Source organism: Rhinoderma darwinii, chromosome 1, assembly GCF_050947455.1.
Source record: "Rhinoderma darwinii isolate aRhiDar2 chromosome 1, aRhiDar2.hap1, whole genome shotgun sequence".
In the NCBI taxonomy this organism is placed as follows: Eukaryota; Metazoa; Chordata; class Amphibia; order Anura; family Rhinodermatidae; genus Rhinoderma; species Rhinoderma darwinii.
Genome location: NC_134687.1, coordinates 617,340,579 through 617,484,757, shown reverse-complemented (window position 1 = coordinate 617,484,757; position 144,179 = coordinate 617,340,579). Strand labels below are relative to the sequence as shown.

General features: G+C 45.1%; 1 protein-coding gene and 1 pseudogene across 1 annotated transcript; one reads left to right on the top strand and one right to left on the bottom strand.

Moving 5' to 3' along the window:
- Positions 1–30,603: 30,603 nt before the first annotated feature.
- On the top strand, positions 30,604–141,050 carry SLC45A2 (solute carrier family 45 member 2). The gene is made up of 7 exons (XM_075854993.1): positions 30,604–31,211; positions 40,874–41,056; positions 49,267–49,586; positions 88,399–88,542; positions 92,371–92,494; positions 99,906–100,111; positions 140,826–141,050. Exons 1-7 carry the CDS (start codon positions 30,767–30,769, stop codon positions 141,048–141,050), a joined length of 1,647 nt encoding a protein of 548 aa, XP_075711108.1. The 5' UTR covers positions 30,604–30,766.
- Positions 56,564–56,739, bottom strand: LOC142722322 (U2 spliceosomal RNA; annotated as a pseudogene).
- Positions 141,051–144,179: the final 3,129 nt, after the last annotated feature.

Genomic DNA, 144,179 nt, shown 5'->3' with positions numbered 1-144,179 from the left:
AAATGCGACATGGCACCGAAAACCATTATAGCAAAATTTAAGCTCCAAAAGCCAAATGGTGCTCCTTCCCTTCTGAGGGCTGTCATAAGTTTATGACCACATATGGGGTATTGCCGTAATCAGGATAAATTTCTTTACAAATATTGGCGTGCTTTTTCTCCTTTATTCCTTGCAAAAATTAAAAATGTCTATGTTTCTTCAGAAGAAATGTAGATTTTCATTTTCACAGACTAATTCCAATAAATTCAGCAAAAAACCTGTGGGGTTAAAATGCTAACTATACAACTAGAAAATTTCCTTGAGGGGTGTAGTTTCCAAAATGGGGTCACTTTTTTGGGGTTTCCACTGTTTAGGCACCACAAGACCTCTACAAACCTGACATGGTGCCTAAAATATATTGTAATAAAAAGGAGGCTTCAAAATCCACTAGGTGCTCCTTTGCTTCTGAGGCCGATGTTTCAGTCCATTAGCACACTTGGGCCACATGTGGGATATTTCTAAAAACTGCAGAATCTGGGCAATAAATATTGAGTTGCATTTCTCTGGTAAAACCTTCTGTGTTACAGAAATTTTTGTATTACAAATGAATTTCTGCAAAAAAAATTACATTTGTAAATTACACCTCTACTTTGCTTTAATTCCTGTGAAACGCCTAAAGGGTTAAGAAACTTTCTGAATGCTGTTTTGAATACTTTGAGGGGTAAAGTTTTTAAAATGGGGTGATTTATGGGGAGTTTCTAATATATAAGGCCCTCAAAGCCACTTCAGAACTGAACTGGTCCATGAAAAAATAGGTTTTGGAAATTTCTTGAAAATATGAGAAATTTCTGCTAAAGTTCTAAGCCTCGTAACGTCCTAGAAAAATAAAAGGATGTTCAAAAAAATGATGCAAATATAAAGTAGACATATGGGGGATGTTAACTAGTAACTATTTTGTGTGGTATTACTATCTGTTTTGCAAGCAGATACATTCAAATTTAGAAAAATTCAATTTCTAAATTTTGGTGTTTTTCACAAATAAATATTGAATTTATCGATCAAATTTTTTCACAGACGTAAAGTACAATATGTCACGAGAAAACAATCTCAGAATCGCTTGGATAGGCAAAAGCATTCCGGAGTTATTACCACATAAAGTGACACATGTCAGATTTGAAAAAATCACCTGCATCCACAAGGCCAAAACAGGCTGTGTCCTGAAGGGGTTAGAGGGGTTATCCCATCATATGCATGATTAGGGACCCCATTCTATAAGCCAGAGCGGAGAGCTACAAACAAGCTGTGGATGGCAGACCCTAGCCATCCATGTATTACATGAACAAACAGCCATCTGAATGGCTGCCATGTAATACTACATTGTACTTTATGTAATAAGAAATGATCAGCCAACAGGAACCTCCCTCTAAGAACCTAAGATTAACGAAATTTTCACACAGCAGTAATTTGGTCAGTATTTTGCATGGAAGTCAAAACCGGGAAAGGTATAAATTTCCATTATAGTTTTTCTCGGTAAAGACTCTTCTTCTGGTTTTGGTTTACAAATACTGATGCAAAATACTGACCTAAATACTGCTGTGTGAATGAGGCCTAAAGGGATTGTTTGAAGGATTAGAAAAAAGTATTTTTTTCTCTCCAGCAACAGCGCCACTCTTATCCATTGGCTGTGTCTGGTATTGTAGGATATTCTCATTCGCGTGAGAGTCTGTGTGGCTGTATTATGGATGACAAACTTGCCTAACAGACGAAGAAGGTGGAGAGAGCTTGAAGGTGTCTGCATACTGGTATGCAACTCCTGTGACTGAGTGACAAAACACAGTTCTCCATCATTTCCAAAATGGCAGACTATAGTTCCAACTTAGGTAGGAATGAAGTCCTGGAACACAAACTGCTTCTCTTACAAGTGAAATACTGCACAGATTAACCAGGACAAAACTTCCCGCATTTCGGAAGTGGAGTGACCACATCAACATATGCCGGTATATTGGAAATGCAAAGTAAAACTCCCGTAGAATGGTTGTGCCATCAAAGAACTCCAATTTCCCTTACGTCCTGCAGCAGCACAATAATGGGGGGTATCTCGGCCCCTGTGAACTAGTAGGACAGATGGAATTTTTAATTTAATAAAACTAATCAACTAGAATCTCCTCCCTACATAAGGACGTCCAGCTCCTCCTACCAGGTGTGTTTTTCTGTCCTTTGGACTTGGACATGATGGGTTTGCACTGATTGTTTGCATTGTGTAAGGGTATGTTCACACGGCTTATTTTCGGACGTTTTTCGGGCCGTAAACGGCCGAAAAATCAGAAGCAGAACGCCTCCAAACATCTGCCCACTGATTGCAATGAGAAAACGGTGTTCCAATGAGCCATATTTTTACGAGGGTGTTTTGAAAAATGGGCGCGTAAAACAACGGCTGCGAAAAAGTGCATGTCATTTCTTGAGCTGTTTTTGGCGCCGTTCTCATTGGCTCTATTAAAAAACAGCCCCAAAAACGTCCGTAAAAAAAGGCAGCGAATAACGTGAGTTGCTAAAAAACCGGCTGAATATCAGGGGTGTTTTAACCCTATGCAATCTGGACACTGCTGCTGCAACCTGCTATTAGGGTTTAGCTGTTGTTACAAAAAATGCACCTTAAACTTTTTCCTCCCACTAGGAAGCTGAGGGCGGAAGTGTCCGGAGAGTTCAGCGTTTCTCAGATAAGAGTCTATGAGAAAGTTTAGTATGAAGAGCGATCCTCTTCCGTTTGTTCATGAATGCATTTAGTCTGAACATATTGCTGCACTTTGGTATAAAGAGCTAACTAATCTATTTTCTTAGATGTCTTCAGCAGGTTCTGGCGACAGAGATTGGAGCAAGCTCCTCAGCAGAAGCAGTTGCCTGATAGAGAAGTAGCAATGTACAAAGACATATTGGCACATGTCAGCTGTGTAACAAGGGTCTGGGTGCAGCCCCAGCTGTGGGGTTTAATGGAAAAACAACCTCCAATTGAGAGCACAGTAGCTGCAGGGACTGTGATATTCCCCTGCCTGTAGCTAGGAACTTTTAGGTGCCAAGATTGTCACCCTTGCATCCTTGCTGGTGAACTATCTCTGCAAGATGATGTCCATGGCTATGTTAGACTAAAGTGCAGAAGCTATGCAGCTTAAGGCCTGGCAAGCACCTATATGGGAGATCAAGTGATTTAAGGACCATTCAAAGGTCCATATGTGATGGAAGATTTGGGATTCCTTCTTTGGGAAGTTCTAAGCATTGCCAGGGGCAACACCTCAAGTCAATTATCATTCTAATGGAAATTGCGGAAGTCCACCTGGTCAAGGGGCCAGGATGTTGACCAGGGGGAATCTCTTGTCTCCACCTCTAGGAGGCCTAGGGCCTTCTAAGTGGATGAAGCTTTGGAATAAAACTATGATGGCAGAACAGGAAACATCTAGAATATGGTCCATGTTTCCTTTGGATGAGCTACACTTAAGCAGTGAGGACCTCCTCCAAGATTATATCGATAGAAACTATGCTGGCTATTGTACCTGCTGAGTCAGGTCAAATCTCCAAGTGTGCGCCTGAAGGTCCTACTCTGTTGTGCAAGGCCAATGGCGCAATTCATTACAGATTGTGGAAGTGCACAGCAACCTGCTGCACTCCAGCTATTCTGGAACTACAACTCCCAGCATTTCTGGTCAGCCATTTAATAAAGTAAAAAAGACCTATCCTACAGCTAAGCTAAATATGGCGGGCTAGGCTGTAGGTGCCTGCTCTTGTCAGATCACTGAAGTTGCTCAGCTTGAATCCCCACAAGTACCAGCATGGGAGAGTTGGCTGGGAATCTGTGCCTAGTTGCATTGACTTCTTGATGTCTCCACGGCTCCCCAAAAATGGATTCTAACAGACCCAATATGATATAAATGCCGGAGTTACATGTGATGATATCATCAATTTGACCCGTGACTACCTGGGTGATACTATCCCAACAGGTAAGGTTGTCATACAGGACTATGGCCCTATCCTCCACTGGCAGAAACTCTCTCTAGCTTAAATTCTGAGTCGCAGCTAATGCTTCCAAGTACAGCATCTGTAAGTTAAAGTATGAGTCAATAGACTCTTAGGGTCCAAGCTGACTAAAGGTTTAGAGAGCTTCTCTAAGAAGAATGTAGAATCATTACCACAGTCAGTTCAGGTAGTGCAACGTGAAACTCCCTCTGACATCACAGAAGTCAATACCGAGGCAGACCTAGGAGGGAATTAAGATACTTCATAGCCCTTAACAAAGTCAATCAGGATCACCGAGCAGTCTAGGGCTCTGCGTTAAGTTGCATTTCCCCCTCGAGGTGGTGATTCTGATTCTACTTCTGACACCAGAAGGACTTAACGCTGATCCTGAATCCCTTCCTGTAGGGGGCGCCTCCAACTCTCTTCTGAAGCTGGCAAGGTATAACCCTTCCTACGGTTGAAGATCAGGCAGTCCGACAATTCAATACACTTCCTCTGGAAGCATTTCCCGTACTGCTCCTTTACATAAGGTCATCCTAGATGTCTCCTTTCTACAATTCCTAGAAGGAAAGTTATCAACCTCCTATTCTTCAGAAAGAAGAAAAGTCAAATAGGAGTGTAATGATGGGGGTAGGGAAACAGACAAGTGAGCCCTAATCTACCCGCCACTCAGTCCCTGCCTACTTGCAACGACCCGCCCTAGGCGACGGGGTACAACTGGGCGACGGACCCTACGCTCAGTAGGTGCACGACAGACAAACAGACAAGGGTACACAAAGCTAAGGGAAATGGGGCAGTTGCCCACGGCAACACCGTGAGCAACAAGAGTGGTGAACGAGCCGAGTCAAAAGAGGAGTGTACGAGGTACCAAACGCAGAGAAGGAGAGTAGTCAGTAAGCCAGGGTCAGTATGAAGCAGGGTCAAATAGTCAGAAGCTGCAGCAGGGCCAGGAAACCACACGAGAAGAATCACAAGCAAGGAGGAACAGGAAAGGCAGGTATAAATAGACAGAGGGCGGGAGCTAGCTCCGTCTGGCCAGGCTGCGATAGGCTCTCCCACTCCTAAGCCTGCCATCCTGAGTGGTGGAAGATGAAGTCAGTCTCACAGACATAAAATCAGGTGCAGACTGATTACCTATGGGCGTATACACAGAAGTTGTGCCTGGCAGATCCTTTACAGTACCCCCCCTTTTATGAGGGGCCACCGGACCCTTTCTAAGTGGACCTGGTTTATTGGGGAAACGAAGGTGGAACTTCCTGACCAATACCCCAGCGTGAACATCCCGGGCGGGTACCCAAGTCCTCTCCTCAGGCCCGTATCCTCTCCAATGGACCAGGTACTGGAGGGAGCCTTGGACCATCTTGCTGTCCACAATCTTGGCCACCTCGAATTCCACCCACTCAGGGGTGAGAACGGGAACAGGAGGTTTCCTCGAGGGAGCCAAGGACGGGGAGCAGCGTTTAAGGAGGGAGGCATAAAAAAAGTCGTGTATTCGAAAAGATGGGGGCAACTCCAGTCGGAAGGAGACAGGATTGAGGACTTTAATGACCTTATACGGCCCTATAAACCGGGGAGAAAACTTCTTGGACGGGACCTTAAGGCGCAAGTTCTTAGACGATAACCACACCAGATCCCCGACCATAAACAAGGGGTTAGCAGAACGTCTACTATCAGCCTGAGTTTTTTGTATGCTCTGGGACGCCTCTAGGTTCTACTGAACCTGGGCCCAGACTGTGCACAGTTCCCGATGAACGCCCTGTACCTCGGGATTGTTGGAACTACCAGGTGAAACGGAGGAGAACCGTGGATTAAACCCAAAATTACAGAAAAAGGGGGAGACCCCTGATGAGTTACTGACCCGGTTATTAAGGGAAAATTTGGCGAGGGGAATGAATGAGACCCAATCATATTGACAGTCAGAGATAAAACACCTTAAATATTGTTCTAGAGATTGATTAGTCCTCTCGGTTTGGCCATTAGTTTCAGGATGGAAGGCAGAGGAGAAGGACAGATCAATCTCCAACTTTTTACAGAAGGCTCTCCAAAACAATGAAACAAATTGTACCCCTCTGTCCGAAACAATATTGACAGGGACCCCATGGAGAAGCAGGATGTGTTTGACAAACAAGGTAGCTAACGTCTTAGCATTGGGTAGTTTCTTGAGGGGCACAAAGTGGCACATCTTACTGAAGCGGTCTACTACAACCCACACCACCCGACTTGCCTTGAGATGGAGGCAAATCGGTGATAAAATCCATGGAGATATGGGTCCAAGGTCTCTGGGGAATGGGCAAAGAACGTAGTAAGCCCGCTGGTCGGGACCTGGGAGTCTTGGACCTAGCACAAACCTCACAAGCGACGACGTAGGCCTTAACGTCTTTAGGCAACCCAGGCCACAAATAGTTTCTGGCAATGAGGTGTTTGGTACCCAGGATGCCTGGATGACCAGATAGTGCGGAGTCATGATTTTCCCTAAGTACCCTTAGCCGGAATTGCAGGGGAACAAACAGCTTGTTCTCAGGAAGGTTCCCGGGAGCTGAACCTTGATCAGCCGCAATTTCAGAGACTAAATCAGAATCAATAGAAGAAATGATTATACCAGGAGGCAAAATAGAAGCAGGATCTTCCTCCGAAGGAGGGCTGGCCATGAAGCTACGCGACAGTGCATCGGCCTTAATATTTTTAGACCCAGCCCTATAGGTAACCAAAAAGTTAAATCTGGTAAAAAAAAGGCGCCCATCGAGCTTGTCTCGGGTTTAGCCTCCGGGCAGATTCTAGGAAAACCAGATTCTTGTGGTCGGTAAGGACCGTTACCTGGTGCCTAGCCCCCTCCAGGAAGTGGCGCCACGCTACAAATGCCCATTTAATGTCTAAGAGTTCGCGGTTGCCAATATCATAGTTACTCTCAGTGGGCGAAAACTTCCTGGAGAAGTAGGCACAGGGACGGAGATGGGTGAGGGACCTGGTACCCTGGGACAAGACAGCCCCCACTCCCACCTCGGATGCGTCAACCTCCACGATAAATGGCTCCATTTGGTTGGGCTGAACCAGCACCGGGGCCGAGATAAAGCACTTCTTAAGGACCTCAAAAACCTGGACAGCCTCAGGAGGCCAGTGGAGGAGATCAGCACCTTTGCGAGTGAGGTCCGTAAGAGGCTTAGCGATGACCGAGAAGTTAGCAATAAATCTCCTGTTATAATTAGCGAACCCCAAGAAACACTGTAACGCCTTCAGGGAGGCAGGTTGGACCCATTCTGCCACAGCCTGGACCTTGGCGGGGTCCATGCGGAATTCATGAGGAGTGAGGATTTGACCCAAAAATGGTATCTCCTGCACCCCAAACACACATTTTTCGGTTTTAGCAAGCAGTTTGTTTTCCCGAAGGACCTGGAGCACCTTCCTGACATGCTCAATGTGGGAGGACAAGTTCTTGGAAAACACAAGTATGTCATCAAGGTACACTACAAGAAATACCCCCAGGTAATCTCTTAAAATCTCGTTTATGAAATTCTGGAAGACCGCGGGAGCATTACACAACCCAAAGGGCATGACGAGGTATTCGAAATGACCTTCGGGCGTGTTAAACGCAGTCTTCCACTCATCCCCCTCTTTGATGCGGATAAGGTTATAAGCCCCCCGTAGATCAAACTTAGAGAACCATTGGGCCCCCTGAACCTGATTAAAGAGATCAGGAATTAAAGGAAGGGGATACTGGTTCCTTACAGTGACCTTATTCAAGTTACGGTAGTCAATGCATGGCCTAAGACCACCATCCTTCTTCCCTACGAAGAAGAAGCCAGCACCTACCGGAGAAGTAGAGGGGCGAATGTAACCCTTGGCCAGGCATTCCTGGATATACTCTCTCATGGCTTCCCGTTCGGGACAAGAGAGATTAAATATCCTACCCTTAGGGAGCTTAGCTCCTGGTACCAAATCGATAGCGCAATCATATTCTCTATGAGGAGGTAACACTTCGGAGGCCTCCTTAGAGAAAACATCAGCGAAGTCCTGAACAAACTCAGGTAGCGTGTTCACCTCCTCAGGGGGAGAAATAGAATTAACAGAAAAACATGACGTCAAGCATTCATTACCCCATTTGGTAAGCTCCCCAGTATTCCAGTCAAATGTGGGATTATGCAACTGCAACCAGGGAAGGCCTAAAACCAAATCGATAATCCCTGCATCAACAGTACAGAGCACTGCTCCAAATGCATGGAGCCAACAAGGAGTTCAAAAACAGGGGTATGCTGTGTAAAATAACCATTAGCAAGAGGAGTGGTCGATACCCACTACCGGGACAGGTTTAGGCAAATCAATCAAAGGCATAGCTAGAGACATAGCAAATTCCACAGACATGATATTAGCAGAAGACCCTGAATCCACGAAGGCACTGCCGGTAGCAGACCTAACACCAAAAGAGACCTGAAAGGGAAGCAAGATTTTATTACGTTTCATATTTACGGGAAATACCTGTGCGCCCAAGTGACCTCCCCGATGATCACTTAGGCGCGGAAGTTTTCCGACTGCTTATTCTTACGCCTAGGACAGGTGTTCACTTGATGCTTGTCATCCCCACAATAGAAGCAGAGACCATTCTTCCTGCAGAACTCTCTACGTTGTCGGGGGGACACGGAGGCCCCAAGTTGCATAGGTACCTCCGAGTCTTCCGTGGAAGAGCGAAGCAACGGGACCTCGGGAGGCATCATGGGGGAGTCAGAGGGGAAAACACAAAAACGTTCAAGTTGTCGTTCCCTGAGACGTCGGTCAAGTCGTACCGCTAAAGCCATAACCTGGTCTAGGGAGTCAGAAGAGGGATAGCTAACAAGCAGGTCTTTCAGGGCGTTCGACAGACCCAACCTAAACTGACACCTTAAGGCAGGGTCATTCCACGAGAAGCTACGCACCACTTCCTAAAGTCAGAACAATACTCCTCAACAGGTCTCTTACCCTGATGTAAGTTCACCAGCTGACTCTCGGCAAAGGCAGTCCTGTCAGTCTCGTCATAAATGAGTCCGAGAGCAGAAAAGAAAAGATCAACGGAGGAAAGTTCAGGGGCATCAGGAGCCAAGAAGAAGGCCCATTCTTGGTGCCCTTCCTGGAGCCGGGACATAATTATACCCACCCGCTGGCTCTCAGAACCTGAGGAGTGAGGCTTTAAGCTAAAGTAGAGCCTACAACTCTCCCGAAAGGAGAGAAAATTCTTCCGGTCCCCTGAGAACCGGTCAGGCAACTTGAGGTGGGGTTCAAGAGGTGAGGTGAGGGGCACTACCATGGTAGCGTCAGGCTGGTTGACCCTCTGAGCCAGGGCCTGGACCTGTAGGGAGAGACCCTGCATTTGCTGAGCCAGGGTCTCAAGGGGGTCCATAGTAGTGTGAGGGACCAGGGTAGCCTAGGTATATAGGCTTGTGATTATGTAATGATGGGGGTAGGGAAGCAGACAAGTGAGCCCTAATCTACCCGCCACTCAGTCCCTGCCTACTTGCAACGACCCGCCCTAGGCGACGGGGTACAACTGGGCGACGGTCCCTACGCTCAGTAAGTGCACGACAGACAAACAGACAAGGGTACACAAAGCTAAGGGAAATGGGGCAGTTGCCCACGGCAACACCGTGAGCAACAAGAGTGGTGAACGAGCCGAGTCAAACCAGGAGTGTACGAGGCACCAAACGCAGAGCAGGAGAGTAGTCAGTAAGCCAGGGTCAGTATGAAGCAGGGTCAAATAGTCAGAAGCTGCAGCAGGGCCAGGAAACCACACGAGAAGAATCACAAGCAAAGGAGGAACAGGAAAGGCAGGTATAAGTAGACAGAGGGCGGGAGCTAGCTCCGTCTGGCCAGGCTGCGATAGGCTCTCCCACTCCTAAGCCTGCCATCCTGAGTGGTGGAAGATGGAGTCAGTCTCAGAGACATAGAATCAGGTGCAGACTGATTACCTATGGGCGTATACACAGAAGTTGTGCCTGGCAGATCCTTTACACTGTTATTCAACTTATTTATTAATGATATAGAGGATGGGATTAATAGCACTATTTCTATTTTTGCAGATGACACCAAGCCATGTAATATAGTTCAGACTATGGAAGATGTTCGTGTTTGGGCGTCCACTTGGCAAATTAAGTTTATTGTAGATAATTGTAAAGTTATGCATCTGGGTACGAACAACCTGCATGCATCCTATGTCCTAGGGGGAGCTACATAGGGGGAGTCACGTGTTGAGAAGGATCTGGGTGTACTTGTAAATCTTAAACTAAATAACAGCATGCAATGTCAATCAGCTGTTTCAAAGGCCAGGAAGATATTGTCGTGTATTAAAAGAGGCATGGACTCGCGGGACAGGGATGTAATATTACCACTTTACAACACATGAGTTATGCCACATCTAGAATATGCAGTTCAGTTCTGGGCTCCAGTTCATGGAAAGGATGCCCTGGAGTTAGAAAAACGAAGCTAATAAGGGGCATGGAGAATCTAAGTTATGAGGAAATGTAAGTGAGTGCTGTAGTAGTGAACAGTAGATACGACACCGATGTTGGGTTAACTTTAATTTTACTGTAGAAAATCAGAATTGGATCTCTTTCTTGGGGTGGAACCTTGACTTTAGCTCACACAGGTCTTCATAAATGGGTGACGGTGCCCGGGCATGCGATAGCCATGGGCGGGAGGTTGGGACGTGGAAGTGTGCAGCTCAATGTCTGTTTCGTCTTTTCCGTGGGGGCAAGTCTCTGGTGAACGACTATGGGAATTGGGCTTCCTTGTCCTCGCCAGGGGAAACAAATCCAGTACCTGTGCTCCTCAGCGTCGTCTCTCTCGTCCTTGGGGCTGATTCCAATGTCTGGCTGCTGCACCTCTGCACGGCTGGACCTCTGCGCGGCTGGACCGCTGGACACTGCACGGCTGGACCTCTGGCACAGCTGGACACCTGGCACGGCTGGACATCTGGCACGGCTGAACCTCTGCACGCCTCTGCACGGCTGGACCTTTGCACGCCTCTGCACGGCTGGACCTCTGGCACAGCTGGATACCTGGCACGGCTGGACCTCTGCACGCCTCTGCACGGCTGGACCTCTGGCACAGCTGGATACCTGGCATGGCTGGACTTCTGGCACGGCTGGTGCAGGCGGCTGCTGGGCGACTTTTGCTGGTGGCTGCAGGGTTGGGGGCTGGGTACTCACTGCAGCCTCTTCCTGGACAAACTCGTCCTGGCCGGGTCTCCTCCACTTTCTTTTTCCTGGCGCCACTTCTCTCCACTGCCGCTCCTCTCCGCTGACGCCCCACTCTTTCGCCGCTACTCTCCGTCGTCGCAGCTTCTCTCCGTCGCTGCCGCTGCGCTCTCCAATCTCTTCTTCCCCTTTTTCCTCTCCTTCCGCTTGCGCGTCCCTCTCCCTGTCTCTCTCCTCGCGCCCTTCTGACCACTTCCAGTCGCCCGTCCCTGCAGTCCCGGCGCATGCGCAAGCGCCTGACATCTGCCGACGCCATCCCGCTGGGCTCCGGACAGGTAAGTCTACGGTGGTGCTGACCACCCTTACAGAAAGATTAAAAGAACTAAACCTATTTAGCCTTGAAAAAAGATGACTTGGGGGACATGATTAACGTATATAAATATATGAATGGCACATACAAATATGGTGAAATCCTGTTCCATGTAAAACCCCCTCAAAAAACAAGGGGGCACTCCCTCCATCTGGAGAGAAAAAAGTTCAACCTGCAGAGGCGACAAGCCTTCTTTACTGTGAGAACTGTGAATCTATAGAATAGTCACCGCAGGAGCCGTCACAGCAGGGACAGTAGATGGCTTTAAAAAAAGGCTTAGATAATTTCCTAGAACAAAAAAATATTAGCTCCTATGTGTAGAAATTTTTTACTTCCCCTTTCCAATCCCTTGGTTGAACTTGATGGACATGTGTCTTTTTTCAACCGTACAAACTATGTAACTATGTCACTATGTACCTATGTAACTTATCTGAATATGCTAGTTTATAAGCTATGTTTGGTCTCTAACCACAGCACAAAAATCTATTTCATATGTTGCAATCTCACCTTGAGTGAAATTAATATATTTAACTCTCCAAGCTAAGTCTAATGGGAAGCCTTTCCCCTGACCCTGTTTCCCTTGTATCTAAGCCTATCATGTGTTCATGACATTTTTAAATCAAAGGACAGCATGGTGTTACCCCAAAAATATTCAACTAGTTTCTTGCTGGGCGTTCTGGTGCCTGGTTTCCCGTACTGTTGGTCCCCATAGTCTAGTGGAGTAGTTGGGCTCAAGACGGCCCTGACTAAACTGGCATCAATCTGAACTCATGTATGTATGTCTCCTCAATATGTGAATGGACCAAGCCATCATAAATTCCATTATAAATATTACAAGGCAGATCGCTGCATGGAAGAGGATTAAACCGGAGATATCCAAATCAACATACAAAATGCATGAGAAAATCCTTACACTTAGGCTGCTTACGGTGTGTATGGAGAAGTCTCCACAGGAAGCTTTATTAAAGAGAAAAGGTCATTTGACATGTGACCAGGGAGTGATGGGCAGGAACCTCATGTCACAGCTCCTCAAAAAACTTTTCTCTTTTTAGTTTTTTTTCCTTTAACAATGCTTTTTTTTTTTTTTTCAAATAAAACATTATAAAGCCATTTTTTTTTCTCCCATTTTTTTTTCTTTTTGAGGCAAGTATACTTGCTTTCATTTTTTGGCATGGGGGCACTTTATTTTTTTAATACATATTTTTAACAACAGCTCTTTTTTAATCCGCTTTACGATTGATATCTAAACCATTAAAAGAAAAATAATAGATAGATAGATATTTAAGAGAGATATAAGATACAAAATAGTGTATCCGATTTGTAAGACATATTTATCTTGATCCGTGGTATAAAAGGTCATCAGGGTTTTAGAATTCTTATTTCAGGTGTACGGGCACTCAAACTATAGTCAACTGGTACATCAAATAGCTATTAAAAAGATATTATATTAGTACAAGACACATAAACAATAAAAAAGGGTTGAAATAACATGCTGGTAATAAGGTGAAACGTTGCACATGGGGCAATAAAGTACCCTTGATTTTTGCATTTTTTGGATAGATAGATAGACAGACAGACAGACAGACAGTCAGACAGACAAGACAGACAGACAGACAGACAGACAGACAGACAGACAGACAGACAGACAGACAGACAGATAGATAGATAGATAGATAGATAGATAGATAGATAGATAGATAGATAGATAGATAGATAGATAGATATTTAAGAGAGATATATGATGATAGATAGATAGATAGATATTTAAGAGAGATATATGATGATAGATAGATAGATAGATAGATAGATAGATAGATAGATAGATAGATAGATAGATAGATAGATAGATATTTAAGAGAGATATATTGAAGACGGATGGACGGACGGACAGACAGACAGACAGATAAATATATAGATATGTGATAGATAGATAGATAGATAGATAGATAGATAGATAGATAGATAGATACAGGGGCGTAACTAGGAAAGACTGGGTCCCATAGCAAACTTTTGTCTGGGGCCCCCCCTCCCCTGGGTATCACACAACCCCCCCTTGTAGATAGTGCCTCCCTGTAGATTCCGCCACACAGCCCCCTGTAGATAACGCTATACAGCCCCCCTGTAGATAAAGCCATACAGCCCCCCTGTAGATAACGCCATACAGAGTCCCCCTGTAGATAACGCCATACAGCCCCCCTGTAGATAACGCCATACAGACCCCTGTAGATTACCCATACAGCCTCCCCTATAGATAACGCCATATAGCCCCCTGTAGATAACGCCATACAGCCCCCTGTAAATAACGCCATACAGCCCCCCCTTTAGATAACGCCATACAGCCCCCAACCTCCCCCCAAAAAACGGCCTATAGTTTGACCGACAAAAGAGATGTATCCCCTATCCACAGGGACCGAAAATCCCCCGAAGCTCTCCATGACAAACCTCGGACTTCCGTGGTCTGCGCAGTTCAATAAAAATGAAAGGAGCGCTGGTCACGCATGCGCAGAAGCGCGAACGGTGCACAATTCATTTCTATGGAGCTGCCGACAGCCCCTGGAAGTCCGAGGTTTGTCTTGGAGAACTTCGGGGGACTTTCGGTCCCCCATTCTCCTTATCGCTGGGCGTCCCAGCGATCACACATGTATCCCCTATCCTGTGGATAGGGGATCCATGTCTTTTGTAGTAACAACCCCTTCAGTGGCGTCGCGCTGTAGCATCCGTAGCGGCTGCTAGCGGAACCTCGGGCCATGCTGCGGGACCCGTAGCAGCCGCTACGGCTGCTACAGCGGTAGTTACGTCACTAGATAGATAGATAGATAGATAGATAGATAGATAGATAGATAGATAGATAGATAGATAGATAGATAGATAGATAGATAGATAGATAGATAGATATGGCAAAAAATAGGCAGCACTCCGTAGATCAAGTGAAAAAAGTGTGGGTACTTTTTACCCTCGGTGCAACGTTTCAGCTCCTAACACCGGATCCTTTCTCAAGCAATGACACAGTGAACACACAGGGTTTTTAACACAGTGCAAAGCAATCAGTAAAGATCACATCATTAAGTCTTTCAAAGTGAAATTCAAATGGTATGTAGTGAAAATGTACTATTCAGATATATACAGTAGGATACACAAACTTATTGACAGTGTAAAATCGTTTCAAACATTGTGTACAATCAATACAGTTACACAAAACTTGTAAAAGTATCGTTAAATACTTAGGGGAGGGGGTTGACACATTGGTGATGTGGATAGCAGTCAGGTGTGTGCATGATTGATCTAAAATTAAATTAAAGTCATCACCTCCAGGGATCCAGTAATCAGTTTGGCGTCTCAGCCATTCTACGGCCCCGTTCCCCCGACGAAGTGAGCTGCTTCATGATGGGATCCTTGCGTAGGCCGGCGTGGTATCTTCTGCCTCCTATTAATTTCAGTTGGAGCTCAGGGGTGGAAAACACCTGAAGACTATCAGCCCCCCACTCACAGAACAATGACCATCAGTCCCCTCACTCACAGAACAATGACCATCAGCCCGCCACTCACAGTAAAATAACCATCAGCCCCCAATCACAGTAAAATGACCTTCAGCCCCCCACTCACAGTAAAATGACCATCAGCCCACCAGTCACAGTAAAATGACCATCAGCCCCCACTCACAGTAAAATAACCATCAACCCGCCACTCACAGTAAAATGACCATCAGCCCCCCACTCACAGATTCTCCCTGTAGGTAGCGCCACACAGCCCCCTGTAGGTAGTGCCACACAGCCCCATTGTAGGTTGTGCTACACAGCCCACAGCCCCCTTGTAGATAGCAACCCCCCCCTTCCCTGTAGATAGCGCCACTGTAGCTCCCTGGAGGAGCGGAATCCCCGTGTGAGCCCCCCACTCACAGTAAAATACCCATCAGCCCGCCACTCACTCTGAGACATCCTGCAACTAGTAGAATATAGCAGATTAGACACTACCTGACGTGCAATAGCAACCATGTGATTTATATTTTACAGTGCCCCTGTGGACTTCTATATGTAGGTGAAACCACATTAGACCTAAAAATGAGGCTTAACCAGCACAGGTACACCATCGGGAAGAAGCGTTTGGACTTACCTGTTTCCAAACACTTTTCCAACATGAGACATGAGGTACATCAACTGAGGTTCTGGATTCTCGACCATAACCCCACGCAGCGTAGGGGTGGCAACAGGACTAAACTATTAATATTACGAGAGCTATAGTGGATTGATAGATTAAATACACTCAGACCCAATGGCTTCAATGTTGAGTTTGTGGTGAGTGACTTGGTATAGGATCTACTTGCCTTGCGGTCCATCGGGTGTTATACTCTCATCATTGCCGATATTATGATATAGATACGTTACGTTATTGCTTATTCGACTACAAATACTTTTATCATTATATTAATTCTCATCTATTCTCATTTCTTTTAAATCACTACATCTCAAGCGTATATCACCACAGGGGGTCCAGGAAGAGCCTCTAATGTTATTTTCATATATGCTATTGAATGTTATCCTTTGAATGTCATTTCTATGCACATACCCCAGTAACTATGTCCTGTTGGTAGGGATCTATGGCTGTTTTCACTTTATTTGCTTAATATTGCTGTGCGTACAGCTTATGTGACTTATACATGTTTTATAGGGATCTCATATTTGCGCATGAGGGGCATATTAACCGTAGTCCCTGTTCGGCCCCTGCCATTTAAAATTGCTACGGCGCATGCGCGGACATGTGCCGTTGGTACCGTGATACTTGCTATTGACAATGTTATACGCATGCGCCACATGCAGGTGCAGTAGAATGGCTGAGACGCCAAACTGATTACTGGATCCCTGGAGGTGATGACTTTTAGTTTTATTTTAGATGTAACAATCATGCACACACCAAACTGCTATCCACATCACCAATGTGTCCACCCCCTCCACTAAGAATTTAACGATACTTTTACAAGTTTTGTGTAACTGTATTGATTGTACACAATGTTTGAAACGATTTTACACTGTCAATATGTTTGTGTATCCTACTGTATATTTCTTAATAGTACATTTTCACTACATACCATTTGAATTTCACTTTGAAAGACTTAATGATGTGATCTTTACCAGGGGCGTAGCTAAAGGCTCATTTGCCCCGATGCAAAGGTTCTTCTTGGGCCCCACCCCCAAACTTCTCAGGGCCGATGGTCCGCAGCTTTCAGCTGCATCGCTGGGTCTCCTAAGTGATCCAACAATGCAGCACTAGCAGCCGGGGGCGTCACTAAGGACTTAAAATGTCAGGGGGAATAGCCCCAATACATATACCCCCCCCCCCCCCCAAAAAAAAGTGTATTCGTGTATTAATATGTGCATATATATATATATATATGAGACAGCATATCTATAGCACTACGACCCTAGAGCTATGGATACGATTAGATACAGTGGCTTAGCAGACAGTAGCACACATTATAGGATTAGATGCAGTGGCTCAACAAACAGTATCACACATGATAGGATTAGATATAGGGCCCAGCAGACAGTATCACACATGATAGGATTAGATATGGGGCCCAACAGACAGTATCACACATGATAGGATTAGATACAGTGGCTCAGCAGACAGTATCACACATGATAGGATTAGATATAGGGTCCAGATCGCTGACATTGCAGCTCCAGCGCTGGACCCAGGAAAGGTAAGAATAATAATTATTTTCCTTTTTGACGTGATACTAAGTTTGGTTGTTGGACTACTTCAGATTTGAGGACTACTTCAATAAGGCCTCATTTACACGAACGTGATATACGTCCGTGCGACTCGCGTGCTTTTCACGCGGGTCGCACGGACCTATACAAGTCTATGGGGGCATGCAGACAGTCCGTGAGCTTTGCTCGGCGTGAGTGCGCTGAAAAAACTAACGACATGTTCTAAATTTCTGCGTTTTTCGCGCATCACGCACCCATTGAAGTCAATGGGTGCGTGAAAACCACGCAGGTCGCACGGAAGCACTTCCGTGCGAACTGCGTGATTCGCGCAAGAGCTGTCAAACTCTGAATGTAAACAGAAAAGCACCACGTGCTTTTCTGTTTACAAACATCCAAACAGAGTAATGAGCGAACCGAACTACACCGGGTTCGGCCGAACTCGTTTTGACAGAACCCGGCAAAAAATTTTGCGGTACGCGACGTCAGGAGACAGTCACTGTCCAGGGTGCTGAAAGAGTTAAACTGGTTCAGCACCCTGGACAGTGACTTACGATCACAATATACATGAACGTGTAAAAGAAACAAGAAGTTCTGACTTACCGATAACTCCCGGCTTCTTCCTCCAGTCTGACCTCCAGGGATGACAATTCAGTCCAAGTGACAGCTCCAGCCAATCACAGGCCAAGCACAGGCTGCAGCGGTCACATGGACTGCCGCGTCATCCAGGGAGGTGGGGCCGGATGACAAGAGAGGCGCGTCTCCAAGGACGCGTCACCAAGGCAACGGCCGGGAGGGAAGTTCTCGGTAAGTACGAACGTTTTGTTTTTTTGTAACAGGTTGCTCGATATGGTGATCGTAATTCAATGTCGAGCAGCTGAAAGAGTTACTGCCGATCAGTTAACTCTTTCAGCACCCTGGACAGTGACTGACGTCGACTAGCCTCATCTCAATGATGGGGGCTGAGCGAAAATCACGCAGCCGCGCATCATACACTGATGACACACGGAGCTGTCAAGTGCCTTTAGCGCACGCAAAATGCTGCGTTTTTGTGCGTGCGCAAAACTCACACGCTCGTGTAAATGAGGCCTAACTGCGTTTTTTTTTTATTCTCAATAAAATGGATAACGAGTGTTGTGTGGAATTTTTATTTCAATAAAATATTTTATCTATGTCTTTGTATTTGTTTAAACTTTATAAATACCGCCCTAATATTTGTCGCTGACTGATTCACAACGCCCATTACTAAGGGGGGGACTTAATGTTAGACATGAAGAGGTTAACACTAATCCCCATTATTACCCTGGTACCCAGCGCCACCAGGAAGAGCCGGGTATGATCTAGTACCCGACCATCTGTAGTCACAGAGGGGCACTGGGGCGGCTGCAGTCTGGTATTATTAGGCTGGGAAAGGCCAAAAACTGTGACCCTTTCCACCCTGGTAATGCTAGGCGGCTGCTGCTATGTTGTATTTGGCTGGTTAGAAAAATGGGGGAACCCCACATCGTGCTGTTGGATTATTTATTTAAAAAAATGACGTGGGGTCCCCCCCATTTTTCATAACCAGCCTGATACAACACAGCAGCAGCAGGCTAGCATTACCAGGGTGGCAAGGGCCACTGTTTTTGGCCTTTCCCAGCCTAATAATACCAGCCTGCGGTCACACCAGTGCCCGACCCACACTACAGATGGTCGGGTACTGGATCGTACCCGGCTCTTCCTGGCACGCCTGGTGGCGGTGGGTATCAAGCTAATAATGGGGGTGTTAGCCTTTTCACCGGCTAACACTAAGCCCCGCCTTAGTAATGGACGCTGTCAATCTGTCAGCGGCCATTAGTAAGTTGTCAGCAATAAAGTTAAAAAAAATACAAAGACATAGAAAAAATAGATTTATTGAAATAAAACACCCCCACACAACCCTCATTAACCATTTTATTAAGAATAAAAAAAGCTGTCATCGAAGTAGTCCTCGAATCCGACGTAGTCCAACGACCGAACCTGTAAAAAAACACAAAAAAAAACTATTAGTAAGGGCCTGTACACATCACCGCTGCCTTTCCGTTGATGGGTTCCGTCGGGTTAACCCCTCAACAGAAAGACAAACTGAAACCTCTGCTTCAGTTTCCCTCACCATTGATCTCAATGGTGACAGAAACGTTGCTAAAGATTTCCGTTTGTCACCGTTGTGACAGGGTTCCGTTGTTTTGCATTGTCTACTGCGCTATTGATTCCGCCAAAACAACGGAACCCGTTCACAACGGTGACAAACGGAAACCATTAGCAAAGTTTCCATCACAATTGAGACCAATGGTGATGCAAACGGAAGCTAAGGTTTCCGTTTGCCTTTACGTTGAGGGGTTAACCAGACGGAACCCCTCAACGGAAGGGCAGCGGTGATGTGAACAGGGCCCATGTGCATGTGTGATACTGTTTGTTGGACCCTGTATCAAAGCCTAATGTAGGCTTAGATACAGGGTGTAGCAGACAGTATTCTTATGCAGTATAAACTGGGGCCCTGTATCTAAGCCTAACACACGGTAGGCTTTAAAGGTTGTCCAGTCCCTAAACATTGATGGCCTATCTTCAATATAGGCCATCAATAGCTGATGGATTGGGGTCAGACACCCGGGACCCCGCCAATCAGCTGTTTTGAAGGGGTTGCAGCCGCTCGTACGAGTGCTGCTTCCCCTTCGTTTCCCTCACTTGCGCACACTGTGAATCGCTGACACGTCTGTGTCAGCGATTCAGTATGAGAAAGGGGAAGTAGGCTGCAACCCCTTCAAAACAGCTGATTGGCGGGGGTTCCAGGTGTCTGACCCCCAACCCATCAGCAAGACACTAAAATGAAACTTACCTCCTCTTCGGCCGCAGGTCCTCACTCCATCAAGTGTCGTAATGCTGTGCTCAGCGCATAGCATTGTGACGTTATGCGCTGCGCATAGCGCTGTGACGTCAGAATCTCTGATGCGCTCCAGGAAGTGGAGGGGTAAGTACTGTCAGTTACTATAGTAACAGGGGCCCGTGTAGTTTATTACATAGGCCCCAGTTACTATAGTAACTTTTTATTGATGTGGTGCGGGGGGCTACGAGCCCCCCTGGCTTCTGGGCCTGGTCCCAATTGCGACCGCTGCGACCCCTATAGCTATGCCACTGATCTTTACTGATTGCTTTGCACTGTGTTAAAAACCCTGTGTGTTCCCTGTGTCATTGCTTGGGAAAGGCTCCGGTGTTAGGAGCTGAAACGTTGCACCGAGGGTAATAAAGTACCCACACTTTTTTCACTTGATCTACGGAGTGCAGCCTATTTTTTGCTGTGTGTATGTATGGGATGAGGGTCTGTTCCCCAGGGCTTGCACCCATAAGCCGCCAGTGCTGTTGGATTTTCTGTCTAGATAGATCGATAGATAGATAGATAGATAGATGCAGTGGGCCCGCGGCTTGAGGGGGCCCGTGTCGCCAGCCAACACGTCCCCCCCATAAGCCTGGTGGCGCCGCTAGCAGCCGTTATGGCTGCTACAGCGGCACCGCCGCTACTATGGGGCCCGCGCCGCCGAGCCTCCAACAAGTATGGGCCGGGTGACACAGGTCCTCTCATGCCCATAGGCGTTGCTAGCACCGGAGGGGGCCCCGGTGCTAGCGACAGCCAAATACATGCATTAGCGGTGAATGGCCGGGCGGTCAAGATTTTGCTTTGGGGCACAGTCTTTCCTAGTTACGCCCCTGGATAGATGATGATAGATAGATAGATAGATAGATAGATAGATAGATAGATAGATAGAGAGAGAGAGAGAGAGAGAGAGAGAGAGAGAGAGAGAGAGAGAGAGAGAGAGAGAGAGAGAGAGATAGAGATAGATAGATAGATAGATAGATAGATAGATAGATAGATAGATAGATAGATAGATAGATAGATAGATAGATAGATAGATAGATAGATGATAGATAGAGATGGATAGATAGATAGATAGATAGATAGATAGATAGATAGATAGATAGATAGATAGATAGATAGATAGATAGATAGATAGATAGATAGAGATGGATAGATAGATAGATAGATAGATAGATAGATAGATAGATAGATAGATAGATAGATAGATAGATAGATAGATAGATAGATAGATAGATAGATAGATAGATAGATAGATAGATAGAGATGGATAGATAGATAGATAGATAGATAGATAGATAGATAGATAGATAGATAGATAGATAGATAGATAGATAGATAGATAGATAGATAGATAGATAGATAGATAGATAGATAGATATGACATAGTTCAGGAGCTGCCGTTGATAGGCTCACATGCAGCTTCCTGGCTACCAACGGTTGAAATGTGAGCAGCATGTGAGCACGTAACAGGTACGAATGCTGTGTCTAAGGCTGGCATTGTGGGTGCCACAGCCAGGACAAGGGATAGGCGGAAAAGATAAGGAATGGAGCTGAGAAAGCCACTCCAGTAGCGAATTGACCCCAGATAAGTTTTAGGGTGAAAGCCGGGCCCTGCATTGAGAACTGCGCGTGTGGAGGGTACAGAAGGAAATGGAGAGTATGTATTATGCTCGGCAGTTGGTAATGAAATTAATGATTATGACTGAGAATGGGGCACATTAAACCTCTGTCTTCGGCACCCAGACAGCTTTTCCCACCCCTGGTGGGGGCTACATTAGGCTGGCACAATGGGTTCTACTAAAGCCTGAAAGTGAATTAGAAGGCCAGAGGATTTAATGGGGCTTACCTTAAAAAAAAAAAAAGACTGGTCATTATTTGCTGGGTGCCCCACATATACCCATCACTCAGTGCCGTCGCCAAATTGGTGGTGGTATTTTATTCCATGTCTCAAGTTAGTGGCTAGATTAATCTCTGCCTGTGGCTCACACTCTAATGGGGGTGCCGTGTGACTGGCACTGTCAGGGCCGCCATCAGGGGGGTATTACTGGTACTCCCGTCAGGGGCCCGGCCACATGGATGAAGTAAAAGGGGCCCGCCGGGCTGCCGTCGCCCCCCCCCCTCGGACTGTTGCCCCCCCCCCTCGCAACGCTCACGGGCCCCCCTCGCAACGCCCGCGGCACCCCCCTAGCGACACTCCCCTAGCAACACTCGCGGCAGCCCCTGCATACCTGTTGTAGCTTCACTGGAGGGGAAGATGCAGCATGTGCTGAAGCTGCGTGTGGAGATCCCGCCCCCCAGCTCCTCTACACTGCCGACAGGACCTGCAGGCTGGTGAGTATGTTCCCCTATCCATTCGGATTCCCATCCCCCTGACCCCATTTGTAGATTGTATAAAGTTGGTTAAAAAGTTTTTGGGTATTTTTTCGTTTTCCTAGCGCTTTTTTGCCACGATTTTCGTAATCGCGGCAAAAATGGCGCAGTTTTGCCGCGATTATATAAAAATCGCGGCAAAACCGCGTGATTTGTGCCGCAATTACGAAAATTGCATAAAAAAAAGATACAAAACATGAAAAGTGCTGTTCGGCTATAGTCTCACAGTGCGGTCAAGTCACGTTTTTTTGCAAAAATTGTGGCAAAAAAATGGGATTTCACCGCACTGTGTAACTAGACTAAGGCCTTATTCAGACGGCCGCATTCGGTCCGTGACATACGGAGCGTGTATCGGCTGTATCTCACAGGCTGACCACAATTCATAGTGCCGGACTCCTAGCATCATAGTTATCAGTGTTGCTGGGAGTCCCTGCCTCTCTGCGGGAATACTGTCCCATACTGTAATGATGCTTTCAGTACGGGACCGGGGACAGTATTCCCACGGGAAGGGAGGGACTATGATCATAGATAACTGTGATGCTAGAAACCCCGCTCCCTGAACTGTGGTCGGTCCGGGAAATATGGCCGATACACGGTCCTTATATCACAGACCGAACATGGACATCTGAATAAGCCACTTACTTGCCTCCTATTTTTGGTGCGGATTGTGCACCGAAAATTCACTACAAATGACAATATAAGGCCTTATTCACACGAACGGGTTATACGTCCGTGATATTTATTACGTCGCACGGACTTATGTTAGTGAATGGGGCCGCTCAGACTGTCAGTGAATTTCACGCAGCGTGTGTGCGCTGTGTAAAACTCACGACATGTCATATACTTGCCCGTGTTTCGCGCAGCACACACCCATTGAAGTCATTGGGTGCGTGCAAATCGTGCACGGCACACGGAAGCACTTCCGGGTGACGCGCGTGATTTGCGCTACACAGGGCCGCCATCAGGGGGGTATTAGGGGTACTAGTGTAGGGGGCACGGCCAAACTTAATTGAAAGGGGGGCCCGGCAACTGCCGCGACTTGCCTTTGGTAGAAAAAAACAGGCCCCTGCAATGGGGCCTGTTCTTTTCACCAAAACAATGTCGTGAGCTGCGGGCCCCCCTCTCGTCAAACACCGCCGTGAGCTGCGGGCCCCCCTCTCATCAACGCCGCGAAACACCGCTTGCGCGCGCGCGTGAACGACCGCAAGCTTGCACCCGCGCGCGCATGACCGCGCCCACGCGCGAACGACCAGGCGCGCCGCTGAGAGGGAGGCGGTGCGCCCGCAACACAAGTCCGATCTACGGGGAAGGACAGCCACACAGGGACAGCGGCGCACAGTTTACTTACCTGCTGGCCCGCCTCCGACTCCGCGTCCTCCGCCTCCTCGTCCGACTCCGCCTCCTCGTCGTCCTCCTCCGCCTCGTCCTCCTTCTCCAGAGCGTAGCTGCGTAAGGAGAGGGGGAGGAGTCTAGTTGTTGCGCGGCGGCAGGAGTTCTACGATCCCCGCCATTTTCTGGAGCCTGGAGGTCAAGGACGACATCTGGACCGAAGACATCGCCTGAAGAGGACTGGAGTGGGAGCAGCTCTTCTGACACGGTGAGTAAAGTGTCTCAAAGTGCTGTTTATGTATGGCCCTGTTCACACAGAGTATTTTGCAGGCCGAAAAAATCTGCCTCAAAATTCCTTAAAGAATTTTGAGGCAGATTTTGACCTGCCCACACTATCTTGCCGCGTTTTTTGCCCGCTGCGATTGAGGACAGCAGACAAAAAACGCAGCGAAAAATGCATTTTCTGCCTCCAATTGATTTCGATGGGAGGTCAGAGGCGGAACCGCGGCAAGAAAGGACGTGCTGATTTTTCTTTTTTCCGCGACTGGCTTCCATTGATTTCAGATTAAATCAATGGGAGGCGATTTTGGAAGTTGTTTGGTGCTGATTCTGACGCAGTGTCCGAGTCAATATCAAGGCCCAAAAACTCTGTGAACTGGGCCTTATTGTTAGGGCTTATTCAGACGAACGTGTAATACATCCGTGCAACGCGCGTGATTTTCACGCGCCTCGCACGGACCTATGTTACTCTATGGGGCCGTGCCGACTGTCCGTGATTTTCACTCTGCTGCGACTGTAATACGCTGCGGATTTTCCACAATAAAATGTGTTGCATAAAATCCGCAGTGTTCATACCTAGTGTGTTCCTACCCTAAGGCCGGATTTACACGAGCGTGTGCTTTTTGCGTGGCGTTTTGCGCATGCAAAAGTTCCATAACAGCTCCGTGTGTCAGCAGCGTATGATGCGTGGCGGTGTGATTTTCGCGCAGCCGCCATCATTATGACACTCTGTTTGTATGTTTGTAGCACGTGGTGCTTTTCTGTTTTCATTCATAGTTTATACGGCTGCGGAAGTGCTGGGCGTGATTTTCACGCACCCATTGACTTCAATGGGTGCGTGATGCTCGAACAATGAACAAATATCGGACATGTCGTGAGTTTTACGCAGCGGACACACGGACACACGCTACGTGAAAATCACTGACAGTCCGCACGGCCCCATAGAGTAAAATAGGTCCGTGCGAGGCGCGTGAAAATCACGCACGTTGCACGGATGTATTACACGTTCGTCTGAATAAGCCCTAACAATAAGGCCCAGTTCGCAGAGTTTTTGGGCCTTGATATTGACTCGGACACTGCGTCAGAATCAGCACCAAACAACTTCCAAAATCGCCTCCCATTGATTTAATCTGAAATTAATGGGAGCCAGTCGCGGAAAAAATAAAAAGCAGCACGTCCTTTCTTGCCGCGGTTCCGCCTCTGACCTCCCATCTAAATCAATGGGAGGCAGAAAATGCATTTTTCCCTGCGTTTTTTGTCTGCTGTCCTCAATCGCCGCGGGCAAAAAACGCGGCAAGATAGTTTGGGCAGGTCAAAATCTGCCTCAAAATTCGGTGCGCATGCGCGGGAGTTTGCGGGTGCGCGCGATCGGTCGCACGGGCGGCGGTGTTTGACGGCCCCCATGACGACCTCCATGCTACCCAGGGCCGCCATCAGGGGGGGGTATTATGGGTACTGATGTGAGAGGCCCGGCCAAACCTAATTGAAAGGGGGGCCCGCAGCTCACGACATTCTTTTGGTGAAAAAAACAAGCCCCATTGCAGGGGCCTGTTTTTTTTTTCTACCAAAGGCAAGTCGCGGCAGTTGCCGGGCCCCCCTTTCAATTAGGTTTGGCCGGGCCTCTCACATCAGTACCCATAATACCCCCCCTGATGGCGGCCCTGGGTACCATGATATGGTGCTGGACGGAGTACCGTTAACAGGCGGTGCCACGGTAGGGGGGCCCAGAAAATTTAGCTGTAGGGGGCCCTGAAATTCCTGATGGCGGCCCTGGGCACTGTTATGAGGGGTTCTGTCTGGCTGGCACTCTTATGGTGGGTATGGTGTAGCTGGCACTGTTATGGGGGCTCCGTGGGACTGTATGAGTTTTATTTTAAGCAACATAAAGGAACTATCCAGGAAAAAACATTACTGCATTAATACATTATACCTAATGCAGACTGTGACTGGTAATCTCTATTTGGTCCTCTTCTCCTTGTGTCATGCTCCTCCCCCTCAGGTCCAGGACTCGGCGACCCTTGGGAGTGGTGCAATTAGACATTGTGGCCTTAGAACAAAAAAGTTTCTGCCACCTGAACTAAAGGGTACGTGGACCTCTGGGTGTGTTCACATCAGCGTTACCCTTCCATTCATACGTTCCGTCAGACCTTTCCGTCGGAGGAACCCATGTAGGAAAGGCAAACGGAAACCGTAGTCTGTCCTGTAAGGTTTCTGTTTTTTAGCGGAAACAATAGTGCAGTCGACTGCGCTATTGTTTCCACATAAAAAACGGAAACCTTACAAACGTAAACAAACCAATTGCAAGGGAAGCGTTACCATTGAAAGCAATGGTAATGCAAATGGAAGCTTTGATTTACGTTTTGCTTTCTGTTCATGGATTCCTCAGACGGAAAGGTCCAACGGAACCGATGAATAGAACTCGACGCTGATGTGAACATAGCCTAAGGGTGTATTTAATTGTTTCTGTCACGGTTTTTGCCACAATTTTAAGAATTGTGACAAAACAACGCCATTTTAGCAAAAGCCGTTGCGGTTTTTCTGCATGCAAAACCCAAAATGTGAAATAAAAATTACTTGTGCCATGCCCCTTAAATCGAAGGGGCATAGCAATCGGACTAGTGCTGGAACATTTGCTTTCTGGAGATGATGGGAGGGGGGGGGGGGGCTTTGATACTAATGCTATCTTCTAACATGTCTTTCTGACATATACGAAAAATGGATAATGGAAGAATTGAAAAAAAAGATTTTGCAGTATATTTGGGAATTGCATAAAATATACAATGCAATGCCATTTATAGGGCTCAATGGCGACATGGAGAGACGCCTGTAATACGGGTTCAAATGACAACACTACTACGACTCACTGGTGACCTCATAAGGGTAAGGGTATGTTCACACACACTATTTACGGCGGTTTTGCCCCGAATTACGTCCGAAATAGCGGCTCAATAGCGTCAGCAAACATCTGCCCATTCATTAGAATGGGTCTTACGATGTACTGTGCAGACGGTCATTTTTTTTACTCCCCGCTGTCAAAAGGCGGGGCGTAAAAAAGACGCCCGCGTCAAAGAAGTGCTTGTAAACTTCTTCAGACGTAAATGGAGCCGTTTTCCATGGAAAAACAGCTCCATTTAACGTCCGTAATGGACGCAGCAAAAAGCGCCTCAGCATGCCATTACGGCTGAAATTACGGTGCTGTTTTCTCCTAAAAACAGCCCCGTAATTTCAGCCGTTACGGACGCTGCCGTGTGAACATACCCTCAGTTAAAAGGTTTTCGAAATTTCCAACTGTATTTTCTGTTTGGAAGTTTCTCACTAAATTACAGTAGCAGCAAAGTGGATACAATTACACAAATCTCATGGCCACGGAAAAATAGGGGCGGAAATTAACAGCAATCCTATTCAGGCGAGAAGAAGTGGAGACGTATGCTTGTGACTTTTTATTTAATATCTAGGGGAATAGCTGGCTCACCTGTATCCATAGCGCTCTTCAGGGGAGGCGTCCTTGTGTATGAACGGCCACCTCTCCGGTATGTAGATGCCAGAGAGAGTAAAACTGCAAACGCCTCGAAAAATGCACTAAATCACAGTAAAAACGCCTGCGGTTTTTGGATGCAGTTTTAACTGCACCACAATTGCAACGTCTGAATGGACCTTTAGGCCCTGTTCACACAGTTTTTTGGCACGTTTTTTTGATGCAGAAACCATGCCAAAAGACGTCCAAAAACGCTCACGTGGAAAAAGAAGCATCTTGCCCTTTTTGCTGCGTTTCCATCTCTGACTACACAATCGGAAATATGTGTAGAACAGTTTCTGTAGAGCCATGATCAACAATCAAAACAACAGGAAATAACACCAGGGATCGGCATACGGCAGCTTTGTGGGTCTGCAATACGGAGCTGTAAGCACTCCCCTAGCAAATGCTGTAGTGGGCAATACCTCTGTTAAGAGTATGTTCACACGGCCTATTTTCGGACGTTTTTCAGGGCGTAAATGGCCAAAAAATCGGAAGCAGAATGCCTCCAATTATCTGCCCATTGATTTCAATGGGAAAACGGAGTTGTTCCAATGGGCCGTTTTTTTACGCGGCCGTTTTTCCAAACGGCCGTGTAAAAAAGGCGGCTGAGAAACTATTGACTCTATTGAAAGAAGCGCAAAAAACAACCGTAAAAAACTCTGAGAAAAACGCAGCGAAAATCGTCCGAAAATCAGGAGCTATTTTCCCTTGAAAACAGCTCCGTATTTTCAGAAGTTTTTGACTCAGGGTGTGAACATGCCCTAAGTGTATGTTCACACGGCCTATTTTGGACCGTTTTACGGGGCGTAAACGCCCAAAAACGATCGAAAATTCGGAAGCAGAACGCACCCAAACATCTGCCCATTGATTGCAATGGAAAAAACGGCGTTCTGTTCCTTTGGGACGTTTTTTTACCTTGAAAACAGCTCCGTAATTTCAGACGTTTTTGAGTTTGCGTGTGAACATACTCTATGACGCATATAATTAAACTGGCCGTGATTTTTGTATATAATCGGAGGCAGGCGGCGGTTTAGTATGGACCCGTATAATTCTTTATGGATGTGTGGTTCACCCCCATAGCGGAACCTTATATCAATATGTGTATTTCACTCTTAGGGTATGTGCACACACACTAATTACGTCCGTAATTGACGGACGTATTTCGGCCGCAAGTCCCGGACCGAACACAGTGCAGGGAGCCGGGCTCCTAGCATCATACTTATGTACGACGCTAGGAGTCCCTGCCTCTCCGTGGAACTACTGTCCCGTACTGAAAACATGATTACAGTACGGGACAGTTGTCCTGCAGAGAGGCAGGGACTCCTAGCATCGTACATAAGTATGATGCTAGGAGCCCGGCTCCCTGCACTGTGTTCGGTCCGGTACTTGCGGCCGAAATACGTCCGTCAATTACGGACGTAATTAGTGTGTGTGCACATACACTTAAGGCTAGATTCACATGGACGTGTCCGTTTTGCACGCGTAAAAAATGCAACGTTTTTCTTGTGTTGCAGTTACGTGTGGCATCCGTGTATGGTGCGTGTTTTTTACGCGCGTATGTCATCCGTATGTTACGTCAGCAAAAAAACTGAAGGAGGTGTTTTATGTTTTTTTCCCTCATCATTTCTTTAGCAACTGGTGCATGAAAAACACGGACAGCACACAGATGTCGTCCATGTGTTGTCCGTTTTTTTCAAACGCCTATTGACTTCAATGGGCTGCGTGGTGCGCAAAAACGCACCAAAATAGGACATGAAGTGAGTTTCACGCAACGGACACACGCTGCATGAAAAACAACGCATGTCTGAATAGCCCCATTGAATTTTATAGGTCCGTGTGGTGTTCGTGAAAAAAACGGACAGCACACGGACGTGTAATACGCTCGTTTGAATAAGGCCTAAGGGTTTATTCTCACGTTGAGGTTTCGGATAATACCGCATCGAAAAACCGCAACCCAAAAACCACATCATTTTTATCGTGATTTGGTGCGTTGTTTTTTTTTTAAGCAGTTGCGTTTTTGCCGTAACTGCATTAAAAAATGCACCAAATTGCAGTTGCAATTTTCGCGGTTCGGAGGTGTTTGAGGCCTCCATTGGAGCTGTATGTTGGGAGTATCTCCCGAAGTATACCTCTGATGGAAGGCTCCAATTACAACTGTATAGGCACGCAGTGGCATATGTTATCCATAGGGTACCGTTGTAAATATTTTAAAAAAATTATACTGCACAGTATAGGCTGAACCGATTTGACTTACAAACAATGTTACGTCGGGTGAATGGGGTCCTATAAATACAGTATGTACTGGGAGCTTTCCAGGCGCATACGCCGAACGTATACTGCAAACATATTGTGTATAGAGGGTTACATAAGTAGAAGGGCATGTTCACATGGCTTATTTTCAGCCATTTTTTGGGCCATAAACGCCCCGAAAAACGGCTGAAAATATGGAAGCTGAACGCCTCCAAACATCTGCCCATTGATTTCAATGGGAAAAACTGAGTTTTGTGCTGACGGGGCGTTTTCTGAAAAAAGGCTGTGTAAAAAAACTCCTCGTAAAAAGTACTGCATGTCACTTGAACCGTTTTTCATTGGCTTAATAGAAAAACAGGCCGAAAAAAACGACTCTAAAAACGTTTGTGATTTAAAAAACGGCCGAAAATCAGAGGCTGTTTTCCCTTCCGTATTTCACAGCCATTTTTTGTTTAGCAGGTGAACATACCGGAACCCTCGTACAATAGATGCCGGGTTTATAAGTTTACATAAGTTTGTTTTTGCGGTGTTCGTCGTGGTTTCTTGCTACACTTTTTATCATTCAGAAAATTTGCAATGAAAACCGCGACACAAATGACTCACGCAAACATATCCTTCCACGTTAGTTAGTGCCAAATGCATCGCAATATTCACCATAACGTGGACGCATGAGGCACGTTACATACACGTAGGACGACTCGCACGGCTTGTGATAACCTGAACATTAAGCAAATGAACTGTGTGGAATTCAGACGTCTGAAGTTGCCATTCACATGACTTATTTTTTTTTTTCCCCCAAACTTGTGATCTTCCAGCTATGAAAGGAATGGAGTCACGCCTTCCTTAATTCTGTGTGTGGAAACTAAAGTCTACTCCACTGCAAAGGAAAACCAGTCTGGCACTCACTAACTTCCAATGACTCTCTCCAAGGATGTTAAATATCAGGCCCCTACAACAACTCCCATCATCAGCGACAGTAAACAACCCTCTCCAGATGGCATGGACTACAGCAGCAGCCTTGAGCAGATGGAGGGGGTCTTCCAGTTAGTGGAGCCCCCCAGAAGGTCGACTGGGAGGCTCATTATGCACAGCATGGCCATGTTTGGGAGAGAGTTTTGTTACGCAGTGGAAGCGGCATTCGTGACGCCGGTCTTGCTCAGTGTTGGACTTCCTAAAAGTTTGTACAGCCTGGTCTGGCTCATCAGCCCCATCTTAGGTTTCGTTCTCCAGCCAGTGGTAGGATCTGCCAGTGACCACTGTCGGTCTCGCTGGGGGAGACGCAGACCGTATATTCTTGCGTTGGGGATTTTGATGGTTTTGGGTATGACGTTCTACCTCAATGGCGACACGGCGGTAACCGGTAAGTAGGAACATTGGTTTATTATAATGTAAGCAACAGGCAGGGTAAAAGGGAAGCATAGCAACCAATCAGATTCCACCTCTCATTTTTCAAAGGCCTTTTTAGAAATGAAAGCTGCAAGGTAATTGGTTGCTATGGGTAACTGCACTCCTGTGTGAGCTGCTTAGGCCTCAAGCTGACCACTTCAGTTGCTATGGATATGTGCCTGACAACTACTCATATGAGGTTGTCAGGCAGCGCAGCCCTACCACTCAGTGTCAGATTACTCAGGGCTTCAGCTCAATGCCAAATTTGCATAAAACAAATGGCAGAAAATGGGCATGGCAGCACTCAAACCTCATGTGTATTTTAATTCTTCTTTCAATGTGAACATAGAAAATATACTGTACCTGCAGTCCTATGTAAAACTACATAGAATTGACTTGTGATATCACAATGTGTTGTGTGGCATGACAAACTTAGCTCTGCTATATTTAACAAATTAGGCCCTTAATATGCTACAGGTGTAGTGGGGCTGAGTTTGTCCTACAACACATCTAATACGGGGATGAAGTTAGGGTAAGGCTCCGGTCCTGACACGGTCGCAACCCGGCTAACAACCGCACTGGCACTATGTAGGAGCGGCTGTCAAATACCTTGTTAAGGGGTATTCCGGTTACATGCGCACTGCCGCTTCATTCATTCTCAATGGGAGCGCCGGAGATAGCCGACGGCAGTGTTCGGCTTTTTCCGGCGCTGCCATAGAAAATAAATATGGGGTAATTTGTTGTAACCAGCAAAATTGTGCGGCCATAAAGGGTGTATTAATTCATTGTTGCATGATTTTGCAGTTAAAGGGGCGGTTTACCAGCATTAACATGCGGCTACTAACAGGCTGTGACAGCCGCACCGAACATGATGCCGGCGCGGTTGTTAGCCGCGTTGCGACCGTGTCAGGGCCGCTCCGTGTGGTCTTACCCTTAGGTCTTATTCACATCTGCGCTGGAGGCTCAGTTAGGGGCCTCCGTCGCAGATCACGCTGAGATTACCGGAGACAAAGCGCAGCATGCTGTGCTATTTTCTCTGGTAAAATCATAGACCCCCGACATAACCCATTAAAGTCAATGGGTTCTGGCAGCCGCCGGTGGTGTCCGTGGTGTAACAGGGCAGAATAACGGAATGACACAACACAGGTGTGAACATAGACTTAACCAGTTGTGTTATCCTAATCTGTGATTTATTGTTTTGGACAATAGTGTTATAACTAATTTGGCTCTACTGCATCACAGCAACAAACATCTTTTTCGATTTGTCTGGGACCTGCTATCCCACAACTATTTTAGGGTGCGATTTAGTTGTCACGCTATTTAGGCCTTGCGACAACGAAAAGACACCCAAAAAAAGAAAAATCACTGACATGTTGGGAATGTGTCGCAGCCACACACAACTTACATTTTATGGTATGTTCACACGCACTGTTTTCAGATGTAATTCGGGCGTTTTTATGCCTCGAATGACGCCTGAAAAAATGGCTCCATTACGCCTACAAACATCTGCCCATTGCTTTGAATGGGTTTTATGGTGTTCTCTTCCCACGAGGTGTTATTTTACGCGTCGCTGTCAAAATACGGCGCGTAAAAAGACGCCCACGAAAAAGCAGTGCATATCACTTCTTGGGACGTTTTTGGAGCTGTTTTTCATTGACTCCATTGAAAAATAGCTCCAATAACGTTCGTAAAATACGCCGCGAAAAACGCGAGTTGCTACAAAAACGTCTGAAAATCAGGAGCTGTTTTCGCCTGAAAACAGCTCCGTAATTTCAGATGTATGTTGCTAAGCCGTGTGAACATACCCTGTCTACTCAGGCAAAGTCACATGCAACTTGCGATCTACGACCAAAAATCTAGCAGGTTTGAATTTGTTCTGACTGTCATGTCTTAGGGTATGTGCACACACACTAATTACGTCCGTAATTGACGGACGTATTTCGGCCGCAAGTCCCGGACCGAACACAGTGCAAGGAGCCGGGCTCCTAGCATCATAGTTATGTACGATGCTAGGAGTCCCTGCCTCTCTGCAGGACAACTGTCCCGTACTGTAAACATGATTACAGTACGGGACAGTTGTCCTGCAGCGAGGCAGGGACTCCTAGCATCGTACATAAGTATGATGCTAGGAGCCCGGCTCCTTGCACTGTGTTCGGTCCGGGACTTGCGGCCGAAATACGTCCGTCAATTACGGACGTAATTAGTGTGTGTGCACATACCCTAAGTTGTGTTAAGTTAATTACACAAAAACATTCACAATCTTTAATTGCATTTTTGTTGCGTGGCTAAAGTCGTTTTGCAGGTTTAGCACCAAAAGCCCCTCAGCCACATAAGAAGACACTAGTATTATAAATGATATATGGTAGGTGGGGCCATGTTATAGATTTTGCATTGGAGCCCAGGAGATTCAAGTTACGCCCCTGTCCCTAGCCTCATGGTCGCCATCAGGGCAGTACTAGTAGTACTACCGTCAGGGGCCCGGCCACATGGCTGAAGTAAAGGGGCTCGCCGGGCTGTCATCGCCCCCCCTCCCAGACTGTCGGCCCTCCCTCGCAACCCTTGCGGGCTTCCCCTTGCAACGCTTCCGGCCCCCCCTCGCAACGCTCTTAGCCCCCCTTGCATACCTGTTGCTTTATGAACTGGGTGGAAAAAATGCAGCATGAGAAGCAGGAGCTCCGTGTGGAGATTCCGCCCCCCAGCTTCTCTACACAGCCGATCGGACCTGCAGACTGGTGAGTTTCTCTCCCCTCTCCATCCTGCTTCCCATTCCTTATGACCCCACTTGTACAATATATAAAGTATGTTAAAATGTTTTTTTTTCATTTTCCTAGCGTTTTTTTTGCGCAGTTTTTCCGCAATGATATAAAAATCACGGCTAAATCGCGTGATTTGTGCCGCGATTACGAAAATTGCATTAAAAAAAGGATACAAAACATGAAAAAAAAGTGCTGTTAGGCTATACTCTCACAGTGCGGTCAAATCACGTTTTTGCCGCGGTTTTGCAAAAATTGTGGCAAAAAAATGGGATTTGACCGCACTGTGTAACTAGACTAAGGACGTATTCAGACAGCCGTGTATGACCCGTGATATACAGAGCGTGTATCGGCTGTATTTCCCGGGCCGACCACAATTCATGGAGCCGGACTCCTTACATCATAGTTATCAGTGCTGCTAGGAGTCCCTGCCTCTCCGCGGGAATACTGTGCCATACTGTAATGATACTAGAAACCCGGCTCCCTGAACTGTGGTCGGTTCGAGAAATATGGCTGACACATGGTCCGTATATCACAGACCGAACATGGACGTCTGAATAAGGCCACTTGTCTCCTATTTTTGGTGCGGATTGCGCACTGAAAATTCACTACAAATTACAATATAAGGCGATGTTCCGACCAACGTGTGTGAAATCAGCCGTGAATAACGGACGTTTTTCACGGCTGATTTGCACCCGTGCTGGACCCGTTTTCACAGATCCCTCATAGACTTGTCTATTGAGGGATCTGTGAAAATGCACAAACATAGGAAACGTCTTTTTTTTTTACAGGCCCTTCACACGGTCCGTTAAAGCAACGACCATGTGAATAACCCCATAGAAATACATGCAGCCATGTGACCGCCATTAAAAAACAACCAATAGTGACCGAGGCATTTAAAGTATTAGAATCTGGGGGGCGCCCCCTGAGACACGCCCCCGCGGCACGATCGGCTGTCAACAGCAGTTGTTATAGCAGCCTAATGAAAGCCTCCAGTTCTGCCATCTTTGTACTCCTTTGAACCTCTGCCGTTGGCAGGGCTTCAAAGTAGACGGTCAGTATCACGATATACTGCAATACGTTAGTATTATATTGCAGTATATCATGCAGTGGATGATCATTGCAGTGGATCGCTGCTTCAAGTCAAGGGGGACTAATAAAAAAAGTAAAAAAACAGTCCTTATTTACATGAACGCTGCGCATCTCGGACGTGAAAAGCTGCGGGACACAATGTCGCACATCCCGCATAGTTGAGAGTCTATGGAGGGATGCGTGATGCGTGAAAAGAACGGACATGTCCTATTTTCGCACGGACACTTCACACGGTCCGTTGAAACAACGGCTGTGTGAACGGCCACATTGAATTACATAGGTCCGTGGGACGTTTAACACGTTCGTGTAAATAAGGCCTTAAAGAGGCTCTGTCACCACATTATAAGTGCCCTATCTCTTATATAAGGAGATGGGCGCTATAATGTAAGTGACAGCAGTGCTTATTATTTAGAAAAACTATCTATTTTAAACCACTTTATTAGCGATTTTTAGCTTTATGCTAATGAGATTCTTAATGCCCAAGTGGGCGTGATTTTACTTTCGACCAAGTGGGCGTTTTTACAGAGGAGTGTATGACGCTGACCAGTCAGCATCATGCACTCCTCTCCATTCATTTACACAGCAGCATCGCGTTCTTACTAGAACACGATGTGCAGCCACATACACAGACATTAACGTTAATCAAGTGTCCTGATAATGAATATACATGAAATCCAGCCTGGACGTCATGTGTATTCAGAATCCTGACACTTCTGAATCTTTTCTGTGAGATTTCCAGCAAGGGAAACAAAATCTCGTTTACATCGTAATCTCGTGAGATTACGCGTGGCTTGCTGGAATCTCACAGAAAAGATTCAGAAGTGTCAGGATTCTGAATACACATGACGTCCAGGCTGGCGGTCACGTGTATTCATTATCAGGACACTTGATTAACGTTAATGTCTGTGTATGTGGCTACACATCGTGTTCTAGTAAGAACGCGATGCTGCTGTGTAAATGAATGGAGAGAAGTGTATGACGCTGACTGGTCACTGATTGGTCATCGTCATACACTCTGTACAACGCCCACTTGGTCGAAAGTAAAAACACGCCCACTTGGGCATTAAGAATCTCATTAGCATAAAGCTAAAAATCGCTAATAAAGTGGTTTAAAATAGATTGTTTTTCTAAATAATAAGCACTGCTGTCACTTACATTATAGCGCCCATCTCCTTATATAAGAGATAGGGCACTTATAATGTGGTGACAGAGTCTCTTTAAATAAAGTTATTTTTTTATGTTCCTAAAAAAAGTAATAAAAGTATTAAAAGTTCAAAAAACTCCCCTTTTCATATTTATTCCCTAAACCAATGTTAAACTTTTTTTTTTTTTTAACATAACTGGTATCGCCGCGTCCTTAAAAGTCCGAACTATCACAATATACCGTTGTTTAGCCCGCTGGGTGAATGCCAATTAGCAAATAGTTTTATTTTTTAAAAGTGGTAAAACATATAAATTTGGTATCGCCGTAATCGCATCAACCTGTATAATAAGGTGAATATGTCGTTTTAACCGCCTGATGGACGCCGTAAAAACAGAACCCCCACAAATAAATGGTGTGATCGCTGTTTTTTGCCCATGTCACCCCAAAAATATATATTTGTCAGCTTCCCAGTACATTATGCGGTATAATAAATGGTGCCATGAAAAACTACAACTTGTCCCGCAAAAAACAAGCCCTCATATGGCGATATAGACGGAAAAATAAAAAAAATATAGCTTTTGGAAGGTGGAGAGGAAAAACAAAAGTGAAAATCTGAAAAATGGCTGAGGAGGGAAGGGGTTAAATCAGCTGCATGTCTATTATGTTGCAGAATTGTAACGTATTTCATCCTTTACAATGTAAAGGGTTAATTTGCTGTAATTCCCTAGCAAATTCTGTAACGCACACATTGAGGAATTTGGCGCTCAAAATCCGCATCAAAATCGCAGGTAATTCCGCAGGTAAAATCTGCACCTAATATTGCCTTTTTTTTTTAATACGTTTTTAGGTGCGTTTTTTACATTTTGATGTGGAATAGGTGCAGGTTATATGCTGCAGGATTATTTATTTATTTTTTAAACTAGTCATAAACAATTCGCAAGCGGAAACGCAATATAAATTGACATGTATCATATTTTCAAATACGCACCGCAGGTCAATTTTTGTGCAGAAAATGCGACATGTCGATGAGATTTCTTGATCTCATTTACTTTGCTGGTCCTGTATTACACTGCGGATTTGCCGCACGAAAATACCCGCGACAAATTTGCATTTAATAATTATCGTGTGCATTTGGCCTAACAGAGTTTTATTTAACTCCCCCCTAAGGCCCCGTTCACACATGTTGGATTTGATACGGATTCCGATGACATGCCGATGATTCTGCATCCCATGCACATGAGGTTTCCGCAACCCAGTTCACATGCTGCGAAAAATTTTCCACATGTATTTTTGTCCGCACCATGAAAAGAAATTCACCACAGCAATAAGTAGCATGCGACTTATATTACATGGAAAAGCAGAGGATAAGCAACTCTGAATGAGACTCAGGCCTTGTTCACACAGTTTTTTGCAGGCGGAAAAATCTGCCTCGAAATTCCTTCAGGCTTTCTCTGCCTCCCATTGATGTCAATAGGAGGTCAGAGACGGAAATGCATGTTGCTTCTTTTTCTCACGAGCTCGTGGGGAAAAAAAAACGCCTTCGCCTCCCGTTGAAATCAATAGGAGGCGATTTTGGCTGTTTTTTGCCGCAGTTTCCAATGCGGTTTCGGATGAAAAAAATGCGGCACAAAAACTCTGTGTGAACAGGGCCTTATTCTCGTGCGGATCTGCTACACAGGGAAAGCCTAAGATTTTTGCTGTTGAAAAACATATTGAACTTTAATGGCAACGTAAGAACGGAGCATTAGCGCTCCTTACATCCTCACAAGCGCTTCCCTTAAGTCTCCTTCACATCGTGTTTTTGCCCTAAGTTTATCGTGTACATCAGGAATTCTCCTAATGTACACTATAAACAACGTAGACTATAACTCACAAGGCTCCATTATGTCCTTTTAGCCTCCGTCGGGCTGGTAGACGTTGGTAAACCGTATTTTTGAAGGATGGAATAGCGTAGTAGACTTTGCTATTCCGGAGTCCCCAGGGACTAGCGCTCTGCCCGGGACTTTGGCTCTGGGGTTGCCCCTGACATCACTAGCCATCAATCACTGCTATGTTTAATGTTGAAAAACTACTACATTCTCCTAAAGGACACAAGTCTGCGTATGTATGTGTCTTTTGGGAAAGTCTGAATTGATACATTTTGACTTTCAGGTTACTCAATATTTACAACTTGTCTGTATTTACTCCAGCACTCTCCTACCCGGCAATGTACTCCCTGCTGCTGGTTTAACACACACTATTTTACTCCGAGTCAAATCGATTCATTATCCCTCTCTATTCCCACTTGGCTTTTCATAAGACTTTACACTACATCATATGCTAAGTGGGATTTGATATGATATAGGGTGTTCTATAAGGGACCGTTCACTCTATCCCAATAGGTGATTTAACATGACCACAGCCGGTTTTTCAACAAGAGATTTAATATCTCAACTTCTTGCCCTCCTTTTTCTGTTCCCACATTCCCTTTTCCTTCATATTATTAGAGTGCTAGTAGTGCTCTTCCCGGGACTATGGCTCCAGGGTTGGCCCTGACCACACTGTCCATGTTTAGACAGTGACGTCAGGGGTTTCTCCTGAAGTGGAATCCCCAGCCAGACAATCGGCAATGCTCTAGCTGGGGATTCCACTCCTAGAGGGAACCCCAAAGGCGCTACCTACGGGGAGGGTAGCTAAGTGCCACTACCTGGGAGGAGTGGGCTGTGTGGCACTTGCTGGGAGGAGTGGGCTGTGTGGCACTTGCTGGGAGGAGTGGGCTGTGTGGCACTTGCTGGGAGGAGTGGGCTGTGTGGCACTTGCTGGGAGGAGGGGGCTGTGTGGCACTTGCTGGGAGGAGGGGGCCGTGTGGCACTAGCTGGGAGGTGGGGGCCGTGTGGCACTAGCTGGGAGGTGGGGGGCCGTGTGGCACTAGCTGAGAGGTGGGGGGCCGTGTGGGACTAGCTGGGAGGTGGGGGGCCGTGTGGCACTAGCTGGGAGGTGGGGGGCCGTGTGGCACTAGCTGGGAGGTGGGGGGCCGTGTGGCACTAGCTGGGAGGTGGGGGGCCGTGTGGCACTAGCTGGGAGGTGGGGGGCCGTGTGGCACTAGCTGGGAGGTGGGGGGCCGCGTGGCACTAGCTGGGAGGTGGGGGGCCACGTGGCACTAGCTTGGAGGTGGGGGCCGCGTGGCACTAGCTTGGAGGTGGGGGCCGCGTGGCACTAGCTGGGAGGTGGGGGCCGCGTGGCACTAGCTGGGAGGTGGGGGCCGTGTGACACTACATGGGAGCGGGGGCTGTGTGGAACTAGCTGGGAAGGGGGCTGTGTGGCACTACCTGGGGGGGCGGCTGTGTGGCACTATCTACAGAGGGCACTAAATTTATGGGGGTACAAACTGGGGGCCTAACTTCGATATGGGGGGCATAAACAGGCCCTAACTTTTATATGGGGGCACAAAGTGATGTTTTCTGCCATTTTACTGCCGCCGTGAGTTCCCTGCAAAGGGACCTACTAAGTCTATGTCGCCAACATAAACCTGTAGCCGGCCCTGATTTATGTACTGGAGATTGTGCTCTAACTTTTCGCTGTGGTAGAGGGTGAGAGAGCTCCTTCATTGAGTGTCCGTTCACCTAACTTGAGTTACTGCTAAATTTACATGGATTGTTTTAGATTAGAGAAAAATGTCTGCGATTTTTATTGAAATGACGCCACTGTTTTTCAGGGCCCAGGCGCGACTGCTACCTCTGCACCCCTTATAGCTACGTGCAGAGGTAGATTGTGTGGATTGTTTCTGGGAAGGAAATTGTATATTTTTATCCTCTCCGACAATTTGCATGGGGCTGCAGGAAGCTCCTGTACATGTTTATATACATGAGTATTATTTTTATAGAGCGCATTAAGTGGCAGCAGGTGGTATCCTCCATTTTGAGAATTTCTTGTGCCAGATCAATAGTAACTACAATAGATCAGACTTGTGTGAAACACTTAAAAAAAAAACGCAAAAAGGCATTTTCATAAAAAATTATTTCAGTACAAATACAGGAAAACGCACAATAAATATTAGCCTCTGGCGCTGTGTATACAAATTCAGTACCCACTGTAATCCCCCATGTAAAATAATAGGGTGGGATTTCACCACAATTGAAGATTTATTGCTCTTTTATCCGTTCTAGTGAGTGAATGGGTACCATCATGTGCTGTTGGATTCTGGCGCTACCTTTTTTCTCGTTGTTCTTCTCCTATGACGGAGCAGATCTATGGAAAACTGAATGCAGATGTGAACAGAGCCTAATAAATATCCCCCCTTAAAAAGCTGTGGAAATTTTTTTTTTTTCAACCATTTCATATATTGCTCCAATGCGTTAAAAACAACTTTGTAAATAGTCTCCTACCATTTTTTTCTACAGCCCCAATACAGATCTTTGTGTCACCGTGGTTACAGACTACAAACAAACCCTGTGTAGTCTGATCCTGCAGTCATGTTTTACTCCACTGCCTCTTGATAACCTACTTGTCTGTCTATCAACAGATCAACATTCCCTTTGTGCATTTATTATGTGACAGTGCAGATGGGACAGTTATGTAACAAATTTAGCTCTACTACATCTGCGAAGAATAGTGAGAAAACAAAGGTGATGTCTCCCTATTGTAACAGTCCTTTTTCTTCTATTTCAGCTATATTTGGGAACAGCAGCAGCACTGAGAAGAAAACCTGGGCTATTGTCATCACAATGCTGGGAGTTGTAGCTTTTGACTTTGCTGCAGACTTCATTGATGGACCGATCAAAGCCTATCTGTTTGATGTGTGCTCCCACCAGGACAAGGAGAGAGGACTTCACTACCATGCGCTGTTCACTGGTAAGAGTTCCCTTAGGAATCTACTCATTCTGACTCATTTCATCCTGCAAGGAATGAACTCTGATCATGTGTCCGGGTCACACGTGTTCAACTTGTGATTTTTCTTAACCCAGGGGGTAACTGAGGTTTACACAATCCTTAAAATGGAATTGCATGCTTGCTGTATAAAGTATCCCCCTATGACCACATCACTCCTGCATAATAGTCACAGGACCAGCCTGCTGTAGGGGGGCAGCACAGATGGACTGGCACCCGAGGCTTGTGACCACCAGAGTTCTTATTAACTGTATAGTTACATCGTGTAGCACTGTTATTAGATTAAATTGTGTATGGAGCTGTTATTTGGTCACTATAAGTTTGTTACATAGTGCAGTTGAAAAAAATCACACATGTCCATCAAGTTCACCCAATGGATGGGAAAGGATTTGGATAAAGAGAAGGGATATGGATAAACTTAAGAACCTTGTTTTACCCCTATTGATCCAATGGAAGAACAAATCCATCAAACATAAACCAATCTGACATAAAATGTAAAAATTTCTCTCCTGATCCTAAGTGGTAATCCGACAGGATCAACATTCAAACAAGAATTTTATATATTTATGTTGTTTTGTACTAAGAAATTATTTTGTCCTTTTTTTTAAGCTCGTGGTAGGCTTTTCCGCAGATTCACAGCTCTTACCGTAAAAAAGCCTGGTCACCTCTGGAGATTAAAACTTTTTTTTTCTCCAGATGGAGGGAGTGCCCCCTAGTCTTCTGAGGGGAATTTACATGGAACTGCTTCTCATCATATTTTTTGTTTAAGGCCATTTATATACTTCAACAAAAGATATGGTGAAAAAAAAGGCCATTTATATATTGACAATCTAAATCAGGAAGTGGCCGGGAGGCAGCAGGAGCCGAGAAAGGTAGAATGGGGTTTAGGGGGCCCCATTCTAGAGATAGGTGCGGGTCCCAGAGGTCAGACCGGCAGCTATCTGGCATTTATGACATATCCTGTGAATATGCCATACATTTTCCTGATGGGCAAATCCCTTTAAAGCGGTTTTCCAGCCAGTAAAAATTGATGGCCTATACTCCGGATAGACCATCAATAGCTGATTGGTCCGGTTTCGACACCCCCTGCCGATAAGCTTATTTCTACTCGCTCACTGTGAATCTTCGACACTATTGAAGTGAGTGGGAGAAAAGGCTGCAATACCTGTGAATCGCCGCTAAATGTGTGTAGAAATGAGCAAGTAGAAATGAAGGGGAAGCAGCGCTCGTACGAGTGGTGCTGCTCCCCCCTTCAGAACAGCTGATCGGCGGGGGTCCCGGGAGTCGGACCCCGACCGATCAGCTTTTGATGGCCTATCCGGAAGATAGGCCATCAATTTTTACCGGCTGGAAAACCCCTTTAAGGCCCTTTTACACAGTCAGAAGATCGGCTGAACGAGCATTCGTACAAATTCTAGTTCCTGATCATATAAACAGGGCAACGATCAGCCGAAAAATAAGCAAACACTTTGCTTGTCGGCTGGTTGCATCTTTTATGCGGCCAAAAATATGATTGTTTGTTGCCATCACTGTGCTGCCGACAATATGCAAATTTTATGGTAATAAAATGCATTACAAGGGCTTATTCAGACGAACGTATAATACGTCCGTGCTACGCGCGTGATTTTCACGAGTGTCGTACGGACCTATATTAGTCTATGGGGCCGTTCAGACAGTCCGTGATTTTCACGCAGTGTGTGTCCGCTGCGTAAAACTCACGACATGTCCTATATTTGTGCGTTTTTCACGCATCACGCACCCATTGAAGTCAATGGGTGCGTGAAAGTCACGCGCAGCACACGGAAGTACTTCCGTGTGACGCGCGTGATTCGCGCAACAGCAGTAAAAACTATGAATGAAAACAGAAAAGCACCACGTGCTACAAACATACAAACAGAGTGTCATAATGATGTCGGCTGCATGAAAATCACGCAGCCACGCATCATATGCTGATGACACACGGAGCTTTTATGGAGCTTTTGCGCGCGCAAAACGTCACGTTTTTTTGCTCGCGCAAGACGCACACTCGTGTGAATCCGGCCTTACAGAGAGGAAATACAGCACACCATTCAAATCGTGTTTTTGTTTTTTAATAAAAAAATGTGTATGAATGTGATTGGTACAACTTTCTAATTACTTTTTATTAAAAATAATTTTTACTTTTTGAGATACGGCTGCTTTGTATCCTGTATACAGGGCGGCTGTATGTAGTGCTGAAACCTGTATCTGTCAGGTCTGCGGTACTGGCAGGTTCAGTGAAAGCGGGTGCTGCGTGTCTGACAGTTCATAACTTAGATGTGATCAATTACAGGTGGATCCTGCGTGACCTGCTGACACTGAACCCGTCAGTCCCGCTGACCCGACGGATACAGGTTTCAGCTCTAGATACAGCTGCTCTGTATATAGGATACAAAGCAGCTCCACCTCAAAAAGTAAAAATAATTTTTAATAAAAAGCGTTTAGAAAGTTGCACAAAACACACTGACCGTTTTTAAATATTTCAAAGGTGTACATAGCCTTTTAATGTGCAGCGCTAGTTAGTTAAATTCTAATATTAAAAGGCTTTAACTCCTTCTTCTCTTCACAGCCAATTTTAATTTCTTAATTTTTGTTTTTTTCCTATCCGCCTTCCAAAAACCATGGCTTTTTAAAAAAAAAAAAATTATTTATTATTTTAGTTGTTTTTTTTTTGTCTAACTAAAATGCTGTGATAATACATTGCAATTCTTCTGTATTGCAGTGTATTATGCTTGTTTGTGTAAAACTGACAGGAATCCTATTAGCAGGACCTAATGGAAGTACAAAGATGGCAGACCTTGCTGTTATGGAACCTATGGGATGACAGAGAGCCCCCTTCCTCTGTCCAGCTGCTTATATGCTGTGCTCACTAATGACCACGTAATGTAAGCCGTTGATCGGCTGGGACCGTAGTCATCTATGATCCCAGCCGTTGCAGCAGAGTGTCAGCTGTAAGTACCTAGCACCAGTACCGTATATATACTACGGATGTTGCCAAGTGGTTAAATAAGTTCTTCGCTTTAGACAATCCCTTCTTGTAAGAAGGGTCGCTTGATAATATTTAGATCACAAGTGCCCTTCTTTTGAGACTCGACGTGATCACCTGTAATCTGTGGGGAAACCTGGCAGTAAGTGTTCAATTTACCTGCAGCGCCACCACAGGAGAAATTATGTATTACATAGTGTCCATTCATATTAATGGATTGTCTGAGTAGTACAGGACAGGACCACCAGAGAGAGAGAGAGATGCTCTTTTTAAAACCATTTTCCACTCCGGCCAAGATACGAGGATCATGAACAGAGGACCCCCCTCTATTAATTAATAAAAATTGAGTTTCTAGACTGGATAACCCCTTTAAGTCTTGTTATTTATAGGGAAACATGTATCAAAATGGGTGCACAGGAAAAGTGAGGCAGCGGCCCCCAGCAACGAATCAGAAGCGCAAACTCTGATTGCACCACAGTGTGGGAACCCGGCCTTAAATGACATGAAATGTTATCTCATTGATGGGTTTATAATTACTCTGCTGCTTTGATTCATGTTCGGAATGTGGTGTTTGTATAATGCAGGTTTACAGCAATTTTTCTTCTGAAACTGTGATAAATACATCGCACAATCTCTCTCATAGGGAACGATTAATACGAGGAATAAACGCATGACAAATGAGGCTTATATAGATGATTGTATAGAAGTGGTTGTAAAATTGTTAATGATCTCCTCTGCCCGGATTGTACAGAGTAACACGGGGCACAGGTAATTGTAGGCTGAAGGTAATAACGTGTGCAGACTGGCTTTATGATGGATGGTGCCCCGTGTGCAGGGGCGTAACTAGGAAAGGCCCAATAGCAAACGTTTGACTGCCCCCCCCCTAGGTGCCACACGAGTAATTAGCATATAGTATGTGCCGTTTTAAAAGTTTGATTTTATAGATTTTGCTGCATCTGAAAAAAAGATACATTTGCAAATATTGTCAGGTCATGTATAACTGCATGGTGGAGGTTCAAGAGGTTAAACCTACCAGACTATTAAATATAAAATGAATTTAAATCAATTCCATCAGCCCTGCAATTTTGTTATTCTAAATTTATCCTATATAATTACAGCTCCAGTACCAAGTTCATACATATATACGGCACCAGAACAAACCTCAGTACATAAATACAACACCAGAACCAAACTCATTACGTATATACAGCACCAGAACCAAGCTCCGTACATATATACAGCACTAGAACCAAGCTCCGTACATATATACAGCACTAGAACCAAGCTCCGTACATATATACAGCACTAGAACGAAACTCTGTACATATATACAGCTTCAGAACCAAGCTCCGTACATATACACATATACAGCTCCAGAACCAAGCACAGTACATTTATATACAACACCAGAACTGAGCTCAGTACACATGTACAACACCAGAACAAAGCTCAGTACATAAATAAAACACCAGAACCAAGCTCAGCAAATGTATACAGCAACAGAACCAAGCTCAGTGCCACGTAGGGTTCGGGGACCCACTGGGCCGTACCGCCTTAGCAGTATGGCAGCTGGCCAACAGGGCGCATGTCAAAGTCTATTGTTCGTATAGGGTACCTGTGGCAGCTCGGACAGTAGCATGGCAGGCTTGGCTGGGACTAGGCAGCGGGTAGACGTCAGGCGTGGAGTAGCAGGAGAGGCATAGAATACAGCACGGCACTTGACCAGGATAGCACGGGATACAGGATATCCCTGGGAACTGGAAAACACTTGGAGACCATTTGCATAGACAAACTAGAAAACAATAAGCAATGCTCAGGCATCGAAGCAAGGGGCTAGGCCCCTCTTAAAGTCCAGGGCACTCATGGGCTGATTTAAACATTAAAGTCCGGGGCGCGCTGTGCCTCTTTAAGAGCGGGCACGAGCGTGCGCACCCAACGGGACCCGGCCGAGGTGAGTGGAAGTGAGCGCTGGCGTCTTCTGAGGAAGAGACTGGGGCCAGCGCTCGCAGACCCATGGCTGCGGCCGTCAGGGGGAGAGGGAACTTGACGGCCCGCATCCATGGACATGACACTCAGCACATATATACACACCAGAACAAAACTCAGTACTTATATACAGCACCGGAACAAATACAGCTCAATTTATTGCAACCCCTGCCGTAAACGTTTGTATCTGGGAGATGCTGTGTCACAAAAAAAAAAATCATATTATAATCAAACTACCCATCATCTCGCTGCAGATCATACAGCGACTACATTACTGATTAGAGGCAAAATAAACATTTCCATTAAGTGACTCACCAGTGACGCCTCAGATTCTAGTTCTTTTTCTCTTTTCTTCTCCATCCGGTCCAGACCTCTATGGTGACTTCTCTCGGCCACAGCCCATTTCTGCAGTTTTCCACTCAGATGTCTTCAGCGTCTAACTTTTTAAACGTTTCTGCACCTATAAACAAAGATACAATTCTCAACACCCCTAAATATAATTGCCCCTGTAGATAGTGCCCCCATACAGCCTCTGTAGATAGTGCCCTACATACAGCCACCTGTAGATAGTGCCCACATACAGACTCCAGAGCTGCAAGGCAATAGTGCTAACCACTGAGCCACTGTGCTGCCTTACATATAGCTCCCCCTGTATATAGTGTGCCACATATAGCCCACCCCTGTAGATAGTGCCCTACAAATAGCTCCCCATATAGATAATGATCCACATATAGCCTACCACTGTAGATAGTTCCCTACATCTAGCTCCCCTTGTAGAAAAAAGCAGAGGATTGGAGAAGCACTGTGAACAAATGCCTGACTAGGCTGGTGCAAAGCTTCAAAAATAAAGGAGTGACCTCTCCTTATGTGTTAGATATCCAAAAAAGAGAACGTGAAGCAGCACTCAAATAAAGTGAATTTATTCATCCAACATGGAACCACATCTAGCTCCCCTTGTATATAGTGCTCCACATCCTCACGTATAGACACCCCTCTAGATAGAGCCCCTATGTAGATAATGCCACTCACAGTTTTATTTTTTTTTAAAACTTTACATACTTTCAGCTCCGTCCGGTGGCAATGCAGACCTGCTCTCTTCTAAGCAGGTCTGCTAGGGCTGAACGCTGCGATGACGTCCTCTAGCATCATTGAAAGGCACTGATTGGCAGTTATTTTGCCCTGCCAATTAGCATCATCGTAAGGCGCTAAATAGTTGGGCACGGAACGTTCAGCGCTAATGCATGTATTTGTACCTGCGTGCTATAGACGCAGGTACAATTAGTGCAAGAGTGGGTGGCGGTGGCTGTTTTCAGTGGCGCCGCCGCCCCCTCAGAGAGGCAGCCTATAACATTAATTTGTATCTACGTGAATGTAGCTGTCGCTAGTGGCGGGGTCCCGTAGTGTTAGAGGACGGGTGGCGCAGCCCTGTGGTGGCATCGCTACCGCTGTAGAAGCCCTAAAGGCTGCTGGCGGCACCACCGGGCATGGGAAGGGGGCATGTCGATAGGCGGCACGGGCCCCCTCTTGCCGCGGACCCCGTGGTAGTTACACCACTGCCCGTGTGCTACTTACTGTTGGCGCAGTTCTCATATATTGAACAATATATTATACAGTGTAAAAAAGGTTGCAAAATTTGGCACATGCCATATTTGCGCTAAATTTCACAAATTTTCTCTCCTCTAGCCACTTTGAGAAGTGTCTGGAAAAGAGAGGTAATTAACCTGTAGGGGGCACTCTACTGGTGACAGATTTGAAAAAGACAGAAATTGACGCAAATTGTAGCGCAAATCTACCTATTCTTGTAGCAGTTATAATTTTATTTTCTGTGCGACTCAACAAATTAGATACTGTTCCATAGTTGAATGATAAAATTCTGTCTGCCTGCAGCTGCCACTAGGGGGAGCTTATTGAGTTCAATGTGTCAACAGTATAAATACAGCTACAAAGGACCACGTGTAAATGCATCGTACTCCTCCTATTGGTCTTTACTTTTAATAATTACCTGTAAAGTAGCTGAGAATTCTCACCATGTACAATTTAGGAGAAGCCGGCTCATGTTGCGTCCATCAACAGCTTTGATAAGTAAATTATAAATCTCATTATTAAATCTGGCTCAAATTTCCTTGTAAACATTTTTGTTATTTGAAACGTAAAAAAAAAAGCCATTTGCAAAATTCTCATTATATCCACTTGTCAGTCTACACTTTTTTTTTAACCATTTTATTTATTGCTCCAATGCATCTAAATAAAAAAACGGAAGCAACTTTGCAAAAAAATATAAATAAATTTATATCTTGATTAACCCCCTCACGGACCCAAAGAATTTTTTTCATTTTTGCAATGTTGTACTTTTGATAGGGCACCATTTTTGGATACACATGTTACATATATGTAATACATATACATGATACATATATGTCTCCATGGTTACAGACTACAATCAAATCCTGCAGTCATACCCCCTATCTTGGCCCTTCTTGCTAATCTACTTTCATCAGGTTAATTTTGATATCACACAAAACTATTTCATATGCAGGAATTTGGTAGGAAATTAGATAACCTGTGGAAAACCCTCTACGAAGCAGTGTTATTTGATACGTTCCCCTTTTAAAATTAAACTCATCGTCTTGGTGCCTCAGACTGGCAATACTAAACATTAAATGGGTTGTCTCATTTTGACAACCCCTTTCCATACATCCTGTTAGGGCATACGGACATTTTTGAGGGGGACCGCAAACTTCGGACCTGCCCTTTTATAAGCCAGAGCAGGGAGCCACTAAGAACAAAAAATTTTGGTATGGTGATCCCAGCCTGCTTACGTTTTACATGGACAGCCATTGATTTGAATGGCCGAGTGTAATGCCACATTTCCCCTGTAGCGGCTGCTGTAAAGGAAATGAGTAGCTAACAGTCCTGGACCTACAGCGATCAGTTGATCACCTCATGTGGACAGGAACCAATATGGTTACATTCTCTGTACAGTACTGTGGAATATATTGGTACTGTATACATAATAGTAGCGAGAGTTGAATTGCTCATAATCCAGGCCCCTGGGAAGTTTTTAGGTCTTTTTGTAATGTTGTGCTGTTTTGTAGACATTTCGTTGTTCATCCTTTATGGCCTGATGAAATTATTACCTGGTAAAAAAAAAATAACCTGTCTCATATCTCTGTTTGTCTTGCAGGACTAGGAGGAGCTTTGGGTTATCTCACTGGAGCAATAGATTGGGGGTCCACGTTTCTCGGAAGAATGATGGGTTCAGAATTTCAAGTCATGTTTTTCTTCTCCGCTTCATTCTTCCTTCTGTTTCTTGTTGTACATTTGTGCAGCATCCCAGAGACTCCACTGATAGATGAAACATCTGAAACAAAACTCCTCCTAAAACATGAAGTTCTAAACGCTTATGGATCTATAGACACCACACAGAATAACAACATGAAGAGCAAAGAGCCTAAAGTAAGATCTTTATCTCACGTAGAAGACAAGGAAGAAGACAACCCGAAGGTATGAAGGATGCAATGTAACCCTTTTATTATTATTATCTGACGTATCTTGTACAGTTGGGTGTTCTCTATTGTTCAGGCAGGGTTAGGTTGACTGTAGTTTTCTCAATCCAATGACTGACGGGAAGTCCAAAGAATCCACCCAACCCTTGGCCATTACATGCACTGAAGCCGGTCCTACACACGGGCAAAGTTGAAGACTATAGACCATGTAGTTGCATGATTATTTCACATCGCAGACTTCTGATTAGTGCCCCTTACTCATGACTTTAGTGATAATTGTGGGAAAATGCCTACTTACAGAATTGGTAAGTGTCTTCATTATCAGCTCATTGTTGGCCATTATCATTTCTGATAGTGGTTGTGGCTGCTCACGCTCGGCCAATTTTCTAACTAGAAGCAGAGATTGGGTTCCTCATTCTTGGAAATGGTAGAATTTGGCAGAATTTGGGACTTACCTGGCATACTAGTTGACCGATCGTAAAAATAAAGGGTTGTCATGGGACTGCTAAGTATTAAAGATATTACTGTTTCTTAAAACATGCTTAAAGGGGTTTTCCTATCTCAGACATTAACTGCATATCTACAGGGGGCCCCCAACCTGCCTGTTCGTATGGGTGGCGGTCAACACGTCTAGGTGGAGATCAAATGGAGGGGTGACCGCGTATGTTTATTTCTATGGGAGTTACAGAAACGGCCAAGTACGCACGTAACTCCCATAAAAATAAATGGCGAGCGCTGCGATAATGCGCCGCCAACTCTCCATTCATTAATGCGACAGGCGGGACAGAGTCAGGAGACTCCGTTCTCCAGATAGGGGTGGGTCCGACCTCTGGGATCCGTAAATATCAGACAATTATAACATATTCTGGGGATGCCCTAAATGTGAGATGGGAATACCCCTTTTATGTTCACATAACATTGGTATCTAAGCCAACCATCTGTTAGGAAAATGTAATACTATCTCACCTATAGCACCCCCCTTTCCCATGACTTTGGTTAGGGTTGAGGTACTCAGCTGGCCCTAGGACTTAAGTTCTGTCAGTAACAGAAATGTAGCAGAGCCGTGTATGCGATACAGTTGCAGTAGTCAGACAAGCAAAGGTTTAGTAAGGGTATGTTCACACGGCACCCTCCGTTACGGTTGAAATTACGGAGCTGTTTTCAGAAGAAAACAGCTCCGGCATTTCAGACGTAATGGCAAGTGCAGGCGCTTTTCGCCGCGTCCATTACGGATGTAATTGGAGCTGTTTTTCCATGGTGTCAATGGAAAACTGCTCCAATTACATCTCAAGAAGTAACAGGCACTTCTTTGACGCGGCCGTCTTTTTTACGTGCCGTCTTTTGACAGCGGCGCGTAAAAAAAATGACCGTCGGCACAGAACATCGTAAAGCCCATTCAAATGAATGAGCAGATGTTTGCCGACGCTTTGGTGCCATATTTTCGGACGTAATTCGAGGTTAAAACGCCCGAATTACGTCCGGAAATAGGGTGTGTGAACCCAGCCTTACGGTGATGTAGCAGAACTGAGTATATGGCACAACGGAATAAAGTAAATAATTGTCAAGTGAGTCACGTCAAACAGGAGTAAAACGCTACTTGGGAATTCACACGAGAAAAGTGTGAAAGCTAATAACCGGCGCTGAGGCCAGTGCAACTGAGGTTTAAATTCTCAAACCTGCATCTTTATTGGTCGGGTGGCCACACGCTCTGCCCATGCACTGCCCGGCATTACTGTCAGCCTTGTCATGGTAGGAGAAAAGAGGAGGCGCTGGAGCCGGACTTTGTAAGTACATGACACCGACCTGATTTTGTTATATCACGAGCGGGAATCTGCTTATACTTAATGACTCCAGTGGTTGCAGATGCTCCTCCATGTTTGACTCTCCATATCTTACATAGACGGACAGCTATCAGCTTGAGCTGAAACTTTAAAATGTTGACTTGTCAGTAGGGAGCACTGGTGTTAGGGATCTGCCAGGTACTACGTCTAGGTATACTCCTGGGATTAATCAATCCACACCTGAGGCCAGACCTGTTCGACTGACACCATCTCCCACCAACCAGGGTGGCAGGCTCAGGAGTGGGAGAGCCTATCGTGGCCTGGTCAGTCGGAGTTAGCTCCGCCCCCTGTCCTTTATTACCTGCCGTGTTCTCTTCCTCAGTGCTTGTAATTCTTCTGGATTCCTGGCCTCACTGTTGCTTGCTCCAGCCTGCTTCTGCCGTGCTTCTGCCTTGCTGCAGTTCCGCTTAACCTGCTTTGCTTTGCCCCTGGCTTGCTTCCTTCTCCGTGCTCACTTTGGTATACTCCACTTCATCCTGGTCCTGACTACTCATTCACCGCTCCGTTTCCTCGCGGCGTTCCGTGGCTACTGCCCCTTCCCTTGCGTGTTCCCTGTTTGTTCTCCCGTGCACTTAGACAGCGTAGGGACCGCCGCCCAGTTGTACCCCGTTGCCTAGGGCGGGTCGTTGCAAGTAGGCAGGGACAGGGCGGTGGGTAGATTAGGGCTCACTTTCCCTTCACCTCCTTCCTGCCATTACAACTGGCTGTCATTCTCCAGCGCTCCTGGTGATTCTGGTTTTGTGTGTAGGTGAATCTCTTAGCTTGTGTCCATTTTGGAGGAACAACCTTTTGGTGGCAACTCTTGAAAACTCTATCTGACAAGACCTTTCTGGACTGTAGAAGGGAATAACTAAATAACTTGGTTCATTGGCTTATATGATAATCCTAGTGCTTGAAGAGACATCAGTATAGGCGCCTCTCATCTGTTGCTGTCCATTTTGGTAGCTGACCACTAAAAGGTGTCATTTTCAATATCTTGCTTGGACTTTTTGCTTCTTTAGAAATTCCGATCTGATATGACATCTCTTAGAAGAGACCTTACTAGTCTAGCATGTTCACCTTGTGTCTTCAGTAATCATTCACAAGGGCATACATGTTATAGAAACAATCCATGTAGCTTCAATAATGCCCTTGTAGAGGAGGACCAAGCCCTGTTTGGTCCAATCCCCTTTAGTAAACCCTGTGCAGGAATCTCCTCTCCAGAAGAATGGCATTGTTGGCAGACAGTGGATATATAATTTAATATCTCCACTGTATATCTAAAAGCTGCAAGAGACAGTGGACCCTACTACAGATCTTATTTTTTTCTGTTACTTACCATATATAATGCCAACATACAGTGTTGGACTGGTGTCCCTTGGGCCCACCAGAGGAGATGATCCTGAGGACCACCTTCCATCTATACAGAAAGTGTAAACGTCCCCCATCAATCACATCGTAATCTTTGTTGTTATCATCGTACACACAGGACATATCATCAATAACATCTAATAGGTAATTTTGGATCATCCCATAAGATATAGACACTAGTGGAAGGTGATCGCTCCAAAGTCCCCTCCAAATGGGGATGTTGTCTGCTGCACCTATAGGGCCCATAATTGTGCTAGGGCCCACCGGGGAAACTCCTGCTTCTCAGTCTGACCCTGCCAACATATTCCACAGCACTGTACGGAGATTGTCATCATTCACATCAGTTTCGGTCCTGAATGGGGCTCACAATCTAATTTCTCTATCTCAGATTCACACACATTCGGGCCGATTTCACAGTAAAGGCTATTAACCCAACAGTATGATTTGGGAGTGTGGGAGTAAACCGGAGAACCCGGAGGAAACGCACAAGAACTTGGGGAGAACATATAAACTCCATGCAGATGTTTGTTGTCCTTGGTTTGATTCAAACCCAGGACCCCTGTACTGAAAGGCAACCGTGCTAACCAATGAGCCACCATACTGCCCATATTCAATTATAGGGTGGCCAGCCAGCCCTGTGTCGAAAAACTGTACATGTGTGGAGGGTATGTGGTTGGAGGGAAATTAAGTATAAGTATTATATAAAATTTAATGCCAGGAGTTGGTGGACAATAAAAAATAAATGAGAACAGTAATTGTCAACCTAAGGCCTTATTCACACGAACCTGTCCATTTTGCACGCATAAATAATGCAGCGTTTTTCTTGCATTGCAGTTCCATGTGACAGCCATGTACTCTGTCAAGCGTCTGCGTTTTTAACGTGCGTATGCCATCCGTTTGTCACACGTTATTTATGTCTGCAAAAAAAACTGAAGGAGGTGTTTTTTTTTGTCCTAATCATTTTTTTAGCAACTGGTGCGTGAAAATCACGGACACCACACAGATGTCGTCCGTGTGCTGTCCGTTTTTTTAACGCACCCATTGACTTCAATGGGTGCGTGATGTGCGTTTTTTGCACAACATTAGGACATGCAGTGAGTTTTACGCAACAGAAACCCGCTTCGTGAAAAACACCATGTCTGAACGGCCCCATTGAATCGGATAGGTCAGTGTGACGGCCGTTGTTTTAATGGCCGTCACACGGACGTATTACACGTTTGTGTGAATAAGGCCTAACAGCGGTCAAGCTGAATTTTGTGGTTCCAGTGGATGTGGTGGGAAGAGAATTCTAAAACCCCTACCTTGGGCACTTGCAGAGCTTGTTTAACCCCTTTGCTGAACAAAGTATTGTTCTAGTTATGATATGACTGTATATTTTGATTTTGCACTACAGGCTGAGATTGGCATCTGGTAATAGAGAGTAGACCATTCAAAATTCTATCTCCTTCAGTAGACTCTCGTCTTCTGTATGATCATAAAGATACAAGAAAACTGCAGCCATTTACTGTGTATGATTAAAGTCTTCTTTATCTTCCAAAAGTCTAAAAAGTTCTCAGGGGTTCTGTTTTTTTATTGGTGAGATCCAGTGGGTGTAGGGAGATATACAGGCAATGCTCCCTGTGAAAAAATATGCAAATTAACTCTCCTCCAGAACTCTCTCTAGTTCCACCTATAAGTAGCTACCCTGTAAGTCAATCTCCGACCAAATAAAGAGCCTTGAAACATGACTAAGGATATCAGCCAAACCAGAGACCACCATCTCCAGACGGCTGTTTTATAATAAACCAGTATTCTGGTATTCTAAATAATGGCCGTGAACCTTTGAAAACCCTTTATCTTGTCATGCATAATAATTTTTACATAGTTGAAGTTGATCGTATGTACCCTAGATATTCGCCACGTTCTAATTCCAGAGCTTCAAAAGACCAAGGCCTGATGTGACTGATTATGAAATGAGGGTAAAAAAATGTGTTTTTGTAATGACCTTTGAGAGAATTTGCAACGTCGAGTGATGATTAGTTCTACGTAACTAACACTGGTTATGTTTAATGTGTTCAGATCAATGAGAATGTTGGATGAGGACGTGTGGTGCATAAACCTTTCCCCTGGCCACTTTACTTATAAGGGTATCACACAAGTTCTAGATTTCCCAATATTTGTTTGTTTGTTGCGTTGGGCCCAAATGTATCATTTGACCAATGCCCACATGAGGCCTGATGAGCAGATGACCCAAAATACAAACCAGTCGACAATCTGTCATAATGTTGAATCAGGGTCGTACATCAAAGACACGGCCACATAGCCGAAGTCAAATTTGACCCCAAACCCCCCAAAAAAGCGCAGTCAGACAAATTTGTCTCTAAAGTTTTTATCTTTTCTCTCTATCTGGCCATACGTTCATTATGGGTTCTTCTAGCTACGACTTGTCTGCTGCTATCCCAATATTGTTCCTGCTACTGACCCTGATATTATACCTCCTCCGCTGCACCAGTTGCAATCTAATAATTCCCCAGCTGTGCTGCCTAGTGTGCCACCTACTATGCCCTCCTGATACTGTGCCCCCATGTATTAATGCCGGCTCTGTATCCCCGTATTGTGTCTGCTACTTTTCATATCTCACATAGAGGAGAGTCGCGTGCAATGTGCCCACCTCTCCATTGATTATAAGGAGGTAAAGCAGCCACTGGATGGTTATGGGATCCCCATTCTCCCGATAGGTTAGGGAACTTGAGATAGATATGTCGTAAATGCCTAAGATGGGAGTACCCCTAAGGAACAAAGAGGGACAGCTGGATTTTAGTCAAAAGTAGGGACTGTTTAGTCCCCACCATACAGGTTTTGACTTTTGTTACCAGTATTTTGACGATTTTTATTTTGTCTGTATGAATAACATATGTAGTCACACCAGAGACTAAGTTTATATCATACTAATAAGATGTGCAGTACATGTATGTCTGACCACCATCACCCCCTGTGCTATTATGTGAAGAAATCCTGGAAAACATTATCGTTCCTTGTTACAATGGAAGGCGGTGTACGGGCTCGGGCTCGGAAATATATGTGCGCTTCAGGCACAATAAGAAATGAACTTGTCCGGTACATGATTACAGCAGGCCTCGTATGGGTTCGCAATATTCGGCATGACCACACACACAGTGGAGACCCCCCCCCCCCTTTATTCTACATAAAGCGCCAATGACTTCTATGTCCAGTTCCCCATATCTTTGGATACTAATGGCTAAATGTGAGATTTCCATACTGCATTGGGTAGATGTAATGACTTGGGTATTTGTAGCTCCTTCAGTTCTGTGTATTAGGGGTCCAGTAAATGATGGTTACAGCTCTATACAGCAGGAACATTGTTAGAAATCACGCTGGTAAATCAATAGCTGCTAAAACATGTATGCTTAACATCAATGAAAAGACCTTGTACTTTCTCTAATACTCCTAGTGATCAGCCATTTCACAGATGAAGGATGTTCATAGGTAGAAAAATAAAGTGTATGTTTACAGTATATACCGATATAATCTACATATTAAGTAAAGTCACTTCATAAATACATTACATTACTTATGTACTGAACCTGAGATACACCTGTAATGTATTCCAGAGCTGCACTCACTATTCTGCTGGTGGAGTCACTGTGAATGCATACATTACATTACTTATGTACTGAAACTGAGATACACCTGTATTATATTCCAGAGCTGCACTCACTATTCTGCTGGTGGAGTCACTGTGAATTCATACATTACATTACTTATGTTTTGTTTTTTTTTTAGGAAGGGGTGCATCGGTCCTGGAGGTACTGCCATACCAGGTCAATGCGTGGAGTGGACAGAGCAAGCTCTATTTCCATCTCCCTGTTCTAAAAATCCATTTAATATATGGTCCCCAGATAGGGGACGTATCCGATATTAAACTGATAAGAACAGATTTTTTTGATTGAAAAATGCTTTATTGACAATCCATCGTCATCATACAAACATTACTGAGACGCAGCGCAAGCCATGAAGCAATAAATAATAACAGTCGCCAAACATAACATGACAGTATGACACACAGTACAGGCTATCCTATGCTATACATCACATCACATGCTACACTAACATTTTTGCATTCACTAAAGCCAAACAATAAAGCATTACAGACAAGTGATGGGGTGGGGGAGTGGGAAAGTGGGGATAGGGAGGGGGATCACAGGCCCGAAGCTTTATTGAAAGACAACACACAAGAAGGGAGAGTGGGGGGAAGGGGAGTATCAGTCCTCTTCCTCATCGACGTCCGGGCTGTCCCAGGTGGAATAGTCTCTCAGAAGGCTGTGGATCATCCTGCGGCAGTCCTGGACGGACAGTCTCTCTCTCTCCGCAAAATTAAATGATTCCTGGCAAACCATATAGCGTCCTTAAAACCATACCTCCCAACGTCCAGCGGGACAGTCCCGGCTTCTCACTGCTGTCCCGCCGTCCCGGGCGGTCTGCAAAATCTTCCGCTGGGCGCTGCATCAAAACAGCTGATCGCTGCTGACTGCAGCAGCGTTCAGAAGGCAGGAGTCTTGCGGCGGTGTTCTCACTGGGATCGATGCCGGCCCGGGAGTGGAACAGTACAGTTACCTGACCTCACCGGTCAGGTGACTGGACTGGTCCACTCCTGGGCCGGCATCGACACCAGTGAGAACGCCGCTGCAAGACTCCTACCTTCTTCTGACGGTTAGTGGCGTCAAAGCAGAGCGGAGAGTGGCAGCAGCAGGGCCTGCTACCTCTACCACTCTCAGCTCTGGTGGCAATGTGGCACAAAGTATAAGGGGGCTGTGTTGCGCTACCTACTGGGGGCTGTGTGTGGAGCGATCTACAGGGGGGCTATGTGTGGAGCGATCTACAAGGGGGCTATGTGTGGAGCGATCTACAGCGGGGCTGTGTGTGGAGCGATCTACAGGGGGGCTGTGTGTGGTGCTATGTACAGTGGGGGCTGTGTGTGTAGCTATCTACAGGGGGGCTGTGTGTGTAGCTATCTACAGGGGGGCTCTGTGTGTAGCTATCTACAGGGGGGCTGTGTGTGTAGCTATCTACAGGGGGGGCTGTGTGTGGAGCTATGTACAAGGGGGCTGTATCTGGCGCTATGTACAGGGGGGCTGTATCTAGAGCTATCTACAGGGGGGCTGTGTCTGATGCTATCTACAGGGGGCTGTGTGTGGAGCGATCTACAGGGGAGCTGACCGGTAGCAGAATTCCACAACTGGAAAAAAAAATCCCCATCATGTAACTCTGCTACCTGTCAATTGAAAAGTCATCAATCACAGGGTCTCCCTCTTGACTTTCATTGTTCTCAGCCTTTTGGTTTGTCCTGCAGCTGCTGCCGCCGTGATGAGCAAATGTTATACCCAAGTTAGGAAAAGTAACATAAAGACGACATAACCTGATCCATAATATCTGTGATATCCAGACAGTCTAGAGATCCGCAGTGAGAATGTGCGCTTCTTATTTGCAGAAGGTTCTGGCCGTGATTTGACGTGTTTATGCGGGATATTGGGGGTGGTTAGGGGCGTGGCTTAAAATGTCCCTCTTTTTCTGAATTCAAAAGTTGGGAGGTATGTTAAAACAGTTCATAAAGCGCCAGGCCTCCTGGATTGCTTCATCCGTGTTAATCCCAGGAAATAATCCATAAAGTACAGAGAGGTACGACAGTCTGAGTCCTTGAGTTTGTGTTCCAAGGCTTTCAACAGACCCTGTGCAAAGGGGCACTGCCAGAAAATGTGCAAAGATGTTTCCTCCGTGAAGGGGCACCTGGGGCAGTATCGGGTCTTGCACAAGTTGCGGGCATGCATGAATCACCTAAAAGGCAGTCCTCCCTGCATGGCCAACCATGAAATGTCCTTGTGCCCGTTGGTCAACCTGCCAGATGACACGTTAGTCCAAACAGTCTCCAACGTGTCGGCATGAAGCCCTGGAACAGACTCCGGCAAGTCCTTTGCTCTGATGTGCTTGTGAATCATCTTAGATTTCCACAAGTCGGGCTTAAGACCCTCCAGTTGATGCTTCCTCACAAACCGGACAACATCTCCATAGAACCATGGAGCGTGCCAGTTGTAAGGGAAGGAGCTGTCCCACTTGTCCCAGCCAAAACCTCGCCAGAGGGGAAGGAGGAAGTAGCGGGACATGGCCTTGCCCGCAGAGCTTTATGTACTGAACCTGAGATACACCTGTATTATACTCCAGAGCTGCACTCACTATTCTGCTGGTGGAGTCACCGTGAACATACATTACTTTTTTGTACTGAACCTGATTTACAACATGCATTGTACCCATGAGCAGCACCCTATTTTGTTGGTGGAGATAATATATGTTAGATAATGCAGCTGGTTCTATGGAAACCCAAAAATAACATATCATGATATCACTGCATATTGTGACACGGGACAAACTCCGCTCTGCTACATCTTACAATCTCCGCTTTGCTACTCCTGTAATTTCCTGTTGATAACACTCAGCACTTGGGAAATAGAGAGAGATTCTAACAAAAACACAGGGGAAATGTATAAGAATGGGGGAGGACGGACAAAAAGAGTTGACTAATGACAGATTATCACAGGGTCACTTACTAAGCTGTTCCTTTAGTGCCTGAGGTGTGAGACTTGGCAGAGCACATTTTATCAGAAGCGTGTGTGCAAATCCCATGATGTTTAAGTGTACAGGAGTGTGAAATGGAAAAAACAGCCCAAGGCTGTGAAAACTTCCAAAAGTTTAATAGCAAGGTTTTTTCTTTATTATCCACCGCCGCACCCATCTCATTCTACCCATACTCCGGGCAACCCCTGATATGTGGTCTGTTCTGCAGGATGTCAAGGAAATAAAGCCCTTTCTGAATAGTAATATCCTGACCCTTTATTTTATGCAGCTAATGTCTTTAAATGTAATTTGCTCAGCACCGACCCAAGATACCACCAGCCTTGAAGAGTTGTAGCACGAGGCGAAGTGCTGTATTTCCTCTTTTTGCCAAAGTGTGGATTGGCCTGGACGGCTCAGGACTCTGGCGTTCAGTCAAATAATGAGCCTGCTGAGATGCCCGCCACTAGCCATCATTTAATTAAACAGGTTAAAACAAAAACAGCACCACCCCTGTCTACGGGTTGCATGTGGCAGAGCCCTGTTCAGGGCCGGCCTTACGGGTGTGCGACCTGTGCCTTCGCACCGGGCGCATCACTCGAGCAGGTGGAAGGGGCGCTGCGCTGGCTCCCTTCCCCTGGTTGTTTCAGTCGCCTTTCCGCCTGGGTGCTTCTTCACTTAGTGGCCGTCGCTACCACTGTAGCAGCCATAGCGGCTGCTAGCGGCCACAGTGGGCATGAGGGTGGCGGTGCTGCTAGCTGCAGCTGCTACAGCGGTAGCGACGGCACTATAGCAGTGCAGGGAAGTATCTCCCTGCTCTGCTATCTACTAGCGCCACTGTAGCTCCATGAAGGAGTGGAATCCCCGTGTGGCCAGGGATTCTGCTCCTTGATGTCTCTGTCCATATATGGACAGTGACATCAGGGGAAACTCCTGCAGCGGAATCCCCGTCCACAGCGTTGCAGACGCTGTGACCAGGGATTCCACTCCAGGAGAAGCCGATGACATCATTGTCCATAAATGGACACAGACGACAGGAGCTTCTCCTGGAGTGGAATCCCCGGTCACACAGAGACATCAATGAGCGCTCCAGGAGCGGAATCCCCAGCAACACGGGGATTCCGTTCCTTCAGGGAGCTACAGTAGCGCTATCTACAAGGGGGCTGTGGGCTGTGTGGCACTACCAACAAACCAGGGGGCTGTGTGGCGCTACCAACCAGGGGGCTGTTGGCTGTGTGGCGCTACCAACCAGGGGGCTTTGGGCTGTGTGGTGCTACCAACCAGGGGGCTGTGGGCTGTGTAACGTTACCAACCAGGGGGCTGTGTGGCGCTACCAACCAGGGGGCTGTGGGCTGTGTGGCGCTACCAACCAGGGGGCTGTGAGCTGTGTGGTGATACCAACCAGGGGGCTGTGTGGCGCTCCCAACCAGGTGGCTGTGTGGCGCTCCCAACCAGGTGGCTGTGTGGCGCTCCCTACCAGGGGGCTGTGTGGCGCTCCCTACCAGGGGGCTGTGTGGCGCCCCCTACCAGGGGGCTGTGTGGCGCCCCCTACCAGGGGGCTGTATGGCGCTCCCTACCAGGGGGCTGTGTGGCGCTCCCTACCAGGGGGCTGTGCGGCGCTCCCTACCAGGGGGCTGTGTGGCGCTCCCTACTATGGGGCTGTGTGGCGCTCCCTACAGTGGGCTGTGTGGCGCTCTCTACAGTGGGCTGTGTGGCGCTACCAACCAGGGGGCTGTGTGGCGCTACCAACCAGGGGGCTGTGTGGTGCTCCCTACCAGGGGGCTGTGTGGCGCTACCTACAAGGGGCTGTGTGGCGCTACCTACAAGGGTGCTGTGTGGCGCTACCTACAAGGGGGCTGTGTGGCGCTTTCTACAAGGGGGCTGTGTGGCGCTACCTACAGGGGGAATCTGTGAGTGGTGGGCAGATGGTAATTTTACTGTGGGTGGGGGGCTGATGGTCTTCAAGTGGTTTCCGCCTCTGACCTCCAATTGAAATTAATAGGAGGCAGAAAATACCTGCGGCGCCCGTTTTGAGCTTTTTTTCCTGCGTCTTTTGCATTAGCTTCAATGGCTTAAGAAAAAACACAAAAAAACGTAAAACAACGCTGTCCATTCCTGAAGGAATTTTGAGTCAGATTTTTTTGCCTTACAAAAAACGTGTGTAAACATACCCTAGGAGTGTAGTGTTATTTTTTATTTATTTTTTTTTTATCCGTTTTCGGTCTTTATCGAAACCATTTTGGTAGGGGTGCCCTGAGGAAATTTTATTTTTCCAGTGCTGCCTCGAGTCCGAAAAGGTTGGGAAACTCTGTATTAGGCTACAGGATCCCGTCGTGGAGCAGCTCAGTTCGTCATGGGAACGGGGCCTAGGTGAGTAAAATTTTTGTTTGGGTGCACTTTCTACAAGGGGGAGGTGGGGGACTGTATGGCACTGTCTACAAGGGGGAGGTGGAGAGGCTGTATGGCACAATCTACAAGGAGGGAGTGGGGGATTATGGCACGGTCTACAGGGAGGCTGTATGGCAAAATCTACAGGGGAGCACTATACTATGTGGGGGCCACTAAGCGGACATTATGCGGTGTAGGGGTGCTACAGGTGGAATAATACTGTGGGTACAATTAGAGAACAAAATACTGTGTCCTTCAAGGGGTTGTAATATATTATATTATTAATTATTTTTATTATACTGTATGGGGGCACTAAAGGGGCATTATAATTTTTTTATGGGGCATTTATTTTTAATGATGGGGTGGGGCACCTAAAGATCATTTCGCACGGGGTGCCATCTATCCTAAGGCCGGCCCTGGCCTTGTAACTTCGATGGGGTTAAACTGCAATTGCAGATACAACCCATGGAGTGGTGTGGCGCTATTTTTGGAAGGGAGCAGCCTTTTTTTTTCTTCTCCTGGACAACACCCTTAATAAAACAAGTGTATTGCTGTACCCATTTCAAAGATTCTAGCATGCGACATTGGAAGCCGTACTAGTAAGCTTTATCATCTCTGTGCACTACCGTACATGAGCCCTAAGCCTTATGGGTGTACTGTACACATTTCTGAATCACTCGGTCCCTAATCAGTCAGTCCCTCTTCTAGTGCAGTCCACAATCTAATTTCTATACAGTATACGCATTATAAGGGCAATTGTTAGAAAGCTGGGAGACATTAGACACTAGTTTACTGTATATGGGGACCAGAAATGTCTGAGGGCGGCCCTGGGAATTGAATTTAAAATTAATAAGAGGTACAAAGATGTATTTTATACTTCCATTTTAGTCCCAAGTTTGGCAAAAAAACAGATGTGACAATTGGCAAAGGTTCAAGCAGTGGCTTAGTTGCAACAGTCATGTTTAGTAGCTATGGCGCTATCATTTAGTCACAGAGTCGCTTAGGATTCATAGAAATGCACAGCCCCTACTCACCTCCCTAATCTTTCCTTCCTCCTATTAGGTTATTTTTTTTTCACTGAATTTATTGCAGAGTCTGATCTATGGCAGCCTGGGTGTGAGAAAATCAACTAAGGTGTAAGGGGGAAAACGGTTTACCTACCCTGTAGGTGCAGGGACACAGGGAACGAGACGGGTGCGAGGCTCTCGTGTCAGAGCGTTGGTGTTGTCATGGTAACGGCGTTGATGACGCCGTGTGTGATGACGGCAATGTGACCGTACAGAGTGACGGAGCAAAGTTCCGTCTGGGCTCTGGCATTCAGTCAAATAATGAGCCTGCTGAGATGCTAGGTCGTGACGTCAAGAGCGGGAAGGAAAGAAGCCGGACACAGGGAGAGAGCGTGCCTGGAGAGGAAGGAAATGACTATCTAGCGGCAGTCGCCATTACAAGAAAGGACTGGAGTACTGTCGTGGGAAGCTTGCAATAAGAGGGACTATTCCAGTAGTAGCTGAAAGGGACTAAAGGCTACAGAAGGATAAGTGGCAGGCAATCCATCTGTAACTGCGAAGTGGCTGGTGATAGTGGCCCACTCTGTGAGACCATATGTCTCTGGAAGAGGATGAATTGTACTGACAGTTCCAGCAATAGTCCATGCAGTAGGACTACTCTGTCTATATTCTTTACCTCCTCATTGCGAACTTATACCCATGTCCCTGGACCTTCAGAACGGAACGTGTACTGCATTGGTTATTACAGAACATTGTGTTGCCTTGTTAAAAGTGGATGTAAAGTATAGTTTGGGGAGCAAGTAGTTAAATAGGGGCTCGTGGCAGAGATACAGGAGGACGTAATCTTATAGGACAGCTCACACCCTCTCGCACCTGTACCCTAGAACTAGGTTGCGTTCCTAGGCGCACTTAAACGTTTAGTCGCCAGCTGATGGCAGGAGAGTTAGGCCGTGAAAGGACTCACGGTGGTGCGAAAGCCAGTTAGTTCAACTGATTACCACGTCGAAGACGGAATGAGGCTCCTATTCCTTGGTATTCCGTGCAATAGCAGGTAGCTCCTGCCGTGACTGACGGAGGTGTGTACCCAATAGTAAGTAGCGTGACAGACTCTCGCAGGGGGACTCTATTGGGTTCGATGTCCCTAACCTCAGTTCTGTACTACTTGCTCCCATTTGTTCAACGAGTTAAAGGCTAATGTAGTTGAAGTAAAGAATTGAAATCAAGATCTGTGTCAAACGTTTCTGTATCGCTGTGGGCACCCCTACATGTACACTATATGGATGAAAGTTTTTTTTGAACGCCTGATCATCGCCCCTATATAAGCTTGTTCGATGGAGTATGGAGTTGGCCCTCTTTTGTGGCTCTAACAGCTTCCTCTCTTCTGGGAAGGCTTTCTACAAGGTTTTGGAGTGTCTGTGGGACATTATGCGCCCATTCAGCCAAAATATCATTTGTGAGGTCAGACACTGATGTTGGGGGTACAGATCTGACTTCCGATCGGCGTTCCAATTATTCCCAAAGGTGTTGATTTGGGGTTAGGACAGTGCAGCCACTCAAATTCCTCTAGACCAAACACGTCTCACCATGTCCATGCGCTTTAGCATTCGGCAGCCCTGCTCTGTGAGTTTGCATGTTTTTATAAAGCCGCTATATGCACTGGTGCACAGTGATGCTGGAAGAGGAAAGGGGCAAACCCCAAACCGTTACGACAAACATACAAGCTACAATTTTCCAAAATGTCTTTGTATGCTGTAGCATTAACATTACCCTTCACTGGAAATAAGGGGCCAAACTCTAAACCACCACAGACCATTACCCCTCCTCCACCAAATGTTACAGTAGGCACTATGTATTCCGGTAGGGAGCATTATAAGAAGTGGACCAAGCACAGAGATAAAGGGCACGAAACCACTCGCCCAGCGAGAGCATTGGGCGGTAATCACCCCACAGTAGCGAAAGACACAGTTACTCTTTGCTAACCGGTTTACTTCTTTAGAGGTGAAAACCTAAGTAGTCTCAATATATACAGAGTCCAACATGCATAGCAGAAATCACGCAGAGGTACGGTTACACAAGTAATATGGCCTGGTGGTTGCAGGATGTCTCCTATCCGGCTAGACTTCTCTGCTCCTCTTACTGTTCCTGCTATTAGGTGGCTATCTTTCTTTCAGCCTTGGTCACTGACTATTGCAGCAGTCTCAGACCCATGCAGCTATTGTTTCCACCTCTCTAGTTCAGCAGACTCTGCCACATGCTTAACTCAAGATTGCCTCCCTCCCACGAAACAAAACGGACCAATCACCACCTGCTGGACATTGACAGGGTATCCTAGTCTAGCCCCTTCTATATCTGCCAAAATAACATGGTGCATGAGGATGAAAGTTTTCCCGCCACCATGTTACTAAACACATTTCAACCGCCTGCCTTAACTACAAACTGACAATATAGTAATTTCCGCACATCAATAAAGAATACATTCACATCGTCACCAACGTGTCCTTCTTCATCCTGAAAGAAACACATTAGTACTCCGTGCCGCATTAACAGACAATATGTCAACTTACAACAACCTGTTGGCCAGTTTGGTCAACCTTCTCCCGAACACATAGCACAGTGTTCTCCGGGCATCAGACAAACCCAGATTTCTCCATCAGACTAGAGAGCCATGATTCATCACTCCAGAGAACACGCTACTCCAGAGTCCAGTGGCGGCATGTTTTACACCACTCAAGCCGCCACCTGGCATTCTGCATGACAATCTTAGGCTTGTGTGCAGCGTTCATGGAAATCCATTTCATGAAACTCCGGATGCACAGTTCTGGGGCTGATGTCACTTCCAGAGGCAGTGTGGATCTCTGTAGTGAGTGATAGAGGATAGACAATTATTATACACACTGTGCTTCAGCACTCGCCGGCTCTGCTCTGTAAGTTGGTGTAGTCTACCGCTTCGTGGCTGAGCTGTTGTTACTCCTAGACACTTCCACTTCACATTGAAAAAATATACAGGTTATATATAAATTACTCCTTTTACAGCGTTCCCAACAACTCCCCTCCTTCTGCGGGGCCTGGGAGAGAGAATTACATACTACATTTACTGATGAACAATAGAAGCGGTGTTTCTCCCTCTCACAAAAAGCCTCTATAGCCATTAGGGCCCAGGAAACTAGTTACAAAATTGTCTCTAGATGGTATCGGGTCCCGACTGCGCTTCATAAATGGTATCCGTCTGTGCCTGACAATTGTTGGCGTTGTGGTGCTGTAGGAGGTTCCATGTCTCATGTTTGGTGGAGTTGCCCCTTGTTGAGGAGTTTTTGGGATGCGGTACTTAAATTGATATTGGAAGTTACTGGAGTCTCTGTCCCCAACTCTCCGGAAGCAGCTCTTTTATTCATGTTCCCGATGCCAATACACGTTTATAAAAGCTCCCTAACTAGACATCTCCTTCAGGCGGCAAAGTCAGTGATCCCGCGCAGGTGGAAAATGGCCATACCCCCAACAGTAGATGAGTGGTTTCGGGAAGTTGCCTTGATACAGCGAGTGGAACACTTGGTGGCTCACTCCCCGGCAGCTGTGGTAAAATACATGTCTACATGGTCTCCTTGGATAGTGTTTGTTTGTTTCTTCTCCTTCCTACCTCACGGCTGTAACCTGAGTCGGCCTATGCCCCGGTGAAATGTACTACGGCTCTTGCTCGCTGCTGTTTTTCACTCATAATACCACGGAACTGGAGTCCAGGATCCCCTTGTCCTCTCCCCTCCCTCCTATCCCTCCCTCTCTTGGGGCCTTTTTCTATACTTTCTCTTCCCCTGTCTAGGGTAATGTGCCTCTCCTTCTCTGTTTGAATTAAGTGGTCTCGCTGTACCTCCTGATGTTATGCCTCTAGGATTATTCATGCTACTGTTGTATACCGACCATTGTTTTTCATGTTGAGATGTGATGCACATTATTGATTTTCTTTTTTTTTTGTTTTGTTTGTTTTTGCTTTGGTCCACTGACCTTGTTTGTTTTTATTTAAGGTGTGGTGGCCTCCCCTCCACTATGTTTTGTAATTTTGTGTTCTGAAACTCAATAAAAAATTTGAATAAGAAAAAAAAGAAAAAATATACAGGTTATTGGGGCAGATCTAGCAGATATTACGGTACAGGTGAATGGGGCAGCTCTATCAAATGATAGCACTTATAGGTGACCAGGGCTGATCTGACAGATAATAGCACTTACAGGTGACCGGGCAGTACTAACAGATCAGAAATTTCACAATCTGACATTTGGTAATGGTCGCATCCTATGACAGCACCACATGTAAAGTCACTGAGCTCTTCAGTACAACCCATACTACTAGCAATGTTTGTATATGGAGATTGCATGACTGTGAGCTTGATTTTATTTACCTGTTTGCAATGGGTGTGGCTGAAACCACTAAACTCAATAATGAGGAGTAGTGTCCACATACTTATGGACACTCAACATACTTATCTAGAATTATGGACGTATAGAGTATATGTTGGGAGCATTTCCCAATGTATACACTGAAGGTAGGCACAAATGCATTGAGAATAGAGCCTAAGATGTTTATTTTTCAGGATCATATCAGGGAGATTTGTCATAACTGGTACAAAGTAAAAGTGGAGCAGTTACCCAAAGAAACCAGGTCGCTTCTTGTATTTTCTGTGCTTCCTAAAAAAAATCAATGGCTGTTATGGACAAGTACTGAATGGAAATTACTCTCAAAAGGCAATGCGGACAAAGTCGTGATAATTTCTGCTTTACAATATGTGCTGACATCAGAATATATACTAAGAAATCATTCAAATACAAAGAACGCATAAAAGCAAAATGTAATCTCCACGGGCAGCCGTCAGTAAACAAGACCCCTCATATTATGAGGAAATGTGACGCCAATAATATGAGAGCAGGACTTACTGTATAAAGACAAAGGTGGCTACTATACGGTCGTAATGATGAATGATGGGAAATGTAGTATACCGTATTCTAGAGAATATGCATGTGTGCTAATATATCTATCTCTTTTTCTTTCTCTCTCTCACACATCTATCTATCTATCTATCCATCTATCTAGCACACAAGAAAATAGCGACCGCACACTGCGAACACTAATGCCAACTAAGCCACTACACCGCGTTCCAAATGATTATGCACATTGGATTTAAGTGTCATAAACATTTAATTATTAGTTTTTCAATAAAACTCATGGATGGTATTGTGTCTTAGGGCTCTTTGGATCATTGTAATCAATCTCAGACACCTGTGATCACTAGTTTGCCAGGTGTGCCCAATCAAAGGAAAACTACTTAAGAAGGACGTTCCACATTATTAAGCAGGCCACAGGTTTCAAGCAATATGCGAAAGAAAAAGGATCTCTCTGCTGCCGAAAAGCGTGAAATAGTGCAATACCTTGGACAAGATTTGAAAACATTGGATATTTCAAGAAAACTTAGGCGTGATCATCGTACTGTGAACAGATTTGTGACTGATTCAGAGCACAGACGGGTTCGTTCAGATAAGGGCATAATGAGGAAGGTTTCTGCCAGACAAATTAATAGGATTAGGAGAGCAGCTGCTAAAATGCCATTGCAAAGCAGCAAACAGGTGTTTGAAGCCGCTGGTGTCTCTGGAGTCCCGCGAACCTCAAGGTGTAGGATCCTCCAGAGGTTTGCAAGTGTGCATAAAGCTATTATTCGGCCAACCCTAAACAATTCTCACAAGCAGAAACGGTTGCAGTGGGCTCAGAAATACATGAAGACTCATTTTTGAAACCGTGTTGTTTACTGATGAGTGCCGTGCAACCCTGTATGGTCCAGATGGATGGAGTAGTGGATGGTTGGTGAATTGCCACCATGTCCCAACAAGGCTGCGACGTCAGCAAGGAGGTGGCGGAGTCATGTTTTTGGCTGGAATCGTGGGGAGAGAGCTGGTAGGCCCCTTTAGGGTCCCTGACAGTGTGAAAATGACCTCTGCAAAGTACGTAGAGTTTATGACTGACCACTTTCTTCCGTGGTACAAAAAGAAGAACCGTGTCTTCCGTAGCAAAATTATCTTCATGCATGACAATGCACCATCTCATGCTGCAAAGAATACTACTGTATCATTGGCTAATATGGGCATAAAAGGAGAGAAACTCACGGTGTGGCCCCCATGTTCCCCTCACCTCAACCCTATTGAGAACCTTTGGAGCATCCTCAAGCAAAATATCTATGAGGGTGGGAGGCAGTTCACATCAAAACAGAAGCTCTGGGAGGCTATTCTGACATCCTGCAAAGATATTCAAGCAAAAACTGTCCAAATACTCACAAATTCAATGGATGCAAGAATTGTGAAGGTGATATCAAAGAAGGGGTCCTATGTTAACATGTAACTTGGCCTGTTAAATTTTTTTTTATTGAAAGAGCTTTTGATTTCTGTAAATATGACCTCCTGAAGGACCATTTTAGTTCTATTTACAACCTTTAAAATGTTTTGATCTCTGTTGTGCATAATAATGTGAAACAGTGCATTTTGAGTTTTTTACTTCTAAAAAAAAAATCTGTTATCATTAGGAGATTTGTTCAATAAAATTTGCATTATACTCCAACGGTTGATGGCTTGAAGATTATACTGACTGTCATTTGCATAGACTATTTAGGAAAATCAGCATAATAATTTGGAACGCTGTGTAAATATAAATAAATATGCATTACTGTTTAATCTACTCACAATAGGGAGGTTCTTAGCGCACATTTTCTTCAAATTGTGTGAGCCCACCTGCCACGTCAAGGCGACCTCTATGAGGTGGGAACCTACACTGCACATACACCCAGAACTGAGACCAAGACTACATATACTTGGGGATGGTAGTTAAACTAACTAAAATCACCCAGGGCAGAATGGGAGGAGTGCAAGATAAAAAATGGAGGCAGTAACTAAGCCCACGTATTTGAATCACATAAACAACACATAAGTTTGAACAGCACATTCCAACAAAATGAAACCAAACGTGTATACAGGTGCAAGAACGTCTGTGACTGCAAATTTATACAGCAGACAAGAAAATGTCAACAGCACACTGTGATCACTAATGTCACCTAAACCGCTAAATATAAATAAATATGCATTACTGCTAAATCTACTTAGAATAGGGAGGTTCTTAGTGCACATTTTGATCACATTTTGTGAGCCCACCTGCCACAACCTATCTCTCTCACACCTCTCTCTCTGTCTGTGTCTCTCACTCATCTCTTTCATAACTCTCTCTCACATCTCTCTCTCACATCTCTCTCTCACATCTCTCTCTCACATCTCTCTCTCACATCTCTCTCTCACATCTCTCTCTCACATCTCTCTCTCACATCTCTCTCTCACATCTCTCTCTCACATCTCTCTCTCTCTCTCTCTCACATCTCTCTCTCACATCTCTCTCTCACATCTCTCTCTCTCTCTCTCTAATAATAATAATAATAATAATAATAATCTTTATTTATATAGCGCCAACATATTACGCAGCACTTTACAATTTAGAGGGAACATGAAACAAACAATATCAGACATTACATAGTGACAAAGTTCATTTACAATTCAAACCTGGGGAGTGAGGACCCTGCTCGCAAGAACTTACAATCTATGAGGACATAAGGGAGACACAAAGTGTAATAGTGTTTGTTCTGTACAATGGTCCGGCCATTTTTATACACATGCGGTGATAACATAAAGCTGCATGAGCCGGTCACCAGCCAGTATCCGTGTATGACGGACATGAAGAGAAGGAGTGTGAGGGAATCTTAGCCTGATGACTAATCTAAAAGGAGGGCCATGGAAAGGAATCAGATTAGGGAATGTTATAGGCCTGTCTAAATAGATGTGTTTTCAGGGCACGTTTAAAACTGAGGATATTGGGAATTAATCTGATTGTCTGGGGTAGCACATTCCAGAGGACGGGTGCAGCACGAGAGAAATCCTGGAGACGGTAGTGGGAGGTTCGGATTATGGAGGATTTTAATCTAAGGTCGTTGGCAGAACGTAGAGCCCGAGTAGGGTGGTAGACAGAGATGAGGGAGGAGATGTAAGGAGGTGCAGCACTGTGGAGAGCTTTGTGGGTGAGAGTAATAAGTTTGAATTTTATTCGGAAGGGGATGGGCAACCAGTGCAGTGACTGGCACAGATTAGAGGCGTTGGTGTAGCGGTTGGTCATAAAGATGAGCCTGGCTGCTGCATTGAGGATAGATTGGAGAGGGGAGAGTTTAGTGAGGGGAAGACCGACTAGTAATGAGTTACAGTAGTCAAGACGAGAGTGAATCAGAGCAACAATGAGAGTTTTGGCAGTTTCCTCCGTAAGAAAAGAGCGGATTCTGGAGATGTTTTTGAGGTGAAAATGACAGGAGCGTGAAAGTGATTGTATGTGAGGAGTAAAGGAAAGATCGGAGTCAAAAATAACCCCGAGACAGCGGGCGTGCTGCTTAGGAGTTATGATAGTGCCACACACAGAGATGGAGACATCAGGTTTAGGGAGGTTAGTAGATGGTGGGAACACAAGGAGCTCAGTTTTAGAAAGATTCAGTTTCAGATAGAGAGAGGACATGATGTTAGAGACAGCGGACAGACAATCACTGGTGTTCTGTATTAGAGCAGGGGTGATGTCACGGGAAGAGGTATATAATTGGGTGTCATCAGCGTAGAGATGGTACTGGAAGCCAAATCTGCTGATGGTTTGTCCAATAGGAGCTGTGTAGAGAGAAAAGAGGAGCGGACCTAGGACTGATCCCTGAGGAACCCCGATATCAAGGGGAAGAGGAGAAGAAGTGGAACCAGCAAATGACACACTGAATGAGCGGTCAGAGAGATAGGAGGAAAACCAAGAGAGAGCCGCGTCCTGGAGGCCAATAGAGTGGAGCATGTTAAGTAGAAGTTTGTGGTCTACAGTGTCAAAGGCTGCAGAGAGATCCAAAAGAATCAGGAGAGAGGATTTACCGTCCGATTTAGCCGCCAAGAGATCATTTGAGACTTTAGTAAGGGCAGTTTCTGTGGAGTGTAGAGTGCGGAAACCAGATTGTAAGGGGTCAAGAATGGAGTTAGCAGAGAGATAGCGGATAAGGCGAGAGTAGACCAAGCGTTCCAGGAGTTTGGAGATGAAGGGCAGATTAGAGACTGGTCGGTAGTTGGCAGCGCTGGATGGGTCAAGTGTTGGTTTTTTCAATAATGGGTTTATAATGGCATGTTTAAAAGCGGAGGGAAAGATACCAGAGGAAAGAGAGAGGTTAAATATTTTAGTCAGGTGACTAGTGACAGCTGGGGAGAGGGACTGGAGGAGGTGTGAGGGGACAGGATCACTAGGGCAGGTAGTAGGACGAGAAGAAGAGAGGAGCCTCGAGACTTCTTCTTCAGTTATTGGGTCAAATGCTGAGAGTGAAGAAGAGGGAGTGCGGGGGGGAAGGGGATCGATGTTACTAGGGGACTGGGAGATAATATCATGCCGGATGTTGTCAATTTTAACTTTAAAATAATTGGCCAGGTCTTCAGCACTGAGATCTGTGATTGGCGTCTGCACTTTAGGACTAAGGAGGGAGTGAAAAGTATCAAAGAGGCGTTTTGGATTATTAGATAGTGTGGAGATGAGAGAAGTGAAGTAGACTTGTTTGGCGCGGTGAAGGGCAGAGTTGTAAGTTTTGAGCATAAATTTGTAATGGAGGAAATCTGCATCCAAATGCGATTTTCTCCACAGTCGTTCGGCACATCTCAAGCACCGCTGAAGAAAGCGGGATTGAGGCGTGTGCCAGGGTTGTCGTCGTCTTTGTCGGGTGGTTCGGAGTGTAGTGGGGGCTGCTTCATCCAATGCATTTTTGAGAGTGTTATTATAAAGTTTGGCAGCCAGATTGGGACAGGAGAGGGAAGAGATAGGGGACCATGAGGACTGTAGACTGTCTAGGAGTTTCACAGTGTTAATGGCATGTAGATTTCTGTATGTCTGATACGTAGGGATGACCTGAGGAGGCAGAGAATATTTGATAGTAAAGCAGAGAAGATTGTGGTCAGAAAGCGGGAGAGGAGCGTTAATAAAGTCAGAAACTGAGCAGAGCCGGAAGAAGACCAGGTCAAGTGAATGCCCGTCTTCATGTGTAGGAGAGTTAGTAAGTTGTGACAGACCGAGGGACGAGGTTAAAGATAGAAACTGGGAGGCAGATGAGGAGATTGGGTTATCAATGGGGATGTTGAAGTCACCCATGATGAGAGTGGGTGTTTCAGAGGATAGAAACTGTGGAAGCCAGGCAGCAAAATGATCCAGGAATTGGCGGGGTGAGCCCGGTGGGCGGTAGACAACTGCCACTCGGAGGGGAAAAGGGTGAAAGAGTCTGAGGGTGTGGACTTCAAAAGAGGGAAATGTGAGTGAGGGGACCGGGGGAATGACCTGGAAAGTGCAGTGTGGGGAAAGAAGTATACCTACTCCTCCACCCTGCCTGTTCTCAGTTCTGGGGGCATGAGAGAACTGGAGACCACCATAAGATAGAGCAGCAGGGGAAGCAGTGTCAGACAGGTGTAGCCATGTTTCTGTAAGAGCCAGAAGGTTGAGAGAGTTAGAAAGGAATAAGTCATGAATAAAGGTGAGTTTGTTGCACACGGACCGAGAGTTCCAGAGAGCACAGTTAAAAGAGACAGGAGAAGACATACAAGGAATGGCAAGAAGATTTGCAGGGTTTCTATGTGTGGCAGGTAAGTGGTTGAGCTTGGCAGAAGAAAAGGGGGGACCAGGGTTGGGAGATATGTCCCCTGCAGCTAGCAGCAGGAGAATGGAGAGAGACAGCAGATGGTTCTGTGATTTATGAGAGCGTTTTTTATGTTGGGCAGTGGGATGAGATGGGTTAAGTTGACTGAGGAAAGTGAATAGTGAATGGGAGCTGTACATGGGGGAGGCCAGGAGAGAAGGACTGATGTAGACTGTTTTTGGGCAAGTCTTAAATGGGCGATAGGATTGAAAACCAAGTGCAGCTATAATGATGAGAGCGGTGGCAAACATGTTTGTTTACAGATAGTTAGAAATCTAATATTGAGAGGGTGGGCTAGTTTGTCTGGTTTGCTAATGCAGCTTACCTGTCACTGACCCTGTGCAACTGCCATGTATAACTGCCAGGACACTTTGACAGAGATGACTTCTGCCGTCGTGCCCCCCTGCACGAGTGCCTTCCCCATATGCTACATCTAAATTTATAGGGGAGTAGATGCTCAGATCTAGGCCTAATTAAGCTCGTTCAGCTATTAATCAAATCAACTAGACACATGAGGTGAAAAGCTATGCAGAGATAAACAAACAAACTAGCAGGTCTGGATGATCATAAAACTTAACGACGATCAAACACTTTGACAAAAACTTGGAGATAACATTAGACTATATAGCAAGACAGGAAAGCAGAGTACCATAAAATAAAAGTTTCAGCTTTTTGAAATGCAGCTACAGCAGGGATGAGGTTCATGCAGGAATGAAATGGATTATATACCATAAAATAAAAGTTTCAGCTTTTTGAAATGCAGCTACAGCAGGGATGAGGTTCATGCAGGAATGAAATGGATTATATACCTGTATGAAGAGAAGAGAGATGGATGTTAGATCTGTGCCATGTATAACTGCCAGGACACTTTGACAGTATGACACTTAGACAGAGATGACTTCTGCCGTCGTGCCCCCTCTCTCACTCACTCACTCACTCACTCACTCACACATCTCTATCTATCTGTCTATCTTCCATATCTCTCTCTCCCTCATCTCTCTCTATATCTCTCTCTCATATCTCTCTCTCATATATCTCTTTCTCCCATATCTCTCTCCCATATCTCTCTCTCCCTCATCTCTCTCTCTCTCTCTCTCTCTCTCTCATATCTATCTCATATCTCTTTCTCATATCCCTCTCATATCTCTCTTTCTCATATTCTTATCTCTCTCTCTCTCTCTCTCTCTCTCTCTCTCTTTCTCTCTCTCTCTCTCATATCTATCTCTCATCTCTATGGGGAGTTTTACACTGGGCAATTATCGGGCAGACAAGCGTTCATAGAACGCTCATTGCCGATAGTTGGCCTGTGTAAACAGAGCAGCAATCAGCAGATAAACGAGCAGACGCTCAATCATCTGATCATCTGCTGATCCTATCGTTTTAAAAAAGTAAAAGATTATCGCTGCCGGCAGCACATCTCCCTGTGTAAACCGACACATGCTGCCGACATGATGATAATGTATGGGGACGAGCGATCGGAGTAACAACCGCCCATCTCGATCGATATCGCCTTGTGACAGGATCAAACGGTCGCCGCTCAACGTTGTCTTGCTTATCGGCACTCGATGCACCGGCAAAAATCGGCCGATGTAATAGGGCCTTAACTCTCTCTCATATCTCTCTCTCTCACTCTCTCTCTCCCTCTCTATCTATCTCTATATAGATGGTGGGGCCCACTCACGGCGATGGTGGGGCCCTCTGCTCTTCCCCGCCACTCCGATCTTCTCTCTCCACTCCCGTCGCTCTCACCATAACTGTGCGCGGCCACACAGTCATTCAAGCTAGTGGACGTGCGTGCACGCTAGGCACGTCTGCTAGTGCACGCTTCTAACGCTGCCCGCCAGGAACAGAAGAAGCCTGCCTGCGTATGAGGAGAGGGTGAGAAAGCACCCCTCCCCGATGTATTCCGTTCTGAAATTATACAGGGATAATGGCTGCTTTAAACAGGGGTGATGGGGGTTAATTCAGGGATGATGGCTGGACTACCCGTCATCCCTGTATATAACCCTCATCATCACTGTATATAACCTCCATCATACCTGTATATACCAGCCTGGCTGGTATATACAAGTATGATGGAGTTTATATACAGGAATGATGAAGTTATATATAGGGATGATGGTTGATATATACAGGGATGATGGGGGTTATATATTATATATGGGGATGATATGGAGCAGCCATCATCCATGTTATTAACTTTATATAACCCCCATCATCCCTGTATATACCAGCCTGGCTGGTATATACAGGGATGATGGGGGTTACATACAGTGATGATGGTTGATAAATATACAGCGATGATGGGGGTTATATACGGGAATGATGGGGTTATATACAGGAATGATAGCTGAAGCAGCCATCATCCATGTATAAAACCTCCATTATCCCTGTACAATACCCCCTATCATCCCTGTATATAACTGTATTTAACCCACATCATCCCTGTATAAAACCCCCTATGATCCCTGTATATACCGAGGAACATGTTTTTAAAATGTATTTTCTATGAGTATATTAAAGTGTTTTCTTCTCTGGAATATAATAGTTGCATGCTGTAGGCCTAATTGTGAATGTACTTGTGGCCGCTCACCTGCTCTGCTTCTGGGATTTGTATATAAGGTTTATGTGATGGATTAGAGCCGATGTTCTCCTTGCTTATATTTGGCTAGTCTACTGCTTTCAAGTATCAAGTTGGTTTGGAGGTGTATCTCCTTTTGATATATGGCTGAACTGGTATTATATTTGACTATTAACCCGTTCGTGCTCAGCGACATACTATTCTGTCGTGCTAAGTGCATTGTTCGTGCTCAGAGCCGGAATAGTACGTCAGGGGAGGAACGGCCATTTCGGCCGTCTTCCCGACACATACAGGAGCTGTGACAGCTGCTGTCTCATACAGCAGTTACCGCAGCTCCTTCAGCGGGGACTGATCGCTGTGTCCCCGCTGATTAACCCCTTGGAAGCCGCGTTCAATAGCGATCACGGTTTGTTAGGGGTTAAGATATCCATTATCGGCCCGCTACACGATAGCGGCCGGCGATGGTGGCTATGGCAACCAGACACCTAACAATGGCGTCCGGCTATGCCATCTACGGAAGCCTAGTGGGTCCTGACTAAGTCAGGACCCATTATGCTTGCTGTCAGTGAGTAGCTGACAGCTCTAATACACTGCAATACGCATGTAGTGCAGTGTATTAGAATAGCGATCAGGGCCTCCTGCCCTCAAGTACACTAATGGGACAAAGTAATAAAGTTCAAAAAAGTTAATAGTTGTGTAAAAATAAGAAAATAAAAGTTTTAAAAGTAACAAAAGTTAAAATTCCCCTTTTTCCCTTATCAGTCCTTCATCATTATTAATAAAAAATAAATAAACAAATAAACTATACATAATTGGTATCGCCGCGTCCGTAATGGCCTGAACTACAAAAGTATTTCGTTATTTATCCCGCACGGTGAACGCCGTAAAAGAAAATAATCATAAACCTGACCAGAATCACAATTTTTTTGGTCACTTCACCTCCCAAAAAATGGAATAAAAAGAGAATAAAAAGTCGCTTGTACCTAAAAATGTTTCTTATCGAAACTGCAGTTCGTTACACAAAAAACAAGTCCTCGCACGGCTTTCTTGATGGGAAAAAAAACCAAAAACGTTATAGCTCCTAGAATATGGCAACACAAAAAGTAAATGATTTTTAATAAAACGTATTTTATTGTGCAACCGCCATAAGACATAAAAAAAAACTATAAACATATGGTATCGCCGCAATCGTATCGCCCCGCAGAATAAAGTGAATATGTCATTTATAGCGCACGGTGAACGCTGTAAAAAAAATAGAATAAAAAAACAATAGTAGAATTGCTGTTTTTTAGTCACCACGCCACCTAAAAATAGAATAAAAACTGATCAAAAAGCCGCATGCACCCCATGAAAACTACAATGAATTCCTCAAGGGGTCTAGTTTCCAAAATGGGGTCACTTTTGGGGGGTTTCCACTGTTTTGGCACCACAGGACCTCTTCAAACCAGACATGGTGCCTAATAAAAAAGAGGCCTCATAATCCTCTAGGTGCTCCTTTGCTTCGGAGGCCGGTGCTTCAGTCCATTACCGCACTAGGGCCACATGTGGGATATTTCTAAAAACTGCAGAATCTGGGCAATAAGTATTATGTTGCGTTTCTCGGGTAAAACCTTCTGTTTTACAGAAATAAATTGAATAAAAAGGATTTTCTGACAAAAAAATTAAATCTGTAAATTTCACCTCTACTTTGCATTAAATTCCTGTGAAACACCTAAAGGGTTCATAAACTTTCTAAATGCTGTTGTGAATACTTTGAGGGGCCTAGTTTCTAAAATGGGGTGTTTGATAGGGGTTTCTAATATATAGGTCTCTCAAAGCCACTTCAGAACTGAACTGGAACCTTTAAAAAAAAAAAATCTTATACCACACCGCGATGTACCGCATGGCCGTGTCTAGGATGCGTTAAGAGGCAATACTTTGCTTCTTACATTATACTGATAATGAGCAGTGCCCACCCCGAGATGAGCTCAGTTTTGACCGTTTGTATAAACGGAGACCCCTATTAGACTATTTCAGTGCCCGGTTTTCCCAAGCATACACCCCCGAGAATTTTATTTCTATTGCTGAGTCCTTGGTACATTTTAAAGGGAGGCTTCAATTCCGCCAGTACCTGCCGAGTAAGAGGGCAAGGTATGGCGTGAAGATGTATAAGCTGTGCGAGAGTACATCAGGGTATACGTACAAATTTAGGATATATGAAGGGAAGGACACCAGTATTCAGCCCCCAGAATGCACCCCCTTACTGGGAGTTAAAGGGGTTGTCCCAAGTTGATAAATGGAGCTATAAAGCTCCCCCATGTAAAAATAAGAAGAATTCTAATTACCTGTCCGTCGTCCAGCGATGTCGTTTTCTTGATATCGTTGATTGAAGTTGCGGTCGGTCCCTCTTTGTATCCTGCTCGTTGCCTAGGTTCCCGGCCACCGCTATTTACCTTTAGCGGTGGCCGCGCATGCGTAATGACATCCTCTGCGTCCGGAGCAGAGGATGTCATTTACTCATGAACGCGCATCTCGGCGCATGCGCAGGAGATGCAAGGAGATGAAGTGGAAGGCACCCGTCGCGAGAAGTCTGCGCTCCGCTAAAGGTAAGTGTGTGTGTGTGTGTGTATATATGGGTGTGTTTGTGTATATGTGTGTGTGTTTATGTGTGAGTGTATATATGGGTGTATTTGTGTGTATATGTTTGTGTATATTTTTGTGTTTGTGTATATTTGTGTGTGTGTGTATATATGGGTGTGTTTGTGTATATGTTTGTGTGTGTGTGTTTTTGTATATGTGTGGGTTTGTGTATGTGTTTGTGTATATATGGGTGTGTTTGTGTACATATGTTTATGTGTATATGTTTGTGTGTATATATGTGTGTGTGCTTTTTTGGTGTGTTTATGTGTGTGTGTTTGTGTATATATGGGTGTGTTTGTGTATATATGTATATGTTTGTGTATATGTGGGTTTGTTTGTGTACATGTGTTTGTGTATATGTTTGTGTGTGTTTGTGTATATGTGTGTGTGTGTGTGTGTGTGTGTGTGTGTGTTTGTGTATGTGGGTGTGTTTGTGCATATGTTTGTGTGTATATGTTTGTGTGTTTTTGTATATGTATATGTGTGTGTTTGTGTATATATGGGTGTTTGTGCATATGTGTATATGTATGCATATGTGTGTGTGTATATGTGTGTGTGTGTTTGTGTATATATGGGTGTGTTTGTGCATATGTGTATAGGTTTGTGTGTATATGTTTGTGTGTGTTTTTGTATACGTGTGTGTTTGTGTATGTGTGTGTGTTTGTGTATATGTGTGTGTGTGTATATATGTTTGTGTATATGGGTGTGTTTGTGTATATGTGTGTGTGTATATGTGTGTGTGTATATGTGTGTATATGTGTTTGTGTAATATATGGGTGTGTGTTTATATGTGTTTGTGTATATGTTTGTGTGTGGTTGTTTGTGTGTGTGTGTAGGTGAGCATAAGTATCGGTATTGTTCACATTGCTAACTTTTTTTTTATGTTGTTGCAGATTTTGATGTACCGATCGGACTACGTCTTTCGATTCGTTGGACTACTGCGTAGATCTACGTTTTTTGAAAATTTTAATAAAATGGTTAACGAGGGTTTTGTTGGGGATTTCTTATTTCAATAAAAAAAAATTGTCTTTGTGTTTTTTTTTCAAACTTTATTAGTGCCTAGATAATGGCAGTTGGCTGATTGACAGCGTCCATTATTAAGGCGGTACTTAGTGTTAGCCGGTGCAGAGGCTAGCACTAACCACCCATTATTACCCCGGTACCCACCACCACCAGGGGTGCCGGGAAGAGCTTGGTACGATCCAGTACCCGACCATCTGTTGTGATGGTCGGGTACTGGGGCGGCCGTAGGCTGGTATTATGAGGCTGGGAAGGGCCAAAAACAGTGGACCTTCCCACCCTTGTAATGCTAGGCTGCTGCTGCTGTGCTGTATCGGGCTGGTTATAAAAATGGGGGGGACCCCCACGTCGTTTTTTTGTAAAATTTAATAATAGACGTTGGGTCCCCCACATTTTTAATAACCAGCCATATACAAGGCCGCAGCAGTCTGGCATTACACGGGTGGGAGGGGCCACTGGTTTAGTACATTCCCAGGCTAATAACACTGTGTTGTTTGTGGCTGGTTATGATAAATTGGGTGGAACCCCATGTCTTTTTAATAAAAATAATAAATAAATAATAAAAAAAATGACGTGGGGTCCCCCCCATTTTTATAACCAGCCAGATACAACACAGCAGCAGCAGCCTAGCATTACAAGGGTGGGAAGGTCCACTGTTTTTGGCCCTTCCCAGCCTCATAATACCAGCCTGCGGCCGCCCCAGAGCCCTACCATCACAACAGATGGTCGGGTACTGGATCGTACCCAGCTCTTCCCGGCACCCCTGGTGGTGGTGGGTACCGGGGTAATAATGGTGGTTAGTGTTAGCCTCTGTACCGGCTAACACTAAGCCTCCCCTTAGTAATGGATGTTGTCACTCTGACCGCGGCCATTACTAAAGTGATAGTAATAAAACTTGAAAAGAAAAGACAAAGATATAGATAAAATATTTTATTGAAATAAAGCACCCCCAACACAACCCTCATTAACCATTTTATTGATGAAAAAAAAAGCGTCATCTAAGTAGTCCTCGAAACCGACGTAGTCCAAACACCAAACCTGTAAAAAATCAAAAATATTAAAAAAAAAATGAAATAAAACATGTCGTAGGCTTACTTTCACTTTCATGTGTGATACTGACTGTTATACCATGTATAGAAGCCTGCGGCAAAGTTGGCTTAGATACAGGGCGCCAGCAGACAGTATCATACATGGCCATACAGACATATATACAAACAAACAAACATACATACATACAAACATACATGCACGTATACACATACAAACATGACAACATACATACATACAAACATACATACATGCAAACATACCTACAGGAAAACACATACATGAAAACATACACACATACAAACATGACAACATACATACATACATACATGCAAACATACATACATGAAAACATACATACATGCAAACATACATGCACATATACACATACAAACATGACAAAATACATACATGAAAACACATACATGAAAACATACAAACATGACAACATACATACAAGAAAACATACATACATACAAGAAAACATACATACATGCAAACATACATACATGCAAACATACATACATGCAAACATACATACATGCAAACATACATACATGAAAACATACATACATGAAAACATACATACATGAAAACATACATGCAAACATACATGCACATATACACATACATGCACATACAAACATACATACATACAAGCAAACATACATACAAGCAAACATACATACAAGCAAACATACAAGCAAACATACATACATGCAAACATACATACATACAAGCAAGCATACATACATACATACAAGCAAACATACATACAAGCAAAAATACATGCACATATACACATACATGCACATATACACATACAAATATGCAAACATACATACAAGCAAACATACATACAAGCAAACATACATACAAGCAAACATACATACAAGCAAACATACATACAAGCAAACATACATACATGCAAACATACATACATGAAAACATACATACATGCAAACATACATGCACATATACACATACAAACATGACAACATACATACAAGAAAACATATACATACATACATACATACATACATACATAACAACATACATACAAAAATAAACTCAGCTAAGACGTTCCCACGAAGAGCTGAACAGTCCCGTCACTTTTCTTCTCCCATTCACAATAACAGAGCGGTGGGCGCAGATGAAGTAATCACATGGGCCTGATATGATTACGTCATCTGCGCCGCAACACATTGTTACTATGAATGCGAGCGGCACCAAGAAGAAGGAAGATGGCAAGTGACGGGACCGTTCAGAGCGCCGTTAGAACGTCTTAGGTGATTATTATTTTATTTTATATATTTTTAGTTGTTCGCCGGGTGCTGATGCAGCACCGATGCGGCGGGTACAAAAATGTAGTGACAGGGTGGGGGAGGGAAAAGTGGCTTGCCGAAACGGGGTGAATGTAATGTAGTGTAGTGTAGTGTACAGTACATTCACGGTAAGTTCGTCTCAATCGGGCTTACCATGCCCGCTTGAGACGAACATTCTCCCGATGTTGCTAGAACTACAGTATCTAGCAACATCGGGAGCGCGCACACTGCAGAGCGGAGCGGCTTGATTGACATCGAGCCGCTCACGCCCCTTTTTAGAAAAGATAACCAGCACTTGCTGAGTTATCAAGTGTAAAAAAAAGGCACTTAGGAAATGAATTTGAAATTTTTTTTAACACCAAATGTTTTAAAATTCATTTCCTGCTTAGAATGTATAAAAAAAAAAATTTGAGTCAACTTGGGACAACCCCTTTAATGCAAAAATTGTGTGGGATTTGGTGCACCCACTGCTGGACCAGGGTTACCACCTCTACCTGGATAATTTTTATACCAGCGTCCCACTCTTCAAGTGCCTCGCTTCCAGAAGTACTGCGGCATGCGGCACAGCTAGAAAAAGTCTGAGAGGCCTCCCTAAGACTCTGCTTGGGCAAACAAGAAGGGGTGAGAGCAGGGCACAATCTAGCAGCAACATATTGTGTATCAAGTACAAGGACAAGAGAGATGTCCTTGTATTGACAACAATACATGGCCACACCAGTACCCATGTACCAGTACGAGGTACCAGTACAGAGACCCCCCAAACCAGACTGCATCCTGGACTACAATAGGTACATGGGAGGGGTGAACTTGTCAGATCATGTCCTGATGTCCTACAGCGCCATGAGGTGTGGTATAAGAAGCTGGACGTGCACATCATACAGATGGCATTGTACTATGTGTACGCAGTGGCGTAACTACCGCAGTGGTAGCCGTAGCATCTGCTACGGAGCCCGCAGCATGAGGGTGCCCGCTACGCCCGCCGGCACTGGCCCCCCCTCCCATGGCCGGAGGCTCCGCTAGCAGCCACTATGGCTGCTACAGCGCGACGCCACTGAAGGGGTTGTTCCTACAAAAGACATGGGAGGATAGGGGATACATGTGTGATCGCTGGGACGACCAGCGATAAGGAAAACGGGGGACCGAAAGTCCCCCGAAGTTCTCCATGACAAACCTCAGACTTCCGTGGTCTGTCGGCAGCTCCATAGAAATGACTTGCGCACCGGTCGCGCTGTGCGCCTGCGTGACCAGCGTGCCTTTCATTTTTATTGAACTGCGCAGACGCCGGAAGTCCAAGGTTTGTCATGGAGAACTTTCGGTCCCCCGTTCTCCTTATCGCTGCCAGCGATCACACATGTATCCCCTATCCTGTGGATACGGGATGCATGTCTTTTGTAGGACAAACTATAGGCCGTTTTTTGTTGGGGGCTGCATGGCGTTACCTACAGGGGGGCTGTCTGGCGTTATCTACAGGGGTGTCTCTTTGGCATTATCTACAGGGGGCTGTCTGGCATTATCTACAGGGGGCTGTCTGGCATTATCTACAGGGGGCTGTCTGGCATTATCTACAGGGGGCTGTCTGGCATTAAATACAGGGGGCTGTTTGGCATTATCTACAGAGGCTGTCCGGTGTTATCTGCAGGGGGAGGGCTGTATGGCGTTATCTACAGGGGGAGGGCTGTATGGCGTTATCCACAGGGGGGCTGTATGGCGTTATCTACAGGGGGGCTGTATAGCGTTATCTACAGGGGGAGGGCAGTATGACATTATCTACAGGGTGCTGTATGGTGCTATCTATAGGGGGCGCTGTGTGGCGGAATCTATAGGGAGGCACTATCTACAAGGGGGGGTTGAGTGATACCCAAGGGAGTGGGGGCCCCAGTCAAAAGTTTGCTATGGGGCCCAGTCTTTTCTTAGTTATGCCCCTGTGTGTACGTGCTACGTCGATGTACAGGCCAGACGGGAACTTTCCTGGAATTTCAGGAGGTGGTTATCAAGAACCTAATCTTTAGGGACCAGGAAGGGGGGGCACCCAGTACTTCTGGAAGTGAGCCCTTACACATAGTACCAGGGCAACATTTTCCAACAGAAGTTCCCCAAACTGGCAAGAAGGGAGAAAGTCAAAAGAGGTGCAAAGTCTGCTATAAGAGGGGGATAAGGTAGGACACAATATATCAATGTGGCACGCGTCACGAAAAACTAGGGCTTTGTATGAAAGTGTTATAAAATTTATCATACATCCCTTGATTTTTTATCTACCCCAGTTTTACTTACCCTGATGCCCTCCGCACAGCTTATCCCCCTCATCTTTCCATTCTAGGCCCTGCTGTGTGCCCAGGCAGCTGTTAACAGCCACATGTACGGTATTGCCATACCTGGGAGAACCCACATTACCGTTTATGGGGTGTATGTCTCCGGTGGCGCATGCTGGGCACAATATATCGGACGCTAAATTGGCACATATGTATAGAAAATTGCAAATCTCACTCTGCACCCTCTGCTGCGCATTATCTTTTACACAATACCTGTGGGGTCAAAATGCTCACTACACCTCTAGATGAATGCCTTAAGGGGTGTCATTTTTAAAACGGGGGTCACTTCTCGGGGGTTTCAACTGTACTCGTACCTCAGGGGCTTCTGCATATATGACTTAGCACCAGAAAATCCCCAGTAGGCCAAATGGTGGTCCTTTCCTTCTGAGCCCTCCCATGGGCCCAAACGGCAGTTTATCACCACAAATAGGGTATTGCCACACTCAGGACAAATTGGGCAACAAAATGGGGCATTTTCTTCGATGTGAAAATAAGAAATTTTGATAAAAAATGACATCTTATTGGAAAATATTTAATTTTTTTCATTTCACAGCCCAATTCAAATACTCGCTGTGAAAAAAACTGTGGGGTCAAAATGGTAACAATAACCATAAATGAATTCCTTGAGGGGTTCAATTTCCAAAATGGGGTCACTTTTGGGGGATTTCTATTGTTTTTCACCTCAACACCTCTTCAGACCTGGCATGCTGACTAAAATGTATTCTAATAAAAAAGAGGCCCAAAATGCACTAGGCGCTTCTTTGCTTCTAGGGCTTGTGTTTTAGTCCACGAGCGCAGTAGGCCACATGTGGGACATTTCTAAAAACTGCAGAATCTGGACAATACATATTTATTAGTGTTTCTCTGGTAAAACCTTCTGTATTACAGAAAAAAATAGAATAAAATTGAAATTCAGCAAGAAAAATGAAATTAGCAAATTTCACATCCACATTGCTTTAATTCCTTTGAAATGCCTAAAGGTTTAAAAAACTTTGAGGGGTCTAGTTTTTAAAATGGGGTGTGTTACTGGGGTTTCCAATACATAGGCCCCTCAAAGACACTTCAGAACTGAATAGGTACCTTAAAAAAAGGCTTTTGAAATTTTCTTAAAAATATGAGAAATTGCTGTTTATGTTCTAAGCCTTGTAACGTCCAAGAAAAATAAAAGAATGTTCAAAAAATGATGCCAATCTAAAGTAGACATATGGGAAATGTGAACTAGTAACTATTTAGGGTGTATAACCGTCTGTTTTACAAGCAGATGCATTTAAATTCAGAAAAAAATGCTATTTTTTTCTACATTTTCTCTAAATTTTTCAATATTTCACAAATAAACACTGAATATATCGACCAAATTTTACTACTAACATGAAGCCCAATGTCTCACGAGAAAACAATCTCAGAATCGCTTGGATAGGTTTAAGCATTCTGATGTTATTACCACATAAAGTAAAATATGTCAGATTTGAAAAATGGGCTCTGAGCCTTAAGGCCAAAACAAGGCTGCGTCCTTAAAGAGACTCTGTCACCACATTATAAGTGCCCTGTCTCCTATATAAGGAGATGGGCGCTGTAATGTAGGTGACAGTAATGCTTTTTATTTAAAAAAAACGATCTATTTTCACAACGTTAGGAGCGATTTTGGTTTATGCTAATGAGCTTTCTTAATGCCCAAGTGGGCGTATTTTTACTTTCGACCAAGTGGACGTTGTACAGAGGAGTGTATGACGCTGACCAATCAGCATCATGCACTCCTCTCCATTCATTTACACTGCACTAGCGATATAGATATATCACTATGTGCAGCCACATACACAAACCCTAACATTACTACAGTGTCCTGACAATGAATACACATGAAATCCAGCCTGGACGTCATGTGTACTCAGAATCCTGACACTTCTGACTCCTTTTTTGTGAGATTCCGGCAAGTGAAACCAAATCTCGTTTAGCTCTGTAATCTCGCGAGATTTGGTTTCACTTGCCGGAATCTCACAAAAAAGAGTCAGAAGTGTCAGGATTCTGAGTACACATGACGTCCAGGCTGGATGGTCATGTGTATTCATTATCAGGACACTGTAGTAATGTTAGGGCTTGTGTATGAGGCTGCACATAGCGATATAACTATATCGCTAGTGCACTGTAAATGAATGGAGAGGAGTGCATGATGCCGATTGGTCAGCGTCATGCACTCCTCTGTACAACGCCCACTTGGTCGAAAGTAAAAATACGCCCACTTGGGCATTAAGAAAGCTCATTAGCATAAACCAAAATCGCTCATAAAGTGGTTTAAATAGATCGTTTTTTAAAATAAAAAGCATTACTGTCACCTACATTACAGCGCCCATCTCCTTATGTAGGAGATCGGGCACTTATAATGTGGTGACAGAGTCTCTTTAAGGGGTTAAACTTCTATAGATTAGGATGTGTCTCTAATATTGAGACTGTTTCCGTGTCTTCTCCTGTTAATCATTCTTAATGTAATAGTCCCCTTCTTTTCTACTGTTTTGCATAATGTAGTAGATGGCATATAAACGAGGCCATACATGTGTAATGTACCTAAGACAGTTCTCAAACTTGTAATTATCATGGATAATATAGCAGCCGTATACAGTACAGCACTCCTGCTCATTCACAACGATAGCCACTATGATTAAGTTGACCCTCTGCAGTTGTAAAAATGCATTGGGGGGGGGCCTACTGGGTTGGGGCCCACTCAGATATGTTTCACTCCCCCTGTGCTAAACCCCTAGCTACGCCTCTGGTGCTGCCGACATGATAATAATGTATGGGGTCGAGCGATTTGAGTAACGACCGCTCGTCCCCATCCATAGCTCCGTGTGGCAGGATCAAACGAGCGCCGATCGACGATGTCTTGCTGATCGGCACTCGCTGCATCGGCCAAAATCGACTGATGTAATAGGGCCTTAACTCTCTCTCTCTCTCTCGCTCTCTCTCTCATCTCTCTTTTCTCTCTCTTTCTCTCTCTCTTTCTCTCTCTCTCTTTCTCTCTCTCTTTCTCTCTCTCTCTTTTTCTCTCTTTTTTTCTCTCTCTTTCTCTTTCTCTCTCTTTTTCTCTCTTTCTCTCTCTCTCTTTCTCTCTCTCTCTCTCTCTCTTTCTTTCTCTAAAAATAAGGCAGATTTGCAATTCGTTGGCCTTATTGGTTGTTGCCCATGTTTTCCAGAATCAGATATAACTGGGCAAACGACCGGAGGGAATTTTTAACCACTTGACAGAAGAGGACTCTTAGGCCCCATGCACACGAACGTAAAAACGCCCGTAATTACGGGCCCATAGACTTCTATTGGCCACGGGTACTTTCCCGTTTGCTTACGGGAAGGTGCCCGGGCCGTTGAAAAATATGGAACATGTCCTATTTCAGGCCGTAATTACGGTACGGGCAGGCCCATAGGAGTCTATGGGGCTCCCGTAATTACGGGTGGCTACGTGTTAAAAGTTAACTTACCGAGAACTCCCTGCTTCTTCCTCCAGTCCGGCCTCCCGGGATGACGTTTCATCCCATGTGACCGCTGCTGCCAATCACAGGGCGGTCACATGGACTGCCGCGTCATCCAGGGAGGTCGGACTGGATGTCAAAAGAGGGACGCGTCACCAAGACCACGGCCGGGGTACGTATGAACTTTTTACTTTCAATCGCTGCGGAAACTCTGCCCGAAAGTGCTGCACCTTCTCTCTATCCAGCACTAATAGAGAGAAGGGGCTGCCCATTAGTGCAGAGAAAACGGGTCCGTAAATACGGGTGGAATACTGGTGTCATCGGACCCGTATTTACGGGCACGAGTCCGTAAATACTGGTGGAATACGGGTCAAATACGTGTGACAAAGAACCCGTATTTACGCTAGTATTTACGGGAGGAAAAAAATAAGTTTGTGTGCATGGGGCTTAAGCGGTAGATGTTCTTTAATTTATATTACAGCTTTGTATTTTATGTTTTCATTATGTTTTTCAGGTACAGAAGCGAATGACTCTTAAGTCACTGATTCATGCTCTCTTAACAATGCCATCACATTATCGTTACCTGTGTGTGAGTCACCTAATTGGATGGACAGCTTTTCTATCGAATATGCTTTTTTTTACAGATTATATGGGACAGGTGAGCTTTGAAAATCAAAATGTTAGAGAGAATATCCCTCTTGGAACAAAATGGTGTACAAATTTCTGTTTCAGATTTTCTGATACAGGGCTCTAAATCCGCTGCTGTCACCGCTAGGAGGAGCTTACTGTATACCATTTATACATTGAACTCAATGATAACACAGTATACAGTTCGCTCCTAAACTCCCCCTAGTGGTGACTGCAGGCAGACAGAATGTTATAATTTAACTGTCTATTTAGAGGATATGGAGCTCTGTATCCGAAAAAAAATGACATGTTATTAAAAGGTGGACGTGTCCTTTAACCCATTAATGACAAGGCCAATTTGAGTTTTTTTCATATTTGTTTTTTCCTCCCCGCCTTTCAAAAGCAATAACTTTTTTAAATGTTTTTCATCGACATCGCTGTATGAGGGCTTGTTTATTGCAGGACAAGTTGTAGTTTTAGCTTTTCATAGCACCATTTATTGTACAGGGAAATTGAAATTTGTGGGGGGAACATAGGCAAAAGTTTTTAAGGCGTCCATCAGGTGGTAAAAACGAGATGGTCACCTTTATTCTAAAGGTTGATACGATTATGGCGATACCAAATTAGTTTTTGATGTTTTACCACTTTCGAAAAAAATATATATATTTGCAAAAAAATAATAATATATATTTTGTGTCTCCATATTCTGAGAGCCATAACTTTTTTATTTTTCCGTCAATTTAGCGAGGGCTTATATTTTGTGGGGCGAGTTGTAGTTTTTATCTATACCATTTTGGGGTACATGTGACTTTTTGATCAGCTAAGCAATTTTCGTGATATATATATATATCACAGTCACCGAGCGGGTTAAATAGCATTAGGGCAGATTCAGACGAACGTTGCGTTTTTGCGCGCGCAAACAACGCTGCGTTTTGCGCGCGCAAAAACCACTTGACAGCTGCGTCATAGAGATGAGGTAGTCGACGCCCGTCACTGTCCAAGGTGCTGAAAGAGCTAACTGATCGGCAGTAACTCTTTCAGCACCCTCGACAGTGAATGGCGAACACAATATCGAGAAACCTGTTAAAAAAAAAGAAAACGTTCGTACTTACCGAGAACTTCCGTCCCGGCCGTTGTCTTGGTGACGCGTCCTTGGTGACGCACCTCTCTTTTACAGGTTCATGTATATTGGGATCGGAAGTCACTGTCCATGGTGCTGAAACAGTTTAACTCTTTCAGCACCCTGGACAGTGACTTTCTCCTGACGTCGCGTACCGGAAATTTTTTTGCCGGGTTCGGCCAAAACGAGTTCGGCCGAACCCGGTGAAGTTCGGTTCGGTTGTCCGGGTTCGCTCATCTCAAAGACACTCCGTTTGGATGTTTGGAAACAGAAAAGCACGTGGTGCTTTTCTGTTTACATTCATCCTTTTGACAGCTGGTGCGCTGTTTCAGTCGGTTCGCACGGAAGTGCTTCCGTGCGACCTGCGTGGTTTTCACGCACCCATTGACTTCAATGGGTGCGTGATGCGCAAAATACGCGGAGATATTGAGCATGTCGCGCTTTTTGCGCAGCTGACAAACGCTGCGCAAAAAGCACGGACTGTCTGTACTGCCCCATAGACTTGTATTGGTCTGTGCGTGGCGCGTGAAAACCACGCGGCCTGCACGGACCGAATACACGTTCGTGTGAATCCCCCCTTATATTGTGATAGCTCAGACTTTTGCGGATGCGGCAATACCAGTTATGTTAACTTTAATTTTTTAACATTGCTTTAGGGAAAAGTTTTTTGTTTTTTTATGTATTTTTTTTTTTTTTTGGAACATAAAAAAAAACCTTTATTTAAAAGGCAGGGCTTCAAAGGATTACAAAGGTGGCAGACCTGGGGGCCTTCATTACGCCTCCAAGCTGCCATGGCGACCATCGGCACCCCCCGATCACATCATTGGGGGGCCGATGGCACGTCGGAGGGGGCCTCCCTTCTGATTCTAACAATTTAAATGCCATGGTCGCGATTGACCGTGTTAAACCGGGGAAATTAAAGTGATCTTTGATTCCGCCCATTGCAGTGAGGTATCGACTGTGTAACACAGCCGTCACCCGCTCAGCCTGTGAGCCCGCTCCATACTTCCCCTTAACATTTGAATGTAGGCTGTTTTATTTCACGTTGCTTAGAAACCATTTGTCTTCCTGTTTGGGTGACCACTACTTCAGCTCCTGTAACTTTATGTATTCATTTGATCACCGCAAGTTACCTGCTGCAGGTAGAAACTTCCTCCTCGTTTTCCTGCCGCATAGGTTTGTTGTAGCCTTCCTTGACTTGTTAGAGTACAAGAAAATCTGAATAGATTGTACAAGTTACTATGCACCTTAAAGGGGTTGTCTGGCTTGGTAAACCCTTTTTGATGGTGGTGTTACCCTTTCAGGATTCTTAGCTATTAACCAGAACAGACAGTGGCTGCAAAGAGCATCTCTCTTTCTCTCTCTGTCAATATCCATGTATTACATGGTCAGCCAATTGATTTCAAAGGGAACAGTCTAATACTTCATTGCCCATGTGGTGGCGCTGTAGGGAAACTGAACAGTTGCTTCCTGATTTCTCCATAGATTATAACTGATTGCTCGGGGTCCTAGCAATATAACCCATAGGGACAACCTGTAATTATTATTGGGGGAATCTTCTAAAAAAAATGAATTTGGAGAATTCCATTTTGTTCGGTTGGTCCCCCAAAAATAAGCGGACAATCCCTTTAACACTTTAATGACTTATACCGTAACTTTACATAATGGCTGTGAAGGGGGCATATGGAGCGAGCCCACTGACTGAGCCAGCTCCATTCTCAGCAGGTGTCATTTAACCACTTAGATGCTGCGGTCAATAGCGACACCAACATCTAAGCATTTAAAAAAAGGGGCCCCTCCATCACCTCATTGTCCCCTTATTAATAACAGACCGCAAGCTACAGAATAGGAGAACAAGTGTAATATGGTGCAAATACCCTCTCCCCATAAGTGTGTCATTAGTAGATGTCCCCCATCATTTTTTTTCCCTCGTTTTCTATCAAATAAAATTATGGTGCGTCTTATAGTCCGAAAAATACGGTAAGTCCTGCCAGATCCATGGCTTAATAAGAGTCTGTAAAAATTACAGTATTGCAGTGTATAATACCAGTAATCAAATGATCACTTGTTCAAGTCCCGTAGGAGGACTAAAAAAAAAATATAAAAAACAGTTCGTTTTTAATAAAGTACAAAGTAATAGACAAACATTGAAAGTTAAACACTATTCCTAATTTTACTTCTAAAATAATGTATCTCCAATTGGTATCTCCGCATTTATAAAAGTCAGAACTGTTACAATATAAAATAATGTATCCCGTAAAAAAAAAAAAATAGAAGAAACCGGAATTGCTGTTTTTTGGTCACCTTTGCTCCCAGATAAAATGGAATAAAAAGTGATAAAGTTGCATGTGCCCCAAAATAGTAACAATAAAATGTACAGATCACCTCACAAAAAAACAAATGACACCGCTCCATTGACAGATAAAAAAAAGTTCACCCCATAAAGATTATTTTTTTTTACGTTTCCCACTTTATTATGGTACAATAAATAGTGCCATTAAAAACGAATTCCGTACGAAAAATAATCCCTTATGTGGCTATATCGACGAATAAATAAAGTTATGGCTTCCGGAAGGCGGGGAGAAAGCAATGGAATAAAAAGTCAAGAAATGGCTGCGGCGCCAAGGGGTTAAGAAATAAAAATAGGAAATGGTAAAGGAACAGGAAAGACATTGTGCAGCAAATGGAGGTGAATGTTTTTGTTTTATTAAAATTTCTCAACTATTTTTTATTCTGCAGATTGTTTACCATGGAAATCCATATGCACCACATAACTCTACAGCATACCTGATCTACGAGCGAGGGGTGGAAATAGGATGTTGGGGCATGTGTATTAATGCCATCTCCTCATCACTGTACTCTTGTAAGTAATATGTTCAATTATTTGTGAGTCATGTCTGCATGTATTCTTTAGACTCCATCCCTCCAGTAAGAAGACCGGTCCTGTGGAATTCCCGTAGTGATTAGTTGTATACATTTTTTTTATTTATTTATGAATATTTTTCAATTTTGGCTACTGTATCTACGATTTTATTTTGATGGTTACTTAGATTAACCCCTCGAGTACAAAGCAGATTATTTCATCTTTACATCACTGTATTCCGAAAGCCATAACTTTTTCCGGGATGGCTTGGTTTTTGCGGAACGAGTTGTATTATTTAATGGCACCATTTGGGGTACAATTTTATTTTATTTTTTTAAATTAGATTTATTTATAAGATTCAACCATTTACATCATACAGCTATGGCTAAATAGCCCAATCACAATAAGAAAGGAATACAAAGAAGATTATGAGAGGTAGGTCAACAGGTGGCATGCAGTCATGTTAGAAATTTTGAGGCTCATATTCCATCCTATCCTAATCAGCAGTGCCAGGGAAAACACACCAGGAGGCCCAAATCTTATCGAATTTATCAGGACATTTACGATTTTGGTACAAGACCTTCTGGTAGCACACCATTTATAACAGACTTCCATTGGTAGGTAGGGATCATATCAGCCATCCAACGAAGAGCTATAGCTTTCCGTGCTAGAAATCCACAAAAAGATCTTTTGATGATGTGAGTAAAACTCATCATCCGTCAGGCCGAAAAGACAGAATAAGGGATCATGAGGAATAGTAGACCCCATAATTAGCATAATGTACCTTAACACCTCACCCCAAAAAGACGCAATAGGTGGACAAGTCCAAATCAAATGCCAAAAATCAGCGGCCTCCTGGTGACACCTCGGGCACTCCGTAGTCTGAATGGCTAACATTTTATGTAGACGCATCGGGGCTAAATAAGCCCGATGGGTAATATACAACTGGGTAAGTCTATTGTTAGCTGCCGGTGACACCAGCAGATGTGAGGATTGCATTTTCATCCAATCTTCATATTTAATGGCACCATTTGGAGTACATTTAAAGGGGTCTCCTGAGTTATTTCAAAAGGTGTCAGGGGTAGGAGGGGTAAATTAACTGGTTCCCGACCGCTGGCTATGTTTCTACGGCCAGCGGTCAGGGTCCTTAAAACCCGCGCCATAGACTTTTTACGGCGCGGGTTTTAACTTGCTGCCCGAGCGATCGGGCAGCTGAATGTCAGGTCTCCAGCAGTCATTGACTGCCGGGGACCCTGAGGAGAGGATAGAAGCAGCTTTCGCTGCTTTTGTCTTCTCCGATCTCTTTTACACAGCGCTCAATGAACGCTGTGAATAGGAATAGAGGCAGCGGCCGCACCACTGTCTCTATTGGCCCCGGTGTTCATGTGACTGGTCACATGATCGCCGGGTGCCGTTAGTGGCAGACTGCTGGTGGGTCTTACTAGACCCAGCACAGTCCTATTAGTGACAATCGTCACTATGAGAGGGCTGATTTCCCCTGTAACTGGGGCTGCTGTGCAGCTCCAGTTACAGTGGAAAAGATGGTGTAAAAGAAAGAAAAAATATATAAAGTTCCCCAAAGGTCTTTTTTGACCTTTGAGGGACAGACCATAATAATAGAAAAGTAAAGTGCAAAAAAAATTAATAATAAATACACATAAAATACCCACCCAAAAAAAAACTTTCCCCCCGCCAATCATTGTCGTAACGCCAAATTACCCTAATATAGACATGTAATATATTAAAATTTAAGGTAGACAATGACCATCACAAATAAAAGGTCTATTTTAGGGTAAAGCTATGTCATTACCAAATAAAATAGCTGAAAATTAAAAAAGCTTATTTTTTTACTATTATTTTCAAACTTTAAGAATAAAAATTGTAAAATAGCAAAAAGGTGTGTATAAAAATGATAAAAAGAAAGAAACCTGCATTGTCTATGGAAAAAACATCGCAAAAATCATGTCGCTAGCCCAACAAATAAAAAAAGTTATAGCCCTTTAACTAACACGTGCTAAAAATGGCTAAATGGTGTCTGGTCCTGAAGGCTCAAAATAGCCCGGACCTGAACTGGTTGAAGAAAAAAAGCCATTACACGCCTTATTCCAGTGCTGCCGCTCCAGTCCTCCCCGCCGCTGTTCATAGACATGGCTGCAGCGATGATGTGCTTGTATACCCACATGATCACTGCAGCCAATTACTGGTCTCAGTAGGTATATGGCACAGGATCGCTGAGACCAGTGATTGGCTGCAGCGATCATGTCTTTAAACAGCTATGTCCATAAACCGCAGCGACGGCGCTGGGGAGACTGAGAGGTAAGTAATACCTTTTTTTTCATTTATTTTTTAAATGCACCCCCCCCCCCCCTACCCTGCTACGTTTTGGAATAACTCGGAAAACCCTTTTCAATGTATTAAAAAACGTTTACGATTTGTTTTTTCTTTTGGGGAATAGATATAAAACAGTAATTCCACAATTGATTTTTGTTTTTATGGTGTTTATTGTGCGGTATAAATGAAGTTAATTTTGTTTTGTGGGTCAGTACGATTTATGGCGATATATAATTTTATATATTTTTCATGTTTTACTAATTTTTCACAATAAAACCAATTAATTGTTCTTGTGTCACCGTATTCTGAGAGCCATAACTTTTCTTTTTTTTTTCATCCATGGAGCTTTACGGGGACTTCGTTGGGAAAAGCTATAGTTTTATTGGAACCAATTTGGGGTACATATGACTTTTTCATTACTTTTTATTCCTTTTTTTGGGAGGGGGATGAACAAAAAAAGGCAATTCTGACTTTTTTTTTTTTTTAAAGTATTTTATTTATGCCGTTCACTGTGCGGGATACATAACATGTCAGTTTTATAGTACAGGTTGCTGCTAACTATGTGTACTAAAGTGTTAAACTGATTGATCCCAGCCGTTGCAGCAGAATGTCCGCTCACAACTTCTGTCGATGGGGCTGGCTTAGCTCCTGAGCTGTTCGTGTAAGGGTATGTGCACACACACTAATTACGTCCGTAATTGACGGACGTATTTCGGCCGCAAGTCCCGGACCGAACACACTGCAGGGAGCCGGGCTCCTAGCATCATACTTATGTACGATGCTAGGAGTCCCTGCCTCGCTGCAGGACCACTGTCACGTACTGAAAACATGATTACAGTACGGGACAGTTGTCCTGCAGCGAGGCAGAGACTCCTAGCATCGTACATAAGTATGATGCTAGGAGCCCGGCTCCCTGCACTGTGTTCGGTCCGGGACTTGCGGCCGAAATACGTCCGTCAAATACGGACGTAATTAGTGTGTGTGCACATACCCTAAAGGGCATTGTGCTATACTTCATTTTCCCTTATGGTGGCGGCGTGGCAGAGGAATTGAACATTTGCTACTGGGATCCGGCCCAGATTACAAAAGTTTGCTGTAGGCAGAATGGGGCAAGATTATTTTCAGGAGACTCTTCCAACAAAACAGAATTTGAACGGAACATTGAAAATTTGGGTCCATGGCCAGGAAACTCCCCAGATCTCAATCTCATTGAGAACCCCTGGTCAATCCTCAAAAAGCAGGTGGACAAACAAAAACACAGAAATTTTAATAAATTCCATGCACTGATGAGACAAAAATGGGTTGCCATCAGTCAGGATTTGGCCCAGATGCTAATATCCAGCATGGCATGGAGAATTGCAGAAGTCTTTGCATAAACTTGATGTATTTGTCGATAAAAATTGAAAAAACCGTATGACATGCTGATAATTGTACTTCTGTATACCAAAGAAACATCTGACTAAAAGATCCAAAAACACTGAAGCTGCAAAATTTGTGTTACTCTCAAAACTTTTGGCCAGGGCTGTAGTTGCAAATGGCACCATTTTTGGGTAATTTTTTTTGGGAGGAAATTTAAAAACACTGCTATTCTGGCATTGTTTTCAGCATTTAGAATTTATTATGTATGTCACCATGCAACTTAAATAACATGTTACCTTTATTCTATGGCTTGGTCTGATTCAGGAGATACCACATATGTATAGGTTTTAAATTTTTTACTACTTTTGCCAAATAAATATACTGCTTAACAAAAATAATTTTTTAACATCGCCCCATTCAAAGAGCCATAACCAGTGGCGTAACTATCACTGTAGCGGCTGCTACGGGGCCTGCAGCATGAGGGGGCCCAAGCCCATGCGTTATGGCTGCTACAGCGGTAGCGACGCCACTACGGGGCCCGCGCCGCTCGGCCTCTAACATTTATGGGCCGGGCGGCAAGGGCCCTCTTATGCCCGGTGGCGTCGCTAGAACCAGAGGGGGCCCCGATGCTATTGACAGCCACATTCACTTGTATCTGCATTATCTGGACATAGATACAAATAAATATTATAGGCTGATGTTGCCTCTCTGAGGGGGCGGCGGTGCCACTGAAACCAGCTGCCGCCACCCCCCTTTTGCACTAATTGTACCTGCGTCTATAGCACGCAGGTACAAATACAAGCATTAGCGCTGAATGGCTGGACATGTTCCGTGCTGACCATTCAGCGCCTTACAATGACGCCGTAGCGCCACTTCCATTGCTGAAAGGCGCTGATTGACGGGGCAAGTCATTCTACCCTGCCAATCAGCACCTTTTAATGACACTAGCGCCGCGATGACTTCATTGCGCGCTTGCGTTTTTCTTCCCCAGCAGACCTGCTCAGAAGAGTGCTGGTCTGCATTGCCACCAGACAGCGCGGGAACGGGATCATGTGAGTATGTAACGTTTTTTCATTTTTTTTTCTAATAAAACTGTGAGTAGCATTATCTACAGGGGGACTCTATCAAGAGGGGGTGGGTCTATATGTATGGATGTGGAGCAATATATACATGGGGAGCTATACGTAGGGCACTATCTACAGGGGTGGGCTATATGTGGGAGACTATATGCAGGGGTGGGTTACTTGTGGGGCACTATCTACAAAGGTGGGTGATATGTGGAGCACTATAGGGGGAGCTATAGTGATTAGCACTATTGCCTTGCAGCTCTGGAGTCCATATGTGGGGCACTATCTACAGGGGCCTATATGTGGGGCACTATGTACAGGGGCTTCTATGTAGGGCACTATCTACAGAGGCTCTATGGGGACACTATCTACAGGGGACACCGTGTGTGGGTGGGAGACAGTGTATGGTACTATTATAATCAGGGACACCGTGTATGATGCTATTATAATTAGAGGTGCAGTGTATGGCGCTATTATATTTAGGGGTGTTGAGAATTTTATCTTCGTTTATAGGAGCAGAAATGTTTTAAAAGTTAGAAACTGAAGACATCTGAGCGGAAAACTGCAGAAATGGGTTGTGGGCTTGAGAAGTCATCATAGAGGTCTGGACCGGATGGAGAAGAAAAGAGAAAAAGGACTAGAATCTGAAACATCACCGGTGAGTCACATAATGTAAATGTTTATTTTGCCTCTAATCAGTAATGTAGTCGCTGTATGATCTGCAGCGAGATGATGGGTGGTTTGATTATGATATGATTTTTTTTGTGAGGAGGAGGGCTATGTGGCACTATATACAGGGTGAGCTGTATGGCGCTATATACAGAGGGGGCTGTATGGCACTATCTACAAGTGGGGTGTGACACTGTCTACAGGGGGGGCTGTATAGCACTGTCTACAGGGGGGGCTAGATGGCACAATCTACAGAGGGCACTTTCTATAAGGGGGACTGCGTGTGGGACCTGGGGGGGGGGGGCAGTCATAAGTTTGCTATGGGGCCCAGTCTTTCCTAGTTACGTCCCTGGCCATAACTTTTTGTATTTTTCCAGCAATCTAGCCATATATCGGCTTGGTTTTTGCAGGGCGAGATGTCGTTTTCATTAGTACAATATTGGGCCACATGGAAATTATTGATCAACTTTTATTTACTGGAAAGCAAGCAACTCCGCCGTTGTTTTTTGTACAATGTTCACCATGAAGTTAAATAATGTGTTCGCTTTATTGTTCAGGTAATTACGATTGCGGCAATAGTATATACAGTTTGTGTATTTTTTTTTTTTTTTTTTATCCTTTTACAAAATAAAACCACTTTAATGGAGTTTGTTTTGTGTGCACTTTTTTTTTATTTTTTTTTACAAACTTTCTTTAACTGAATTTAATTATTTTTATTTTTAGTCCCTTTAGGGGACTTTACAATGAGATCTTCTTAGCGCTGTCTCCATATACTAAATCATTATGGCCTGTCAGTGTAAAACTATTGACCGTGAAATTGATGAGTTTAAACTGCCAGGTTCAGAGGTTTCTTTGCAAACTGGCTATCCGCCATAGTCCGTTACAGAAGCTGGACTCTTCCCGTGACACACATGTACGTGATAATGGGAAATGTTCAGAGTGAATATTTCATGGTTTTGGTAATGAAAGACTTTTTTCATTTCTTGCCAAACAATTTTCATAATTTGTTAATTATATTGACTTTACAAACTCCAAACACTCAACGTTGTTCAACTGTGCGAATTTTACAACATGTGGTTTTAGATGTCCTTCATTTGCTCTTGATATATTTTTTTCATCCCTGCACAATTTAATGTCCACTCCCAGGAGACCACATGTTCAGAAAATTTGATCTTGACTAGGACTGAAGGTGAGCTTTTAATGTCTGCCAGAGTAGTGATCTCTCCTGACTAAGACGGAAGGTTTAATGGATTCTGGACAAATTTTACTTGGGACGTCTCCCGCTGTGTGAGTTTGCGTGGTCTTCAGCTTCATAGTTGAGCTGCTGTTACTCCTAGATGCTTCCACTTCACAATAATAGCATTTACAGGTGACCAGTGCAGATCTAGTAGATCATGAATTTTCGGAAATTAACTAGTAGCAACGATGGCATCCTATGACAGTGCCAACGTTTTAAGTCAATGAGCTCTTTAGCTACTAGCAATGTTTTTCTATGGAGATTGCATGGCTGTGTGCTTGATTTTATGCAAATGTTTGTAAAGGGTGTGGCTAGAACACCTGAACTGAATAATTAGGAGGGTTGTACATATACTTTTAACCATATGGCATGATTACGGCTTTCACTAAACCAATCTAGTGATATACTAAATGCTAAGGATTTAATATGGCCCCATTTTAGAGTGTACAACACCCGAAACCTCCTCGGTACTATTGAACCAAACTTAGTTTATTGTAGAACCCTATAGTGATACATGTTTGGTTTTGTAGAACAGTTGGAGGTCTTGTTCTGAAACAGTATAAAACAGTAATTCAAGTAACTAATTAATCCCAAAAAATAATTTGATATATTTTAAATGACTAAATGCAAATTTGTTCGCATCACTGTGTGCACATTCACAAGGTCCAAATGAGTCTATAGAATTAATATGTCAAGATTTTTTAAAAAAAATTCTGTAACTAATTTGATTTCTTGAACTTTTTTCCAGACCTCCAGAAGGCACTTCTACCGTATATTGGATTAAAGGGTCTTTACTTTGTCGGCTACCTTCTTTTTGGACTAGGAACAGGCTTTATAGGATTGTTTCCCAATGTGTACTCTACACTGGTTCTGTGTTCCCTCTTCGGGGTGATGTCAAGTACCTTGTATACTGTTCCTTTTAATCTCATCTCCGAGTACCACAGAGAGGAAGAGGTAAGTTACAATGTATTATTCATCTACCCCCTTTGAATATAATGGTAGTGTCCCAATGCTTATGGTTCAAATTTAAAGATACGGCCATGTAGGATACAGTACAGAAACTTTAATTGATCAGCAATCTGAAATGGTATCTGCTTTTTAAACTATAGTGTTTTTTCAATGCCATGAAATATTGTATGTTAAATAATGTCATAGATTCTGCTGGTGATACAAATGATGGAATTGCTATGCACTTCATGCACATGGTCCTATTACGTCTCCATACAAGTTCTGAGTTGTACAGAACCCCGATACAGCACCTACAGAAATCTGTGGGTCCATACTATACACTCATATGCCTTCAATTTCATATGAATCTGTACAAGGTTATTTTTTCTTGCAAGGGGCTGTTAGAAATCTTAAAAAAGGTCTGCCTTTTTTCTTTCGCACAATCATGCACCTGTTGGCCTATCATGTATAACAGCAGCTGCTTCCCACCATCACCGTATGCTTACCTCTCCAAGGCGGCTTCCAGCTGTTTGCCGACAGTGCGTCCCTTCCTTTCTCTGGTTTGGTCGCGACGTCCATCTCTGCTGGTCTCCTCCTGCATTTCCGCTTCTTCTTACTTCTCATGCGCGCTGTCTTCCTCCCTTAATGGTCCAACTCACGCCACATTACTATCCAGCTTTTCAGGGCTATAAAAGGATTCTGCCCACACCACCAGCTCATCTGAGCAATTGGGTTCATCCTAGTTTACTAGTGATACCCAGCGTTGTACTTTGTTGGATTTCTTGTGATTGACCTCAGCTTGTACATTTTGACTATCCTTGCCCTCCCTGACTTTTTGCCCTTGACCCTTGATGAATTACTGCCGCCTGCCCTGACCTTTTGCTCCATTAACCGTAAGTGCCCGTTGTACCACACCTGTTGTACATTGACCGTCACAAAGCGAGACTACTCCGGGGCTGGTGACCTGAGGTTCCCCAGCAGCAAAGTCAAAATTCCATTATAGGTGTTAAAGGGTAAATACCTGGGGTTCTCGTAGACGCTGCTTCCTATCATGGGGGGCATTGAAGCCCAATATAATGTTGTTTTTGTTTCATTATTCAGAGGAATCTCTTCATTGATTGTAGGTTTCTATTTTATTAGGATATTTTACAGGTCAAGTGCCCGACTACTGGTGTTTCTGGACTATTGGATGGCATATTAAAGGGATTTTACAATTATTTTTTTTTAATGTATTTTGCTGCTTTCAGGGTTGCCAACCTCCACTTCAGAGATTTCTGGAAAACTGAGCTAAAAACAAAGGACAGACCAATATTTTCACAGACAAATAACAAAATCCTTGCCTGTGCACTGTGCTAGTAGTGACTCGCCAATCACCGCTGCGCTTGTAGCTTTCCTACGCTAACTTAGGTGATGTTTTCTCTGATTGGAGTCGTTCACTTTCCCTTTTTTTCCTCCATCTGACCAAGACCACTGTGAAAACGTATTCCAGCCACGACTTGTCTCTGAAGAATTTGACACTCAGATATGTTGATTTCTGAATGTTCCACCAGCATCCTCCCCACATATACCCCATCCTCTAAATAAACTTGTGCCCCATATGGTAATAATGATCCCTCAGTGCTGACCCAATAAAAGTGCCCCATCAATAACCATGCCCTCTTTGTGCCACCTGTAGATAGCGCCACACACTGCACCCCCTTGTAGATAGCGCCACACACAGCACCCCCTTGTAGATAGCGCCACACACAGCACCCCATTGTACATAGCGCCGCACAGCCCCCACCCTTGTACTTAGAGCCACACAGGCCCCCACTTGTACTTAGTGCCACACTGCAAAGTGCAAACGTAGTGGTAGCTTACCACTACCACACTCTGCTCTGCCTGACTTGACTCACCATTAAGAGGAGCCAAGGTGGTCATGTGGCAAAGCGGCGGAAGTGACAGGTCCACTACTAATTGGGGTCGGTGACAGCCCGGGAGTGGACCAGTCCAGTCACCTAACCTCATGTCGCTGAGGTGAGGTCAGGTGACTGAATTGGTCCACTCCCGGCACCGACCCCACTTGGAAGTGGCTTGCACATTTTCACATTCCGCAGAAGTTAAGCGGAATGTGAAAATATGCCCGGCTGCAGCCTGCTATTCCTTTGCAGTGCATGCACATTTTGGCGCATGCACAGTGCAAAGTTACGGGAGAATGCGGCAAAATCCCGGACGGTGCTTTTTTCTGCCGGACGCTACAGACGGCAGAAAAAAACACCCATTTTTGTGGACTGTACCTAAATTTACGGACGGTTAGCAACCCTGGCTGCTTTTTATATTACATTACTGACAGGTGCATTTTACTAATCAGAATGAGAAGCGGACAGGCATCGGTAAAGCTCTCTATTCACATTAGCAATCCTCCCTCTCCTGCCTTTCATCTCCCTTCCCAATGGACAGTCAATGACATAAGGCTACAGACAGGTCCAGAGAAGAGATTAGCATATAAAGTACCGAACATAAAAAAAATAAGTATTCTGTTAAATCCTTTATATAGTTATTATGTCTACAGATCGCATTGGCCATATGTCACTGGCTACTGCAGCTGTGAAATTCAATGAATAGATGAGTTTAGTGGAAAATTGTAAAATGAAGCATATGGTATATTTGAACTATGAACAGATATTTAGCATTGTATATGTTTGTGTATCAACATGATTAGACAGGTTTCACTAGTCTAAAAGTGGCCATACACTATAATTAAAAGGGTTTTCCGAGCTTATAAAAAACACTTAAAAGTACCCATATGCATCTAAATGTTTAACAAGTGATGCTACCATAGCTCAGACATAGTTATTTATAATATTCATAATTTTGTACAGCTCATCGATGCCGGCAGGGCTTACTGTGGACAGGATCACCTTTTAATGGACTACATTTCCTATGATTCCTCTCCCCTTTCACAGATATTACCTATATTTAAAGCTGCCTTCATGCCACTCTATTACAAGGTGTAAGGTAATTACTGTCTGCTATTGAGACATAGCACTGCTGTTCTGCTGCTGTACTCTGCACTATCTGCTGCCTAGAATGTGAAACCCGATCCTTCCAGAGCATGACTTGGATAAGTAGAGTGGAGTGATCCGTAAACCTTCCTTACCCTTCCAGAATAAAACGCATGACACCGAGGTTGGATTTTAATGGCCATAGCAGCCGTTTATTATAAATTTTCCCCAAAATTGGAATTCTTCCAAAACACATTACAAACCCTTAACAGGGTCAATATAAATAACACCAATAACATGACCAGGGGAAGCCCTTGAGGTTACCGCAAAATAGAACCAACTAGCCATCTGCCACCACCACTTGCTTTTTACCTCCAGCCGTAACCCGGCTCGAAGGCACCGCTCACTTCTGCAGATGGCTTTTCCCATAAAGCACTTCAAAGGGGTAACACCCTAAGAAGCCTTCCACATATTTTGGGGGACGCATACCCCTGATGCGACCCCCCCCACCAGTTTTACTGACCAACCTCAAGGACTCCCCCCGCCACTGCGAAATGGGCCTTGACTACCTCAAGCCTATGAGCTCCTCCACACCAACACCCCTCTTTCAATTCCTTCTGCCAGGGCCAAACTCCATAGATCCATCCCAACCTCATTCAAGTGCACCCCATCCTGTCTCCAATAACACCCCACTCCTGCTTCCAGGTCCCTATGCCTGACCACCACTCCACCATGTTTAGCCACAAAAGCTGACACCGCCCTATTAACTTTAATTCTGGCCTTATTCAGCCTTTCCACGGATCGGGCCAAACGCCACGACTTTCTGGGCACAATGTCTGACCAGACTATAATTAATCCCGGGTGCAACGCCCATAAGCACAACAAATCGTGCTTAATGTCCCTTGCAAGATCGCGAAAAGGGCGCACGCCTAAGTCGTTTCCCCCCCACATGTAACACTAAAACCTCAGGAACACGATCTAGCTGAGTATACACCTGAAATTCCTGTAACACCCTAGCCCAAACCATTCCCCTAAAACCCAACCAATGCAGGACAGCCTCCTCCCGCGGAATCCTCAGTTGGCGGCCATCAGGGCGAACATCCGCCCTCAGAGCGCCCCAGTAAACCAAGGAGTGCCCCAAGATCCAGACCAGACAAGGGCGTGAACCTTACAATTCCATTTTCACTCCATCTTACACAGACTCAACCCCCACCTTAGTAATAACTGAACCATGTTTGAGCAGATGAGGTCGCACGTAGGTGCGGAAACGGTTAGACTCCCACCTCCCAATACGCCTCACCCTGTCAGCAAACAGCTCCACATCATCCAGACCTATTCCGCCCACCCGCGAAACACTTGGCGACACCAATTCGCCCACTCTAAAAGCCCCGAAAAAAGCTAACGAAAAAGCCAAGCGAAACAATCGGACTTCAAAGGCCGAACTACAAACCCCCTCCACCGCCGTTCCCAGCAGGCAAAGAATCCGGAAAGAAACCGACCGCCGCCGATCCACCGACACTCTCCACCTGCGAACCCCTTTCAAGGCTTGAACTGCTAAAAACTCCTTAGTCACATCCACAACTCCATGCAGTTTCAAGCCAAACGCCACTGCGGACACAAACTTGTTCACCTTGGACACAGACACACCTGACTCATACGCGTCCCCCAGCCAATACAAAAAAGCCACCAATCTGTCCCGGTCAGACCGGACGTCACCTAGGGATCGCAACCAAAGCTCCCATTGAGCCCAGCCAGCCCTGTATGCTGCCCACGTAGAACTCGCCAGAGATCGCTCAATCAATGCTTCTGCCGCAGCGAAACCAACTCCCAAAGATGATCCGGGCAAACCTTGCCGATCCGATCCGCTCCCGGCGCCAGCTGACGAAAACGGTCCCACTGCGAGCGAGAAAGGGCATCAGCAACACAATTTTCAACCCCCGGAACATGCACCGCCACCACCCAAGCATTTAAGGACAAACAAACTAGCACTAAATGCCGTAACAGTTGCACAACCGGAAGAGATGACGCCGAGATATTATTGATAGCCAACACCACCCCTAGGTTATCGCAGTGAGAACGAATCTTCTTGTTCCTGAGCCTGTCCCCCCAAATGGTCACCGCGACCACAATAGGGAACAGCTCGAGTAGGGCCAAGTTTTTCGTCAAACCGTTGTCAACCCAGGTATCTGGCCACCCCCCGGCGCACCACTGGCCCCCACAATAAGCTCCAAAACCGCCCCCTCCAGCCGCATCTGTAAACAAATCTAAATCCACCGAGTCAAGAGCCCCATCCATCCAAAGTGACCGCCCGCTGTATTGGCCCAAAAACCGATGCCACACTTCCAAATCCGCCCGGTGCTCACAACTCAATCTCACAAAATGATGCGGTGCCAACACCCCGGCAGTCGCCGCCAAAGGCCTACTAAACACTCTGCCCCTGGGCATGATCCGACACGCGAAGTTCAACTTTCCCAATACCGATTGCAAACTATGCAATGTAACCTTTTTAAGTCGAGACAACGCCTGAACCTCTAAACGAAGCCCCGTCAATTTATCTTCAGGGAGCCTATATTCCATCAAGACCGAGTCAATTTCTATGCCTAAAAAACGAATAACCGTAACCGGACCCTCTGTTTTGTCCGGAGCCAACGGGACTCCAAAATCACTCATGACCCCCTGTAGAGCATACAAAATATTAGCGCACACCGCTGAACCACCCGGGCCCACACACAAAAAATCATCCAGGTAATGAATGACAGACTTCACACCTGCGACCTCCCGTATTACTCATTCCAAAAAAGAACTAAATGCCTCAAAATACGCGCACGACAGGGAACAACCCATAGGCAAACAACGATCCACAAAAAATTCCCCTTCCCAAAAAAAAAACAACAACCGTTGGCTCATGGGATGAACCGGCAATAACCGAAACACTGCTTCAATGTCCGTTTTTGCAAGCAAGGCACCTTCACCCGCTTCCCGAACCAAAACCACCGTCTTATCAAACGACGCGTACACCACCGAACACAACCCTGGATCAATCCCATCGTTCACCGATGCACCCCGGGGAAAGGACAGATGATGTATTAAACTAAACTTGTTCGGCGCTTAGGCACTACACCCAATGGAGAAACCACAAAATCATCCACAGGGGGTTCAACAAAAGGCCCCGCCATGCGGCCCAAAATAACCTCCTTACGCAGTTTCTCGGTTACCACCCCCGAGTGTTGATACGCGGACCGAAGATTCCGACGAGTGACTGGAATGTCATAAGGGGGAGAAGGAATCACAAAGCCCATGCTAAAACCATCCGCAATCAACTTTGCCCCAGCCCTATTCGGATAACTACTTAGAAAGGCGGCCATCCTTTCCAACCTCACCGGCGTCAATCCCTTGACCAGCTGAACCCCCCGGACCCCCACCCCCCTTTTTCCTTTTCGCAAGCACTTTGACGCACCATGGGACGTCCCGCTGCAATGGGAACACACATGCTTGAACTTGCACGTGGCCCCAAATTTACATTGGCCGTGGTTAAATTGCCAACAGAAACCAAGTTTCGAACCGGAACTCTGACCTGACTGGCCGACCTGCCCTGCAGATCCCCCGCTCCCTGGAAAGGACTGTCCCGGCTTAACCGGAGCAGTCACCCTCAACCACAATGCGATATCCCTCTGATCCCATCTAATGCTGGGTCGCACCGCCTTCCGCTGCCGAAACTGCTCGTCGTATCGCCGCCATGCCATACCGCCGTAAACCCGATGCGCCTCGCCAATAGCATCCATATAACAAAACAGAACAGAGCAATGCTCCGGAGCCTTTTCCCCAACCACGCTAGCCAAGATTGGAAACACCTGCAGCCAGTTCACAAACGTTTGTGGAATAAGACGATAACGCCACCGTTCCCCCTCCTCTTTCTTACTCTCATCCCTTTTCCCTTTATCCAAATTAAATTTTGCCAAAAGAAGGAGAGAAAATATTTCCACATATTCATCCTTCCAAATACGCTCGCGAACCTCCTGTTTCAAATGCGCCCCTAACGGACCTTCGAAACACACATAAACTTCCCCCCGCGCTCTATCATCCAACCGCACTCTGTCACCTTCCTGTGCCCCATCTGTCTGCACCGACACCGCCACAGCCCCCGCGGAGCCCCCAACTTGCAACCTATCCGGCGGCTGCCCCACCCCCGGCGCTACCGTCCCCCCCCCAAACCGCAACCGGAGCCACTCCCGCCAATACCGGCGCCTGTGACTTATCTCATTTATTCACCAGCTCGCGCAAACATCCTACTAATTCCGCAAAGCCGCTAACACCCCCCCAGAAGGCCCGCCATCGGCCATATTGCCCGACGCGACCCTCGCACCCCCCAACATACCAGCAGTATGAAAAGAGATAGAAGATAAACACCCACCTGGCTGCTCAGGCGCTGTGATCCCGCCAGCCGGACTAACTTGACCACGCTGATGCTCTCCAACTTCTCCCTCTTCCAATTCACCCGCCAACCGCGACCGCTGCCCACACGCACAGTTAGAGCACGGAGATCCTCTACCCGACTGTCCCGAAGGGCCGGCCTCCGTTGGAGCCCTGATGCTGAGAGGGCCAACTGCCTGTTGCCCGATCCGCGGAACCCAAACTTCTGAGCGCACTCCACAGCCCACCGGACTCGCCATCCTCCTTGCAGAAAGCCTCGCAGCAGCCAGCCCCCTGATTGGCTCTTCATCATGCGGGGCTGCCGACATGCCCATGTCCTGCATCACACCCGACGGAGGGGGGGTATTTGGAAAACTAGGAGCAGACCCCCCCCCCCCCTAACCGCCAAGCACAGCCGCGGTTGGGGATTTCTGCCAGGCCGGGACCTCCTAGGGGATGCAGCTCTCCCTGGAGACCGGCCTGCAGCGACCCTGGAGGGGCTTCCCCTGCGGCGCCGTGCCCGCAGGATTTCCTCAGGGCTAAGTCTCGCCGGAGGGTGGGTACAACTTCTGAGGAATCGGGATCGATCCCTCCACTACCCGGAGTTGTGAACAGCAGAGGGCTGCCCACATCTAAATCCAGCACTACAGCAGACGACAGTGATGAAGCCACCCCTCCCCCCTCCCTGGACACCGCGCGATGCGAACGCCGGGGCCCTGCTGCCTGGGGCACAGCCAGCCCCAAGAGTCTTGTCACCTGTGCCTCGAACCAGCCATCATCCTGCAAGTCAGCTGCCGCCCGAAGCCTCTCCACCAGCCCATTGAAAGACGCCGTCACAGTCACAGGTAAGTAACGGTCAGGATCAACAGCGCTAAGAACTGCTGTTGATGCTGTTCCTTCCGCTGTCTCCCTCGCACTGAGGAAAACAGCGGGAAGCCGAGACTCTCACCCCCTCCTCCCTCCAAACCACTCCCCTTCCCTCCCCTAACCATTGCTACGAATTTCTTAACTACTTCCTACCCACTCCCTCCTATCCTGTCATGGCGGCCTCCCCTTATGTCCTGCAGTCGGCAGTGCGGCCGCTCCTGGGGCGTTGCTAATGGCTCATGAGCCCTGGTGCAAGAATTCAGCTTGGGCCCCCCTACCCCTCCACAACACCACCAGACGCCTGTGCGTGCCTTTGCCAAGCCGTCCTGCCCAACAGCCCCCAAGGATGCCCCCACAGTATAATGCACCCCATAGCTGCTTCCACAGTATAATGACCCCACACAGAATAATGCCCCGATAGCTGCCCCCACACAGTATAATGCCCCCTATAGCTGCCCCCACACAGTATAATGCTCCCCATAGCTTCCCCTCACCCAGTATAAGACCCCCAAAGCTGCCCCCCACACCGTAAAATGCTCCCCATAGCTGTCCCCACAGTATAATGCTCCCCATCGTTTTCCCCCACAGAATAATGCCCCCATAACTGCCCTCCACACAGCATAATGCCCTCCATAACTGCCCTCCACACAGTATAATGCCCCCACAGTAAAATGCCCCCACAGTAAAATGTCCACCATAGCTGCCCCACAGTAAAATGTCCACCATAGCTGCCCCACTGTATAATGCCACCCATAGCTGCCCCATACAGTATAATGCCCCCATACAGTATAATGCTCCCACACAGTATAATGCTCCCACACAGTATAATGCTCCCATACAGTATAATGCTCCCACACAGTATAATGCCCCCATACAGTATAATGCTCCCACACAGTATAATGCCCCCATACAGTATAATGGTCCCACACAGTATAATGCCCCCATACAGTATAATGCTCCCACACAGTATAATGCTCCCACACAGTATAATGCTCCCACACAGTATAATGCTCCCACACAGTATAATGCTCCCATACAGTATAATGCTCCCACACAGTATAATGCTCCCATAATGCTCCCACACAGTATAATGCCCCCACACAGTATAATGCTCCCACGCAGTATAATGCCCCCAAAGCTGCCTCATACAGTATAATCCTATAGCTGCCACCATATCAGCCCCCTCCCATACCCAGTATAATGCCCCCATGCCCCCATATGTGCCTAATATAAAAATAATAAAATAATTACGGATGCAGATACGGTTGGAACCGGGACCGACGCAGTCAGCGCTGTGTAGCAATGGGCCCCCCAGGCTTAGGGGCCCGGTCGCAACAGCAACCGTTGTGACCCCTATAACTACACCACTGCTCCAGAGACACGGAAGAAGGGGGAAAGCAGGGTCAGTGAAGATAAGACATGTGATGTATAAGGTCCTACGATACAGGGAGGGCAAAGAGCGGAGATAAACACATGTTCAGTTTATGAGATGTCTCACAAGGAAGAGAAACGCCAGAAGCATGGTCAGATGACTGCATGTGAGTCTGGCTTACAGAGGGATTTCCGCTACAGACAGCACATTACTAAGTTACTAGTCTTACGGCAGTCACACAATCTGCACACATTTTATAAAGACTGGAATACCTCAGCTGAGTGTGCATGTTTATTTCTATGGGGAGAGGAGAATAAGGGTGGTCCCCATACACACTGACCTTGCCAACATCGGCGGGCTAGGCCGAGTTCTGTCATGTGTATGGCCATCTTAAACTATAGAAATTCTCTGTTAACCCTTATATTAAACCTCAATAGGGATCCTTTGCTCAGTATTAAGTGAAAGGAACTGTTTGAGATTAAAAAAGGGTTGTGTTTTTTGTTTTTTTTCCAGAAACAGGGCAACACTATAGAAGGGTTGTGCTTTTGTTTTCCAGAAACAGGGCAACACTATCGTCCACAGGCTGTGTCTGGTATTGCAGTTTATGTTGATTCCACTGATCGGGCTAAACAGCAATACCAGACAGAACCCATGGACAAGAGTGGCCCTGTTTCTAGAAAATAAACTAGACCCTTTTTCTAATCTTAATCCCATCCCAACATTTGACATACAGTTACGTCATAGCCGGAAAGGGGAAGCATGAAGCGGGTTCACTAAACCCACTCCATACTAAGTGGATGTCGGCTGTATGTTAGAGCCGATACCTCACTGGAATGGTCCGGATCGTCGATTTCTCAGACCCAAGCTATTCAACCACTTAGATGCTGGGGTCAATAGTGACTGCGACATCTAAGCCATTAGTAGGACGGCCCCCTTTGTCAGCCCATTGCCCCCCCCATTATGCTTCAATACATTTGTATTGTCACGTCTGAACTATTACAATACAACATTATTTAACCTGCGTAGTGTACGCCATAAAAAAAATTCCACGCCAAAGTTTCTGTTTTTTGGTCACCTCACCTCCCACTAAAAATGGAACAAAAGTCATCAAAAAGTCACGTGTAACCAAAAATGTAGTAAAACATAAGAAAACAACTATATATAAAATCTATATATAAATTTGGTATTGCTCCGTATAGATCCACACCTGTTTGTACTGCATGGTGAATTCCATAAAAAGAAGACCTAAAAAACAATAAATGAATCAGTCTTTTCCCATTATACCCCACAAAGATTTTTTTTTTCCCAGTACATTATATGGTGCAATAGATGTGGTCATGAAAAGCTATAACTCGCCTGCAAAAAACAAGCCTGGATCTTGGCGCTATGTTTTGTCTAATTTGCTTTCTTTGTAGTGTTTTATATATTTATTAGGTGCACACTATGAAACCCTTAAAGTTGATTCATTCTTTATTTCTTCGGTTTCTCACCTGAGAAGTAAATCCTTTAAACTTGTTTTGGCACGAGCTAGCTAGACTGAGGTGCGGAGTCTCAACAAACTAACCGTTCTTAACCGTCAATCCCCGCAAGAAGGTATGAACCTTCCCGGTCGGATTCCCAGGTCGCACTCCCCAGAATAGTCACCAATTGGTGACGAGTGTGCTGTAGCAGAGTCAGGAACATCAATGGATTAGTTGTCTGGAAGCCGCAAGCCGGAGGATAACATAGAACCATAGTCCGCATTCAGGCCAGGAGTAGAACCACAGGAACCTGCCATGGTTTGCTTATGCGCTTAAAAATGGCTTCTGCGGTAAAACTTTGCGCTAGCCACTTTAATTTGCAGACTCCCTGGTCTTCAATTTTTAACCCCTATACAGGGATCTGGCCTTTGTTGCCAAAAGGAGGGGAGTAACAGGCATACTGACAGATTAGGGGATAATCCAGAAACTCATCTGTAATCTGTGGAGAAACCTGTCAGTAAGGGTTCAATTCCCCTGCAGCGCCACCACAGGGGAGATTAGGTATTACACAGTGCTCATTCATATCAATGTTTGGTCTTTGTAATGCAGGAAAGGACAGGTCCTCCAGAGCAAGAGATCTAGGTTTTGTATTGTGGTTTTATGTGTATCCAATTCAACTGGTTTGTTTGCCTTTTCTGTGCATTTGGATGCTGCCAGGCTGTTGTCTTACCCTGCTGTGGGATAGTATTGAGAAAGGGTCAGCGAGTGCTGTTAATTCTTCTCCACTGTCTATTCATCTGCTTGCATACAATACATCTGCCATCCACTCCATTTATGCATCTTCTACTACCTTCAGTATTTGTTTTCGCTCATCCACTGGTATTTTACTGGTGCCTTTATGTTTTCTGTCAGTGTTGACACCCATGTGATGAGCGATGGTCTGGTGTTGCAGTTTTTAGCACCACCAGTGGCGTAACCTCGGGAAACTTTTTTGATTCCAATTCTATAAAGTGTTTGGTCATTTCTTGAAACTTTTTAATGCTTTCCTAAAACCTTTATTCTCTCCATTGTATGGATAAAGTTGCAAGTTTCTACAGTGTTCTGATGTGCAGCCTGGCTCACTAATGCATCCAGCATCTTTGGCTGGCAACAACAACTGTTAACTTAGAATGGGTCATTAACTTGGAATGAAAGCCGAATATCCTGGAAGACTATTCTACCATAATATAAACTCCAAAACACACCAATTTGTTGTTAAAAATGCTTTTAATGTTTGCCCTGTTCCCTTTTTCAAAAACTTCATATGGTCATAGCAATAAACAAAAAAACAATAATAATAGACCTCTAACAAAGATGTGCAAATGAGAGGCAATTGTAAAATACTTGTTAGGGAACGCACTGAATATAAAAAGCGAGCCCATTGTCACACTTCTTGAAGAAATTACCGTTCTTGCTGTAATTCCCTAAAGTGCTGTGCTCATTATCAGTAACATTTCTTTACACTTCAGGTTTATTAATCGGTTTCGTGCCAGGAACAGAAATCTATTGGAGATCAGACCATAGTTTTCTGCATGGATGATTATATGTGTACACAGGCGGCATTCACAGTTAGACTACATTCACACCACAATGAAAAACGGCAGTGCGACGGTCATTTTTGTGACGGCCGTCACACAGCTGTTTTCAGAACAGTAGAGTTATGGGTGTATTCACATGTCCTATTTTTGATCGTTTTGACATCCCCACGGCTCCCATAGAAGTCAATGGATGAGTTTTTACTGGCCGTTTTTTAGAATTCAATCCTTGTAATGGCCGGTAAAAACTGATCCTGGCCGAGGATTCCCCGCACACAGCGCTATTTTGAGCGCTGTGCCCAGGGTAGCCCTTGATATTACTGTTTATATATGGACAGTGATGTTGGGCTTTCAACTGTGGAGTCTCTGGCCAGAGCATCGCAAGATTTCTGGCCGGGGACTCCTGTCTCCCTCTAACCTCCCTGTAGATAGCACCCCCTGTAGGTAGCGCCCCCCCCCCGTAGATGGCACTACCCCCCCCAACACAGATGGCGCCGCTATAGCCCCTTGTAGGAGCGGAATCCCCGGCCAACGCTCTGGCCAGGGGATTCTTCTACTGCAGAAGCCCCTAGCGTTACTGTCCATATAATGACAGTGACATCAGTGGCTACCTCTGGGAGTGAAATCCCCGGCCAGAGGGATTCCATTCCTACAGGGAGCTACAGTGGCGCTATCTACAGGGGGGGAGGTGCCATTTACTGGGGGGTGCTATCTACGGGGGCACCGCTATCTACATGTGGGGGTGCTATCTACAGGGGGAGGTGTCATTTACTGGGGCAGGGTGCTTTCTACAATGGGTGGTGCCATCTACAGTGGGGGTGGTACCATCTACAGGGGGGTTGGTGCTATCTACAGGGGTGTGGCGCTATCTATATGGGCACTGTGGCACTATATGGGGGTGTGACACTATGGGGACACTGTTCTATCTACGTGGTCACTGTGGCACTATGACGGCACTGGCACTTTATATGTAGGCACTATGGCACTATGTCACTTTAGATGTGGGCACTGTGGCACTATCTGCAGTGGGCACTGTGGCACTATCTACAGGGTCATTGCAGAACTATCTACATGGGAACTGTGGTGCTTACAGGGGGTTTGGACAATAAAACCAACAAGTTAAATCCATCAGTTTTTTTAATAGACATGAAAAACTGATGGCAAACGGATGACAAACGGCCATTAAAGACGGACTGCAAATGTATGAAAATTTGGAGACACGCTGATGCAAAATGGCCATGAAAAACTGACAGTTGATCAGTTTTTAATGGCCATTTTTTTTCACTGTCGTGTGAATGCAGCTTTATGTGACAGGTCCATAGATGCGTACAGGGCATCCACTCTAGATAGCACCATTGAAAGAATAGTATTACCTTTGCTTACATCAGAGATGGTCTGTAGGCCAATGTGCAAAAAGCACCTTTTTCCATCTTTTGTGTCCCTTTTATAATGCCACCCGTGTTGGAATATATATATATTGTGTAGACTAAATGACTTCAAAAGCACTAACAAAGCTTATATTGCATCTGTTCCCCTTGAGGGATGGCCAGGAACATGTTAAAGAGCATGCCAACAGCCCAGCGCATTCGGCATTTCCATGTGAAAAAATATACCCTGATATTAGTCCTAGTTTACTCAGAGGCGTAGCTAGGTTCTCCAGCACCCGGAGAAAACATTCAGTTTGCCCCCCCCCCCCTTGAACTTCTTTCCTGACATTTCCTTCCCCCCTCGCCATGTTTGCTTTCTCTACCAATCAATGAGATGTAAAAAAAAACAAAACACTTTTTTTTAATGTAACCCAAGCATAAAACCATTTAAACATTGTAGATGGTGCCACACACACCCTCCTGTAAAAAGCGCCACACCCCATCCCTGTACATAGCACCATTGGAGCTTCCTAGAGGAGCCCCTGATGTCACTGTCCATATATGGATAGTGACGTCCCCCATACCTCCCAACTTTCAAGTATCACAAAGAGAGACAACCGATGCGGCGCACATAGCAACACGGTATATTGCCCTCTTGCTGTCCCCACACAGTATAATGCGCTCTAGTTGTCACCATACAGAATAATGCCCCCATAGATGCAGCTATACAGTATAAAGCCCACACAGATGCCCCTGTACAGTATAATGCCCACACAGATGCCCCCAAGCAGTATAATGCTCAATCAAATTCCCCCATACATAATGCCCCTATAGCTTCTCCCATACAGCATAATGCCCCGATAGCTACTCCCATACAGCATAATGCCCCTATAGCTGCCCCATACAGCATAATGCATCTACAGCTGCCCCATACAGTATAATGCCCCATAAAGTATAATGCCTCATAGAGCTTAATGCCCCCAAAGCTGCCCTCATACAGCAAAATTTCCTATAGATGCCGCCATACAGCATAATGCCCCTGTAGCTGCTCCCATACAGAATGCTGCCCCCATACAGCATAATGTCCCTATAGCTGCCCCCATACAGTATAATGCCCCCATAGCTGCCCCGTATAGTATAATGCCCACATAGCTGCCCCAAAAAGTAAAATTCCCCCATAGCTACCCCATACATTATAATGCCCCCATAGCTGCCCCAAACAGTATAATGCCCCATAGCTACCCCATACAGTATAATGCCCCCATAGCTACCCCATACAGTATAATGCCCCCATTGCTGCTCCCATACAGAATAATGCCCCTTTAGCTGTTCACAAACAGCATAATGCCCCAATAGCTGCTCTCATACAACATAATGCCCCTAAAGCGGCCCCCATACAGCATAATGCCCCTATAGCTGCCCCCATACAGTATAATGCCCCCATGGCTGCCCCATGCAGTATAATGCCCCATAGCTGCCCCATGCAGTATAATGCCCCATAGCTGCCCCATGCAGTATAATGACCCCATAGCTGCCCCATGCAGTATAATGACCCCATAGCTGCCCCATACAGTATAATGCCCACATAGCTGCCCCATACAATATAATACCCCCATAGCTGCCCCATACAGTATAATGCCCCATAGCTGCCCCCATAGAGCTTAATGCCCCAAAGCTGACCCCATACAGCATAATGCCCTTTAGCTGCTGCCATACAGTACAATACCCCCACAGCTGCCCGTACAGTGTAATGCTTTTATAGCTTCCCCATACAGTATAATGCCCCCATAACTGCCCGCATACAGTATAATGCCGCCTTAGATGCTCCCATAGAAAATAATGCCCCCTTAGATGCCCCTAGTGCCAGTGCCCATATAGATAGTGCCCCTATATAGTGCCACAGTGCCCATGTAGATAGTGCCATACCCCCCCTTGACGATAGTGCCATCTTAAATGTAGAAAGCACTACCACCTTCCCCCTATAGATAGCACTATTGGGACTCCCTCTAGGAACAGAATCACCAGCCAGAGCATAAGCTGGGGATTCTGCTCCTATATGCTACTGTTCATACATGTACAGTGACGTCACTGATGTCACTGTCCATTTATAGACAATGACGTCAGGGGCTACTCCTGGAGCGGAATCCCCTGCCAGAGCGTAGCCAATGGGGATTCCGCTTCAGAGGAGCCACTGATGTTACTGTCGATACATGGATTGTGACGTCAAGGGCTTTCCCGGGCACAGCACTTAAAGTAGCGCTGTGACCAGGGAGAATTGTGTGCTCTATACAGCATACTCGTGGCAATATCATTATCTTTGAGTGATCCACACTTACATTGTAGTTTAGATCATCGCTATTGTTTTTAACTGTTTGTTTCGTGTATGATATTGTAGTAAATAAAATTTTGTACTTATTTCTATTATCTGTGGCGCTGTGACTCCTTGTCCTCATTTTTTCGGTCTTAAGATTTATTGGAGTTATGCTACGTTGTACATAGACCTTGGAGGTGTTCGACATTGTGTTGGTTGCACCTAACCAGTGATTTTGACCTGTGAGTACGTATTTTGATATTTAAAGATAGTGTCATATAGATAGTGACCCAGATGATAATTGTGCCCCATTTGGTACCACACATAGTAAGATTTCACTAATTTAGGCCCTACAAAGTAATAGTGCTCCTTCTAGTTTCCACATTGTAATACTTCTCCTCTTAGTGCCCAACACAGTAATTGTGCACCCTTTTAGGCTCCACATAGAAATTGTACCCCCTTTAGGCCCCACACTGTAATAGGTCTCCCCAGTGCCCCACACAGTGATGTCCTGTGGCCCAGCAGAGAGAATGACGGGACCGGGAGCCAATAACTCTCTTCTACGCCATAGTTTTTAATTGTATCCGCATCTTGGGGATGCAAACAGAGTTGATAGTCTTTCATTTCTATATATATATATATATGCAGCAATCTGGACGGAGACATATCAGGCAGGCATCAGTTGTTTGCTGAAAAGCTGTCAAATTTAAAGTGTACCCCGATTTCTTTATATTTTTGAATAGGGGCCATAAAAAGAGCGGTTTGCTTTCAGACCCTATAAGCACCTGGGTGATTGGGAGATTTTCTGTAGAAACGACATGCAACAAAAGGATGTTATATGCGACGCAGCAAACAATGTCCTGACGCTGGACGTTGTGTGCTGCATTGCCCAGCATCAGTACTTTGGATTTTCTCCGGCACAGACCACGTCTGATGTGGCACCCTGAGTTTATCTTGAGCAGGCCCCCTGCAGACAAGAAAAGACAAAAAAACATACCAGCAGAAGCGCTCAAGTGATCGCTGAGCTGCTTAGTTTTTGCTTTGCTTTCTTTGGAAAGCCGAGTGAGCGGTGTACGCACACATAGACCTTCTATTACGCCTGTACACTGCTCGCACAGCTTTCCCGAAGAAAGCCGAGCAGAGCCAATCAGAAACAAAGCTGCTCAGCACTCACTTAAGCGCTTCTGCAGCTTAGTTTTAGCGATCGGAGGAGGTCTCAGTGCTCGGACCCCACTGATCAAAAATTTAATATGTCACTATGACATGTCAAGATTAATGAAAGTACAGGTACACTTTAATTTTCTGCAATTTTTTTTAATCTCAAATAACTATAATTTTTTTACTTCAAGATTAGAAATTTAAAATTACTCACTAGGTGTAAATCCTAAAAGCTTTTTAAGTGGATCACTGGAGGTACAAAAAAACCATAAAATCAGTGCTTGTGTGAATCCAGCCTAAATGTTTAGTTTTTTTATTTACTTTTTGCCACAATAATAGTCTCAATGTACAAATTAACCCCTTTAGGACACAGCCTGTTTTGGCCTTGTGGACACAGATGATTTTTTCAAATCTTACATGTCACTGTATGTGGTAATAACTCCGGAATGCTTTTACCTATCCAAGCGATTCTGAGATTGTTTTCTCGTGACATATTGTACTTTATGTTAGTGAAAAAATTTGGTCGATAAATTCAATATTTATTTGTGAAAAACGTCAAATTTTAGAAAAAATTTGCATTTTTCGAAATTTAAATGTGTTTGCTTGTAAAACAGATAGTAATACCACACAAAATAGTTACTAGTTAACATCCCCCATATGTCTACTTTATGTTTGCATCATTTTTTTCACGTACTTTTATTTTTCTAGGACATTACGAGGCTTAGAACTTTAGCAGCAATTTCTCATATTTTCAAGAAAATTTCAATAGGCCATTTTTTCAGGGACCAGTTCAGTTCCGAAGTGGCTTTGAGGGCCTTATATATTAGAAAGTCCCCATAAATCACCCCATTTTGAAAACTGCACCCCTCAAAGTATTCAAAACCACATTCAGAAAGTATTTTAACCCTTTAAGCGTTTCACAGGAATTAAGGCAAAGTAGAGGTGAAATTTACAAATTTCATTTTTTTTGCCGAAATTCATTTGTAATAAAAAAAAATCTGTAACACAGAAGGTTTTACCAGAGAAACGCAACTCAATATTTATTGCCCAGATTCTGCAGATTTTAGAAATATCCCACATGTGGCCCTAGTGTCCTAATGGACTGAAACATCGGCCTCAGAAGCAAAGGAGCACCTAGTGGATTTTGGGGCCTCCTTTTTTTAGGAATATATTTTAGGCACCATGTCGGGTTTGCAGAGGTCTTGTGGTACCTAAACAGTCGAAACCCCCAAAAAGTGACCCCATTTTGGAAACTACACCCCTCAAGGCATTTTTCCTGGGGTATAGTTAGCATTTTGACCCCACGCTTGTTTTGCAGAATTTAGTGGAATTAGTCTGTGAGGTTGAAAATCACCTATTTTTCTGTGGAAACATAGAATTTTTTCATTTTTACAAGGAATAAAGGAGAAAAAGCACCCAACATTTGTAAAGCAATTTCTCCCGATTACGGCAATACCCCATATGTGGTCGTAAACTGATGTTTGGACCCACAGCAGGGCTCAGGAGGGAAGGAGCGCCTTTTGGATTTTGGAGTGCAGATTTTGCTGGATTGGTTTTCAGTGCCATGTTGAGTTTGCAACGCCCCGGAGGGACCAAAACAGTGGAAACCCCCCAAAAGTGACCCTATTTTGGAATCTACACCCCTCAAGGAATTTTTCTAGGGGTATACGAGCATTTTGACCCCACAGGATCTTTTTTAGAGCTAAGGTGACCAAAAAACTGTGATTTTGGCGCTTTAAATTCTTTATTTCTTACAGCATTCACCGTACGCAATAAATTAAGTTTTACTTTATTCTGCGGGTCGGTACGATTACGGCGATACCATATGTGTATAGTTTTTTTTACGTTTTGCAGCGTTTGCACAATAAAATTACGTTTCTATAAAATAATTTATTTTCTGAGACACGCTATTCTGAGCCGTAACTTTTTTATTTTTTCGTCAAAAAAGCTGTGGGAGGTCTTGTTTTTTGCGGGACGGATTGTGGTTTTTATTGGTACTATTTTGGGGTAAATGCGACTTTTTGATCACTTTTTATTTTATATCTTGAGAGGGGTGGTGACCAAAAAATAGCGATGCTCACAGTTTTCCGTTTATTTTGTGTGCGGCGTTCACCATGCGGAAAAATTTAACATTATAGTTTCATAGTTTGGGTCGTTATGAACACGGTGATACCAAATATTTGCACTTTTTTTTAACGGTTTCATTTTTTCCCTATAATAAATGACTTATTATAGGAAAACAAAAACTTTTATTTTTACACTTTTATAAAACATTTGTATTAAATTTTTTTTAACTTAAAGAGGCTCTGTCACCAGATTTTCCAACCCCTATCTCCTATTGCAGCAGATCGGCGCTGCATTGTAGATAAGAGTAACGTTTTTTTTTTTTTTCAAAAACGAGCATTTCTGGCCAAGTTATGAGCATTTTTATATTTATGCAAATGAGGCTTTCCTAAGTGTCGGACAATCGACTTACCTGCAATCGCCGATGCTGCTGCAGAATCAACAGTAGCATCTGTCGCCTGGTGCCGATGTGTCCTCGCTCGTCCGACACGATGCAGGACCTGGGGCAGGAAGTGACGTCACAGCGTGATCTCTCGAGAACACGCTCTGTGTCTGTGCACTGCCAGAAGCTGGGTGTTAACGAAGAGAAGTGGATGACACTTCTATTCACAACGCCCAGCTAGTAAAACAAGTAAAAACGCCCAGATGTACACACACAATACACACCCACTTGGACTTAACTTTAAACACGCCCAGTTGTACATAAGAAAGGCTCATTTGCATAAATATAAAAATGGTCATAACTTGGCCAAAAATGCTTGTTTTTGAAAGAAAAAAACGTTACTCTTATCTACATTGCAGCGCCAATCTGCTGCAATAGGAGATAGGGGTTGGAAAATCTGGTGACAGAGCCTCTTTAAGTTAAACTTTATTTTTTTGACCTGCAGCTTTGATCACTGCTAGAATACATTACACTACCTAGGTAGTGTAACGTATTCCAACTGTCAGTGTGACGTCACAGTCAGGCCTGATTTACACGAGCGTGTGCGTTTTGCGCGCGCAAAAAACGCTGCGTTTTGCGCGCGCAAAAGGCATTTGGCAGCTCCGTGTGTCATCCGTGTATGATGCGCGGCTGCGTGATTTTCGCGCAGCCGCCATCATAGAGATGAGGCTAGTCGACGCCCGTCACTGTCCAAGGTGCTGAAAGAGCTAACTGATCAGCAGTAACTCTTTCAGCACCCTCGACAGTGAATGCCGAACACAATATACACCAACCTGTGAATAAAAAAAGACTTTCATACTTACCAAGAACTTCCTGCTTCCCCCAGTCCGGGCTCCCGGCCGTTGCCTTGGTGACGCGTCCCACTCTTGTCATCCGGCCCCACCTCCCAGGATGACGCCGCAGTCCATGAGACCGCTGCAGCCTGTGATTGGCTGCAGCCTGTGCTTGGCCTGTGATTGGCTGCAGCTGTAACTTGGACTTAACTGTCATCCCGGGAGGTCGGACCGGAGTTATCGGTAAGTCAGAACTTTTTTTTTTTTTTACAGGTTCATGGATTTTCGGAGCGGAAGTCACTGTCCATGGTGCTGAACCAGTTTAACGCTTTCAGCACCGTGGACAGTGACTGTCTCCTGACGTCGCGTACCCGAACATTTTTTACCGGTTTCGGTCAAAACGAGTTTGGCCGAACCCGGTGAAGTTCGGTGCGCTCATCTCGAATTTGACACTCCGTTTGGATGTTTGTAAACAGAGAAGCACGTGGTGCTTTTCTGTTTACATTCAGGAGTTTGACAGCTCTTGCGCGAATCACGCAGTTCGCACGGAAGTGCTTCCGTGCGGCATGCGTGGTTTTCACGCACCCATTGACTTCAATGGGTGCGTGAGTGCGCGAAAAACGCACGATTATAGAACATGTCGTGAGTTTTTTTCTGCGCACACGCGCTGAGCGCAATTCACGCATCGTCTAAACTGCCCCATTGACTAATATAGGTGCGTACGACATGCGTGCAAAGCACGCGCGTCGCACGCGCGTATATTACGTTCGTGTAAATGAGGCCTCACTCTGACAGTTAGTCTACGAGGATCAGCAGAGGCTGGTCCTCATAGGCTTCCATACATGGCAGACCCGGAGGCCGTTGCCTTGCCTCCGGATGCCATCACAAGCATCAGCAGACCCCACGATTGCATGGGGGCTGCTGATGTGCTACAAACCCCCTACATGCGGAGATCGCAATCGAGCCCCGCATGTAACGGGTTAATTGCCAAAATCAGCGGCGATGAGCCGCTGGTCGCCAACACTGGAGTGTCAGCTGTCGGGGACAGCTGATCTCCAAGTTCCCGATGCACACCTTGTCGCCGACAGTGTGCATCGGGAACGACACAGTGACTTCCTGTCACTCTGACAGGAAGCCTATCAGGACCAGCCGAAGGTTGGTCCTGATGGGCTTCCGTCCATGGCAGACACGGAAGCCATTGTTTGGCTTCCGTTTGCCATACTAACTATCGTCAAACCCCGCGATTTCGGACCGGGGTCTGCCGATATGCTAGAAACCCCTAAAATTCAGCGATTGCAACCGATCGCTGAATTTAAGGGGTTAATTCGCCGAAATCAGCGGCAAAGGACCGCTGGCTGGCAAGAGTGAAGTGTCAGCTGTCGGCGACAGCTGACCTCCCGGTTCCCTGTGCACACTGTCGCCGGCAGTGTGCACCGGGAAAAACTCAGTAACTGTACATCGTCATGCGGGAAGTAACCTTCCGCGGCGATGTACAGTTACTTACTCGTGTGGATAGGGGTTAATAAGCACCAAATAGAAATAATTTATTAAATGATGTACAGTTTATCATACCTACTAATGGTCCTGGATCTAGCGAGACAGTCCTAAATTCCAGGCAGTGTCCCACTGTCCCCTGGCAGCTGGCGACAGTCCTCAGGATGCAGATACACTTGAGACCAATGGTGGAGCAGAACAGGAGCCATCAGTTCCCTGCTCCATTATTCACTATGTAACATCAGCCATGAGTAGTTTGGCATAGACAGGCGCAATGCAGTGACATCATTGCGCCTGTCTGCACCGAGTCACACAGAGCACAAACCGTATGAGACCTGCTTGAAGGATTTCTTGCACTCGTCGTGGGAAAGGGGCTAGGTGAGTTTATATTATTTTTTCTAGGCACTATTGTGGCATTATATTGTGGGTAGGCACTCTGGAGGCATTGTACTGTGTGGGGGGCAGCTATGGGGATATTCTTCAGTGGGGGGCACTGTGGGGGCATTATACTGTGGGGAAGCACTATGGGGCATTATACTGTTTGTGGGATACTATGGGGCATTCTACTGTGGGAGGGACAAAGGGAAGGCAGCAGAGGCGGAGGACACCCAGGAGGAACAAGGGGAAGGCTGCAGAGGAGGACACCCAGGAGGGACAAGGAAGACTGCAGAGGAGGAGAAGGACACCCAGGAGGAAAAAGGGGAAAACTGCAGTGGAGGAGGACACCCGGGAGGGACAAGGGGAAGACTGCAGTGGAGGAGGACACCCGGGAGGGACAAGGGGAAGACTGCAGAGGAGGACAACCAGGGAGGGACAAGGGGAAGAGTCCAGAGGAGGAGGACACCCAGAAGGGACAAGGGGAAGACTGCAGAGGAGGAGGACACTCAGGGAGGGACAAGGGGAAGACTGCAGAGGAGGTGGACACCCAGAGAGGAACAAGGGGAAGACTGCAGAGAAGGAGGAGACTCGGGGAGGGACAAGGGGAAGACTGCAGAGTAGGAGAACACCCAGAGAGAAACATGGGGAAGACTGCAGAGGATGAGGACACTCCGGGAGGGACAAGGAGAAGGCTGCAGAGGAGGAGGACACCCAGGGAGGGACCAGGTTAAGGCTGCAGAGGAGGAGGACACCCAGGGAGGGACAATGGGAAGGCTGCAGAGGAGGAGGACACCCAGGGAGGGACAATGGGAAGGCTGCAGAGGAGGAGGACACCCAGGGAGGGACAATGGGAAGGCTGCAGAGGAGGAGGACACCTAGGGAGGGACAAGGGGAAGACTACAGGACACCTAGGGAAGGTGAAGGCTGCAGAGGGCGATCGATGTTGTGAGAAGTCCATTTTTTAAAACGTTTTAAATTCATGCATGACTTTAGGTGTTGCTTACTTGATAGGCAGACTCTAAGATGCCAGGCAATCTGTGTAGGGACGGAGGCTGACAGCAAAGGTACCCTGTGAAAAAAGTGTGTATGGGCCCCCTTCCCTTCAAAAGCAACCAAGCTACAAATGTGTCTACCCTTACCTTTACTTGAACCGGGTTAACTTATACAATTTGTCATTATAGCAATTCAATACAATCTCTAGTGCCATATTGTAAAAAAAATCGACATGGTGCACACGCCACTTGCACATTAGATACATGCTGCACACACCTCGCACACATTATATACATGCTGCACACACCTCGCACACATATGCATGCTGCATACGCCACTCGCACATTATATACATGCTGCACACGTCACTCGCACGTTATATACATGCTGCACACGTCGCTCACACGTTATATACATGCTGCACATGGAGCTCTCACATTATATACGTGCTGCACACATCGCTCACACGTTATATGCATGCTGCACACGTCGCTCGCACGTTATATACATGCTGCATACGCCGCTCGCACATTATATACATGCTGCACACGCCACTCGCACATTATATACATGCTGCACACGCCACTCGCACATTATATACATGCTGCACACGCCACTCGCACGTTATATACATGCTGCACACGCCACTCGCACGTTATATACATGCTGCACACGCCACTCGCACATTATATACATGCTGCACACGACACTCGCACATTATATACATGCTGCACACGCCACTCGCACATTATATACATGCTGCACACGTCGCTCGCACGTTATATACATGCTGCACACGCCACTCGCACATTATATACATGCTGCACACGTCGCTCGCACGTTATATACATGCTGCACACGTCGCTCACACGTTATATACATGCTGCACACGCCACTCGCACATTATATACATGCTGCACATGGAGCTCACACATTATATACGTGCTGCACACATCACTCACACGTTATATACATGCTGCACATGGAGCTCACACGTTATATACATGCTGCACATGGAGCTCACACGTTATATACATGCTGCACATGGAGCTCACACGTTATATACATGCTGCACATGGAGCTCACACGTTGTATACATGCTGCACATGGAGCTCACACGTTATATACATGCTGCACATGGAGCTCACACATTATATACATGCTGCACACGTCGCTCACACGTTATATACATGCTGCACATGGAGCTCACACATTATATACATGCTGCACATGGAGCTCACACATTATATACGTGCTGTACATGGAGCTCACACATTATATACGTGCTGTACATGGAGCTCACACATTATATACATGCTGCACACATCGCTCACACATTATATGCATGCTGCACACGTCGCTCACACATTATATACATGCTGCCCATGTCGCTCACACGTTATATACATGCTGCACATGGAGCTCACACATTATATACATGCTGCACATGGAGCTCACACATTATATACGTGCTGTACATGGAGCTCACACATTATATACATGCTGCACACGTCACTCGCACGTTATATACATGCTGCACACGTCGCTCACACGTTATATACATGCTGCACATGGAGCTCACACATTATATACATGCTGCACATGGAGCTCACACATTATATACGTGCTGCACACATCACTCACACGTTATATACATGCTGCACATGGAGCTCACACGTTATATACATGCTGCACATGGAGCTCACACGTTATATACATGCTGCACATGGAGCTCACACGTTATATACATGCTGCACATGGAGCTCACACGTTGTATACATGCTGCACATGGAGCTCACACGTTATATACATGCTGCACATGGAGCTCACACATTATATACATGCTGCACACGGAGCTCACACATTATATACATGCTGCACATGGAGCTCACACGTTATATACATGCTGCACATGGAGCTCACACGTTATATACATGCTGCACATGGAGCTCACACGTTATATACATGCTGCACACGTCACTCGCACGTTATATACATGCTGCACACGTCGCTCACACGTTATATACATGCTGCACATGGAGCTCACACATTATATACATGCTGCACATGGAGCTCACACATTATATACATGCTGCACATGGAGCTCACACATTATATACGTGCTGTACATGGAGCTCACACATTATATACATGCTGCACACATCGCTCACACATTATATGCATGCTGCACACGTCGCTCACACGTTATATACATGCTGCACACGTCGCTCACACGTTCTATACATGCTGCACATGGAGCTCACACATTATATACGTGCTGTACATGGAGCTCACACGTTATATACATGCTGCACACGTCGCTCACACGTTATATACATGCTGCACACGTCGCTCACACGTTATATACATGCTGCACATGGAGCTCACACATTATATACGTGCTGCACACGGCGCTCACACCCAGTAAGCCCCATTGTGTGCGTACGGCAGAACTTTCATGTTGAAAAATGCTTGTAAAAAGCCTCCAATTATCCTGAAGGTGTCAACCAGCCATTGTTCATACGGAGAGAAATTTTCAGCGTGCGGAACTGCAAACCGCCTTGCTAAAAAAAAAAAAAGTGACGTCACATTTTGACAAGGTTTTCGATGTGAAAAATAGCATCGGGTAGCCACGCAGAGATTATCCCTAAATCTGAGGGTCAGTCTCGGATTTCTGCTGCGAATTCTCGGCCGATTATTCACCCTTTACAGCAAAATGGACGGTTCTACAGATATGAACGTTTATCTAAGGAGAACGGCTCTGCATGATTTACACTGTTGTATTGACCTTTTACAAATCCTTCTTCCTTCCATCATCAAGACTTTGAACTTGATGTTTTACTACTAATACTGTGATAATCTCTTTCTCTGCGGCAGACGATCAATCTAACACTCTCTAGACAGTATGGCTGCCAGGTCGCTTACTGTTCAGTGAGGGGAAATGGGTCATGTTTTTGCTTCCAGCCTATAAAGCATTTATAATTCTCGCATTTGGTGCTTGGACATAAGGGCGAAACTTACTGTGTTTAATCTAAAGAGATAGGTGCCAAAGTCATTTTGCAATACACAAAACTGCAGGAATGTTCCTGTGCAGCTAAATAGCTATTACTAGTAGCATAGTTGCCAACATTTGATTATTTTTTTTCCAGGGACACTTAGGGTGTGGCTTCTTTGGTGGATGTGGCTTATAAGGCATAGCTTATCTGGTGGGAGTGGCTAATTGGGCGTGGCTTTCTTCCCTGAATTTCTGCATACAAAAAAACCAAACACAAATGTCTGCACAAGTTTGGCTAACAACTAGCATGGTGGCCATGACCTGCCTAGGTAGAGTCGTGTGTTAACCTTAAACCATACTATCCCCCACCCCCATTTAGTAACGACACATGACACCGAGGTTGGATGTGAAATGGCCACAGCAGCCGTTTATTAATTTCACAGTTTTATAAAAACAATTTAAATCCGAAACATTCGGATAACTAGTTAGGAATCCACCAGAGAATTCCTCCTAATAATTCACATGACCCAACATGGGTCAGAATCATAAATAACCATTAAACGTTAACATTAACCCGAGCAGAGGAAGTCCTTGAAGCCCCTTCAGATGTTCCTTTCAAGAACACACCGAATTAGCCATCTGCAAACCACTAATTACCTCCAGCCGTAAACCAGCTCGGAAGCACCGTTCACCTCTGCAGATGGCTCCACCCACTAGAAGTCCACTTCAAGGGGATAACACCCGTTGAAGCCCTCAAGTGATATACCGACCACTAGAAGTCCACTTCAAAGGGATAACACCCGATGAAGCCTTCAAGTGACATACCTTCTACCAGAAGACCACTTCAAAGGGATAACACCCGATGAAGTCTTCAACCATGTACCTTTTTTGGGGGACGCATACCCCCGATGCGACCCCCCCACCATTTTGTACTGACTGGCCTCAAGGACTCCCCCCGCCAGCTGCCATGACAACAGAACCTACTCCGGAAAAAAGAAAAACATGTTAAATAAACACACAAAATAAAACACAACGCTCATATACGGACGTACAGAAGACCTAAGGAGTAACAAAACAAGGGTGGGAGGGTGGGAGCTTTGCTTCTTGTGTACTACTCCTCCCGCTGCTTCCGGCTCAATGCCGAGAAACAGCGGGAAGCGCAGTAACGGCCCCCCCGTCCCCCCTAGCTCCTCCCCGTCCCTCCTTCAGCTTCTTCACCTTTCCCTCACCTCTTAACATTAACCCTTTCCCTACCAGGACGGTCATGTCGGCTTCCCTCAAGCCTGCAGCTGCGTCCAGCCTCTTCTGTATCTCTCCCTGGTTATCTGGTTGTTAATAGGAAGGTGATGTCTCACTTTATCATTAGGGCTAGGTAATATGTGCTGCCCCTACTGGTAGAGTAAAAATCATCGTAGATATTGCCACCCACACTAAGTGCCCCTTGTAGATGGTACCCCACACTGCCCCTAGTAGATAGTGCCACACACTGGCCCCCTGTAGATAGTGCCCCCTCTAGATAGTGCCTCAAAGCCCTCTGTAGCTAGTGCCACCCCTAGATAATGCCACAGTGCCCTCTGTAGATAAAGCTACAGTGCCCTCTGTAGATAGTGCCATCCCCCGCATAGTGGCACCCCCTAGATGATGCCACCGTGCCCTATGTAGATAGTTCCACACCCCCCTTGTAGATAGTGCCACACACACTCACACCCTTGTAGATAGTGGCTGGCACACACACCCTTGTAGATAGTGCCACACGCACACACACACACACCCCTGTAGAAAGTGTCACACCCCCAGATGGGGATTCCTCTCCTGAAGGAGCCCCTGACGCCACTGTCCATATATGGGGGGAGGGGATGGCGCTATCTACAAGAGGTGTGTGTGTGTGGCACTATTAACAGGGGATTCCGGTCCAGGAGGAGCCCCTGACCCCACTGACCATATATGGACCATGACGCCAGGGGCTCCTGGCAGTGCATCGGCAATGCTCTGGCCAAGGATTCCGCTCCTAAACAGGGGCTTCTCTAGGAGTGCAATCCCTATCAAGAGCATTGCGATGCACTGGCCGGAGAATCCTCTTCTGGAGGAGTCCCTGACGTTACTGTCCATTTATGGCAACTCTCTGGCTGGGCATTCCGCTCCTGGAGGAATGAATGTCAGAGCAAGGAGCGAATAGTTTCCTGCTCTGCCATAAAATTCAGATGTATCTGCATCCTGAGGATGCAGATACAATTGAGTAAGGCAATTGCCGGGACACATCCGGGACAGTAATTTGCCGGAACGGTCTCTGTAAATTCGAGACCGTCCCGGCAAATTCAGGACTGTTGGCCACTGTTGGCAACTATGTAGTAGCCGCCAGGAGCTAATAAAAGGTAAAAGGTGTCACTATTGGGCATTTATCCAAAATGAATTCTCCCAAATGCCCTGCGGGTGTCAGGGTATGCTGGGAATTGTAGTTTCACAGTTCCTAGAATGCCATAAATTTGAGACCACCTTACTACTAACTGCCTGACCAACATGTCACAAACATAGATATGGGTTGGAATTTACTAAAACTGGCGTAAAACGGCAGAATGTTGCAAATATGGCGTCTGCCATTGTTTTGAACTGTTTTACTCCAAAATACTGTCAAATAACCAATGATAACTTCCCCCATTGTGTATATTATGAGTATATTATCAGGTTTATTATGCAGTGTGGGTTTTTTCTATTTTTATCAAATTACGTTGTTTGCTATGAACAAATCTAGTTCAGCGACCGCTTCACCTGACAATGAGCTGATCCCTGGACTTCCCGCTTTGACTCTGCAGGGTAAATGAAGTCTACTAGAGCTCACATTAAAATTATCCGTGTGATGCATGGCCTTGCTGGCCATCTAAAGTTTAATGTCATATGTAATGTCTTTCTGCTCTGTCTAAAAAAAAGGAAAAAAAGGGTCTCAAAAAAGGGTATTACCTCCATATAATAATTCATTTGAAGTGAATGTCCATATTTGAATAAAATTTTTTTAACCCCCGATAATTATATTTCTTAAAATACAGTACGTTTTATAGGTTTTTATAAAACTCTAAATTCCCTATAAAGACAGTTAAATTATAAAATTCGGTCTGACTGCAGCCACCACTAGGGGGAGCATAGAATTCTACTGCATACTGTTTATACATTAAACTCCATAATAACACAGTATACCGTAAGCTCCAAAAGGTGGCTGTAGGCAGCGCAAAAGTAATCTTATAACATTATGCCTATGAAGGAAATTTGGAGCTTTGTCTTACAAAAATGGAGCACTGACAATTTTAAAGATATAATAAGAAATTATTTAGGCCAGAATTTTGGACCTAAAACTGCCAAGAGGATAGGTGAAAATTCACTTTAAAGATAGAGAAGAAAAAGTGCACTTCTTGATGGATACATTTGGTATTATAGAGCCATAAAACCCCAAAAATACCAGTAGTCTGTGAGTTATCCTCTTCTGTCAATTTGTTTAAAAATCTTAGACTATTACAAATATTATGCTCAGGCATGAGTTATTACCCAGAAGTTGTAATGGTGATCATTTTAGTACTATCTGTTTCTGAGAAAGCTAGGTAAAAACTAAAAAGCAACTCGATAGATTTTTCAATAAATTGACAGCTGTGAAAAGTTCAAGGACTGCAAATGTTTTCTTTTTTTTTTTAAAGTAGGAAATGCTCTATTAAGATGTCTTCATCCATCAAATTTAAGAAGTTCAAACAACATAACATATTAATGACTATTGATAAAGCTCAGATCTCCATGGGATACAATGAAAGCAACATCTTCGGGATCCCCCTCAATATTACCAAAATAAGAAAGTGTAGAGTGGCTCATAGGACACAAGCACAATATTGTATCTTTCTGACATTAAGACTTCCAATAATAATTCTGTCCAAATGAGAACGGGAATCCTTTTTTTTTTTTTTTCATCAGAATTATATTATAGTGTGTAAAATAGGACAATTAAAGGGGTTCTGGACATTGATGGTATATCACTAGGGCATGCCAGCAATGAAGGGGATCTAAATGGTGGGAACCACCATAAATCACAATATTGAGTGGAGCACCATGGTCCCATTAGGTTTCGCCAAACAAAGCGCCATTCTCGTCCATGCAATGCACTTGGTTTTGCGGCACAGCTCCAATACGAGTCTGGGAAAACCCAAAGGGGCTTTGGCGCTTCGCTGTGTGCTGGGCCCCCTTTATTCTTAGGAATAGTGGGGTTTCCAGTTGTCAGACTATCACTGATCACACATTGATGGCATATAATAGGGATATTCTATAAGGTTTAAAACTACAGAGCCCCTCTGATTATTTTAGCTTCTTTCTTTTGCATTTGAACTAGAAAGTAAAAGTAGCAGAGAACTCTTAGTATTGCCTGTGTTATGTAGAGAATGAATGCAGAGGGCGGGCAGAGCAGGAAGTCTGTGTGGTGCAACTTCCGCCAATAGCAGCAGAGCAGGAAGTGATGTCAGAAAGGAAGCGTTGTTTTGGCAACTTCTGCTATACAGCCCAGTTATGTGCAGCAGTAGTTGTCATTGCCTGTGGTATAAGGACCTATAATGTACAAAGCACCTTGGAAAATTACATTTGGGGGACAGCGTGATGGAATTGACTGTCCTAGTATGTTACACGAGCCTAGTAGCTCCATTCTACTAATTATAAAAAGTTGGATGGTGTTCCACATAAAAAATGCTTAAAGAATATGATACATTATTGAGTTACTGTAGTGAGTGCCATATCCCTTTTGGCTTTGGTTAACTCCACTTAGAGGTTTTCTATGGAGAAACTCATAGCGCATTAATGTCCAAAAAGTTTCAATGGGAGTACCTAAACTTCATTCGAAGATATGGAAATCTATGAGTGAAGCAAATAGAAGCTGAAGGGGCATGGCAATCAACACCTGAATTCTAGTGATCGATGAGGGTCTATACCCATGGGCCTCTACTGAAGACATCTTCTCGTTGCCCCCAGTAATGTTAGCTTAAAATCTCACCATTACCATTATGTATCAGCTTAACGAGTCTCTGGAGGGCCTGGATTAAGGACAGTGGACTGGGCAAATCAATGTTTGAGGGTCCGCATCCTTCTTATTCAAAAAAGAGAAATATAGTTTAAACTTTAGGAGAATCTGTCAGCAGTTTTATGACCTCGAAACGACTGACAGCGCAATATAGGGGAGGGCGTTGTAATGATACAATTTGTCTCGGTCTTGCAATGTACTGACGTTTAATTCCCCCGTCACTTAGAGCAGAGAGGCGGGCTGGCATCGTGCAGTGAGGAGAGCCAAAGAGCATTGCACATTCAGTGTCCGCTTCAGTGGCAATGGTGACCGCAGTTCCGGGTATTAAATCGCTTGCATGACCATGAAAAAAGGTATGGTCACAATGTCCCATCACCCCATATATACCCCACTGTTAGTTGTTTTGAGGAATCAAAATGGCTCACAGATATCCTTTTAATATTGGTGCCATTTTGTGCCCTCATAATACCTCCAAACAGAACCTAAATAAAGTGTTATATAGTACACAAATAATACTGGAGAGGGCCCAGATATGATGGATCCTCCTTCCTCCGTGGCTAGTTTTCCAGAAAATAGATGTCTGCTTTGTGGGCTGCACATCATGGAGAAAAGGTGGCGAAGGCCCCCAGACGGAGGGCACCCTGGAGCAATTACCCCTCCGATAATCTGGCCTTTTAGACCTGCACTTATTACAACAATAAAGAAGATTGCTGTACCGAGTTCCAAAGATTTCCATGTCTCCAAACTAGGTTTACGGTTTTCCCATTGAAAGCTATGGATCTAAAACGCATATGTCCCATTCTAATGACTGGTGAGGGTCTCTGTCCACAAAGAATAATTGATCCTATTTTCTTACAAGTCTCTTTGACATGTCAAGGGATCGATAAATGTGAACGTGTAAAGCAGTGACCAGTGTCGCACTTTGTTTGAGGACCTTAATAATCTCGGATTAAGATGAGGGGTACATTTGAGTTTATAACCGTAGTAAAAGGGTTTTTCCCATCTCAGACATTTATGGTATATCCACAGGTTATGCCATAAATGCCTGATAAATACGGGTCCCAGCTCTAGGATCCAGCTGGCCACTGATTCCAGGTTGGGGACTAAGTTGTGACCCCTTTTCTCTACATAAGTGCGGGTCCCAGAAAACGGACCCAGATTTATCAGACATTTGTAGCATATCCTGTGGATCCCTAGTTATATCACACTCATAGTTTGGACCTTGTAGCTCCCAGTATGGCCTGTAAAATGGTAAGGTTATGCTGGGAGTTGTTTTCCTCACATACAAAAAATGGTGCCACTTCAGAATAGACAACAATTCCAAGGTGTCATCATCTGTGATTGTAGTTGTTCACTTTTCTTCTCCATCTAGCCCAGACCACCATGACGACCTCTCCCTTGCCGCTACTCGTCTCTGTAGAGTTTGCCGCCCACACATCTTTGGCTCCTTGCTTTTTCAGCACTTCTCCACCTTCTCTACACAAACTCCCCGTCCTATTTCCCCAGTACTGTGCTAGCTGCTACACCCAATAGTGCATCATGCTTCTCCAGGTGCCCACAATGCCTATGATGAGCTATTGCCTTAATGATATCTATTCATTTTTGTATAGTACTGCCATAGCGCCACCTAATAAATATCACTGCTGCACGGATACTGCCCTCAAAAATAGTGTCAAATTCATAGTGATTACAAAAATAATAGTGCCAATCTGATAGGAAGGGTGAGTGATGGAGAACCAAACATATGTTACAGCTCTGCTATGTCAAGCTTATACATAGAGGACTAGCTAGCACGCAACAGTCTCAACTCTGCTGTGCCGTGTCTACTTGCATAGGACACATGCACATACAACCCATATGGTTGTATTGATGCAGGGATTTCTCCACCGCAGGGCTTTAATTACAGCCCGTTGGAGGAACCTTTAGTGTCATATGCAGGTTGACTGTCTCGTCATTGATACTGAGGGGGGACAGCCATTTGCTAGTATTTAACACTTTAATCTCTCAATCAGGGACTATTACAGAGCCTCCTCGTATATACACAGGGGGAGGCTAGACACATATATCTTTAATAAAACGGAGCAATTAATTTAGACATAATATTGTCTTAGTATGCCAATCTAGGGGACTTTGGCACAACGTCATCATTTTTTCATCTAACATTGTTTTTAATAATTATTCAATAAAGTATTTTTTATTTTTAACATTGATGTAACACACTACTTTTCCCACTCCCCGTTCCTTTGTTCATAGGTTGTACAGAACCCTAATATGCCTGTGCCATGGTCTTAAACTGAGGTACTCTGTTTTGGAGCAATCCTTTCTAATGTCCAGTAACCGCCACTGTGTTTAAGGCCTCATTTACACGAGCGTATTATACGCGCGTGCGACGCGCGTGCTTTTCACGCGTGTCGTACGCACCTATAATAGTCTATGGGGCTGTTTAGACGATGCGTGAATTTTGCGCTGCGTGAGTGCGTTGCGTAAAACTCACGACATGTTCTATATTCTTGCGTTTTTCACGCAACACGCACCCATTGACTTCAATGGGTGCGTGAAAACAACGCATGCCACACTGACGGTCCTGCGTTGCATGCGCGAAAATCACGCAAGAGCTGTCAAAAGGATGAATGTAAACAGAAAAGCACCACGTGCTTTTCTGGTTACAAACATCCAAACGGAGTGTCAAATTCGAGATGAGCGCACCGAACTTTACCGGGTTCGGCCAAACTCGTTTTGACCGAAACCGGTAAAAAATGTTCGGGTACGCGACGTCAGGAGACAGTCACTGTCCACGGTGCTGAAAGCGTTAAACTGGTTCAGCACCATGGACAGTGACTTCCGCTCCGAAAATCCATGAACCTGTAAAAAAAAAAAGACGTTCTGACTTACCGATAACTCCGGTCCGAACTCCCGGGATGACAGTAAAGTCCAAGTGACAGCTGCAGCCAATCACAGGCCAAGCACAGGCTGCAGCCAATCACAGGCCAAGCACAGGCTGCAGCCAATCACAGGCTGCAGCGGTCTCATGGACTGCGGCGTCATCCTGGGAGGTGGGGCCGGATGACCAGAGAGGGACGCGTCACCAAGGCAACGGCCGGGAGCCCGGACTGGGGGAAGCAGGAAGTTCTTGGTAAGTATGAAAGTCTTTTTTTATTCACAGGTTGGTGTATATTGTGTTCGGCATTCACTGTCGAGGGTGCTGAAAGAGTTACTGCCGATCAGTTAGCTCTTTCAGCACCTTGGACAGTGACGGGCGTCGACTAGCCTCATCTCTATGATGGCGGCTGCGCGAAAATCACGCAGCCGCGCATCATACACGGATGACACACGGAGCTGCCAAGTGCCTTTTGCGCGCGCAAAACGCAGCGTTTTTTGCGCGCGCAAAACGCACACGCTCGTGTAAATGAGGCCGAAATGTCTAAATACTATATTAAGATTAGCACCAGATTTACATCCCAGGACCCTATTGGTACAGTCTGGCTCCTTAGACTCCACACATCGAATAGGCCACTCCTTAAGTCATTTTGATTCTTACAAAACATCTAGCACCCTCCCCTTCAGTCTTCCCCCCCCCCCCTCAGTGTCTTCCTTCTTTACTCTCTTCCCATAGTCCTTTCGGCGGGTGTCCTCTACTGCACCCTTCCCATTGTCTCTTCCTCGGTGTCTTCATCTGCAGCCTTCCCCTTGTCCATCCCTGGGTGTCGTCCTCCTCTGCAGCCTTCCCCTTGTCCCTCCCTGGGTGTCCTCCTCCTCTGCTGCTGTCCCCTTGTCCATCCTTGGGTGTCCTCCTCTGCAAACTTCCCCTTGTCCATCCCTAGTTGTACTCCTCTGCAGCCTTCCCCTTGTCCCTCCCTTGGTGTTCTCCTCTACAGCCTTTCCCTTGTCTCTCCCTGGATGTACTCCTATACAGCCTTCCGCTTGTCGCTCCCTGGGTGTCCTCCTCTGCAGCCTTCCCCTTGTCCCTGCCTGGGTGTCCTCCTCTGCAGCCTTCCCCTTGTCCCTCTCTGGGTGTCCTCCTCTGCAGTCTTCCCCTTGTCCCTCCCTGGGTGTCCTCCTCTACAGCCTTCCCCTTGTCCCTCCCTGGGTGTCCTCCTCTGCAGCCTTCCCCTTGTCCCTCCCTGGGTGTCCTCCTCTACAGCCTTTCCCCTTGTCCCTCCCTTGGTGTCCTCCTCTACAGCCTTTCCCCTTGTTCCTCCCTAGACATCTTCCTTCTCTGATGCTTTTCCCTGGTCCATCCCTTTTAGCCACTAAGGTGATCTTGGCGAAGGAAACCCTAGAACTGTTCAGCCCCTGACTGTTTATTCAGAGACCCACTGGCGTAGCTATAGAGGTCGCAGCGGTCGCAATTGCGACCGAGCCCCGAATCCAGGGGGGCCCACAGCCCCCCCGCACTACATCAATAAAAAGTTACTATAGTAACTCGGGCCGCGGGCCCCTGTTACTATAGTAACAGATTGTACTTACCTTCCTGGTTCCGGATTGCAGCGGAGGTCCTGACGTCAAGCGCTGTGTGCAGCGCATGACGTCACAGCGCTATGCGCCGCGCACAACATCGAGAGGACAGAACTTCCGCCGCGGCTGAAAAGGAAGGTAAGATTAGTAGCCCTGACTGGCGGGGTCCGACTCCTGGGACCCGGCAATCAGCTGTTTTGAAGGGGCCGCAGCACTCGTACGAGAGCAGCTTCCCCTTCATTCCGGTCAAACTGCGGCCCCTTCAAAACAGCTGATTGGCGGGTCCCGGGAGTCGGACCCCGACACATCAGCTATTGATGGCCTATCCTGAGGATAGGCCATCAATGTTTAGGGACTGCACAACCCCTTTAAGCCTACGATGTAGCAGGCTTAGAGGGCCCATTAGACAGGATCACAGATTGTGTGATACGGTCTGCTGGGCCCTGTATCTAAGCCATTCACATGGTAGGCTTAGATACATGGCCCATGTGTGATCCTGTCTGATGGGCCCTGTATGTAAGCCTACCACACTGTAGGCTTAGATACAGGGTCCCACAGACAGTATCACACATGGGCCCTGTATCTAAGCCTAACACGTGTTACTAATAGTTTTTTTTGTGTGTTTTCTTACAGGTTCGGTCATTGGACTACGTAGATTCCAGGACTACTTCAATGACGGCTTTTTTTTTATTATCAATAAAATGGTTAATGAGGGTTGTGTGGGTTTTTTTTTTTATTTCAATAAAATATATTTTTTCTATGTCTTTGTGTTTTTTTTTAAACTATATTACTATCGCCTTAGTAATGGCCGCCGGCTGATTGACAGCATCCATTGCTAAGGCGGGGCTTAGTGTTAGCCGGAGCAGAGGCCAACACTAACCCCCATTATTACCCCGGTACCCACCGCCACCAGGGGTGCTGGGAAGAGGCGGTTACCATGCAGTACTTGACCATCTGTAGTGATGGTCGGGCACTGGGGTGGCCGCAAGCTGGTATTATCAGGAGGGGAAAGGCCAAAAACAGTGGCCCTTCCCACCCTGGTGATGCTAGGCTGCTGCTGCTTTATTGTATCTGGCTGGTTATCTGGGGGTGACGCAGGCTCGAGGGCCGAAACGCGCGTCGGGGTTGATGCCAGACAGTGCTGACTGTGTCATGGGTAAGGTGCTTTGCTCTATTTCAGAGCTTGTATTTGACCTTTTCCATTGTCACTTCCATGCATACACCTCTCGGTGTTTAATTGTGTGAGTGGTTACCTGCCATGTCTTGACTCCTGCATCTGTTTATGATCACGATGTACCACGTTTTGTGGTCTTTACATGTTAATACTCAATGCTGGACGTCATTTATCACGGCTCCACCTGTACTCACAATTGTTACTTATACAGTGATAGTCTGCTCTTCAATTTTCTCTATATTGCATGTTTCAGTGTCTGGTGTCCTTTTCATACTGTGGCAATCATCTTTAACTTTTAATTGGTGTTCTGTTATTTGTCTTAATAAAACTTGTTACTTTTTATTAAATTTGTGGTGTGTCAGACTCCGTTTTTTAGGTTTACAATTCATTTAGTGTGTATCCCCACCGATACTATCATGCTCACTCAGGGCTTGTAAGTCCCGCCCCCCTCTTTTCTTTTCCCTTTCAGACATTTTTATACCAATACATAGATATTTATCTTATTAATGTTTAACCTTTGGGAATTGGGGATTGGCTGGCTTTGCTCTTTTGGTGCTCTCCATATAGGCATAGTACATATGTATTGGGGCTATTTCCCCTGACATTTTAAGCCCTAAGGGTATGTTCACACGGCAGCGTCCGTTACGGCTGAAATTACGGTGCTGTTTTCAGGAGAAAACAGGACCGTAATTTTAGCCATAAAGGCAAGTGCAGGCGTCTTTCGCTGCGTCCATTACGGACGTAATTGGAGCTGTTTTTCTATGGAGTCCATGGAAAACTGCTCCATTTACGTCTGAAGAAGTGACAGGCACTTCTTTGATGCGGGCGTCTTTTTTACGCGGCGCCTTTTGATAGCGGCGCATAAAAAAAATGACCGTCGGCACAGAACATCGTAAGACCCATTCTAATGAATGGGCAGATGTTTGCCAACGCTTTTGAGCCGCATTTTCGGACGTAATTCGGGGCTAAAACACCCAAATTACGTCTGTAAATAGTGTGTCAACCCAGCCTTAGTGACGCCCCTGGCTGCTAGTGCTGCATTGTTGGGTCACTTAGGAGACCCAGCGATGCAGCTGAAAGCTGCAGACCGTCGGCCATGAGAAGTTTGCGGGGGGGGGGGTGCCTTTAGCTATGCCCCTGCAGAGACCGGAGTGTTAATTTAAGGAATTTGCTCCAAAAGCAAATAAAATATGAGCCCAGTGCTGCTCTTGAAATTCTACTGGGATCAATCCTGGTTGGTCAGCGTGCAATTTAGTGTTTAGTTTACATTTTATATTAATTTTATTTTGATTTAATTTTGTTTAATTTATTTTCTAATTTCATAAACTTTTTAAATAACAAGACATCAGCTGAGTACTGAAGCCGTGTCTGCTTCATTACTTACAACTTGGTGCATAGTTGAATGTTTGGTAATGGCTGTGCATGGTACTGCAGCTTAGCCCATGTAAGTACTGTAGTGAAGGGGCTTCTGCCGTTTCTTTGTTCTGCTGATCGATAGGGGTCCCGGGAGAGAGACCAACACCGATCACACGTTGATGGCCTATACGAAGGATAGGCTATCAATGTAATCTCCCTTAAAATTGAGGCATACAGAGGTTTTCTAGTCTGTCTTCTTATGTGGCAGGGGGCCTTTTGACCCCTATTAATGACAAGGACCGACGTGTATCTGCTACCTCTGCACAATCTATAGCTATGCCACAGGCAATTGCATATTGGGCGTTTACTTAATTAACTTCTACTATCAGAGTGATTCTTATGATAAAACCAACGGGAACATAACATTTTTGCCGTTGTTCTAAGTGTGTGCCATAGGAACACAAGCCACCATTTATGGATGCCTGTATTCTGCCCACGGAACAAAAGATGTTCTGATAGAGAGATATTACAGTATTACTTTCATACATTGTACTTTAGCAGGTTAGCCTCTGCTTTAGCATTGACTTACTCTTCAACTCATTTGAAATATATCCATCAATATCTACATATAGTGTACGCTTAAGTTCTAACAAGCAGGTTCATGGTGTACACAAAGCCGACCTCTTTTACAAATTCTCTGTATGGAAACCTGTTATTAGTTCTATCCATTTGTACATTTATGGCAAATAGGATTTTAATTTAAACTGCAGAGATTTCCATCTGCAATGCAGAGCTTTCATATCATGAGAGTTATAGCATTTTAAATTGATCTGGAAATGAATATTTGTGGCAGAGCGTAAAATGAATAGAATTATTATGCTCACTGAACTGGAATATTTTAATACTTGTATCACTAGACATCTGCCTTTTAAAACCCTAAATTATAGAAAATGTATTGTTGTTGTTGTTTTTATGTTTTTTTTTTTCTATTTTAATTGGAATTGAAACATTAGAAATTGAATCTTAAATGTTAGGAGTATAAATGTTTTATTGATGTTGAGTTATGGAGATTTAAACATGGCTCCCCACTAAAAATCGGATTATAATCAACACTTTCTTTGAGAAAAAGTTCTTGAGGATTTAGACAAACTTTAAGGCACTTCTAATGATAGAAAACATTAAGTGGTATAGAAATGGGAATTTTGCCTATTAGTGGCTAGTAAACTGAAATGTAACAACTAGTGCCAGGCAGCTGCTGTTAAGGCAAATCAAATTATGGATGCATCAAAATGTATATCAATGATATTACATTAGTGGAAACAGATGTGGTCTACTGTAAGATGGACAAGGAGACAATAGGTGAGTATAGAAAATATTGAAATGGCTAAAGAATGGGAAGGAAGGAAATGGTGTATATCTAAACTGTACATTGGTGCCACGGTATTATTTTAGCTCTGCTGGAGTACTTTAACTACAACTTGGTATGTGTTCCCATATGAATAGAATTAGGCATCAGGCAGTGCACCAAGTCCCAGTGGGCTGTGGAGTATTCACTGCAGAGGACGATCATAGAGGCAGATATAAAAATTCATCTGCACTGAGCTCCCCCTAGTGGTGGCTGCAAGCAGCCAGCGTTTTATCATGTACTGTGTGAAGCAAAGCAGGAGATTTAGAGCAATATAGGGTAGAATTCTTAATTAAATAGTTGTGTGGGGTAAATACATAGAAAATTGTGTTCTTCAAACTGAGCGCAATATTTCTAAAGCATCTGTTCCACTTTTTACAACATATGACACTTTAAATTCATGTTGATGTGAAGCTATAACTCCCAGCACACCCTGGGAGCCTTCGGCTATTGGTGCATTCTGGGAGTTATAGTTTTACACCAGCTGCAAGAATGCAGATTGAACACCACTTGGCTGGAACGTCATGTGCCTAATTTAAAATCTTGGTGTGTATTGAAGAGAGTCTCTGAAGGTATGTAGTGTAAAGTATTGTGACCCTAGAATAGACAACAACATATTCATCCTGATTTTCCGCTACTTGATCTTTCAGGGTGAAGCACAGCTGGATGGGAAGATGAGCAATGTTCAAAGAGGAAAAGGAATAGATTGTGCGGCTCTTACCTGCATGGTTCAGCTGGCTCAAATTATTGTTGGCGGTGGTCTTGGAGTCTTGGTCAGTCTCGCTGGGAGTGTGGTGGTTGTCGTCATTTCTGCTTCTACTGCGTCATTGATTGGTTGCTGCTTTGTTGCAATTTTTGTCAGATATGTTGAATAAACCATAACCCTGATCTCTTCTAAGTTGCTTTTTTGTATATATACAAAAAAAAATTCACATCCAAAATTTTTTTTCTAAATATTGAAGAAATTGTCTGCTTTTGTTTTTTGTAGCATTCCGAGTCATAAGTTGAACTTCTTGGGACCTATTGCAAAATCTGTAATTGGTCTCCTCAACTATCACACAACAATTATAGTACTGGTTTCCTCACCTGGGGCAAAGAGTCCTTTTGGGCCCCCTTAAGCTCCAGGGCTTGGGTGCAACCGCAACCTTTGCACTTCCTATTGGTATGCCCATGGTTGCTGCACATATTGTGATTGGCTATTATAAATGTTTACATGCTATTATTTAGGCTCAAGCTCAACAAGAGAGACATTTGCCCATCCCTAGATCCCCCAGCTGTTTCTCAAGTGGAACAGTGCATCATATTATGTCACCAGTAGCGGGTCCTGGCTGTTAGACCTCCACTTCTCTCTAGAACAAAGCTACTAGAACATATTGCAGAATTGGCTCCTATTGACTTTTTCTGACTTTACTCTGAAGAGCGGAAAATGGCCCATAGACATAGGCCCCATGAACACGAATGTATTTTTGCGGCCGCAATTCACCCGCAAATCTGCGGGGGTATTGTGGCCCCATTCATTTAATTTTAATGGGCCCATGCACACGACCGTGATTTCCAGGGTCCGTGCACTGCGCAGGAGCCTGGACGCAAAAAGAAGGGACAAGTCTTATTACAGCCGTGTTTTGCGGTCTAGGCTCATAGAAATTAATGCATGCGGCCATGTGAACGGCCTGCGATTTGTGGGCTGCCGCGGAGTGCCACAAGTCATGGCCCATGCACATCATTATGGTCGTGTGCATGAGGCCATAGACTATGGTGTAAGGCTGTGAGCCACATTCTGCTCTCCAAAGGAAAGACAGGAGAAGCTAATAGAAGCTGAAGCTATGAGTGGACGATGGACCATAGCATTGCATTATATTCTGTTAGCCAAAATGATCATCTCTAAATGGTGGGGTCACACCTGCACCCCCGGCTCTATGACATATGTGAAGTATGCTTTTAAAAAAAACCTGTGGAAACACTTCCCCTCTTTGGAGAGCCTGGGTGGTATAGTCCATGCAATGACATCATACAGGAAGTTCCTCTTTGACTCATGGAAAGACTGTGTCACTAAAGCCTGATTCACCTTGTTGCTATGCAACGTCCCAAGTGTGGTGGATCTGATATCCAATGATAAAGTAGAAAAAAAAGGAACAAGTACTATGAGACTGATGCATAGAATTCCTTAAAGGAGCACATGGGAAACTTTAGTTTTGAGTGGAGTTTCCATTTAAGTGTAAATGCTTTTAGAGGAGAAAGAAAGGGAAAAGGAACGGCGCTCCTCTAAGTCAACAACATCGGGATGTGGTTATCTTAAACTAAACTTTCAGTATTTAATCTGTGATAGCTCACCTTTTTGGGTTTTGCGGGTTCATCGGCACAACTCCAATTTTGATAGGTGTTGTCGTTCACGCTATGGTTCACAGTATGTTGGCCTTTGGAGTTGACACTAAGTGTTGGCTTGGCGAAGCTCTCTCATTCTCCAAAATGATCGAATAAAAGCAGAAAAAAAGACTACTTCTTAGGCGCTCTTGTATTGGCAGTGATTCTGATTGGGTTTTTGGTGACGAAAACTTGTGTTCATCGAAAAAAACCTGTACATTTCTTTATTTTCTATTATATAAACTGCAACGCGTTTCAACCTTTGAACAATGTCTTCATCAGGCATATAAAATGCATCTCAAATGATATACATAATGCTTCAAAATAAGTGATGATGCTGAGGTCATATGGGGAGGTTGGAAGTTCAAAAGGGGTGGAGTATTAAGATTACATAAGTGTTTTTCTGTTAAAAATGTTCAGTTTGAAATATTTGTTATTGGTGGTGCATCAAAGCGATTTAGTTTATCTAAAACACAAATTCTGGGTTTACATTTCAAACGTATAAAATAATTAAAAAAAATGATTGCAGAAGTGGGTCCGGTTGTGCACTGTTCCTTGGGTTTTGCTCATTGTCGTGGCTCATTTCTAGCGTCCCCGTTGCCAGTAGGCCGGTTACTTCACCTCTGCTATGGTAGCCGAAAACGGATTGGTAGCTCCCTTACCAGTGTTCCCCATAGCCATGTTGCTACGGTGGCCGAGAGGGGTCAAGCTATCCTGCACTTTGCTAAAAATTCTCTTTTGTTGTACTGAAGCACTTTTCAAGCGTCCTCGGTTTTTAGGAAACAAGCTATGGTGGCTGGGACGGGTCAAATTCTGATCGATTTTGTTGATTTTCTTATTGCCTGCTTGTAGCGTCTTTCTAGTGTTTTGGGATCTATTTTATTTTTTCCGAAGGTAAAAGTTTTTATTTTGTTTTGGTTGTTTTTCTCTTGAATGTACCACATATAACAAATGTTTCAAACCGAACATTTAACAGAAAAACAACACTTATGTAAACCTAGCCCTAGGCCTCTTTTGAACTTGCGCTCTCCCGATATGACCTCAGCGTCATCACTTATGTTGAAGTATATACTGTATGTATATCAATTGACATGTGTTTTATATGTCTAATGAAGATCTTGTTGCAAGATCGAAACGCATTGCACTTTATATAATCGAAAATATAGAACTTTTTTATAGAGTTTTTTTTGGTAAATCCAAATTTTTTTTTGCCAAAAACCCTATCCGGATCTTTGCCAACACAGGAGCGCCTTAGAAGCAGTCTTTTTTTCTGCATTTATTGGATCTTTACGTGTAATGTAATGGTTTGGCATCAAACTATGTGTCATTTGGCCATATTTGACATACACATGCACACCATCTCCTGCGGGCATTGATTTACTCGGCTTACTTCATTTCTGTGCTACTTTATGTTATTGTGCATTGATTGTAAAATCATTTTATATTCTATATACACTTTCCCCATGTTTTTATCTTACCGTATTTTATCTTATGAATTCCTGACCTTTCGGTTATTTCCTTAGGAAGAAAAAAAATGCTCATTTTGAAAATATAACTAATACAGAATCACATAGATTCCAAATATCCTGTAGGTCTAAGTGACGAAATAAGAACAAATAATTCACTTAAATATATCCTGAAAT

Coding starts and splice junctions, on each gene's coding strand:
- SLC45A2 (XM_075854993.1), top strand. CDS start 30,767: ATGACTCTCTCCAAGGATGTTAAATATCAGGCCCCTACAACAACTCCC. Junction 41,057..49,266: donor CTACCATGCGCTGTTCACTG/GTAAGAGTTCCC, acceptor TTTGTCTTGCAG/GACTAGGAGGAGCTTTGGGT. Junction 92,495..99,905: donor CTCCTCATCACTGTACTCTT/GTAAGTAATATG, acceptor ACTTTTTTCCAG/ACCTCCAGAAGGCACTTCTA.